This window comes from Oenanthe melanoleuca, chromosome Z (assembly GCF_029582105.1).
Source record: "Oenanthe melanoleuca isolate GR-GAL-2019-014 chromosome Z, OMel1.0, whole genome shotgun sequence".
Classification (NCBI taxonomy): Eukaryota; Metazoa; Chordata; class Aves; order Passeriformes; family Muscicapidae; genus Oenanthe; species Oenanthe melanoleuca.
Genome location: NC_079362.1, coordinates 12635123 through 12779301, shown reverse-complemented (window position 1 = coordinate 12779301; position 144179 = coordinate 12635123). Strand labels below are relative to the sequence as shown.

At 37.9% G+C, this 144179-nt stretch overlaps 2 protein-coding genes and 1 long non-coding RNA gene across 4 annotated transcripts; 2 read left to right on the top strand and 1 right to left on the bottom strand.

Annotated features, from left to right (window-relative positions):
• Positions 1-25488: 25488 nt before the first annotated feature.
• On the bottom strand, positions 25489-47765 carry LOC130265203 (uncharacterized). Its single transcript, XR_008842571.1, has 6 exons — positions 47552-47765; positions 45181-45232; positions 42460-42640; positions 40198-40321; positions 30721-33943; positions 25489-28162 (listed from the first exon to the last, which is right to left on the bottom strand). It is a non-coding gene; the product is annotated as an uncharacterized LOC130265203 (long non-coding RNA).
• A 2048-nt stretch (positions 47766-49813) lies between these two features.
• On the top strand, positions 49814-77697 carry SLCO4C1 (solute carrier organic anion transporter family member 4C1). Of its 2 annotated transcripts, XM_056514360.1 has the most exons (13): positions 49814-50151; positions 54987-55250; positions 59073-59267; positions 61840-61936; positions 62823-62944; positions 63824-63939; positions 64226-64370; positions 66254-66449; positions 69578-69731; positions 71219-71406; positions 73390-73454; positions 75180-75317; positions 76859-77697. In XM_056514360.1, the coding sequence occupies exons 1-13, from the start codon at positions 49917-49919 to the stop codon at positions 76984-76986; spliced, it is 2043 nt and encodes a 680-aa protein (XP_056370335.1). In that variant the 5' UTR covers positions 49814-49916; the 3' UTR covers positions 76987-77697. The 2 variants fall into 2 exon arrangements, with proteins under 2 accessions (XP_056370335.1, XP_056370336.1); XM_056514361.1 differs by lacking the exons at positions 63824-63939; positions 64226-64370 and having other exon boundaries at positions 49823-50151.
• Positions 77698-96211: 18514 nt separating this feature from the next.
• Positions 96212-99984, top strand: LOC130264973 (uncharacterized). The gene is given in 2 exon segments (XM_056513672.1): positions 96212-98845; positions 98880-99984. Coding segments are annotated over 2 exon segments (3471 nt in total). The 5' UTR covers positions 96212-96479.
• The last annotated feature ends 44195 nt before the right edge of the window (positions 99985-144179 follow it).

The window sequence follows — 144179 nt, the reverse complement described above, 5'->3', positions numbered from 1 at the left end:
GCAGACAAATTAGACAGAAGAAAAAAAAATTATTTGGCACAAAATCAAATTCATGCAAAAGCCAAGAACAGCTTGAGAGCCAATTTCATGCTAATAAGCAAATGCTATTGAAATATTATGTTTTATAAAAGATTTTCAAAGAGGTATATTCATTTATCTCAATGGATTTGGAAGATAAGTATTATTTATCTCTGTTTCACAGACAATGCAAATGAATATCATGAAACTGCTGGTCCCAGAACACATTGGATTAAAATAGTGTTGTTTAATACTTTCTCTTCAAGGCTGCCATATACTACCCCTCTGTATGCTCTACCTTTCAACGTTCTAGTCAGGAAAAAGTTGGGGTTTTTTTTCTCCTGGGAATTTTTGAAAATTTGATAAGTTTCTGTGCTGAAATATCTGTTTTTTATTAGAGGCAATTTATGTCAGGAGTTATCACCATGCCAGCGACTCCAGGCACCTATCCATGTGGTGTATGAGAATTATGATCCCGATACATATTCAGTGTGTTTCATTGAGTACTCTGGAAATCAGAGGCATTTCAGGAGTCAATTAGGATGCAAGAGTAATCTGGTAGCAAATCTATCTGAGGCAGTAACCTGCCTTAACTCTTCCCAGGAGCACTAGATCTTGAAGGAGATGCTGAGACAATCACTAGTAAATATAGCATGTCCTTTCCCTCCTTTGACCAGGTCCACTCTTGAGAAACAATGCCACTTGGCCTCTGTTTTACCCAAGATAGGTATACTTGAATGTTTGATTATTTCATGAAGGAACAGTTGAAAAGTTTCTGGCAATTGCATCACTTAAACTCATTCTTCCTTTTCTTTTCCCGTCAATTTTAGTACAAAAGAGGAAGTATTTTTTAATGAGCTCTTTCATCTTTTCCCCTGAATGTTGATCTCTTGTTGAGACACAACTGCCACATTCCTCTTTTGCAATGCTAACAGAATAACAGTTACTCAACTAGAAGCTCTCTGGAAAAATGCTGAAGGTGTTGTAAGGTAAGGTCTCTGAAGCCACAGAATGGATTGCACAAGAAAAAAACTGTGAAAAATAATTAATTTCTCCTCATGCAGTTCTTGATTCATAGAAGTCTAGCCTGCTGTTGCACTTGTGATGTCCTCAAGGGCTCTTGACTTAGAAATACAGCAGATGGCAAGAAGATGCCCGCCTGCTCTGTACAATCAGTCAGAAACAGAAAGTTTCTTCTATAAGGACTCCTTTTCAAACAGAGATAAATATAGCAATTTTTATAGCAATTTGTCAATCCTTTCTGAGCTTCTGCTCTATGCCTTTCAGCAGCTGCAAATTGCTGCCACTTAAATTATTTCCTTCCTTTTTTATACTAATATTGCAACGGGCAAGGTGATCAAAAAACAGGAATATTTCTGGGCCAGTGTCACAGCTTCAGAGTGAGTACTGGGTTCATAAACCTTATTTTATTTTATGCAGAGACATCCATTTTAATTGCTATAGTTTTTTTGCTGTGAAAGCATTTCAAAGTTCAGAATAAACTTTGCAGGGAATCAAAACTGCTTCTAGGAGTTAATTAATTTTCTTTTTACTCAAATAATAAGAATATTTATTGTTCTTTAATTCCATCTGACTACTAAACCCCAGGCAGCCACTTGCTCACTGCCCCACAAGCAGGATGGGGGAAAGAATGAGAAAAAAAATACAAAAAAACCTCATGGGTTGAGATAAAGACAGATTAAGAGGTAAAGCAAAAGCTACATGAACAAATTAAGGAAAGCAATGAATTCATTCCTCTTTCCCAGGGGCAGGCCGGTGTTTAGTTATCCCAAAGAAGGTAGGGCATCATCATGGATAACAGTGACTTGGGAAGACAAATGCCATCATCCTCAATGATTCCATTTTATTTTTTTTTCCTCCAGTTTCATGTACTGAGCATGACTCCACATGATCTGGGATATCCTTGTGGTCATTGTCAGCTGTCCTGGCTGGTTTTATCCCAATTCCTTGTGCACCCCAAGTCTGCACACTGGTGGGGTGCGGTGAGAAATGGTATTCACAGTTGCAAGTGTTGCTCAACAAAAATTAAAACATCTCTTTATTATCAACACAATTTGTGTTTTCAGCACAAATCCAGAGCCCTACACTAGGCAATGTGACGAAAATTAACTCTACTCCACAAGTATCTAAACCAGCTCAATATTTAAAATGCTGAGACATGTTATACTAGCTATAGCTCTATACTACATCCAGTATAGAAAAAGGTGAATCATTTAGCAGGAACGAGCTTTTAATAAAATCATTGGAATCACAGGAAATGGTAGAATTAGGGTGTTTTTGTATATTCACTGTGATATTGTATTTATTGGCATGACCAGGTCTACTTACGCACGTGGAAAAATGCAGGAAAGCAGCAATGTTGTTTATTTAGATAGGTAGGAACACCGGCATTTAAATGGATATTTTTCTTTGAAGAGTGGGAGAGTTCTTAGAATCATAAACAACAGAATGACCTGAGTTAGAAGGGACTTGTGAGGAGCGTGGAATTCCTGACTTCATATAGAGGAAACTAAAATTTAAACTGTTGTCCAAAGATGTCTTGAACATTTGGCTTGGGGCCATGACTATTTTTCTGGGAATCTTGCTCAATTGCTTGACCAATCCCTCAGTAAAGACCCTTTCCTTAATCCTCAACCTCAACTTCCTTTGCTTCAGTTTTAAGTCATTGCCATGGGTTCTTTCACTGGACAGCAGAGATCAACATCTCCCTTCCACTCATGTGGAAGGTTGTACTGGTTTGGTATGGCCGGGTTTTGGGCATCAAGGAGGCCACAGTGATGGCTCCTGTGAGAAGCTGCTGGAAGTTTCCACCATGTCCAACAAAGCCAATACCTGATGGCTGCTGGCAAAAATGGGCCAATGAGAGAGGCTGGCAATGCCTCTGTGGTGACATATTTAAGAAGAAAATCCAAACAAAGTACACACAGTTTTGGCTTCTAGTCAGAGAAGAGGAGGAGGTGAGAACATGTGAGGGAAACAACATGGAGACACCAGGGTCAGTAGAGAAGGAGGGGCAGGAGGTGCTCCAGGCGCTGGAGCTGAGATTCCTCTGCAGGCTGTGGTGATGACCATGGTGAAGCAGCTGTGCCCCTCAGCCCATGGGATCCAGGGAATGCAGAGATCCACCCCAGCCCGTGGGGGAGGTGCCCATGCCGGAGCAGGTGGATGCCTGGAGGAGGCTGTGATCCAGTGGGAGACCCGGGGGACAGAGGGACCCTGCAGCCTATTCTTGGAGGACTGCATCCTGTGGAAGAGAGAGCCATGCTGCAGCAGTTTTGTGAGGGCTGTGTGGCCGTGGGGGGAGTTCACACTGCAGCAGGTGTGGTATGGCTGCTGCTCCTGAGAGTGGACCCATGCAGGGGAAGTTCAGGGAGAGCTGTCTCCCGTGGGAGGGACCCCACGGCCTCACAGGGGAAGGACTGCCCTCCCGGAGCAGAGGAAGAAAATCTCGGTGATGAACTGGCCAAAATCCCCATGCCATTTCTCCAGTCGGTGAGAAGGAGGGAGGGGCTGGAGGGAAAAGGTGTTTTAAGGGCTTATTTTACTTCTCATTTTCCTCCTGTGATTCCATTAGCAATAAATTTACTTTGCAACGTATGCTGAAACTGGTTTTGCCCTTGAAGTGTTTTCTCCTGGTCATTATCTCACTCATGAAGAATTTATTAATTTTTTTTTCTTTTCCCTCTCCTCTGCCCAGCTGTAGCAGGAGAGGGTGAGCCAGCGATTCTCGTGGGTGCTTTGCATTGGGCCAGTGTCAAACCATGACAAAGGTATAAACAGAAATGAGGTTACCTCTCGGACTCCTCTGAGCAGAAGAAACTTAATATCCTCAGCTGTTCTTCATAAGCCATGCCCTGTAGTCTTTTCACCACCTTTGTTGCCTTCCTTTGGACATATTCTGATACTTTTATCTCCTTCTTACATTATGGAGAGGAAAACTCTACACAATGTTTGAGGTGAGGACATATAAACAGTGGATGTAGTGTGACGAGGTTTTGACTAGTCAGCTCTGTTGTGCTTAATGTATCTCAGGGTACAGCTGGTGTTTTCGTGGAAATTCCATTTTTATCTCTTGCTGCCATTCACCTCAGAAATTGCTGCTTCTCTTGGGGGAATAAACCAAAAATATTATAAGATCCCAAATACCAATGGTTGTACTCCACTTCTATTCCTGAAGGCATTGTCCTTCACCTATATTCTTAAGTTGTCTGAAAATATCTTACTATTTATTTGCAAATTGGATCTACAGTGCTTCAAGCCAAATATTTTATAACATCCAAAGACAAAGCATAGAACCACCAGGATCCTGTTTCAGTGATTCTCTGATCAGTGCCATCCTTTATAACAAATCCAACATTTGGAAGAACCCAGAGATTGCTGTAAATGTACAAGCAATGTCTTGTTACCAAGGGACATTTGTTACCTGAGAGGCAGCAAAATGCTGAATTTGAAGAAGTTACATCCCACTTACACTCTAGTCCATGTGATTTGCTGTACACATTAAATTTAGCTAGCTTCAAGATTATCAGGTAAGCCAAGGAGCTTCCTGCTGTTTTCCCTCTCTCTTGCATAAGGAATTAGAAGGAGGGCTTTTTGGAGCTAGAAATCTGACTTGTCTTGGGGGATTCCTAATACAATTTTCCTGGTTGTTCATAAGGGTTGTTTTCAGTACCCCCCACCTCCAAATTGTTGATTTCTGACTGCAAGGCAGGGAAATGGATGCTTATTAACAGGTTCCATTACTGGTGAGGGGGAGATGGCAGTTGAGAAGGTCAAGCACATTTTTACTCTCACATTACTAATAGAAGGACTAACTGAGACCTACTTTAGGTAGTGGAAATTTTCTTAGATGACATTTAAGTTCAAACAATGTACGGAAAACCATAATTGTATGTCTAGTGGTCTAGAAAAAGATAGCCCAAGTCTCCATGCAGAGATAAAATTACCTGAGATATGACTTGTATGAAAAATTGTCCTCACATTATGATGAAAAATTTCTATCTGGCCAATTGGCTGACAAGCCTTTTGGCAGTTTTTGCTGTATTGAGCTATCTAGTGACAAAAAGAGGGCATTTACAAGAACCTTTCAGTAATATAGGATCATATTCTGTATACATAGGGCTCACTTTCTTCTACTGTTTCAGGAACAGAATAAATTTTGTGGTACTGCGTTGGCTGATATATAAACTGCTGCCATTACAACAGTTTTTTACATAAATTTTTGTTTATGAAACCCAATATAATAATTAGAACAGTACAACTACTTATTAGTTTAAATTTGTGACTTATTATAAGCAATTTCTCACTTTATTTCTTGAGAATTCATTGTAGTTTATATATATACTTCTTTACTTAGTTCAGTTACTAAAATAGTGAAATCCGGCTGTAAGCATGTTTAGGCTCCTTGGGTTTAGTAGGAAAGGTAACTCTATACTAACAAAATATAATCTGTTCTTATGGATCTTCCTTTAAGTGCTCCAAAACAGTAACATTACTGTCTTTTGAAAATACAGTCCAAAACTACTGACTCTCTGGGTGGTTACCACCTAAAAACTCATCACTTTTCCCTAGTGATCTGTATTCTCCAAACATTTCTGCAGCCTTTACAAAGCCTTCTAGTCATCTCTGTGGTTCTGTCTAATAAACACAACACAATCCTATTGATTTTCTTCATTCACATCCTAAAATTAGCCCTACTATCTTAGTGGAGGTTAATCTTACTGAGATGAGCTGATCTTCCTGGTTTTCTTTAGCAGTTAATTTATTCATTAGAAACCCAAGGCATCCACTGAAGAATGTAGTTGTTGGAAAAGTAATGTTGGCTTAGGGCTGGGATACCGTATTATAATTCAGTTAAATTATTTACTGGAATAAAATATTGGAATAATATTGTTTCATACTTGAAATAGGCCTAGTGATCTTGAAAACTAAAATAATATATTTATGTATTACATGCAGAATAAAGCTTCTTTCTACACATGGTGCCATGAAAAAATCCTGCTCAAATTAACAATCAAAGAAGGTGAGGTGTGACTTTATGTAGTAAATAGTGATTGAGGAAATAAGAGAAAACAGCAGGACTCTGCATGAAGCAAATTAATTCATGCTAGAATTTCATGCTTGTGGAGAAATTAAATTGTCCACTTCCTAACCAGCACATCTCCCTGCCATGTAAATTCTTAACTTTGTATTTAATCTTCCATTTTTTAGTATAATTTGTTCTCTAAGGAAGTCCAAATTTAAACTTCTACATATTTTAAATTTTCTTTTTTTTTTTTTTTTTCAATTATTCTACAAGAGTGTTTTTCTTTGTATTACTTTGAGGAAAGCACCATGCAGCTATCTGGAACTAAAGGAACTATCATAGTTCCTTTTTCTTGCTGTTGAGAATATAATTTACTCTTGTCCCCTGCTTTATATTTTTTTTTTCTTTACTTTCCATAGAGGTGATGCTTGAGACTATCCAACAAGCACATCTATGAAACACAATAATACTTCATCCCTTTTGTGGGATAAACATGAGGACACGGTGTAGTGGCATGCGTTGATGGCTAGTTGGTGCTACCTTCCTGAAGCATCTCCAGAAGGCAGCGATCCAGGCAGGGAGACCAGCATAGAAACACACCCACATGCACACAGGCTCACTATGGATGATGAGAAAAGCCAGCGAATGAAAGGTGGGAAGGGTCTTTTGTATTGGGCTCCAATGGCATTTATTGCAGCCATGCACCAAAGAGGTCCAGGGACAAAAGATTAAGAGTGTGGGAGGGTTCGGGTATAAATATGGGGAATGAGGGGTGGAGCAGGGTATCAGGGACCAATGGGAAGAGGGGAAAGTGGTGCATATGCAGAGCAAGGGACCAGGGAAATCAATAGGGTAACAGGGGCAGAACAATTCAGCAAATTGGGGCCAATGAGGATCAGGGAAAGGGAGAACATTCTAGGGAAAGGCCATATAGTGGAAACAGGGGTGGTCTAGGTGAACAGGCCAATAGGGAAAACAGAATTAGAATACATTAACATAAAATTGTAAAGGATTGTGGGGAGAAGCCTCTTGTCTCCATGCTCTTAATGCCTCTTCAATGACTAAGGGTCTCTCCTTCCAGGTCATGGAGATTGCTGTTTCCCTGGCAGGTTCCAGTGCCTCCACAATATTGTATACTACTTGAAGAGCAAATCAAAACCACCAGATTTTAAACTATATATAAAACTAAAATTCAGTCAAAGAAAAATCTTCAAAACTAAAGACACAAACAGATAATGAGCTAATTTAAACTTTAATTCTAGCATTCTTTGTTTTTTGATGAAGTTTGGAACTGAAAAATGTGTTTCGGATCTTAAACTAGCACTTCCATGTATTAATTGATACACATTGAGATTGTGCCTGGAGCTGTTATTTTCCCGCATCCAGCTGACTCTTTATATATGACAGCATGAGTTCCATCTTTTCTCGTGAAATGGTAGCCACAAATGCAGACAAAATATAAGTTCCCATTTATTGACGATTGAAAGAGAGACAAGGATTACTAACTGGTGATCAGAATCCAAATTTTACTGTGAGCTACATATGCTTATATACCATTTTCAGGAAGGCTAGTATTTTTTTACTACATTCTTTGGGTAAACATCACACAGACAAATTTTACATTTCTACTTAGTTAAATCTTCTTTCCTGTCAACCAGACTTGATTCAATCTTCTCGTAATCTTAAAATTCTGTTTGCTCTTGCCAAGGCATCTTGGTTATCAAACTGCATATGCTAATAAAATCTACAGTACTACCAGACTTGGTTACCACACCCATTGTATGCTCCAAAGGAAGTCTGGGATAAACCAAAGCACTTTGGAAATGGCATCATTGTTATACTAAAACTTAAAATACAAGCTTTCTACTGTATGCATTTCTTTAAGGTTTCTTTGTTATAAGGTGTTTAATATGTATAATATGTATAAACATATTATACATGCAGTCAATGTCATAGCACAAATTGTTATGATAATTATTTGTAATTCATAACCTAAAACCTCTGTAAAAGAAGGTAATATTTTAGCTGACTGAGAGATAGAAAGCCAATGATTTTGTCAAAACATTATTTCCAGAATAAGGTTAATTAAGAAGTTTAGAAGTATGTTCTTGCTGTGTTTTGCTGAGTTGGAACCAATGTTCTGTCCATGAGCTGGTGCTATTCCAAGTGAATACAATGAAGCAGAATTGACAGATATTGTGATGTTTCCATTATTTAAAATGCATGTCATTTTTAATTGATTCCTTCTGAGAAGCACTCATCAGATTTATATTTCTGAATATGAACCCTTAAAACCTTATTCACATCTGACTCTGAACAGCTCAGCTCCTTGTTGATAATAGAGCATGGAAAGTGAATTATCTTGTAGCCTGGAGAGGTGGTTCATCAATACATGAATGATGTTGTGGGGTAGCACTGGAATGTCTAATATGGAAAAAAGCCTTTGAGACTTCTATGCCTGTATCTATCTGTACCACCACATTTCTTTTAGTATTTTGTATTTCTGCTTTAAGACTCAACATTGTCATTAAGACATGTATCTGAAAAGATCTGAACCTACCAGTGGAATTTTAATTTTACTGTCTAGTGGGAGCTGAAGCTTCTAGAGATCTACCCAAATTAGCATTAATATGTATAGCTTGCTAAAGGCTTCCATAGTGTTTGCAGTTTGTTTTCAACTTAATTACCTCAAGCTTTTTTTCTGGGTAAGCTATTTAAAAATTTTTCCTTTAATTAGGAGAACTGCCTTCACCATTTTTCCCCTTTCTGTGGAAAAAAAATGAAAACTTTGCATTCTAGACCTTGTTTTCTACTTAATTCTTCTTTTGATGAGCTAGTGTGGTCAGCTCCAAATTGCTGCATTCCCATTACTCATGACATGCTGAGGGTAACTCCAGCTAGTGTCTACTTCCATTCTGACAAGTAAAAATAAAAAAAATCCAGATTATAAAGTTGGTATTTAGTATAGTCACAATAAATTGACAGTGATTTTGGAAGACTAGTCTCAGTTCTGTTTAATTCACTCATTCTTGCACATTAAAAATTTGCATATAGTATTTTCTGTCTCACGAATAAAATTCTTCACTATGTCTCTAAAACACAGACTCTGCCCACTCTATAAGGACCTTAAGCATATTATGCTACTACCTCATATTAGCTCGAATGGTAGAAGCCTTGATGCCATTTAGATATGCTTGTGATGTCCCCACCATCAAAACACACTTCGGGCTCTATTTTAGCGTATCAGTCCAAACCCTTTCCTCTGGAACTCATTACATCCATATAAACTAATTAAATTGACAAACTTGTTATGCCAGTGACATTTATAGTGCTAAGTCACTGCAGCAGAGAAATTCAAGATCTGTACCTGAAATGCTGCCACTCTCTGATAAAGGAATAGATGTTGGTTAGCTTACTTTGGCACTGTTTTTCTGCCTGCTCTCTTGTACATACAAGCATGCATAAGTGGACGAACATAGCGGATAAGCATGCATTATCGAGTGCGTATTGGACAAGTCAAGAATTTTATAAGGTTTGACTAGCACTGCTTACTCATTAAATTTATTGTCTGGTGATCTGTTCATGCCATTTATGTTACAAAGTTCTTGTAACATGTTGTTGTCATTTTGGAAGCTTAGATCAACAATAAGAGTATTAATTTCTGCACGGTTCCATATGCTAAATGCTCATTCACCATTTCACTAATGACATGCATGCTTCATCTTAGTGATCCAAAAATTCAGTTGAACATTGTAATGCCATCAGTCTCTGCACTTAAACTTTAGCATCTTCACATCCAGCAAACACTGCTCAGAAGTACTTCAAATAATCCTGTGACAACAGTCTATGCCACTAGCTGGTTTTAATAATATCCTAGAAAAATAAATGTGCTACCTGCAGGCACTGGGAGTGCATCAGATGCAGTGGATAAAGCCTTAGGAAAAGCAGGGGAGGGAGTATAATTTTGTATTAATCGCAAGTTTTCTGGCTGATTAAGAAATGCTATTTTAGACATTTCCTTCTAGTCATGGGTTAAAGTGCAGCGCTGTGTATAGTGTAAGACAGACTACAAAGGAAGTCTCTGCTGATAAGGTAGTTTAGTACAAGTATCACAAAATTTGAAAATGAATTTTTGATGCCATCTTCCATGTCTTAATAAAAGAATTTCAGAATTCTGTCTCACATTCTTCTATACATGTCTGCAGTACTGCCAGGATACCATTAAGCAAAACTATAAAATAAAGAAATACAATATTTGATTGTCTATAAAAATTGAGTTATTTCTCCAAAATCTTCCTCCCTGTAGTTTACATTTGATTTTGGGAAAATACAATATTTTACTTTCAGAAAAACATGCCATCTGTTAAAAAAAAAAAGGTTATGAAAATATCTTTATGTATTATAAAGCTATTGCAATCTTTTTCACTATTTGCTTTTCATTCCACTGTAAATGCTTTTACTTCTCAAAATACTGCAAGAAACATTTAAATTACTGGTATTTCCCTGAAGTGGCTGCATTTCTCTAGAGAAGAAGCAATTCATAAATAATGCACATTACTTTCAGTCATAGGAAAGGGAAAAACTAGGCAGTGCTGTTATTATTCAATGCTGGCCTGCCTTGAGTGATATACTTCTATTGCTGTAAAGCAGATCTCCAAATCCATACAGACTAAATACTTCTTAAAATTATGTTTATTCATGCTCATTCTTGAGCTAGGATGAATCACCAAAGCTATTTCATCTCTTAGTCATCCCAAGGATTGGTTTCTTTGTTATACGGCAGAAAATATGAAACTCTTAGGATATCAGAAGAAAAAAATGATGTATTTAAAAGTAATAGAGCTGATTTTATAATGACTTGACTTCATGTGCTTTTGCTGATTTATGCTGAAGAATCTTAAATATATAACACCCCACCCCTCGCTTCCCAATTTTATCAATATAAACTTGTGGTTTACTCAGCAGTTCCAGAAGAATTGGAACAGTAAGTAGTCAAAAAAAGTGGTGATTTTTAAAACAGCCAAAAGGGCCCCAAAATCTCTTAAAGTCTTAAAAGTTAATGAACTTATTGTAAGAGAAATTTGTTTGTTGTTCCTAAATAAGCCTTGAAAACATACAGCAAGAACAGCTGATGGAGGTTTGGATGCTTCATTTCTGAGATGCAATTCTTATTACTGCATTACTCAATTCATCCCTTTATCTTAATTAAAACTCATCCCTGCTTTCTTTATGTGCCATCTAATGTTATTATGAGATATTTCATGTCATAAATTACTTTCATGGTAAAAGGCAGTGTTGTTCATAATTTAAAAGTAAAATAATTTCAATGTTAAATTATCAACTTAGCAAATTTTTTTTAAGACATAGAAAAGTGTGTGCTTGCTAGAGAAAATTGATCCCACTACGTTATTAAGACAGTTATACAGAAATGTTTGTAGTGTAATTAAAAAATAGACAGCATTGGGAGACTAGATTTTTGGCACAATAAACCCTGACAGAAATTTCAGTCATGACCTATATGAAAACAAAACTTCATATTGCCAGCTGTTATACCTCTAGAGAAGGAGCAGCAGGATATTTTTTGCTGAGGACATTATAACTTGAATGACACAAATTTTCCTCAAGAATATTTGAAAGGGTAATTGTAGTAGTTTTGGTTCACCAATTTGAAATTTTCTGGCTAATGCACTAATTTTATGACGTGAATTTAGCATTGGCCAAATCACCAGTACACCCACGAGAATGATTTACTCATTTCCTGCTGTGAGATAGGATTAGGATAAAGGCATAACAGCCTCAAACTATAAAGGGTATAAGGAAAAATTTTATAACTCGAAACTTTAAGAAAAAATAATAAGAATCAGAATAAAACTTTCAGAACACTTCTCCCCCCACAACTACTTTGCTATCACACCAACCACGTCCAGAAAGAAATCTGTCAGTTTACCATGTCTAAAATAGTTTTTCATCAATTTACTTGAGAGAGGAGACTTCTTTCTTCAATCTATGGATTTCTCGTGGCCTCAATGTCACAGTGAATCAGCCACTCAGGAGAATGGAAATATTCGTAAAAATCCCTTCCTTGACTATCAGTCTTCCCACAATCGTTATTAAGGACCATATCAACTTACAGGCCACACTTTAAGGATTATAACAGTTCAAACAAAAGCTCTCTTCATCTTTGAAAACAGAAGTCTTTCTTCTCTTCCTTGGGGGCAGCAGGGGTCTTCTACTCTCTATTCAAACTTAGCACATGCCTCTGCTCATATTAACAATGAGAACATTCATCCACCCCTCAATGCCTTTCTGAGTTATAGGGAAAGGAGAGTATCTTCTCCATGGTTTAAAAAAAAAAAGGAATTTTAGTCCAAAAATGAGACATCTCCATCAATACTTTCCATCTGGGACTTCACTCTTCCTTTTGTCTGGCCTCGGGTGTTTTCATTCTGTTTTCTGTGCATTATCCTCATCTTGGTCCTTTTCTTTCACTCAAGAGGGAGAACTAAGTGTCTGCAAGTCTCATTCTGGGCAGTGAAAGAGTTAATACCTTGCCTGGGCAGTGGCAGGAGCAGTTGGGGTGGAGAATTTCAGGCCGCTCTGGGGGCCGGGCCAAGATCGCAGGGCCCAGCGAGAAGAGATGGTGGCTTCTCTGGCTGCATGACTGTTTTCTGGCGTTTGCTACATTCAATTCCATCCGTAGGCTGATGGTCTTCCCTCCCCCTGCTTGGCAGGCAAAGGATGGGGCGGCCTTGCCAGGATAGGCCCGCGCGGGCACCGCGGTGGGGCGGGTCCGGCCGCCCAGAACTACTGTCCCGGAGGGGGCAGGCTACGCGTACCGGTGGCAAGGCAGGGTTTTAGTGTTGACTTGATGTTCTGCTGAGGTGCGGGCTCTCTGGCTGCGCTGGGGTAGGGGGAATCTCAGCAGCTGAGCCTCCCTTCGGCCTTTCTGTCGGGGGGCCCCGGCTGAAAACAGGGCCTGGCAGGCTTTCCGAGCCCTGTGTCGCAGCTCACTCGTCACGGGTGGCACAGAGGGGCCCAGGCCGGTGTTACCTGTACTGAAGCTAGAAGGGAAAGAGAGCTTTCCTAGGGTTTTTCGTCTTTACATGTGTGTTTTCCGCAGAGGTGCATAAACTCTCTCATTGGTGTAACAATGTGTCAGTCTTAAAAATCAGACACAGTCTGGTCCTTGTCAGGTCCAAAGAAGGCTGCCCAGGTCCTGGCAAGAAGCTATTTCAGGATTTTTTTACAAACCAACACAGTAATGAAAAAACAATTGTGTTTAAATTTAAGCAAAAATTGATGTAAAATTCATTTAACAGCCTTGCTTTTCCTCGTAAGAAGGTAACAGCAATATTTAGTGGCTGCACATTTTCCTGTGGAACGACAGGCTGTGTGAGTCACTTATATCATTGATGCCTTGGAGTGGTTACGTAAAACAGCAACTAGACAGAGTTTAAAGAACAAAGTACGTATTTATTAAAGGCCTTCAATGGTTACACCTTGGGCAGTGCAAAAGCCTCGCAGAGGCTACACTCAAGATGGATGACAGTAACTTGTTTCTCAGACAGATACAAGTTTGGTCTCTTTGCATATCAAAGGTTAATTGTCCAATTATAGCTTCAGGTAATGAAGTCATATTCTCCTGCTTTGAATCCACCCGATTCACTTTTGTTTATACTTTTGGAGGCCTGAGGCAGAGTGTGTCCTTGGTTCTCAGGCCTGGAAGGATTGTTTTGTCAAACAAAAATGTGAAGGGAGCTTAGTAACACTCTATGTGGAGTTCAGAGTTATTCATTAATGCAATACAGGATCTGAAAAATATAAACGCTTTAAACTTAAGGCATCACCATGGGCACTGAAAACCCTGACTGTCTCTGCCTGGCCCCCCTGAGGCTCTTGTCACCTGTCCTCAGCCCAGGACCCCACCTCAGTCTTAAGCCTAACAGCCTCTGCCCCAGCAATGCCATGGCAAGGACCTTGTCTGGCTTCCCCCAGCCCTGCCCTGTTGGCGTCACCGAGTTGGGCCTCACCACCGGTGCCCTTTGCTCCCAGCTAGGACTGTGGGACAGCTTGGTTTACTCAGCTTCAATAGAGCGACTCATCCAAGCCCTGGGCACACATCGATGCTTTGTACAATTTAATCTTTCATTTTGTGAGAAATAGGACAGTTGTTAGGTAAAATTAAGCTGGAATATTCTGTGCTGTCAATTTTCTCTCTGCAGCATGTTAGGGATGATAAGACATATTCTTATTTTCTGGAGGCTTCTCCGTGGTGCCAGACAGCATTTCATTTCTGTAGATGGGTCAGAGTGGACAGAGCTCACCTATAGTTGTCATGGAAGGAAGAGGAAGACAAAGGAGAAGGAACTGGTGAACTGAATGGTGTAAAATGGAGGTGATTTTGACTGCTGTTACTGTTCTATTTCCTAGAACACAATTTGACCATCTGTTTTTGTGAAGGGATGCTCTGCTTTCCCTCTCAGATCCCCAAAGGTGCTCTACCAGTCTTGACCTTTCTTTCAACAGGACCACTGAAAGATGCCAGATGTTTTCTTACTCCAGGCAATTTGCTGGCTTACTTTTGGCTTCTGCCCTGAACTGCCCTGTTTTCCTGGCAAAATGTTCCCATTTTCTCCTTTTTTCAGTGCAATCACAAAAGGTCAGACACATAATGTTTCCCTGTGTGAGAAACTCTCTTTAAGCACTGTCTACTGAAAGAGATAATCAGTTACTCACTTATCCTGGATGCATAAGTAGGGACTAATTATTGAAAACCCTCCACTATATTGTAGCATGGTAAGGTAACAGAAAAGGCCTTTCCTCAAAAACATTCTCCACATTGTGCAGGGAAAAAGATAAACAAAAATTTGACTGATCAATGAAAGAAGTTGTGAGTTCCAAATCTCCATTATAGATGGGAAGGCAAATTATTCTGGGTTTGTCATTGTGGAGGTGTGGTGTAGGTGTACAGTTAATGGGCACAGCACCTGGAGTCCTTCATGGGCATTAGGAATGCACCTGGGCTAAGCACATCCTATCATGTATATGATGCAGCTGGATAACTGGATCTAGTAACTGTGTCATGGTTTTGTTCATGTTTCATTTCTTATGCTGCTACAAAATCCTGTGTAAATGAATAACATTTCCTGCTTTAAATAAGGCAAGAAACTTTTGCAGTAAAAGCTCAGATCAGCAGTTCAGCAAGTGAGAGGAAGTATCAGGAGGGTGCTGCTGGAACTAGGAGTGGCAGTGGAGTAGGCAGGAAGACAGGATGAAAACCCACGGTGTTGCTGTACAAAGGGGTACGGAGTGACGAGAGAAAACAGCAACAAGACACTCTCCTACTTGGTGTAAGAAAGAGCAGTTTATTGAAGGAAGCCATGGCTTTAAATAAGATAGTTCGTGAAAAACAAAATACAGACAGTTCATTGGTCAGAGAAAGAGACACCTCTTATCCTTGGCTTTCCCACGGATCCAGCAGGTGTTTATCTCTTGTTAGGATTCTTTCTCTTGTGTTTACAGTAGAGAAAAGCCTCTAACCTGTGAAAAATCCTGGCTGGAGGTGAGAAAGTTTCACGGCCTGAGAAAAAGCCTGGCAAACTCTGCCTGGGCCTTCAGTGGTGTCCACAAGTGCCCCTTTTAGTTTAAAAGAAAAAGAAAGAGAAGTGTTTGTAATCCTCCACAGGGTCTTTGCAAAGGAGAACAAACACCACTCAGGAGATCTGTGGACACCTGAAGTACCCAGGGAAATCTTCATACCTGGTGCTTTTTCCCTGCAAAACCAATTCTAATACAATAACAAAAACCTGCCACCATTCACCAGACTTATAATTTCTAATACGTTTCAGAAAACCTGTCTAACAATGTTCAATGGCTTGAAACAGTTCCAGAAGAAACAAATGAATGCTCATCATCTGCTTGCAGAGGGACCATCTGGCTGGTGATCGACAGCATTTGAAGGCTGTGCCTCGGCTGCATTCTGTTCCTGATGTCGCAGGTCAGGGTGGACACACCTTGTAGGCAGCCAGCGTACCCCAGTATCTGTTGAGGAGCAAGCATACCCACGACCCCAAGCTATGAGGTAAGCTTGTCTCATCTGCAGCCTGTAAGGAAGTGAAATGATTCACAATAACAGGATTATTGGAATCTTGTGGCACAGTAAGGTGATTGAAGGTATACAAACTTTTCCCAGTTGGCTGTGTGGTACTTCACCAGCCACGCCCCTTTTCTGCTTGTCAAAAAACACACTTTGACCAAATTCAAAGGTACTTGAGAAAACTGTTGGAATGCCATTGTGACTGCTTTCAACTCAATTGTTTGAGCAGAACCTGTCTCATGGCCTTCCAGCATTTACCAACCAGTCTCATCCTCCAAGGTAACTGGCCAATGATACCTGTAGGATGTAAATCCAGAGTGGTGATAAACACAGAGATATCAATGGAAGGATCCACTCAGTATACCTGATGAGTAAAAAGAGCTTGCTGCAGCCTGCTGCATTGTGTCAGGCTAATTGGCAACCCTGTGGCAAAACTTTCAATTCATATCTCTGTCCTATCTCAGAATTGTTCACTGCAAGCACCATAAAAACAAATTTTGGTCTGTCATCAGGACACAAGGGGATTGTGAAAAAGTAATCCTTCAAATCAATGACCAAAATGATCACTGCATTCGAACCAATTGACGAAGGGCTATCAACTTAATTTTTGGTAGGGGCCACTACTTCTGCCAAATAGGGGTATCAGTCAACCACTGTAAAGGCATCATAGGATAATTTCTGCCCTTCATCTCAGTGACTCTGATCAGAAATTTGTCTCAATGCACACTCCCCTGGCTGCCAAAACACAAACGTCTGTTGAATCTGAGGTAGGGTGGCGCCTGGTATCATCAGAGTGTACAACATCTGTGGGTGCTGATCGGAGATATTCATTGTCCAAAAGACTTGTGGCGGTCCCGTAGATCTGAACCCACTGTCTTTGGGATCTCGTTGATCAGCCCTGAGAACTGATGAATGAAAAACACAAGTTGGGCAATACAAGTTCCTGCCAGGATAGTGACAAGGGACATAGCATAGAAACCATAGCAAATATTTGACCTGTAAAATCAGCACCAATGACACCTGGGTGAACAAAGATTCCCTGGAGAGTGGCATTCGATCTTCCTATAAGCAGTGCACTCAGCGTCTGACCCAAAGGCCAAAGGTGTCCAGAGGAACCTTGTGCACCCTTTACAGAGTCTAGAATGACTGTGTCTGCAGTGTGTACATTCACACCGGTGGAGTCCTGGGTGCTGGCTGCATGCTGACTGGGGAAACCTGTGTCAGCACTGGGTTCTGAGGCACTGCTTGTATCTGTGAGCTGCACCCCAGAGCACTTATCTGATTGTTTTCCTGGCCAGCAACAGGCTCTTCTGATTTGCATTGGTTTGCATAGTGACCTGGCTTTTTGCACTTAGCACACAAGAAAGTAGGCATATCAGGCTCCCGCTGCCGTGGCTTCTTATTTCTGCCTTTATTCTTCCGCTGTTTCTGTTGACCACCGCCTGACATCTTCTGATGGTGTCACATGGCAGCTGCTAAAGCAGAGGTCTGATGATCTACAGTACCTACTTTAGCACATGCCTGAACCATGTCAGTCAATAAGGGCTCTCCTGGTAGAGCCTGTATAATTTTTGCACAATCATCATTAGCATTTTCTCTGGCCAGCTGCTTACATAACAGCTGCCTTAGAGCATCATCCTCAACCTGCTTTTCTAAAGCTGCTGCCACTTTTTCAACAAATTCTAAGAATGGCTCTCTAGGGTCTTGAGTAATTTTTACATATTTTGGCTTTGGAGCTGCAGCCTCTATTGTTTTTAGAATTGCTGCAAATCCTATTTCTTGGCATTGTGCAAGGATCAGAAGATCCCAGGTAGGCTGAAAACCAGAGCTAGCAAAGCGATGCTGACCCAGCAAAGCATCGCTCCCCACAGCATATCTGGGATCATCCTGGGGTCGCACCATATTTTCTGCAGCTGCCCTCTCAGCCATCTGCCTCCAAGTGTCCTCAAATAATCTAAACTGAACAGGCTGAAACAGCACTTGGGCTATATATCTGACATCATAAGGTGTCATCAAATTTGCATTCAACACTCTTATAATTTGCGTAACTTGTGTAGAGCCAAGCCCAAACTGTGTGACCCTGTCATGCAAATCCTGAACAGCACGCCAAGCTATAGGATCATCTCTGTCCGGGTGTCCTGTATTGGGAGCAGCCTTAAAGACAGGAAAGGCTCGAGCCCCTCCGGTCCCCGGCCATCCTCATCACAATCCTGTGGCAGGTTTTCCTCAGGGACCGGGCCAAGCTCAGCAGCATCCACCCGGACACTCTCATCCGCTCCCTTCACCCGAAGGACACCCGTCTTTGGCATCCCCATCCGTTCTAGCAAATCCCAATGGCCCTGCTGCAATGCCCGCATTTTAACTGTTTCCCAAAGACTGCGGCGATTTTTGAGTCTCGCTGTCATGGAGTCACTGCAGCACCTGCTTTTCAAAGCAAAAGGTCCTGGAGACGGCGAGGGATGCGGCGGTGTCCCTGGAGAACCAGAGGGGGATGCTGGAGTTCCGGGGTGGGTGGGGCCTGACGCTGACAGCTGCGCAGAAGGCGGCGCCAGTTCCGCTCCTGCAGCCGGCAGTGCCTGCTGTCTCGCCCCTGCAGACGGCGGTGCCTGCTGTCCCACCCGTGCGGGCAGGCCCACAACCCGCGGCTGCCCCAGCACGGGCGCCGCTGATGGGGGTTGCACCGCTTGGGCGCCTGCGAAAGGCGCCAGCAGGACATACAGAGCTGCCGTTTGTTTTGCCATGGTGCCAACTATCTCCACCACCACATTGACAGGAAAAGTTGGCGCTGCCGCTGGTGCTGCCGGAGCTGCTGTCGCTGCTGCTGGCACCAGCGCTGGCACTGCCGCTGGCACCGGCGCTGGCACTGGCGCTGGCACTGGCGCTGCAGGCGGCGGGGGCGCGGGGGGTGCGATGACGTCAGCGGGTGGCTGTCCCGGCCCTGCCGATCGGGCGATGGCGGGCGACGGCTCCTGCGGGGCGAGTGGGGGAGGGCGTTCCGCTCCGCCATTCACAGGGGATATCGGTCGCTCCAAGTCTTTTGGAGAAATAAAAACAGGCGTGTGGTCTTTGGGCTCTGGATGCTTCTCATCGGGAAGCTGTGGACGGGGAGCCTCTGAATTCTCGGAATTCTCTCTCTGAATTCTCAGATTCTCGGAAGGGGTTACAAAACGAGAGACTGCTCTTGCTTCCTGTGCATTAAAAGGTCCCCTCGCGGAAGGGTATCATATAGTTGGTCTCCCAGTTCTCCCCATGCTGAAGGAGCAAAAGCCCCTTCCAAGCTGTCGAAAACACCTTTCCATATTGAAAGTGTGGTTTCGTCTTGCTAGTCTAAATGACTCCCCATTGTTACAAAGTTTTCCGCCTAGCTGCTAAACTGGCGGAGGAGGGAACGAAAATAGTACCTTTCTCGGATGAGCGAGAAGACTGTCCGGCGCTGCCCATGGCTCCCAGACAACTCTTGGCTCCGCTGGCTCTGCTGTCCGGGCTCCCGGCACGCCGATGAGACCGCGCGGCTCCGCTCCGTTCCGCTCCGCACGGCTCCTGCCGTGCTGCACAGCTCTGGGCCGCGGCTCCGGGCTGCTTCGCTCTACTGTGGACCTCCGGACTCCACGCTGCTCGGCTGCTTGAGGGCGAGTCCCAGGCTATCTCAATCGAATTCAATCTCGCTAGGACCTTCAATTGCTGCTGTATGAAGAGTTACGGAGCGGCGAGAGAACGACAGCAACAAGGCACTCTCCTACTTGGTGCAAGAAAGAGCAGTTTATTGAAGGAAGCCATGGCTTTAAATAAGATAGTTCGTGAAAAACAAAATACAGACAGTTCATTGGTCAGATCCCTGGCTTTCCCACGGATCCAGCAGGTGTTTATCTCTTGTTAGGATTCTTTCTCTTGTGTTTACAGTAGAGAAAAGCCTCTAACCTGTGAAAAATCCTGGCTGGAGGTGAGAAAGTTTCACGGCCTGAGAAAAAGAACTGAGAAAAAGCCTGGCAAACTCTGCCTGGGCCTTCAGTGGTGTCCAACCACAGTGTTGGGAGACAGGGGATAGCAGGGAGCAGTGACAGCAGCCAGGAACACCCAGCAGGACCACTACACAAGGATAATGAGGCAGGTCCAGGGTGGGTCACAGCTGAGTACAGGGACATGCATGACCAGGCACAAGAACACAGTGCTACCTGCAGGATAGCTCAAGCCAGAGACTTCATCCAGAACATGATGCAGCTGCCAGGAGAAGCAGGGACAGTGTCTCGTAGGGCTTCTCATGGTTCCTGATCTGCAGCTCTGCTCCCAACAAATTTGGAGCACAACTGAACTATGTCAGACACTGTCATGAGCACAAATGTACAAACCCTGAGAAGGGACAGATGGGTGGAAGGAGGTTGCAGAATCTGATGTGGAAGTGCTGTGGAAGTCAACAGTGAAAGCCAGTATTTATCCAGATGTTGTGCTTCAGCAATGACTAAGGTGATAGACAAGAGGTCCATTTGTGAACATATTAACATGCTGATATTGAGAAAGATAATATCATTATTTTTGCAAATGTTTAAAATTCTCCAGGATGGATTTTTCAATGGCCTGAACTTCTTGTGCCATCTTACAGATCATAGAAGACTGGGAGTGTCAGGACCTAAAGAGAGGAATTTGAGGAATACTAAGAAGGAAATTAAAATTAGACATGAATCTTGGCAATGTTCTCATGTCATTAATGTATAAATTAGATAGTAGTTATTCATACATCATGAAGTAGGAATAGTTAATTAAATCCTCTTCAGTTAGAATATTGCCAATTAGTTCTTTTTCAAAAACTCAGACAGTTTTTTCAGAATGTGATTCTTCTAAAGGTCAGCCATTTAAAGTGTGCTGCGGTGGGAGGAATTCTGCCCACCAGATCTAAAGCAGTGTCTTCTGCTCCGCGTGGGGTCAAATGGTGATTTTTCAGATAAATCATGGTGGTGGTTTCACTTCTTGTCTGTATCTTCTGTATCCTTTTATTGGATAGTTTGACTGGTAGACAGTAAAATGTTTTTCCCTCTACTTGATTTATGTGTATGACTTGAAACTTTTTGCTCAGGTGTAACAAATTCTTCTGCATTTAGAATAGATGAGGCTGGTTTATATAAAAACTGTTGCACAACTGCAAGCACAACATATTCTTTCCAAAAATCCAGTAATTCTGAAAGTTGTTAGAGAAGCCTCTGAGAAATATTTATTTGTTATAATAAATAAATATTTATTTATTATTTATGCATTATGAAGCTTTCAAATACTTTCTTGTAGTGAATATGCAAAGGACAACCTACAGGCTTAATTCTGTGTGTGGGATGACATATTTTGCAGAGGAAATTTAATCAAATATATGATAGACAGATAATGCAATTGCATTCCAGAAAATAAATAAATAAATAAAAAGGCATCTTCTTTTGAGAGTCCCTCTTAATTGCCTACTTCATTTTTTTACTTACTGGTCTTCAGGTTGCTCTTTAAATCTCAGAGAATTTTAAACTGACATAATAAAGTTAGTGTCTGAATAGTTACATTCTTTGAAATCTATAATCAAGCTTTCTGCTTAAAGTAAATAGGTTGCATATACATCTGTTTACTGTTTCACTAGTATATCATTTTAATGCAGAATAGCTTCTTCACTGGGAATTCAGCCTGTCACTGGATGTTTAAATTGTCAGTGTCTGTTGTCATGGCAACATGAATTGACTCTGGTACCCACTGTGCTCAACATAAATTAATTTAAAGTCACAATATCTTTCTTTTCTTAGATTTATTTTGGTAAAAAAATAAGTATACTGGAAAGAGAATTAAAAATGTGTTAATGCTCAGCAAATTATTAGTTTTACTTGCAGCATTCAATAAATTGATCTTAATAAATAATGTATGGATGGAAAACTTTTTTCTCCATTTTTTGTTTAACCATATTTTCAGTATTAAAACTGACACATTTTAACCATTCTTTACATTTGAATTCTTGTGTTTTTAGTTATTGTTCCACTGCTTTCAAATATGCACATTGATCTGACAAGTAGATTTTTAGGATTTCCTCTAATTTCAAGATTCTTTTTGTAATACTGTCATGTTTCCACAAAGACTGCTAGCTAATATTTAATGTTTAATTTTATCCTAATATGCTCTATCAGAAAAAATATGTAAAATGCAGTTATGTATATATAAAAAAGGATTTGAAAGAGTTATGTCTTGATCCCTTGGGATTCTCTTGGTTCTAAAGAGGATTAAGAAAATGCTTTAAATGCATGTGGTAAGAGACAGAATATTATTCCAGCAGGCATAATAAAATTATTTTTCCTCTTGATATTTGTGTAGTCAGTCACAGCCTAATCTATCCTCTAGATAAAAAAAATAGTTCTTGGTGTATAGTATCATGTAGAGTTTCTCAGTGCAGGAGACTCTCAGTGACTGTTTTGCATCACATAGACATTTTAAGAAAATTCTTTGGTTTGATGTTCCTGGTACAGGTAGGTGTTACATGTTTTGTTCCATATGTTTCCTACAGTACAGCCCACTTCTCAGGACTAAGCTGAACAATTCTTTGAAAGAGTTGTGTTTCAGCTTTATGTTATGTTGAAAAGATTATTTAATGATTTTATAAATTGTGTGAACAAAATGCCATCCTTTCTGGATGAAAGAAAATTTCAAAGAAAATTCAGGTTAAGTAAAGTGAGTGTTTTGTTGGTAACCAATTTTTTATTATTTATCCTGGAGATACTAATAAAAGGACAGAGTTCTGTTTGAACAATCGTCTTCTGGATATTGAGTTTTATATAATGAAACATTTTACACTGCAATAAAACCTGTTGTTCAGATTCTATTTAATTTCTGTGTGGAAAACAATGATTAGCATTTAGGGCTTTAAAAATTACTGCTGAATTTCAGATGTTAATGTCTAGCTGTGTCTCTATGTGCCTAGCAGTTATAACGTTTTAGTATTGACGCATACTGTAATGAGACATTTAAGAGAACAGAAGCTGCTGCTGCAGCTCTGGATGACTCATTTGCAGAAGCATCACACATTCGTTAATAACCCAGCAGAGAGAGCAAATCTCAATATAGGGTTCCTCTGGGATTTGGGTTGCTGCATTTTCTACAAAAATCTTAATGGCTGCAAACTGTCCTCATTTGGATTAAATCTGCAAAACACCCCTGTTTCTTAATGAGTATGCTGTCACTCACTGTGTTAAATCTTCTGTAATGAGCTTAGAAGGAGAAAGACTCAGATCGCTACTCTCTTCTGTCACTGACTGGACAATTATGGTCTTTTAACTGACTTCATTTGTAGTCATCTTGATTCAAACTGGAAGTGAAATACAGTATTCTCATTCCTGGATTACTGAGAGAGGTTTTCTTCCTAGTTCAGTGAGCAGTAAGTATAGAGTTCATAATAAAGATATAGAATCACAAGGGTGTGTTCTTAAACAAATGTGGATTTAGGTAACACATCAGTGAATGTATTGGATAGCACAGAGCTTTATTTTCAAATTGCTTGGTTGATGAACTCAGTTTATCTGGTCTTTCCTTTCCTGGCTGAGAGAATCAGTTCTTTAGTGTCAGCCATGTCTGGCAGCAGGGATTTACATGCTCCCTCAAAACACCATATAAACCAGTACGTTATATTATGTTACAATACTTTTTAAAGCACATGTCTGATCAGGGAACTTTCCGGTGATTAAGGTGATATTTTTTCTTTAAATTGCTTATATCCTCGATGGAAGGACAGCTTCTCTTCGAAATGGAGAGCTCAAAGCCCCTTATTCCAAATTATTATTGTAATTTTGAAATTAAGGGGCTCTGAGGCAAAGACAAGGGATTTAGGAATAACAGTTCTTTACTAGGAAAATTAAAAGAGAAATGCAGTAATACAAAGAACAATCCAAACCCTGACAGAGTCAAAATACAACCTGACACCCTGTCAGTCATGGTGTTGGTATCAGTCCAATTAAATGGTGGCTACAGTCCTCCTGCAGTGGCAGATGTAGTTCAACTGTAGCAGTGCTCCTGTAGAAGGGTGCAGTTTTCCTCTGAAGGTCCAGGGATGATGTGGAAAAGGTCCAGTTTTCCTCTGGAGTCCAGTGGAAAGATGGATGTCTTGCTGTCTAAAATCTCAGTTTTATCTAGGTAGGAAAGACTTGGCTCCTCCTCCTGACTGGAGCATCTCCCAATGGGATGATGTAATCTTATCAGTCATACAGTGGGCCTTAATGGGCCATTAGCAGATGATATCTTCCTGGAGGGAGGATGGGTTGTGGAAAAGATAAAGACCATTGCCTCACCTAGTCTTAAAAATGGCCTATTAGCAGATAATATGTGCCGTGGAGATAAGGAATCACTACCCCAACTACGGCTTCAATAGATGGTGATAGAATTTCTGGCCACATCAACCCAACACAAAACCTAATTAACCTTATCTTTCTGTTACCAGTGTATGTAAAGGTGGTATTTCTATAAGATAGGAAATTGTAATACTGAAACAGTCCTTTTATTACAGATCTTATTTTACTAAATTACTCTTTTCATACATCCAAATTTCCTTTTCAAGAGCAAGGATGATTTATGTCGCTCCTGGGGACTAGTGTGTAACTTATTGCATACTTAACTTCACCAGGAAGACAATAAAAACAAACTAGTAATAAAATATATTGCCAGTTAGAAAAAGCATGCCATATGTCTCCAGAAGAATTCTTTCTATAATTTCTTTTCACAAGCAGAGAGGAAAGTCCAAGGCTTTTCCAGAAATCCAGAATGGTATTGCTGGGAATATATTTTATGTTTACTTGTTGTATTTCACTAATTTGGTTTATATTGCACTGAGAAAAACGGTTTGTTCTGTACTCCCCTGAAGCTCTGTGAAGTTGGTTCAGCTGTCCCTTAGCTCCTCCCCACCCGTGCAACCTCAGTGGCTGCAGCTCGGTCTCCCCTCCTCTCACCCGTGGTTTGAAAAAAGCCGCCATTCCATGCTCCCTATCTTTTCCCTGGACCCCGTTCAGGAATAAACCTTGGATTACCCAGGAAAGACCCTTTGGTCTTTTGCTTTGTCCATGCCGAATCCCCTCTATCTCTGACCTAGAGCTAGCCAGAAGAAAGATTGAAGAGTGGGGGATCTCGACATGTACTTTTTTAAATGTTTGGCAAGATTTCCTAAATAAACCATTCTGAATGTCTTTGCCATTACCCTAGATAAACCTTCCCCCAACCACATATATATTTCAATGTAAGCAGCTAAGTCACATAGCAGAAATCAAACATCCATGAACTATTTTTACTTATCTGAAAAGCCAAGATTTGACGAGCCATAGTTCAGTGAGGCTTTTTTATTTGTTTCCAGGAACTTTATAGAAGTCATAGATGTTATATTTTCATGCTCTTACGAAGGAAAACACAAAACAAGCCAACCACGATAATAAATACTGATGGTTTTGCCTTAGGTCAAGATTACTGAGTTTTGTAATATTCCTTGTTTCGCCAACAGTCATTGATAATGTTCTAATTGCTTCCTAATATTGCTTCCTTCTGATAGCATATCAGCTAAAAAGAAAAGGACAATTCAAATTCAGATGTAAGACAGCAAATTTATTTGCAGCAAATAGAGTAGTTTGCCTGACTTTAACAGTTCCTTAAGAAATTCCTGAAATTTGTGTTTGTTTCACACTGATCTTTCCTGGACACTTGCTGATTAATCGTTAGTCTCTTGATACAATTCATGATACATTCTTCTTAATCCTGAACTGCATTTTTACCCCAAAAGTCAGTGAATGCAGAGAGACATATTAATATTTGCTACTTGCTTTATGGTCTGACTTTTCATGGGAAGAAAAAAGAAGTGTCATCTTGAATTTTTTCTGAGTTTCCTTGGCTAGTTTATTTGGTATGCTATAATTATGTGAGCAGTGCAGATGGGAATGCATTTAATGCCTCAATGACTTGAATACTCTTAGGATGGTAGTCCAAGATCTTTCAGACATGATTTAAAAGAAGATTTTGATCTTCTCTGAAATGAAGAAATCACTGTATAAAGTATGGGAAAAAACCATCTGCAGCTGTAAAATCAATAGATGTGGGTGGGAGGCAGGGAGGGGATTCCTTGTCTGTTTTAGAGTAACATGCAGCAATACCTTTCCTTTGCTCATGCCTGACTTCCTGTGCATTGAGATTCAGGGTCTTTTTGAACTTTCTCTCCCTTGTGTAATTAGAGTTTATTTCAGGAGAATGCATTTTACTTTCTTCACTACATGGTTAATTTTCCTCAGCCTTATTTCTACTCACTGAACCTGATTTTAATTTACATCAGTAACTCCTTGTGCCACTGGGTTATTTCCATTTTAAAGGGCTTTTGTACTGCTGGTATGATGGAAAAGGTCAGAGTGCAAGTGAAAAATCAAGGCTAGTAGATTTCTGTAACCTTGTTTGTGTCTGTTAAAGTGATCATCAATAAGAAGGGAAAATACTGCTTCCAGTTAAATATATCTTCCTATTCTTTATATTTTCCAAATACCAAAATTTTCTAAATTTATAAGACTTCTAGAAGAAGGCTGCAAAATTATTCTGAAAACTACTAGAAACAGTTTCAATACTTTCCAATTGAATGACATGCATTAATCAGTTTATTTGAAGTAAAAATTTCAAAATGAATCTTTATTCACATTACACATGGATTTCTGCTGGTAGGAACAGTTAATACAGTGCAAATGGGTAAAAAACAAGGAAAGTCCCATTTTCAGTTTATATGATCTACTGTTTACCATTAAAATTGTGATTGATAAGTCTTGTATGCTAAAGATGTGATCCTGGACCCACCACAGATGGAATTCATAACCAAATGACAAGTACTTTTTCCAAAAAGCTAGCTTCACTTAGCTATTTTTATCAGAGATCTGTTCAATATAATTGGCAACATCTAAGGTAACTAATACAGCATCATTTCCATAGGGAGATTGTTCCACAGTTTTGCAAACCCTCTGCTCAGGAATTTTTTCCCAGTGCGACAATTTGTGTTTCCCTTATAGCCATATTAAAGTCTTTCTCTTTCAGTCTTTTTAAAAGATTGTTTAATGCCAGGCTATTGTCACTGACATTTACAGAAAATATGATGACTCAGTGATTTTTGTAGAAAGCCCAAGAGAGGTAGATAGCCATTTTATATACATATACATTAGGAGAAAAAATTGACAGGTAGGAACAGATCAGCAGACCAAACTACTTCTGTCTTCTTCATCCCAGTTCTGTGTATACCTATGAAGAGCAGTTTGTTGTCTTCTTTATTGCTTTATTTTATTGCAGTTGTAAAACTTTATTATTCAGAAAAGACAATTTAGTAATATTAGCTATAACAATCACCCAGATTCTTGAGTACCAGGCTTATCTATGAATTAAATTAAGATATGTGTTTCAGTAGAGACATTGCAATACAAACAGCTGTAAATTATATGGAAACATACAAATATATAGAAAAGTGTTAAATTCCATAGAGAACAGACTCTGGATCTTACTAGGATGTATCTGTAACACAATTTGGTCCATATTTACATTGAAGCCTCTTAAGCATTAGCCCTCCATAAATAATAAAGCAGATCCGTGTGAATAATTTGAAACAGTTAAAGGTGAGGAGAAGCTGTATACAGCTATGCTGCAAAGCAGTAGATCTGTGCTGATAACACTAAGACAACATATTGGGCAAAGAAAGGCAGCATTCAAGATACCTTTAACTACTATTTTAAATAGAGAAGCCTCTCTTTGCAGCAAACAGTATATGGAGGAGTTTCCTTCCTGTAGGCATAGTCTGATTAGCAGCAAAAATTGTCACTGTGGTGTAGCCATATTCAATGAGTCATTTAATTTTCTAACTACCTTCTTTAACAGAAACAATTAAAATAAAATTATATCCCAAGGTCGAATGTCCATTCTTTGGAAACATTTGCATCGCAGTGTTTATGTTCATTAACTGTTTGGCTTTCTTGGCTTTCATCCAGCAGCAGAAGACTGTTATCCTGGAACAGGAATATATATGATAATTACATTATCCCTTAATTAAAATATCACATGGATTCTGCATCTGTCCTATTTTCAAGCTGAACTGCATGAGTGATCCTGTAATTCAAAACAGCAGCCTCTGTACATTAAAACTTCTATCTGTGTCATGCTTCACTATCATGGTGGATCCAGTCCTTGTTTTTCCCAAAGCACAGGAAATACTTTTGCCAACTTCACAAGGACAAGAACAAAATCCAACTGAAAGGAACTAAATTTGCTAGCTAAATGGAGTAACTGTGTTTTGTACTCGTTTCTCATTTTCATATTACTTTAGATAATACAGCATATTTTGCCAGAATAGCAATCTCTCAATCTCACTCACCTATGCAGAACAAAAGCATTGCATTCTGCCAAGTGTCTGATTAAAAGACATATGATTAGCTTTTCTATTTCCACTGGGACAGAAACTGACTGTTATGTTCATGTGCTGTTAAACAAACCAGCTAACACAATATGTATTGCAGATTTGGTGGTATGGGAGACCACATGATCTAAGTAACTGCATAATTTGTTCTGGCACACTAGTAAAAAATAGTCTTTATTTGTAATATAAATTATCCTGCTTGTTGTAAATGTTATGCTAGCTATAAAATGGGTTACCATTCAAGATTAAGAAAAAAATATTTCCAAACAGAAAAACCATTTACACAGTCTTTAACACTGACTTATTTCAGAATAGATGCACAACTGAAGAAGATGTTTTCCATTCAAAAACTAGGTATAAATTTCTGTTGTGGTTTAAGCCCCACTGGCAGCTAAGCAGCCCACAATGGAAAGGGGAGGAAAATTGAAATAAGAAGTGTCTAAAAACTGAAATAAAGAAAAATATAACAGTAATGATAATTTTTAAAAAAAATAATCAAGCAACGCACAATACAATTTTACATCACCTGCTAACTGATGTCCAGCCCATTTCTGAGTCTCCCTTAGTGTGTTATGAATGAATTGCTATGTGTTATGTGTTATGAAGTGAAAGATTCTGCTACCTGAATTAAGATACAAATGAGACCACGTGCTGAAGTTCAATAATACCGACTTAATTAACAGTAAATTTGAGGTAAAGAGAAAAAATAGAAAAATTTGGTGCAGAAAATGGAGAGAGAGATCACCCAAAGATAATCACAACCCGCGGATCCATCTGTGTCCTATTAGTCCCTTTTTGCCTCAGCCTTTTTGTTGTTAGGGGTGCCAGAGATGTTATTCTGGGCATAGCACCTTTATACAGTATGTGTTCTGGGAATCCATGGGGTTGTGGTTGATACCATTCCCACAACTTGAAGTGAGATATATGTGAGCAGTTGCTTCCTTTCCCACAGCTTGTCAGAGTAGGAGTATTTGCCTGAATGTGGTGCCATGAGAGGCTACTTGGAACAGTGGCTAGACAGTGTTAAAGGAATAAAGTAGGTATTTATTAAAAGTCCTTCAGAGGGTACGCCTTGGGCAGTACAAGAGTCCGCCTGCAGCTACACCCAAGATGAATACCCGGTCACAAATTTTCACACTTTTAAAAGTTTGGTCCAGTTACGTACTGGGGTTAATTGTCCAATTACAGGTCCACGTTATGAAGTCACATCCTCCAAGATTGCTCTCAATTCATGTTGTTTTTACTTTTTGGGCCTGAAGCTGCAACGGTGTCTTTGGTTCTCAGACTGGAAAGGGATTGCTTCGTCTAACTAAACTATGAAAAGAACTTGCTAACACTTTATATGAAGTTTAGAGTTAAATACTAATCCAGTACAGAATCTGGAAAATATGCAAGCTAAAACTTAAGACATCAGATGCATTAATCAGGATGTGCTAAATTGACCTCACCACTGCCAGGCCTGAAATTAGCACCTTCCTCTTGCAAATTCCTTGTCTTAAATTCATGCTGTGGTGGCTTACCATATGGAAAGTTCCTTCTGCTCTCTTTTGAGACATGGAACTGCGCTCTTTTAAGTCCTTACATGGCCCTCCTTCTGGGTAACTCCCCCATTTTTTATACTGGGCATGACATGCTGTGATTGAAAAACTACTTTTGTCAGTTCAGGTCACCTGTCCTGGCTTTTCTCCCTGCTGGCTTCATGGGCAGGTCCTCACTTCAGAGAATGAGACACAAACAAGTCCTTAGCACTACTTAGCAACAGCCAAAACATCAGTGTGTAAATAACATTATCCTCATACTGAATCCAAAACAACAGCTTCTAAGAAGAAATTAACTCTCTCCTAGATGAATCCAGGACATCATAAGCTATTAATTTCCATCTCTTCTTCTATCTCTGATTCTCACTTAGAATCCCTTGTCACCCGCTGAAAGAAAGGTAAGTTCTAGTGGTGAAATGATGTAGTTACATGTTTGCTAAGATATAAACAAATGTGAGAGATACATTTGCTTACTCACGCAGAGATACTTGTAAGTGTCTGGATACTCAGTTAATAAATGTAATTCTGTGTTGTCATTTAGTATATAAGGTTGTCTAAATATAGAAGATAGGTCCGTTAGTTCCTCTGAAAATGACACAGTTACATTACCTACTGGCATCAGAAGCCTTCTGTATATTCTGTCAGTCTCCAGGGTTTTGTTCTTCTGCTTCTCATGCTGAGTCTTTTTTCCCTCAATAGATACCCAAAGAATCAGGCATAAATATTCTCTTTTGCAGTATGAGCTATTTTATTCTCTTATCCAGGATACTGATTTTGAGGGCTTTTACTGAAATACTGTGCAGCAGACAGATCTGTTATTTGAAGTCTTTTCAGTGTTTAATTGTATAATATCCAGTTTAAGGGGTGGTGCTGGATTTCAGAGCTACAGGCTTCTCAAACTGGAGCCAGCTTGCAGTCATTGCTGTTTTAGGCTTAAACTGAGATTAAACAAAGGCATAGGATAATTTTAGCAATAACAACAATTACAACAATGATGATAATAATGATGAAAAATTATACCTGTGACCAATGAAAATGTCTATAAGGAACATGGTGCAATTCTTGGTAATTCCTAGTTTTGTCTAAGAAGATGTAAGACAATTAAGAGCTCTCAGATACTTGGTAACAGTCCAAGAACTCTTTTCAGTTCTATACCATCAAAGAAATACTGGCTATTATATGAGATATGCTCAGACTTCACTAATGCAGTTGACAGGATGAAAAAGCTAGAGCCTCTGTCCCACACAGATAAGGAGAAGAGAAGCAGAACACTCCTATATTATGTCATTATAAAAGCTCTAGCAATTGTAAAGGATACTAATGGGATGGCATAGACTGTTCTGAAAACAGGCGCTGGATATCTGCTTTCATTATTAGCAATAATAATCCTTCCCATCCCCCAAAAATATCCTCCTTAAAATTGATAAAGGTATTTCTAGAGGGCTTCCCTTTTAGACTGGGAATAATGATTCTGCATCTTACTTCTCAGTTACAGATTATAGTTTCTCTATCTCTGTTATATCTTTGTAGGCTGAATAAAGACCTGTCATGGATAATCAGTTTCTGGCAACATTTTGCAACAGTTTGGAAAGAACAATTTGGGTATTATGAGGGGGAAATCCCAAGTCCCAAGGTTTAGATAACCTATGAAGTATCAATACAATTATTTGTAGCAATTTCTATTACTCCAAGACTACCTTCACTTCTCCTTTCTTTGCTTGCATTTACTTCCTTCTTCCTCAGCTTTTAACTGTTTTCTTGCTATTTCTTATTTATGTGCTTACAGCACAATTCTTGCTTTCCTAACATACCCTTCAGAGAAATGACCTTTGTCACAGATGCTACTTTCAAAAACTTTCCTTTACATCTATTGCTCCTGGTCTTTGAGAGACTAAGAAAGACATATTTAAAGAAATTGTGAAGGAAAAACACAGTGAAGATAAAACAAGAGAAACTTATTTTAACAGAAAATTCGGAGTCCAAGAAAAAAAGACACCTTTAGGAAATCTGGAAACAAATTCAAACTCCTTCGTTGAAGCCACTTTTTGAAAATTGTGATGAACTTTCTGTGGAGCAAGATGGTATATTATGATACTACCTTCTATTCTACATTTTCCTTCAGCCATATTTAGCAACTTATCTGCTAGAGCAGTACATGTTATTGAATCAGTGTAAGTCTGATACATTTCAACATCAGATTCCTCTGCTTACATTTTTACACTCAGTTTACATATACAGCTCTCAAAATATTTTATTTAATTAATAATTTTCTTCCCATTACATTAGTTAATATAGAAATTATTTTGAAAATTTTTGCATTTTATTAGGGAAAAAACCGTGCATTTTTTTCCTTTTTAATGCTTTTCCTAAACCTGTGGAATAAAAAAGTAATTTTTTAGCTGAGAGTTTCTGTCCATTGAAAACTAATTGATGCCATCTTGTGGCATGTAAAGAAAATACAAAAACAATCAACACATATTCTTGGTCACATCTTGTATAATTTTGCACCACATTTTTTGTGCATTTTCTTTTCTTGCATTTTCTCTATCACTATGTCCATGCCATTTTGTTACAGCTCAAAGTCTAACTCAGTTCAACAATTGAAAAGTGTTTACTTTAAAACCATAGGTTAAGAATTTTTTTAAAAAAAACTGTTTGTAATACATATTATGATCAAATTAAATCAGGAAATATAAAGAAAATGTTGATTTTATGAAACGAATTTAGTCTTTGACAATTTTGAGTTAAAAGAGAAATTATGGAAAGCCTCTCTTTGGTTTTGGCATCACTGTGATAACACAAAACTTGTAGAAATATAGGTTCGATACTCAGTGGAACTACTTGTCCTTACTATTAACTGGGATTTCTTGTGCTCTTTGACTTCCAGTTTCATATAAGTATTAATGTGATGATAATTTTTTTCCTCAGAAAGTTTCATGTGAGATTGGCCATCTCGCCTATGGCGTGGTTTGACCACTGCAATTTACAGGGCTACCTAATTGCCACCATGAAATGATTTGAAACATTTCTAGTGTGTAATGAAATTGACCTTCTATTTGTGATATACAGACATCCCAAAATAGAATGTATGTCCCACTGTGTCATCACATTGTCAAATTCCTACCTGATGCTTTTATTGTCTATGGTTTTAGTCATATTCCTGCAATAATAAGGTACCTAGCAAAAGGGTAGGCAGTTAAATAATATATATTTTCTTTAAGGAGTGTCTAGGAGCCTATGAGACTCAGAGATATCTTATCCTAGAGTATTTTTTTCCAATAGTAAATTTATGGAAGGATATCATATGGAGGATTACCCACAGAACAGTTGCAAGACGAGTACAGAAAGCCTGGCCCTTCTGGCGGCAGACTTGTGACACTCTTTGTCTATGCATTTCATTCTTTTTAATCATGTCTGTCTTGTTTAATCCAGTTTCAATATCAAATAGCCCCCTAGCCCCTTTAAAATTGTCCTCTGCTATTTCAGAGCTGTAGTAGAACAGACAAGCTCTGCATTATATTCACTCTTTTCAAAATCTTGAGGGAAGGTTCTGAGATGGGGGTAATATATAGTCCCTCTGAGCCCTAACAACACAACGCTAATACTAGAAACTTCTGGAAGAAAATCAGTGAAAACGTTAATTCAGCCAAGGGTACATGGTAAGAGCAAGGCAGGGACAACATTTTCATATTTCCTCCAGTCAGATCATACTTCCCTGGCAATATCAACACATTCTATATCTCTTTCACAAGGCTCCGTATGGCAGAAGGACTGTCCTTTCTTTTTGTGGACCATTCCATGTTTGTGAAAATCAATGGTCTTCTTGGTTTCCTTCTCTGCAAAAACAAGGAGTACAATGTGAGCAGATGATCTGAAATTCCATGAAACACATAATGGTTAATTTGAAGACTATTTCAGGTCTTTGTTTTCACTGAACTGCGTAAATGCTTCCTATGGTTATGTGTCATTATAATATGGAGAATGTCAATAGACAATTTTCTAATTAGGTCCCTACACTTCAAAACATACTGTGTTATTCCATCTTATTTCCGGCAATTTTAAAGCAGGTTCTGATAGACCATGAGACTGCTGAAATGGGTCTGAACAGCCAGTGTTCCTATTGTTCCTAGAATATGAATGTTCTACTCTAAATTTACATGTTAGTTGCAATATCTAAACTGTGTAAATGGAAACTGAATAATGAAAATTTGGTAGCTGGAGTATCTGCCTTGTGGGACTACAGTCACCATGGGGAAGGAAAGAATATATTTGTCAGTAGGTTTTTCAAACTCAGGATCCAATATGCAGCCCTATTGAATAGCTTTGCCTTTTTTTATGTATGCTAAAAGGAAAAATCCCATGCCTAAGAGGGTAAAAATACTCATGAAATTATAATCGTTGTATCAAATAGTTGAAGGGAAAAATAGGGATAATTATGAAGATGTGAAGATTTTTTTGTTCTGAAAGTTTGTCTGTAAAACCCTTCGATTTTTAATTCGAAGGAAATATTTTTCATTACAAATTAGTCATTTATAGAACCACTCATTTCACAGAACCATAAAGCTTTGTACACACATTGAGTAACATGTCACTTGAACTAACTCTGTGCTCAAAGCCACGTTAATCACAACTTCAATAAGTCTAAGGTTTGTTTAACTTAGTCCTAACGACCTCCAGTGAAGGAAACACTACAATAATACCAGGAAATCTGTTCTGGTTCCTTACAGCCATCATTATTCACCCATTTATCCCACTGTTTCACCCAAATCTTGCAGCAAATGTGCTATTCCACTCGGACAGGTAGAACAGTTTTTTCCATTTCCCTTTAAGAAAAACCTTTTCAAATTTTATCCCCTTTCATTTTTCTTTTCCTGCAGCTACTCAAGCTTCCCCTGTAGATCACACTGTCTCGACCTTCACACATCTCTGTATCTTTCATCCTTATTGATCCATATGTACCCTGAAGCTGGTGCAAAAATGCCCTGTAAATGCCCAAATACCTCACTACTGTAATATAGAAAGAAAATATAATTTATTGCTCTCAAATCTTCAGTTTCTTTCTGTTGAACCTGTGCTCTTTTTTTGGGATTATTTGGGTTTTTTGTTTGTTTTTGGTTTGGTTTGGTTTGGGGCTTTTTGTTTGTTTTAATTAGATTGCATGGTTTGTTGTTTTTGTTTTGTTTTTTTGGGGAGAGGTTTGTTTATTTTTGTATTTTTTTTTTAAATTATGTCGCATAACTCACATGGTCAGCTTTGCAAACCACTGTGAACTCACATGGTGTTCTTGGAAACTCTTACCCTCATGATTGGCTCACATACTGCATTTTTGCAGCTGCCAATTTCAGCCTACACACAGCCTATTAAATTTGGCACTACAGGCTTTGAAATGTCATTCCCTTTCTTCCTCCAAATTTCTTCCCATATGTAAAATTAGTCCATATTCTCACATAGTTAACCTGTATACTAGAAAGTCTAGATTCTAGCTCTGTTACATATGATTAAAATCAAAGATAGCACAGGAAACAATGAATTTTGAATGATGTCAGAACAATGGTATGCCTTTCTGTAAGACAAAAGATCTCTCTCAGCAGAAAAGTGGATCACATATGTTCTGCACCTGCAGACAATGAGATGTCACATGGAAGAGTAAATTACTTCAATCTCCGTAACTGTTAGTATTCAATAGGAAAAGATCATTACCTCCCATTTTACAACCATGTTCTTTTTGTCATTCTAACTTTGCAAATGTAGTCTATACTCAATAAAGACCATAAATAATGTTCATTAATGATCCCCTTCATGTCCTCATTCACATAGTACCTTGTGGGACAAAAGCAGGCAATTAGAAGGTAGAATGATGACTGATGCAAATATTCTTGGTAGATTATGCAGAATGTGGTTATTATCAAATGCTAAAATAGTGTTTTTGTGAGTATTATGAAATGTTGTAGCCAATAGCATAAAATAAGCAATAAGACACATGAAATTGGCATGGATTATGCAATGTAGTTGATCATTTCAGTACATAACAGAAACATTCAATTTAATAAAACCTTTTACTATTTATGTTGTTTATGATTAAAAGGCATCTTTTCATTTTCTGCTTTAAAGCATATGCATATTGATAGACTCCACATTAATAGTATGAAAAGGAAAAATTAATAGAATGAAAAGCAGTTATGAAGTAAAAAAAATCCCCATTAAAGTCAATAGTGAATTAGCAACTAGCTATGTTTTTCTATCAAAACTCTTCTAATAGAAATAGGAAACTGTGATTTTTTTTTTTTTAATTTTTTTTTGTAACACATACTAATTTTTGCTAAAAATGTCTTTAAATAAATTTTGTCCTGCAAAACAAATTTCTATTAGGGATTTTTCTTTTGTTCTTCCCTAGAATCTGAAAGAAATCTGGATTGAAATTCAAGCAAAGAGGAAAGACTAACTGCTAAAAGCAACTCCAGAAAGGTAATGTGTTGTGTTCTTTTTTACTTCACAAAAAACTCCCAAAATTTTCTTGATGTGGTGGTTTAACCTCAGCCAGAAGACACACCCACACAGCTACTCACTCATTCCTTCTCTTGCCTCATGTAATAGGTAAGGGACTAGGAAGAACAGAAGGAAAAAAACTTGATAGATCAAGATAAAAAAATTATTTGACAAGTGAAGGGAAGAGAAAGGTAAAACAAGTGTGACAGAACAGCCACCAGCTGCTACAAGCAGACTGATGCTTATTGCCACTCTTGGACACCCCAGAATCCAAAAGCATCCCTTTCTTTCTACTACTTCCAACATTCATTGCTGAGCCTGACATTCATGAGGTACTAAATATCCTTTTGGCTAGCTGGCATCAGTTATCCTGGCTGTGTCCCCTCACAGGCTCTTGCCCATTCATAGTCTGCTCACTAAGTGAGGGGAACACAGTACAGAAAAAAGAGAAATCTGTATCACTCCTCACTGTTCAAAAATGGCCAAAGCATTTGTTGCTACTAACTCTGTTTTAATGACGAATCCAGAGCAACAGATATGAACAATCATATGATAAAAGAAGATAATTTTTCTTAATAACATATTCCAGAATGTTGCTTGTATCATCTGCATCGTATCATTGCATTTATGATAAAATTGCTTGTATCATTTAATTTTTAACTTAGATATTGATGACATTGACAATTTCAGGAGGTTTTTTTCCAAAAGTAAGGCTAAAAGCATATTTTTCACCATATATTCCTGTCTGTGGCAGCTACCTGAAAGTAATTTTTCTATGTGACAAGAGCCATATACAAACATGAAAACAACTTCTGCATGTTCTTCCTCAGTAAAGAGGGTGCTGCTTCTGCTATGATTCAGCTCACTAGCTTATTACCTGTCTGGACTGAGGTCTTCAAGCACTCGTCTTTGCTGGACAATGCTGAGGGGAAAGAGCTGATACATAATGATATAGAGTTGAACATTATAATCCAAGAGTATCAGAATGTCTGTCCAAATGGCCTTAAACAAATTAATATTATAATAAAATACGAACAACAAGATGGAGCCTTGTAGAATAACTGCCTACAAATATTCTTTGTCAGTGCTCTCAGAAAAGGACCATTTTCTCCCAAGATTAGGCAGAGCACTAGAATCTCATGATGACTACTGAATAGCCAACAGATGGATGTAAATGAGTGTGATAAGAGACTTTACCTCCTTACACATATCAAGGCACCCAGGCAAAGGAAACTAAAGTAAATATGCAGCTAGAAATGTCTAGCCTGACTTCATCACATTGCCATCAAATGAATAAAGTGGGAGACTTCAAGTAGATAGGCAGGTGGGAAAGATGTCTAGGGAAAGAAAGAGATAGTTCTGCTTGTGATACAACCTTCCCGTATGTTGATCTTTACAAGGCAGACAGTTCCTGAACTCTGCAGAAGGTCAAACTGCACTGTACATAGACCTTTCCAGTATTATATTTGCATTGTCTAAATGTATCACTTAGAATTTATTCCTAGTATTAATGTCTGTCTATTTATAATGTAGTCACATTCCAAAGGAATGAGTGATTCTTAGTGCTTCCGTTATTGAATTACTCCCTGTGAGAACTGAATTCCTACAACAGATAGCTGCAGTTTCTTCAGTAACATGGCCATAATTTTGTACTTTATGACTCACTGTTCTTTCTAATTTTATCTTAAATCTTGAAAAAATGCTATTTAACTGTAAAAAATAAAATATTTATTTATTTGGGAGTCATAAATATTAAGTTAGGTTTCTGTTACAATACTGCAAGGTATATATTCTGAAATATTCGTCTTACCATTCTTTTCAAAATGACCCTGGTTTTGGTACATTCTAGTGGTATCTGTGGGACCTTTTCTGCTACAATTTGAAGGAGTTCACTCACATAAAAGGAAGAATGGAATTAATAAATGTATATGAAAATATATGGCATCCTGTATTTTGCACTTCAGTTCTAAAATAATGAAATACATGTTAACAAAAGACATTTATTTTTTTCAACAATTAATATTCTTGGCACTTTAATTTTTGTTTTTTCCAAGAAAGAATATTGTAAATATAAACCTAGTATTTACACTGTGTTTTACTTGGTACATTTTTTATTAGCTCACCAATATTCAAAGTATGATATTTGCAATCATCTGAGATCTCAAATTTAGACATGTGGAATGCAAGCAGAATTCTCTGTATCTCTTGAAGCAGACTTTTCCAGCCTCTTTTTTTGACTCTGTTACCCAAATTTACCACTTAGTTATATGATGACTAAGAAAAATGCATAGGAATTTTTTAGAATATTCACATACTGATTGAAAAATTTACTAACACCTTCCTTCTTAAGACAGAAGGAATATGGGCTATTTATCTATTTTTAAAATATTAATTATTTTAAAAGGAACATTTTTTCCATCTGGTTGGGAAGAGAAGACGAATCAAGTGTAGCTGTTAAAATAAAGATGCCAGTCTCATTATAGACATCAATAGACATATGAACTTAAGGATAGAAGATGAATAAATGACCCTTTCCTTGCAGTTTTGGATGAAAGTGACAGCATAGCTTAACTTGGAATAGGAGCAGAGAGGATTTTACAGAAAAGACAGGGAATTTGGTTTTGTCCATGCAATGCAGACATACAGGAGGGTGATGTTGGAGGAACAAAATGAAGTGCAAGAATACAGTTGCTAGCTGTGGACGGAAATGCTGCTCAAAGTGCAAGCAATTTAGCAATATGTCATTTACAGCTTCCTTTTATCAAAATAACTTGTCTTCCAGTGCCTTAAGTGGCTTCTCTTCTAATCCTGCTAGCAAACAGAAGCAATTTATGATGGCAGTAAAGGCTCCTCAATGAATTATTGCTTAATTAAAACATTAATATTTTATTTTGCTGAAAGATTGGTAAGAAAACATAACAGCTGCATGCAAGACTCTAGATTGTAAAATTTGGGAAACTTTTATAACATTTTATGTTATTTTATATTATTTGTTTTTTCAGTTTTCATATTTTTCCTCATTTGCTACTGAAATGATTGATTATAGAAATTCTTTTTGTGAATTGACTCCATTCTACTCACAAAAGTAATTTCCATCAATGCAAATGCCAACATAAAAAAGTGAGGTTTCCCTTGCCACTAGGCCACCTCAAATCAGATGTACATATGTCTGCAAAATAAATGTTAGTAGCAAAGTAGCACCTGTCAATTGAAATTATGACAATAATGGATGCAAAATATCAAATTAAATAATGGCAATAATAAATGTAAAAGATTTGTATTGCTGAATAGTTTATGCCAAATATCGGAAAAAACTTTCTACAATTTTAATTTGCCACGGAGCAGCTGAAAAGTGTTTTAATAAATACGTTGCCTGGGTACTGAGGAGAAAACTATTGCTAGTCTCATTATAATGTCTGTCCTGGGAACTATCAAATTGAACACGATTCTTCCCCAAAGTTAATATTTCTATAGGCAATCTTTCAGTTCTCGTATGTAGACATAATATTTAAAGCCCACTAGATTTGACCATGAGCTAAAGAGGAGAAATTATTTCAGAAACAGCCAAATTCAGACTTTCATGTGTGTTTATTTAGAGTCTTACCTTTGCTAATGATGAAGTCTTGGTTATACAAACAAAGTTTCACTGTGTTTTTTGAATTCAGAATACAAATAACTTAAACTCACAAGCCAATGATGTAGCAACTGTCCAGCAATCCCAGTTCATCCTAAAATAATACATTAAATATATAAATTATATACCTACATTAAGTTTCTCCTTCGGAAACTTCTCCTCCTGAACTTGAGTCAGCCTATTATCTGTCTTGAATAGGCCAGAGAGTCAAATTATATAAACGAAAATAGTGACATTGATATAGTCCATAGATTTACTTTACTATGTTTTATTGCCTTTCAGTCTTCAGGATTTTTTAAACTGGTCTCAGACATAATAATGTAGTTCTAAAACAATGTTTCAAGCAGTGGCATTGATCTTTTTATATTTACATTTCCGCTTCTGGCTGCTGCCCAAAGAACTCTTGTGAAATTGCACTGACTAATTTGGAACAAAACTACTTAGTCTCACCTCCGGTTTCAAGCCAAATGAAAGTTGAAGAGATTTCTGCCAGCAAACATGAAATAGGGGAAAATTACTTCCTTGTGGCTAAAATATTTAGCTGACCCAATACTGATATAAAGGAAGAAATTAAGCTAAATGCAGGAGAATTCATAATTTGGGAAATCCGAAGACAGGAGGAGGAACAGTATTTAAAAAACCACTGTTGAAGACTTTGTAGAAATGTGTAATGACTGTTTTTTAGTATTGGTGAAAAAAAGTAATTTCTAATCAAGTAAAAACATAATATTTTACTGACTTTATTGCTTGTACACACTTAAAAAGAGATTCCAACAAAAGAAATAAAATCAATATTTCTTCAAGTGTCAGTAAGTGTTGACAAGATTGAGCTCAAAATTTTTGTGACGCAAAAATTAGAAGGGTACGGAGTCAGGGAACTGGCATAGACAGAATAGAGAGCTGAAAAGCCTTGAAGGGTCAGGGCAGTAGGCAGGTGTGGGTCATGATCTTATATCTGCTGCTGATGAGAGGATTTGGTGGTCATTAAATAGTTGCTGTGCCTAATATCTCAGCTTCCTTCTTGGGAGCGAAAACTGCAGCCACCCTGCCCTCTGAGGACTTTGCTTTGATAAACTAGTCACGGATATTGTGCTCATTAAATCTTCTTTTCCTGTATTTACATATTTGGCAGCTATTAAAGTTTGTTTACTGCATTTTCAGAGATAGAGTCTTCCAAGGTCTGGAAGGAGAAATGAGAGCTAGGGGAGGCTGGAAGGAGTTATGTACTTGCCCTGGCTGATGTATCACTGGTTTAAGCTGTTAGAGCACCATGCAATGACAGCTAAAGAACTAGTCTCTGCTTTTCCATACCTGTTAACACACTCACACATGGCTTTAAAAATATTTGTGCAGTGCCCAAAGAGAGAGTGCAATTGTTTATTTATGGTAACAGCCCAACCCTGGGCTAACTATGGGCTAGTTTAATATGCAGCAGGGGTGACTCAGTCTCACTTCTTCTTCTCTGTGTTTGCATAGGAAATCAGATCATCCACTTCAAGAAGTATCACCATAAGTGGATGTCTGCTTTCCATGCAGCATGAATCCTGTCATAGAAGCACATTTAGCCCTCTGAAACCCTAAATTTAGTCCTGAATGAAACTTAAAGAAAGGCATTAATGCTAGAAATACATAGTTTAAAAGAAAAACATTTTCTTGTCAAGGAATTCCTTTGTGTTTCTTGTGAAAAAGTTCCTCTGTGCTCTCCCAAAATTCAGGTGAGGGTGTGGACCTATTAGTTTCCTTTGAATGAGATGAATATAGCAATTTTGAATGTATTGTGTTATGTGAGAAGTTTCAGTCATACTACTGGATTTCAAATTCCAGAAAAAAGCTTTAAAAAAAAAAAAAAAAGAAAAACCAACACAACCCAAACCCAAACACCAAATCAACAACAAAAAATAACTCTGAACTTTTAGTGTTAAGGTATTAGGACAGAACAATACATGGCTGATATTACTGTTGACACCAACTATGAAATAATATAAAAGACTTACTATAAAACAGATTATCACTGTGTACAGCAGACCCCGATGCTCCAAAGATGAGTGGCAATGCTTGCTGAAGCAGAATATTATTGGAACTTCTAGCCATAGTGTAGATTGCTTTAAAAACTGAGAAAGAAAAGTTTAATTCCTTTATGTCCTAATAAAAGTATTGGCTGCATCCAGAGCCCCATGGGCAACAGGGAGGGAGGGGATTCTGCCCCTCTGCCCTGCTCTGGTGAGAACCCACCTGCAGAGCTGCCTCCAGCACAGGAAGGACATGGAGATGCTGGAGAGACAGTCCAGAGAAGGGACGCCAAAGTGATGAGAGGGATGGAGCACATCTGCTATGGGGGAAGACTGAGGGAATTGGGATTTTTCAGCCTGGAGAAGAGAAGGCTTCTGGGTGACCTAAGTGCAGCCTTCAGTACCTGTAGAGAGCCCACAGGAAAGATGGAAATGGACATTTTACAGGTGCATGTAGGGATAGGACAGGGGGGAGTGAAACAAGGGTTACTGAAACAGGTTTAAAACAGAATCTATTTAGATCAAATATTAGGGATTTTTTTTTTTTTATTGTGAGGCTGGTGAGGTCTTGGCACAGGCTGCCCGGAGAAGCTATGGATGCCCCATCCCTGGAAGTCTTCAAGGCCAGATTGGATGGAGCTCTGAACATCCTGGTCTAGTGAAATATTTCTCTACCCATGGCAGCAGGTTGGAACTAGATGATCTTTAAGGACCCTTCTACTTTTATCCAGTCTTTGATTCTGTGATTCCATGACAATGCAATATCCAGTTCCCTCTTCAGTTATTTGGCCACAGATAAATAAATTTTCTCACATCCATTGTTTGTTACATTACCTTTTTTTTTTTTTAAATCTATCATGAAAGCTATGTTCTAATACCATTAACAGCCATTTCAGTTATTTTAGCAAATTTTAAATTAATACCTGTACTAATATGCAAACAACTGAACTGTCCTCTCACAGTGACATGATATATGATACAGCAATGGTTAAACCTTTCCTCAGTGTGTGCATTAGAACAGAACCTCACAGTCTGCTGTCACTAGCATGTACTAGACAAATTACCCTTTGCTGCTATCTCTTATTGCTGTAGCAAATTTTTTGAAGCTGTGGTGAAATTGTCTTCAGAAACATGGTCTAAAAAAGCTGGAGAAACCGGCTTTGATGGTATCAACCAAATTTTTGGGTCACAGGTAAGTTCTTAAACAGCACTGCAGGTATAACAGGGCAGTTGCTTGCCAGGTGGGTGAAAATGGATATTGACCTAAGCCCTATTAACTCATAGAACAGATAGACCTGACATCTGTGCTTTCAAATTGTGATGAAATCATGGGTTCATAACCACTGCTATAATGGAATGCACTATTCACCTTTAGCCATTAAGCATTCTTAGGCCTTTAAAAACTAGAAATTACATTCTAGTAGATAATTGAAAGACATCTTATTCACTGAACTCCTTTCTTTCTTTCTTTTGTAGAGCATATAAACATTTTCAGTTTTGTTATTGAAAAAATGCGCACAAATAAACAAAATCAGAAAAAGAGAAACATAGGTTCTAACATTTTCCTAAACACATTATTAAGAAACATTATTACATTATTATGTTGAGGTCTAACTCAACATAATAATGTAATTATTATATTTTACATGATATTTACATAATACTGGCTAATCAAGTACTGGTTTCCAAGCAGATGAAGACCATAGAAGTAGTAGCAAGTTAGGTATTTCCAGAGTGTACCAATGTTTGTAAATAAAAATGCTAAACAAAGTAGTATTGAAATCAACAAGTTATTTTGAAATGTGAATTCATACCATCACACAGAATATGAAAATGACAACAAACCCTGGCAAAATGTTTTGTTTTTCTCAGCAGTCCTATTTAGAGCCCTTTCCTGGAACTTCCAGTATCAGGCCAAGTGAAATGTAATTTAATTTTGTATATTTGAGACACTGGGCAGCCACTTCTACCTCACAGAATCTGTCTGTTTCTTAAGTTTTTTCCACTTGATATAAGTCATGTTATTTTTATCAGCTCCTCTATCTCAAAAAGTCAGACATACAACAGTTGCCTTACTTTGTCAGCTTGAGACATTCTACTAAATTATATTTCTTAAAGAATTATCCTCTAAATATTAATATGAATGTAATTTTATTTATATTTTTTAACAAAAATGAGATAATGAAAAACCAGCAGGTTGCTTTATTACATTTACAAATGTTTTGTATGTGTTGCAATTGTATTGATGTATTTATTAGTGGAAGATAAAATCTTATTGCTACAGTATTTGATTTGACATTAATATTTATGACATGGAGTCCAAATTTACAGATATGCAGATTTGAAATAAAACTGATTTAATAATTTTTGTGTAAGAAATTAAGTAAAAGTGAATCAAGGAGAATATGAAGTATTTCACAGAACAACGTTATGTGAAAAATGTCATGAACAACTTTTTTTTTATTTGCACCTTTCAACTGATATATATATTTTTAATGTTATTTTCATTATTTTGTTGCTTTCTGGTTTAAAAGAAACAAAAAAGGTAATTAATAGCTGCAAAGCTTAAATTTTAGAGTATTTTCTGTTCAAGGAAACCTTTGAAGGCTTAATTTGTTAATAGAGATATTTTAGGGAGAAAAAAGTAGAATAGAAAATAGGATATTTTCTGAAGCTTAATAATTTTCATGCACCACTGAAGAGTCTGGCTCTGATTTCTCTGCACCCTCCCTTCAGGTATGTTGATAAGATCCCGGTCTAGAGCCTACTCTTCTGAGTAGGCTGAAGGGTCCTGTCTTTCTCAGCATTTCCACATAAGAGGTATTCTCCCGTCCCTTCAATATTGCAGCGGGCCTCCACACTTTTCAGCTCAATTTCTCTCTTCTTTGTCAAGAACTGGATTCACAGCTCCAGGTGTGGTCTCACCATGATGAGTAGAACTTACCTGAGGATGAAACCACTGAAGCAGATTTAACAGAGGGGCTGTGTATTTTCACCTGCAATATGAACATTATATATAGATTAAACTCACGACTAAGAAAGAACAAACCACCATTATGGTAAGCATAGTATATAAGACAGAAATTCTATGAATGTTCCTGCTCTGTATATGCAGAATGTACTGTATACCATAAAATTTTACTAGGTTTCTGCCACTAGAGACTATCTATTTGCTGATGAAACAAACAATGAAGTAGATCCAATTTAATTTAGTTTTGTTCAATCTGTGAACCAGGCAAAAAGAAAATAGAAGAGACTTCCTAGTTTCAGAAAACACTAAAACTAATATTTCGGAAAATAAATAATTAATTATTCTCTATTGATCTACTCATTAAAGGGTAAGAAAAGTACATGGAACTTACTGTGTGGAAAATCATTTACTCTGAGTATGTTTACAGGTCAAACAACATGAAGGTTACAGAAAGCAGGTGAGGTTTAGCTAAATGTAAAAGATTATGACATTGAGACAAAAACAGGAGAAGCCTTAGGTTTCTACATTGAGGCATATTAGTTAGGCAGCTTAATAAATTATGGGTATATCTATAGGTATTAATTGCAGGATATAATTTAGCCCTCTTAATATCACTAACCTAGTAACCAAACAAGCATACAATTACATGTATTTAACTTCAGGATATCTTGGTTGGACTTCCCAAAAATTAAAATCACATGCCTTAAAAAAGACCATTATTCAAGCAAATATATCCTTTGTCATATATTCAAAATAGGGGGAATTTGATATTGCTTCTTTGGGCCCATATTGGTGTCACAATTAGGCATAGTCCAAACTAAAAGCTACATTACTGTAATTTAAATAGATACAAAACTCTAAACAAGCACTACTGTGGTGACAAAAGAATTTGATTTACCTGAGGTACAATGGGATTTAAATATACATTTTGCTAGTTAGATCCTACAGGAGAAGTATACATAGCTGTAGGTTTGCTTTTTTCACTTTAAAAGATATTAATGTGTTCAAAAGGAGACCAAAACAGGTAATTTTTACATAAATAAGTAGAAAACCTCACATAGGCAACAAAAATGCTGTTTTTACATTATTCCAGAACAAACACAGGACCGAAACAGGATTAAGATCTTACAAGTAATATAAAATAATGAAGATAGGCTAGAGAAAAAAATAACTAATACATGAAATTCCTAATTCTACAAGCCAATCAGGCAGGCTAATTTCTATTTTATTCTGACTCTCTCTGATAACTATCATTCTTCTTCAGATGAATGAACAGAGAAATATGCTTGGTAAAAGTAATAGTTGCATCTTTAAACAGCAAAAAGTATGTAAAAATTCAAGACTAATTTTCATAACTGGAAAAAATTTAAAAGAAGATACAAAAGGAGAGTCTTCATTAAAAAAAAAAAAAAAAAGAAAAAACAAAAAGAATAAGTAACATTGGTTTGCACAGTGTTCTTTGCAGGAATTTTAAACTAGTCATAATAATAGAAAATTATGCAGAGGGACCTAGTAAAGATGAAATAACTAAACAAGGAAGATTTTGGTTATTGGCAAGGTATCAGAAATAAAATTGTGCAAGCATTTGAAGTCTGATACAGCAAAAACTGAAAAGCTGCCTGGAAATTGTGTTCTAAGGACTCCAGGCAATCTGCTTTACATCTTATGTTATAGCTGGAGGAGTCAAAAGGAATATTGTACTGACAAAATGTTTTACTGAGTTTCTGGGAGATAATCTTGCAATGTGAAAGTGGGTGTGTGCTGCTCCACCAGGCATTTATATGAGAGGGGGTTGGTTTGAGATTCTTGAAAAAAAATATTTTGAATATGCATTTCCCCCCATCTGCCTTATCTGATTGCAAAAACTCAATCACTCGAAATTCAGAGCATGGGAATTCTGATACTTTATGATGCAACTCTATTTCTTAAACAAAACCATAGGTATTATCTAGCATTCCCATGATTGCAGAGAAATGTGACATGGCATGCAACTGGACAACTATGACTTGTGAAACTGCAGACTAAACAGCTGATCAAACACAGTACTGTGAAGTTAGAAGGGCCACAATTTTATAGTTCTTCCACAAATTTAACAATTTTTTTCTTTAAAATAGTGCCTCTGCAAGGTATTCCGGTATTAATTTTATTACATTCTTCTGCAATAAATATCCTCGTTTTTCTGCTAGAATATAATATCCCATCCCTCTTTACACTTAGGATCAGAAAAGGACTTCCTAGTCAATCAGTTCTCATCTCAGTCTTCATCCTGGTCATAACTTGATCAATCTTCATTTGGAATTTTAGAAGTCTGTAAATCCATTACTATTTTGTTCCAAAACCTTACCTGTACTGAAGATTAAAAGCCTTCTAATGTCAAAGAGAAAATTAATTTAGTCAGCTTGCTCATTTGTTCTGAAAGCTTCTGTTGCATTTTGTCTTTTTCCTTATGGTTGCATAAGTGGTACCATGCAAGGTATAACTTATAAGTGGTATAAGGTATAAGGATAGAAGTGGTACACTATACAGAATAACATAGAAAAGAAACTTCAGCAAGTACCTCTGACTGCAATATACACATAGACTGTTGGTCATATTTGCCCTTTTGATAAGCATATTTGGTCAAGGCAAACACCTCACCAAATTTACCTCACAGTCTTTAACTATTTTTTGTCTGAGCACTCTAGATACTTCCCTAGGAACCACTCATATTTTCAGTTAGGTTTTGTATCCTGTCTTAAATGCCAGGAACTTAAACTTCTACAATGGCTTTAGATACTGTCTCAGAGTAAAGCACTTTATAAAAACTCATTAAATCTGCTGCATTTCTCTGTAAATAGTTTTTGGGGACATAACCACCACAAAAACACGTTTTATTCTCTGCCTCTCTCTTCCTGTCCTTGTAGCTTTCTCCTAAAATCTGTACTGTACTAGCATGGTATAAATTCTCAAAAATTCAATCCAATTTAATTTCCTTGATTATTCAATTCCTTATTTAATTTCCAGATTAGACCTACACTGGACACCATAATGCTATTCTCATCCCCAATTTTCTTAAAAATATTGTTGGCTTCATCTGAACACACTTTTTTTCATACTAAACTCCACTAGCTTCTCTTTTTGCCTTCCGTTCTGTCACCTCCTGTGGTGATAAAATAAAACCACCAGTTGGCAGAGTGACAACTAGATGAATATAGCAACTAACCTAGCTGATCTAGCAGATCAAGGGAGGTTTTTGTGCCTTCTTAGCAGTATAATACTTAAGCAATTTCATTGGTTATTCTTATTATATAAACATAGAGGTACTTTAAAAAGATCAGGATGTTATTTCAAATGGCATGCCCTACTTTACTATAATTAGGAGGAGCAAAAACCAAAAAAAAAAAAACCCCAGAAGCACAAAAAGAAGACTCTACTATATTCTTCCTTTAACACACTGGTGTGCCAGTGGGTTTTTTTATATTCTTAGACCTGTCATGGAGCTGTTAACTGGGATATATGTTGATAGCCACTTGAGGAAACAACATTCTGGATTATAGCCTGAAATCATAATTAATTAGAGGGATTGGGATCATCAGTGACCAGATTCACTGGGAAGCAGCTTCCTGCACTCCTGTGGGCTTGGGAAGGTAATTTCTTGCTGCCCCTACAGGATGCTGCAGAAGTAGCAATAACAGCTGATTTTCCATTTTCAACTTATCGATTTGAAAAAACAGAAACATATTCTGTCATCTAACATACTTGTTTTCTTTTTACAGAAGAATTTCTCCATTTAGTTTCTGTGTTGTTGTATGAAAATATATGCTAGTGTCTAAGAACAAATGGTTGGGAATTCAAGATGATGCCCTGGCTTTCACTGTGAAACCAAAGTCACTGCTGATGTCTCCGGTTTCAATCCTCTTTCTCTTGACTCTAAAATGTCTTGGACTCTTTAAAGGGAAAGGACTTTTCAGGGCTGACTTGTACTGCCCAGAGTTGAACACTAGTGGTGACACCAGTGGATCCCCAGACTCTCTCACAGTTATTTTTTGTGCAGATGAGTCAAATAATTTATATTAAATGGAAAAAAACTCAGACTTTCTTATGCCCTTGACAAATTCTCATGATTTATGTCTGCAACTGAGTCAATGTGTTTGATGTGTTTAATGGCTAGGAACTCTGGCATGTGGAAACTTTTTGAGGTACAAGAAGAGAAGAGAATAATATTTCAAAAGGATAGCATCTGCAAATGCCCAGAGTTTTTGTTGTAGGCAGATCATGTTGCCTAAAGTGGGAAAGTACTGTAGCTGGTACATTTTGCAACTTTTCTCTTGTTGCAACACTTGCACGGAACATTTTAATGGGTTGTGGTTTTTTTTTTTTTTTTGTTTTGTTTTGTTTTGTTTTTTTGGGTTTTTTTTTCCCGCTTCTCGAAAGAAACATTCCTGATAACTTTTCTCAGGCACGTGATTTTTCATTATTACTATTATTTCTTTTTTCCGTCAGAAAGAATGCTACTGGAGAACATCGACACGCCTGCCCGCTGTCGATGCAGGGGGATGCCCGTGCAGGGCCGGCCGCGGGGCAGCAGCGGGGCAGGAGCGGGGCGAGCCGGGGAGGGGCGGCGGAAGCGCCACCACTTGTTCGGCGCGGCCGGCCGCCCTCGGGGCATTTAGCGGAGCGTTGGGCGCGAGTGCAGCTCGCAGCCGCGGCTGGCAACGGCCCTGGGCGCCATGAAGAGCGGCGGCATCGAGAACCCGGCGTTCGAGACGCCTTGCCCCGGCCTCGGCCAGCGGTGCCACGCGGACCCCGCCAGGGCAGGTGCTGGCGCCGCGGCCCCCGCCGGGCCCGGCCCTTACCCCGGGGAGGGGCCCTGCGGGTGGGGCCCTTGCACCCCCAGAGTTTTGCAGCTCTTCAACAATTCCGAGGGGTACTTGACTGCCTACAGCCTGTTGGCCATCTTCCAAGGTAAGCTGTCCCTGCTGCCCGGGGCACACGCTGTTTCCCATCCCGGGGCTGCGGGGAACCGGACGAGAGCCTGGGCTGGGCAAGGCGGAGAAGGAGCGGTGATGTTTTGGGTGGGGGGTAAGGAGAGAAAGGGATCCTTACTTACAGCTCTGGTGCTGTTGCTGAACAGTGAAGGTAATGGTTTGACTAGGGGAAGAAAGTACACTTGTGCCCGGGACAGGGAAGTTGCACACTATTACTCATTGTACTTCACTCTTTCTCCTTTTTTTCTCTTCACGTACTTTATTGACCACTGCTGAGTCCACGGTCCTATCAGCTCTTTGCTTCATGCACTTGTCAATGCTGCATCCCTACTCCCCACGGGGAAATAGGGCTTCATGTGCACACACAGGCAGAGACTTACAAGCCAGGGATTAAAACACCAATATAAATATAAAATTGTAGTATCCCACTACTTTCTTACCTGCTTGCTAATTGAAACACTGTCCTGGCCTGGTTAGGTGGAACTTCGGGTAAATTTGAAAACAGCAAATATGTGTGATTTTGTTTGGTGAATCCCAGTGCAGCCATCTTCCTAAAACTTAACTAATGATTAAGTTGACATTGGAAGTAACCTGAAGTTTAGCTTGCCCTAAATTCCTGTTGTTCAGATTCAGAGATTCTTGTTCATGTTTTTGGTTTTCTGTAATGATTGGTTAGGGCCTTAGCAAGCCTTAGACTTAGAAAGTAGAAATGTTGACCAAGGAGAGGAGAAGAATTGCTGTAAAAAAATATAAATAAGTGAGATTTGTGAAACTTGGATACTTGTCTGCGAAAAGGAGTGATTGGGTCCATATTCATAACCTTTCAACTTTATTTAACTAGCTAGAAAAAAGAAGTGTTTCCTTAACAATTTGATTTAAAGCTCCTTGTTACTCATAAAGGGATTTCTATAGAGGGGTGGAGGGGAATGTTGGGTATTTGACGTTAGAGGAGAGAGTAGCCTACACCAAAGAAATGCAGGTTTTGGATGAATGGCTCCATTCCGCCACGAACCACATTGAGGCAACTGGAATGGTATGAGGAGAAGAGAATTAGAGGCTCTGCTTAAAACCTGGAAGGATTTTAATACTACTTGTGATGCTTGGAGAATCAGTGCATGAACTAGTCTCTTAGTATGTGTTTCTGTGAACTTCTTCTGATTTTAGCCCCTTTAGATTCTGATCTTGTCTTAGCATATAGGCTTAGTGTTAGAAAAGAAGTATTTAGAAAATTTTGGGATGTTTTGTTTCTTGCTTGATTTTGAAAGGTAATGCTACAGCTGGTAGGATCAGAAGATGATTACTGTTGCAGTTGTCCTGCCAAGTTTTCTCCATAAATAAAAAGAAGAGGGGTGTGTCTGTAGAAGAACTTCTTACATCATTAGATTACAATAGTAGCTAAGTAGTAGAAGACTTTTAGAATACACATACGAATTTTTTTGAATGGCATAAGAACATGGGTAGGCAATTAAAAATGCCCTGAATATGACACTGAAAAGACTGTTGAACTAAACAAAGTGTCTTGAATATTTCTAATATGTCTAAATTTCTTTAAATCAATCCTTCTGTTCTGATTTAATTGTTGAGCTGAATAACAAGCTCAGCATACTTTAAAATCTTGGTTGTAGTCTGGATAGGTTCCCAATCATGGAAACAACTTGTATCATAGGAATCTCTGTCCCCGTAGGAGGGTGTTGCTTGTGCCACTCATCCAGCTATTGCTTCTGTTATCTAACTGTATATGTATGCCAGCCACCTAACGAATCTAATTCAGGTTTAGGGCCTTAAGGGAAGGAAACTTAGCATGTTTGCTTTGGAAGCTGGTGTAGGCATGGCTATTGCAGATCTTGTGACACTCTTGATGTGTTACCTGGATTTTCTGAGAAGATAATTTCCTTTGGTTAGAACATAAAAGAAACTTGGTGCTGAAGGCAAGCTGCAATTCTTTTTCATATGTGGGAGAAATAAGCATAATCAGCAAGAAATTCAGGCTTGTGTGTGAAACTTTGTGAAAATATTCAGGTCTTGCAGCTTCAGAGTTTAGATAAAAGCACACAGAACACAACTAGAATTTTGCAGTGATGTGACCTAATACTGTACTCTAGTTTGGGTCTAATAATTTGATCTACCCTCCAAATTACAGAAACCATCACTGAGGAAAACAAGATATATCTATTAAACTTGCCTAATGCACCTCTAGAAAAGATTATTTCTTAATGTGTTGAAGATTAATGAAGTAATCCGTAATACACTTTTGATGAATGTAAGTTGTTATACTAGACTTATTGTAAATGAGTGAACATAGTGGATGATTATCTGCAGTGACCTGGTATGTTGTGAATTTAATTGAAAGCATGTATTTGTCAGAATATTTTTTAGCTGCTCTCTAACTCTCTAGCTGCTATCATTAGCACCTGATAAGCTGTATTGCAGCTTCTTAGAAGATTTCAGGTGGAACTTGCTCTAATTTCTGGCCCTTTCTTTCATATGAAACCTGTATTTCCAGAATACAAAACACTTACTTTGCCTAGAATGTTTTTCACATGACTAATACCTGCTTTCTGTATGGTGCTTAGAATTGCCTAAATGTATGATTGCATCTAGTAATACAGTAGCTGGATATGCTGCAGTTCATAGCTGTAATAGAAAACAAGATAGATTTTATCTCACTATTTTGAGTACAAGAAGGACTGTTTATTTCTCCTGTCATTAGCAATTTTAAGTAAATAAAACAACAGAGCCACAGTTTGTGACTGATTCAGTCTAATCTACTTAAAATCTTTGAATATCACTAATATTTTATAGGCTGATCAAACCAGGTACTTTTACCAAGAACTTTTAAATTGTTATTTTTGTGTGCCTATTGTTAAAGCCACCATTCTTATAACAACTGTAAAACACATATTTCTGTTGAATGGATGAAGAAAAAAAGTACTCTTGTGTTTTGTGATAGCAAATGAAGTTGGGTTTATAATTAATCTGGATTTTATGCGTCAGTACACACTGTACCTAAATCTCTAACAGATATAGCAGGACAACAAGGTTTTGGTAGAGAATAGTTAAAAACTAATTTCTATACTACAATTTTTAGTGTTGGGATGTTCTTAAGAATTTTTTTATCAGATCAAGTTGGTATCAGCCAGGTTCTGTCTGTTGAAGAGACTTTAGTGATTAATCACTAGATGATGTAATTGGAGAAGTTATGCTGACATGCATCACATCTGAATTTTACAGATGAAGTCTAATTATCCAGTATAATTAAATGGAAGGTTTTATGGCTTTTAGGATGTAAATTAAAGGTAGTGACTAAAACTACAGGTAAAAGACAATGCCTTCCAGCTCTGTAATCCACTTGCTGTGTTGCACATTTTCATACAAGTGTTTTAAGGCCTCAGTAAATGTTTGAAGTTCTGGCAGAGGGGAAAAAATTGTTTGTTCATTCCTTCATGCTGATATTGTTTGGCTAAATGCTTCTTAAGAGGAAAATAAAGTTGCTGAATGTGTAACTAATGGCACTGGAAGGACACCTGAATACTTGTACTCCCATATGAGTTTGAGTGTAATGACTAAACTGACAGGTGAAATTCTCAGCCTTAATAAAGAGGCCATAGTAGGCTGTTGGAAGTATGCTTGTGCCAAGAGTTGCTTTCATATAGAAAACTGAAATTTAGCCATTAGAAAACAGCTGGTTTATTTGGAGTAATTTCTTTTAATACGTTAGAGTACTCTAAGGAGATGTTGAAATTTGGCACAAGTAGTTGTACTTACGAATGGTGCAATACTTATTGAAAACTAACTTAAACACATTTCCGTCACTAGTTTTGTGCTCTCCTCTTAGAATGACAATAGAAAATAATGTTTTAATTTTAGAGTAACTGTGGGGTCTGTGTCAGGGGAGATGCTCATCAGTCATCTGTAAGGTTACAGAACTCAAACATATTTGTACCTCTGACTCCAAGGCTTCACAAATTTTATTTTATTATAGGCACAATGTAATTAGACTATGATAAAGTTATCTGACAGCGTTATAATTACAACTATTTATCTTGTAACTGAATCCTATTCTGGGATTGCTAAAACCAAACTCCTAGTCTTTTTCACAGAAACAGAATGTGAAGCGGGGTAGAAGATTCAAGTTAGTCTACAAACAATGTTTTTGTAAAAATTGACAGAGTTTTAAGCATGCACTGGCAACTGTAGCTTAGTTCTACTTTTAGTTAATTTTTTTGCAGTTCACCTACACTTCAGTAGGTCAGCTTATGCAATGGCTTTTTTGCAGGTTGTTTGATACTTTTGCTTCAGGGAAATTACAGATTCAAGGGGAAAATCTTTTTTGCTCGGTTGCTCTGAAACAGTTATAAAGAATTTTTTAAAAGCTTTATACTCTTTTATATTACACACAATGCATGTTTGTTCAAAAGCCTTCTTTTATCTTTCTTTTGTGTTGGTAGGGAGGTGGTTGTTTGCAATAATTTGGAAACTATGTCCAGAACATGCTTCTGTCGTAGCATGTATTCTAATGCAAGTTATAACCTTGACTAAATTACCTTTCAAGTATTTTATGACACCTTAATGCATCCTGTCTGAAATCTGTACTTCAGACAAATATGTAGGTCCTGTGCAATTTGGCTGCCTAAGCTGGCACTGTATAGATCTACTATGTACTTGTATCTTATAGCTAATACCTCATAAGAAAGCCTTGTATAAATATATATTAATTTTAACCTTTCCGTCACACAAGGGTAAGTTTACCTCTGCAACTCTATTGAATTAAAGTATATTTGACTGATTATCTCATTTTTTTTATTTTTGTAGGTATTGTGGTAAATGGCCTGATTAACATTAGTATTTCAACAATTGAGAAGCGTTATGAGTTGAACAGTTCTCTCACTGGCTTAATCTCTGCAAGCTATGACATTGCTTTTTGTATATTGTCGCTGTTTGTATCTTACTTTGGAGAAAGAGGGCACAAACCACGATGGCTTGCTTTCTCAGCATTTATGCTAGGAGTGGGCTCACTTGTATTTTCCTTACCACACTTCAGTAGTGGAAAATACCAATATGGAGGTAAAATTGAAGGTAAGCTTCTGGTTATTTTGAAAATTACTATAAAAATTAAAATTTCTGTATCTACTTGGTGCAACTCCTTATTTAGTACAGCACAGTTAATCTCTGTCAATGTCCTAAAATAGGCTGCTATCTGTAACTGAAAATTGATTCTTTGAAATCCGTAAGTTCAAGAGCTGCCTCTCTGCACAGTGAGCTTTATTTTTTCAGAAGCAATCTGAATGTCAGTATCAGTTCTTACTCTTAAGCAACATTTGAATAAAATGCTTTTTTTTTCTTGCCTTGATAAGTGCAATTAAAATTCACTTTAAAGAAAGAATTATCTGACATTTCTTTGTGACTAGGAATCAAATTAGGCCAGCAATATAGGAGAAATGTTAAAGCTTACTTTACTTAGTAAAGCTTACTTAGACTTATCATCTTACCTGAAAGGTGACTACTTGCATTTTTTTGTTTTGAACTATTAAAGGCATGTTGATTAATTCATTAGGGAGTTTCTCTAAGCTCTTTTTAAAAAAAGTTAATTTTAACTTGTGGATTTACTTGAAATAAAGAGGAAACAAGCAGTACTGAACAAAGCAGTACTTAAATCACAGGTTGAGCTGTCTCTCAGCTCTTAAACTTTTCTCACAAAACAAGCCTTTGAACAGTGCCAACTATTTGTATTTCAGTTTGGTGGCACACCTATAAATCAGAAATGTTCACATATGTTTAAAGTAGGATGACTTAATCTTTTAGGATTGTCTTGTTATTGCAGTCTTTAATCAAAATCATGCCTTCAATGGCTAAGCATATTAGCGTGCTCAGTAAAAAAAATTAGTAGCTATTAAATAAGATGATGAAAAGTTGTTGATTCTCAGATTAATTTCTTTAGTAGTAATCATTTTGTTAATTTCTACAAGCTGTCTAGATGTTAGCTTAAAAAGCTGGGCAGGCTATATTTTGCTATCTAATAAATGAAGATGTGAAATTGAATTTAACTGAACAAGGTCAAAAGAAACCATCTTTAGTGTTTTGGGAGCTATGAGCACATAATTACTTATTAGCTCTTGGGAGAGGGACAACTGGCTCCTGGTACTGTTACTTCCCATTTCCCTTTAATTTTGGTTTCAATATTGATCCCTCTACTTCACTATGATGAAAGGGAAACTGAATTTAATACATAAAAATTTAAATCTGATTTTGATTTTTTTTTTTCCATTTGGAACTAGATAACTGTGGTAGAGCAAATTACCAACTATTGCAACCGATCTTTCTCCTTTCAAACAATTTTAGTTGAAATCCCAAAGAACGTGTTACTGTTTTTCCAACATCCATCATTGAAGATGGCTCTATCTATTGATACCTTTATTAGGGACAATGTTTTTCATGGACTTTTGAAATCTAAAAGAGTGGGGAATTTGTGAACTGGCATGTGTTTCTTCATCATAGCACTGTTAGCTAACAGCTTGCCTGCTGCTTTGACTGTTGTAATGCAGGTGCCTATGCTGTTCCTATGGTGATCACATTTAAGAACTTAAGCTGACTTAAACAAAACACTATCAAAGATAAATTACTAAGAGTGCAAGGAATGTCTGCACTGTGGCAATCAACATAAATCTTCAGGTGCAGTGCAACAGCATCTCTTAACTGTCAGGTAAACCACAGCACAGGATTATGGGGTGTCTGGTTTAGCTAGTTATGAGGTTGATGAAACATTTGAGTTATACAATTAGTTGCAGAATTTAATAGCACCAGACTCCAGAAGCCTTCATTTTTAATTACTTGTGTGAGTCACTGATAGAGATCTTTTTTTTTTTTTTTTTTTATTAAGCTTGTATTTGATGCTTCATATTAAAATCTACCACTTAGTTTATTTCTGAACAGGTCTTATTACTAGTTGGTTACTTGATTATTAATGTTTGTCATATGTCAGTACAGTGAGTTTTTTGTGCAGGGTAACTTTAAAGTATAGTTTAATGCAATATTTAATGTGGCTGCCATATTAATTAATGTCAGAAATACAAAATAAATCTAGCCTCCAGCATAAGTCTTACAGACTTCCTGGGACTTACTGCTTTATCTTGAGATAATAATTTACTTTTATTCTGAGTATACACATATGCTACTATACAAATCTATTTGATAATTTATTTATCATAATACCACTTCCTAGAAATAGTTGAATCCATTTCATAGTGAAAGATTTTCTAATCAATGGTCTGTATATTATTTTATTACAGCCACTGTAAAAATGTGTTTTCTATTCTCCAGAAAGGTTTTAAACTCAAATTTGTAATGCGGGTGCAACCAACTGTTTGATCTGGTAACTTTTCCAGCTGGCTCCTGTATGTGAAGTAAGGGGCTCCCTCTGCTGGTGCATCCCTAACAGAATCAACTTAATTTGTTTAATCAGATGGCACAGAGGACTGTGAAAACTGCAAGTATTATAAGCAGCGTACCTTTAAACTTCACTGAAGGATTTTATTTTAAAAATTAAACGTCTCAATATGTTTGTGACAGCAAATGTGAATCATAGGTTCTCACTTGGGCACAAGGAAAGTAACTTCATTGTGAAGACATTGGGGCCAACACTGGAACAGATTACCCAGGATCCTTCCTAAGCAGAAAGGAAGGAAAACTTTAAAGACTTTTTCTTTTGAAGTGAGGTTTTCTTATCCCACATGTTGACATGTTTCTGTGCAATGGCACTGTATCACCTATTATGCGCTGCAGAAAGTATTGATTAAGATAAGTTTTCTTTAAATACCTGCTGTGTGGCCAGCACTTCCTTATGCTTTGCTTTGTAAGCCCAAAGTGTGGATTGATCTTGCCGCTTCTTTGCATAAGTAAAAGGTGTTCTCAGATGTCAAAGGGCCTAAGGAAAGGCTATAATAACTTTGTGGTGAAATAGTGTGAATTAATCAGCCTACTTATCTGACCTGGAAGACAGTTTCATATATTTATTCAGTGGAGCTCATTACTACCAAACTTATAGGTTTATTCTCCTTCTTAGGGTTTTATGCTCTTATGTGGAGAAACATGGAAATGTTTCTCCTATATCTTGTTTCTTGGTATTCTGCTACCAAAAGCTCAATGATAGCAAGAGAAAGGAGAAGACAACATAATAGTCCCTGTTTTCAGTTCCTCTTTTCTGTTCTTTGTAGTACCAAATATTACAGCAGCAGACACAACCTTACTCTGCTGTACCACTACTTTCCTCTTTGTATGTGTGCACAAGTACAGAGGCTTTACATTAATTTCTCCTTCTAGAGACATGGCAATGTCTGTTCTATGAGAGATAGTGGTGTAGGTTTTTAAGGTTTTTCCCTTTTTCAAAGGAAAACACTTCTCAAAATAGTGAATGTAAAGGGAGTATTTTCTTTGCTAATAACAGACTGCACTTTCCAGATTGCCTCAGGTTGTTCAGGCTGCTCTGTCACTTTAGAGTAGAAGTTAGTGCTCCTCAGAATTTTTGTAAGGTACAAGACTAAAATGAAGTGGCTGTTACATAATCTTCATAACCAGTGGAATGACCATTTGACAGGTGGCTGGTTGGTTGGTTGGTTGGACATCTGGTCAATAATACTTCCAACAAGTCAAAGCATATTTATAAGGCTATTTCATTCCTGTTGCCTGGAGAGGAAAAAAAAAAAAGCCCTGCTAGTATTTCTTTTGGGGGATATGCGATCACAGAAGGTTTGGCATATTTGGTATATTAATAAATGTGAAAATTAAAATGGGAGCCTGACATAATAGCATTCTTTTGTAGTTCAGCTATCAGATTATTCTTCAAGTTGGACTGTGATGAGGTAGGTAATAGAGTTATACAGTCTTGCTGTCTCTGTTTTTCAGACACATGCCCAACTGCAGAAACCACCTTTGCTAATGCCACTTGCAGTGCCAGCAAAAACTCTTCACTTCACAAGTATCTCTATGTCTTTATCCTCGGACAGCTGCTGCTGGGAGTTGGAGGAACTCCTCTATATACTTTGGGGACAGCTTTTATTGATGACAGTGTCCCAAAACACAAGGCTTCCCTCTATATAGGTAACTTTAAAACTGTTTATAATACTTTGTCTGGATAGATCATAGACTGCAATGCATTCCAGGTGTTTCTATGAATTCCTCTAATTAATTTTGTAATTATCACTTACGTGCATAAAGTATTTCTACATCAGTTACTCTGCAATTTAGATATAAGAATGCTTTAGTCTTTTCAATTTTTATTCTGTAGAGTCTGGTTAAGCTACTTTGAGCACCCCTCCTATCACTTTTTCATGTCAGTAATTGAAAATTGTTAAATGGTTAATGTGGCTGTCTGTTAACAACAGAGCAAGTTGTAGCAAAAAACTTACACAGCTGAAAAATATTGTGTGTCAGTCAGATCAGTAGGTAGATCATATTGTGTCCTTTAATAATTTTATTTATTTACCTTTTAATAGTAGGCTGTCCATTCAATGCATAAACACTGCTGTGCCTCATGTGATCAGTCCAGTTCTCTACCCACATACAAATCTGGCACTTGGCTGTACTGGAAGTACAGACATTGCTTCACTGGGGTGTTTAAAAGCTAAGGTTTTTATCTTTTTCAGTCACTATTCTCTAGGTTATATGCCATTTTATTGCCAAGTTCATTGCACTTTAAGTATGTTTTCTATGAGTATGAAGATATTTATTTCCCCTCTTTCATATGTAAGCAGATTAAAACCATATTACCTATACTTGTAACTTGCAGGAGGAGTTCAAAACTTCTCAGATTCCCGGACTGTTTTCAGACAAAATTAATATTTTAAGGGGCAAAATTTAAATCATTATCTGTTTGCATGCAATTTTTGCACAGTTTTTCTAGGCAAGCTACTTCATTTGATGCCAATAATAGGATAGGTGATAAATCTTAGATGATGAAGAAAGGTTTTGTTTTTCCTGTTTGTTTATTTTGAGAGAGATAATATTCTATTTTTTCTTCTTCCTCTGCCTCCTCCCTTGAAACCATTAAAATAAATACAGCAGAATTAGGGTTGTCTGCAAAATTGGGGTAAAAGCAGTGACCTGAAAACTCCAGATAATGGTGTCAGTGCTCATACTTTTAAAAAACAGACCAATACAATAAACTAATGCATGCATTGTCTTCAGGCAATTGAGTTGAGTTCAGAAGAGCAGTGTCTTCTGCCTGATATAGCAAAACTGCAATGCAAGTGAGCCTTGATGGTTTTTCTTGCTTCATGCAATGCATGAAATGTTAAAGTATGTTGTTTTGCTTTACCTAATACAAAAAGGCTTATGCAATGCAGGAAAAAACCAAAAGCCCAAAAAAACAACCCACAAAACCAAAATAAACCCAGGACACACTCCTAAAATTGTCCATTATTAGCTGCTAGCACCTTTTTACTTTAGGCCTGCAACTCAGAAGTTGGTATTTTCTTTCTCTTCTACACTGGGTGCATTTTCATGAGGTTTGTGTAGAGCCACAAGTAGAGCCACTGAAGTTAAACAATTCCAAATGGTATTTAAATTGAGTGTGTGGGAGAAAATAGGCACTTTCTAAGCTCAGTTTGAAGTTCTGTAGGATGAATATGAACTTAACTCAGAAAGTTCTTATGACCACGTCACTATTTCTGAAATGTGGGAAAACCTGGGATATATCTACTCAATATTTATTTTTACTAACTTGACTGTCACATTTTTCATTGCTTTACCCTCTTGCACTCCTTTCACTTTCCTGACTCCCCCATCATTTTCTCTTATTAACTAAAGGGAAATTAAGTACTTTTTATCCATACACTTCAGAAACAAATGAGAAATCCAGATTATTCCACCTCGGGAAACAGAAGGAATACATGTTTACTAATTAAAGATGGGTCTAATTGCTATTAATTGCATGACTTCATCTCCAGAGACAGTGTTCCTGCTGTCAGTGAGTGCTAAACTGCAACAGAAATCTGTCTGGTAGACCAGGAATGCTGGTGTCACATTGTGACATCAAAGAAGTCTTGTACTCTTTTGCAGGGTATGATTACACCAGCAACTTTTTAGGTTGGTGTTTTCTTTTTTGGGGGGAGGGGGTCAGGGAGCTTGTTTGTTTTGTTGTTTGTTTGGGTTTTTTTTCTTTAAAACTGTTGTGAGCTGTTAAGAGCCTTAGTTTTGTATTTTAAGGCAGATAATACTCCTGTAATACTTCCATGTAACTTTATCTTCTGGTATTAGAAGATCTAGAAAACAACTTAAGATTCAAAAATATAAATAAGCAAGTTCTTAAAGATTGTGGTTAATACAGTTAATAACCAATGTTCATAATTCATCTAATTTTTTTTCCACCAGTTATCTTTTAAAGATAGGCACAAAATGGGGAAAAAAGCAATCTAATAATGCTTAAGGTACAGTCAGTGAAATGCCTTTTGCTGAACCTCTGATGTGAAATTTCTGAGAGCTGCAAATTTCCTTGTTGAGGCATAAGTACAGATTTTGTCTTCTATATGCTGTAACTGAAGTAGTGGCAGTGAAAGAACAGGTTGACTAATAGAAACCTTTTAGTCTGAAGTTAGCTTAAGAATTTTATTAAAAGAAAGCTTTAAAAAAACTTAAGGAAGTTATAGTGAACTTGATGTATTTTCTCTTCTAGGAATTGGCTATGCCATGTCTCTGCTGGGTCCTGCTATTGGCTATGTCTTAGGAGGGCAGCTGCTTAAAGTATATATTGACATTCAGATCCCCAAAAGGCAAGATACAACTTGGTTTATTGCTTCCTATTTTCTTTTCCTAATAATTTTTATCAAAATATTCAGTGTTTCTCTCTGTGAGGAGAATTTTTTTCAGAAAATACTATTTTCAAGAGTTTCATTAGCATGCAAACAAGTTACACTTAGGCTTGAAGCGAGTTACTTGCCAGAGTTAGTGACTTGATTGTGTTTAAAAGTTTCTCTGCAGTGCAAATAGTTAGTTCTAGCATTTAAATATTAGCTATTTTAAACCTCAGTAGCAAAAAATTCTTTTTCTTTTGCTTAGTCATTTATTGGGGGTTAAGATGCACCTACTGATTTCTTGTGGAACTGTTTCCTCAAGTTAGAATATGAGGGTTAGGATATTGCTTCTTAACTCCTAGGGAAGAGCTTGCTAGAAAATCTATCAGTTGAATAATTGTCCATTTTTAAAATAAGTGTTATGAATTGTACTAATGTCTAAATCGGCAAGTTCATTTACACTTTTATTTCCTCTGTTTTAGAGCTTTCAGATCCATGCAATGGCATCCTGAACTTCTGAATTGGTTTTGATATAACACATTGATTATGGGGAATCTTTCTAAATCCGGCATTTCCAGTTTCTTCATAGTGCCTCAGAATCTTGAAATCAAAGTCAAAGAATAATCTTTAAATTGGAATGACAGTAACTAATGAATGGAAGGCTACATTTGGTAGACTTCAATATTTTTATAATTGCTCAGTGAAGTTGATTTAAACAAGCAAACCATAAACTTAACGTGTCAAAATAAGAAAACAGCAATATTGAAAGGCTTTCTGTTAAATAAGTATTAAAAGGAAATATTCCAGCTCACTGAAATCTGAAATTCAGAAAGGTAAACTCGCTTTATCTGAATTACTTTTCCAGTTCAAAGGTGGATCAAGATGACCCACGCTGGCTTGGAGCATGGTGGATAGGATTTCTTGCATGTTTTTTTGCAGTTTGGCTTCTTATAATACCTTTTTCGTGCTTTCCAAGGCACCTACCAGGTAAAGGCTTAGCAATACTTGGCTACTTTGGAAGAGACATTTGTTCATATTTGTGGGTTATAGATACTGGACTGAATGTTTCCTCTTTGATTTTGTTTCTCAGTTAACTGCTTTTGACCAAAATCTGAGGATGAGTTGTTTTTTTTTTTTTTTTTTTTTTGGTTTTTTTTTGGTTTTGGTTTTGTTTTTGTTTTTTTTTTGTTTCCTCCTTCAATATGCAGCCGTTAAAATGTGGTGAGGGAGCATCTTGGGTATGGTGGTCTTGCCCATGGCCATGGGCTTGGGAATACATGATCTTCAAGACCCCCTTTCGACGCAAACCATTCCATGATTCTATGATTCTCTATAATGATTTACAGTAGGACTGGAAACATATACCTCAGCATGGAGACTGGTGGTGAAAGATTGAAAGATGCTTGTAGCTAAGCACCCAGGATTATATTTAAAGCTTCTGTGTTACCCACCAAGAACAATGTAGAAATTCCATGAGCATCCAAAGGGACTTACTATGCTAATATTGAAGGAGAAATGATGGAGGAAAAGAAAAAAAGAAAGTAGGAAATGGGAGAATGTGAAGATGATTTTAAAAAATAAAAAAGTTGTTTCAGCATACTCTGAAGTTTTTGGGAAGTTCCTGATAATATCTTATTGTAGCCAAGACCTTGCAAAGGAAGTGTAATTATTTCAACAAAAATCTTCTTTCAACAGTACATTACTAATCACTTTAAAATTCTGTACCAATAAAACAGCAAGAAGACCTATAATATCTGAAATAGTTTTCCCAACTAAAGGAAACATAAATTTTTGTAGATTTTTGACATTGTCTAAGAGTGCAGGTAATCAGTGTTTTTCATTGTTGATAAATATGACCATTTGTAGGAACTGCAAAAATTCAGGCTGAAAAAATCTCTGAAACCCATGATGATGGAAGTCAGGTACTGGTTCAGATGAACAATATTGGACAAAGTTTTAAAGACTTTCCTATGGCTCTTCTGGTAAGAAAAATCTCAAATTTCCTGAAACTGAATATATTCTGAGAGATGAAATTCTTTTTCAGATGTTAGAGGTCTTTAGAAATGGCTTATTATGTTGTGATAGGGAAGACTTCAATGTTACTGATAATTCAATGCACATTCATTTTGTTGATGCTTGAGATTGCTAGAAAACCATATTACTGAAGTTCCATTTCAGAGTATCTACTTTTAAAATATAATGACTTCTACTTTAGTTGGTACCAAAATCAAATAATTTCCAGAGCATTATGATAATTTCTCCCCATAGATACTGTTGAGGAATCCAGTGCTTATGAGTCTAATAATAGCCAGCTCCTCAGAAGCTTTAGTTGCCACTGGATTTGCCACATTTCTACCAAAGTTTATAGAAAATCAGTTTGGAAAGTCGTCAAGTTTTTCAGCAACTCTTGGAGGTAATATGGCTTTTTATTTTTAAATCTTAAATATATTGTGTTGAACACTTCATTAACATTATCGGTGGAAGATAATGAGTATCTTTTTTATATGAGATATCTGTGGATATACTTAGATGGAATGCAGTAATCAGAAGAGTATTTTTGTTATTCTTGCCTGCTCTTAAGTACTCTAATGCTTAATTTGCCAAGGGAATAGCTTTATTTGTTGTTTGCAGGTTCTGAGGACTTGATACTCAGATTCAAAGTAGACTGAGGATTTTGTGGGCTGATGAAACTGTAGTTTATTCTTTTCTTATTCTTGGTAAAAAATGTTCCATTTTCCTTATTTAAAATTGGCTGAAGGAACACTAGTATCTTATTCCCTACTAAGACAAACAAAATGAAGGGCATCTAGAAAAAAATTAATTCTTATCACAAATAAGATGTTGACTTTACCTTTCTCTCTTTCATTCCACACTGGCATACGAGTTTGCAATAAAATGATTAATCAGAATACTTAACAAGTATATATGGTTCTATAGTTGGCTTACTGTCACCTATTTATTATCTGATAGCAGAAGTAATAGGTAGAACAGGAGAGAGCTATGAAAAATTGAGTGTTGGAGAAACAGAAAACATCTGATGGAAGAGCTGTACTCAGTAGGCTCAATGATCAACTTTGACACAATGTATTCTGAAGAATAGCAACCAGATCAAGACAGAAATATCCATAATGTAAACAGATGCTTGCAATATGCAATTTAGTATTTCTAGAATGTGTCTTGCTAAGCAGTAGAGTGCTGCAATATATAACTATCGTAGTTGAGCTGCTCTTTCTCCAACAAATATGTTGGGGAAAGACTTCTGAATTACTTCTCTGGGCAATACTAGATAGTATTGTTGCATCGAAGCAAAGTATCTGCAAGATTTAAATAAAAACACATTGAAATACATGCTCAGTTGTTAACCAAGAACTAGGAGTGAAGTGGAAAATTGAGTGTTGCATAGTTCATAGACTTTGTTTGTATGTCGTTGAGTTGAAAATATTAACAGTGCTTATTAAATGTACAGCTTTAAAAAAATGCCTGTAGTAATGTTGAAAATGGCTGTACCTGAATTGAGCTAATTAGTCTAAGCATTACCAATGACCATGGAAACTATTTAAACTATCATTGACTATGGTTTGTGAAATGCCCGGATCTGTGGCCTGGGCAGTTTTGTTACTGTGCCTGAGCTGTCTCTAAAGTTAGCTGTCTTAAGTTGGTGTAAGTCATGCTGAGTTCTGTCTGGTATTATAGATTAGCCATATCAAAATGCTCAGTTATTTATCTGGACTGCAAAGAGGATAAATCATTGTGGACTATATGGGCTATGACAGCAAAACAGACCCCACTGATCTAGACTTCTTTAAATCTTTCAGTAAGTGTCTTCTTGCATGTTGTGGTGTCTCTAGTGAAATAATGGTTATATTCTCTTATTAAAAAGTTCATAACAGATGTATAAGAAAGAACATAGACATGTCAAAAAACCACTGAAAGAATGAAAGAAGATGTTTTATTTTCATGGAGACGCCTACTGGCGTTCAGAGAGTCCCGCACCATAGTGGTCCTAAGTCATCTAGTTGGGCTGTGTTGAAGTTGAGTTTTGGATAACTATAAATTACACTCTCCAGTTAAACCTCTGGAAAGGCTAAAGGTGATGTAACAGTAGAATAAATTACTCATGCAGTTAGATTTTGGTAGTATGGTTTGAAAACAATATCTGAAATATTTGAAAAACAACATGGACTGCATTTTGCAGGTAACTGGTTTTTTTTTTCTTAGAATAAATTGCACTCTTAATTGCTTCACAATTATGTCTTGCATTTTAATGTAACTGCTCCCTGTCTTGTTTTCCTCTAGGACTTGTACTAATTCCAGCAGCAGCCCTAGGCCAAGTCATAAGTGGTATCTTGGTTTCCAAGTGCAAAATGGATTGCAAAGGCATAATGAAGTTCACAATAAGGACCTATTCAGTGGCCCTAATATTAAACACAGTGTTTTTATTCGCTAAATGTGGGAATGAACCTTTTGCAGGTGTCTCTGAAACATATAATGGGTAAATATATTTTAATAAACTCTTGGGTTTAATATTATTATTTATTCAATTCCCATAGTTTCAAATATTACACATCAGCACTGTTTAAAAGTGGAAAGAAGGCAACTAGCTATTCCAAAAGTCTGCTCTCAAGTGGTGAGTTACCCTGTCATGGATTAACAGAGCCAGAGGCAAAACCAGCTGTTTGAGGGTCTGCCAAGGAGCCAGATGGTGCTGTTCAAAATAATTCTAATAGGCTGGTACTTAGGGACTTCTAGATGCCATTTGAAAAAATCGCATGAATTGTGTGCTGTGTAAGTTGGTAAATAATTTACCAACATCTTTATATAGTTTTCCCAAATCCCCCATTTTATGCAAAGGCTAGGTACCACTATCTTGTATAAAAGCATAATCTGATTGTTCTTCTCCAATGCATAAAAAGGCATTTGAAGCTAAATTAGATGGGGAAGAGGAATGGTAAACTTTACTAACACAATAGTATGATACATATCACGAAAATGCAGAAGATGGAATCGGTTTTGTAGCCTCCAATGCTCATGCAAGGTAGTGGAAGATAGAAATTTACTTGTATGCAAAGTGAATCAACAAAGTTCTCTAAACTTGTGACTGAAAGAAAATAAAAATCCTTAAAGCCCAAATTACCATTCATTCTGATTTCATCTTTACAACTTGCTGTGTAAATTGAAAGTAATTTAAAGGCCAGTGTTGAAATCTGACTAAAATAAGGCTTTGCTTCAGTGTCTGAAAAAATTCTAGTAGACAGATGACTTAGACAACTCAGAACTGTGAATCAGATTTCAGATTTTGGTTATAGAAAGCTTATAGTTACATATTGAGCAAAAGAATATGTATTCATCAATAAAATGGTGAAGATACAGTATAGAAAATGGTACATTAAATTATCCATATATTCATATCAGTTTCTGTGATAAGCAGCTGACAAAAGTTGGAGCTGAACTGATTTTCATCATAAGTTAAATACAGCTAACTTGTATTTTACAGTTTTGTGTAACTTTATCAGTTATGTAGCTTAGCTGTTGCTGAAGACTACTTATCTACAGCAATTTAACCAGTCCTGAAATATATCTCTTCCCTTGGTATCCATTATAAAAAATGGCTCAGTTCTACTTACTCAATGTTATGTGTTGGATTATACTTTACTGGACATGTCACCAGAATAGTCTGTGGCACTAATACAGTGCCAGTTCTTAAACTGAAGAAATAAAATTGTAGCAGTAGCTTTAAAAATGATAAATTTATAAACTGGTGGAAGAACAAGGAGCCAAGTATTGCCTGCTGCTTATGCTAGTGAACAAATGCTTCTGTTAGAATAAATTATGAGACTGCTCTGAGAGTTGACTTGAAATTTCATGTAGATTTTTGTGGAGTATTTTGAGAAATCCTTCATGGCAAGCATTATCTTCCTACTGAAAAATAGCCTGGAAAGGTGAGGGAAGCTTTTGCAGGTCTAGTCTCAGAATTATGTGACTACAGGATCACTTGTTTGTGTTAATGAAAACAGCATCTTATTTTTAAGATAAGTAATAAACACTGTTTATTTCTAAATTAGACTATCAGCAGAACCAACATGGTTTATTTTGTCTAACAGGCAAAGAATTGGTTTTACCAAATTCTATTGCCGAGTGCTTCCTTGAAAACTTGAAGGAAGAGAAATGCAGTGACTATTTCTATACTTTTTTCATTTTCACATATCTCTGGGACTCTTGTTTAAAAACTCCTATAGAGTTTTATAAGGAGCAATTGATGACCTCATCTGCTAGATTTTTTTGAAAAGCCAGCGGTATATTTTTGTTATATTTTTCTCTGACTGTGCATAACTAAATGTTCAGTCCCTCTTTGGAGGTCAGGGCAAAGAGACACTGCACATGTAAACAGGAAAAATGGCACCAAATTGATTAAATATTCTAGGATTTGCATGCCTCACAAGCCAGACAGGCACTAAATGTACAAATCTGTGATTAGTGAATTTGCACTGTAGTTCATTCTTCATACTTAGAAGAATTGAGGTTATTGTGCTTAGGTTTAAATCACAAATTAATTTAGTGATATTCTTCTGTACTACAACAAAATGGATTTTATATGTAATTATGATGTTCCTAATACTCCATTTGAAGTTTGATTGTATGTAAATTAATTCCTAGATAAACTATTTCTCCTATTAGTATTTTTGCCATCTCAAATTCTCATGAAGAGCCATGCCTTTGAGATAATTAATGTGGAACTTCCATTTTATATTACAATATTTAAGCTCTACTGGCAGTGTCAGTAATCTGGTTTTACCTGACTGAACTTTTAACCTGTGGAAATTCTTTACTTATTAGTGAACTACTATTAGAAAATCAAAGGATATTTTTATTCTCTTTTATTCTCTCCTAAAGCACTATGTTATGCCTTTAGGACAGTCATCACAGGAGCCAAAATGATTTTTCATGCTAATAATACAGTGGGACAACTCCAAATAAAACCATATGATGAACTGTATTGGAAGCAAATGTCTGAATTGAAAGTAAATGTAGTATGCGAGAGTTAAAGTAAACTCTTTAGTTATTGGTTATTTCCTAAAATGCCAGAGAAATCTTTAGATCCTTCAGGGTGTGTCATTGTACTCTGCATTTAACATGTGCAGTTATGTGAATGCTTATACAATTTAGATTGGCATAGCAGTGTTAAAAATAGTAAAAATGAGGTGGCTTTGCAACTGGACTGAAATAAAAAAGGGGGAAACTCTTGGAGTATGATCAGTAGAATAAACAACTCCAAATACTGTTTTTAATCTTATTTATATATTTTTTTTAAATTAAAGATTGAAGAAATTCAAATACCTAAGTGGAAGAGAGAGGTTAATATAAGAGTTGGGCTGAGATGCAGAATTTTGTCATCTCTTTTGTGAGTGGAAATTGGAGGAATAATCTTTGGATAGAAAATAAACTAGATGTAAAATAAATGGAAAATCTAGAGCTCTAACTACTATGCTTATTTTCAAACAATTAAGTGCATAAATAACATGAATAGGGTGTTTTATTATGCTATAAATATTGCATTACTTATTTACATATCTTCTGTTTTTCAGTTGCTTTATTAAATGCCTATTTACTTCTGCTTTTCAGAACAGGCACTCTACATAACTTAACAGCACCATGCAATGCTAATTGCAGGTGTTTGCGATCCATGTACTACCCAATTTGTGGCAGAGATGAAGTCCAGTACTTTTCTCCCTGTTTTGCAGGATGTGCCTCCTACCATTTTAACAACATGAAAAAGGTACTTTATGCAATGAAGATAGCTGACAATAGTTTCTGGTTTCCTATAAAATGCACTGTATTTCAAAATGTCCGTCCCTAGAATACAAATATAGGTTGTATTTAGCAAAATTCAGGAGTTACAATACACAGTTCACTTATGGAACCACTATGGCTCCCACTATGGCTGGTCTCTTAACATATTTACTGTCACAATTCTGGGCCTCCCCAGTTGTTGAGAACACATACATGGGTTAAAGCCACATCAAGCCCATTTCTCTCTGAAATGTTTCTGGTAGTTGTCTGGCTTTTTATAGTCTGTTGGGGTGAGCCACATTCCCTACCCTTCATCCCCCATATTCATGCTGGCCTAGCTAACTTAGGAAAATGTTTTCACTCTCTTAATGAACTCAGAGAGAAGCATTTACACAACTGTTGATTCCCTGAAGTGGCAGAGATGTTTCTTTTCCATATAGCTTTCTTTGCAACAGTTCTAATCATTCACAGCCTGCATTGTTCTTTGAACTTTCTGTGCACATCACTCTTTCCTACTTCTAGGGCTTCTTTCATTGTAAAGGTTTACTGGTTAGCCACAGTGTTTCTCACTTGTGTGATGCCATTCTGCAAATGTACTTTCTAATGCTGAAAATAAGCTAAATCTAAATGTACTTTACTTAAAATTGACAATCAGAAAAGTCGGCAATTGTCTTGACATTACCTGAAGTTCTTATCTAGCTCTTTAAGCAAAATGCAATGTTTATTGTATACATGACAACCTGCTTCTGTGAGTTTTGAAAACTTGAATGTCAGTAGACCCTACTGCAGGAACGGTAGGTTCCTAGATTATTATCAAGCCTTCCTGGAACTGATGGGCTTTCTGTGTTTGTCTCTACTAGTACAATAAACTCTTGAGTGGGGATGTGGGAGCAGTGTAGGAAAGCAGAAGGCAAGCTGATCTAGGAAAGGCCTTTGTACTTTTCATATTGGAAAATGAGAAGAGGTTTTATCCATAAGAAAAATGTAGGAGACTAACTACTTCTTGTTGTCAAAACCTCACACTTCACTGATACATTATATTTTTCTTTAAAAACAAACTTCTGTAGATTTAGATGAAGAGCATATTGCATTTGTTCTCCTGTACACCACTTATAGAAGTGGTTCTATATTGCTTCCATTCTTTCCTGTTTAAATCTTAAGAGTAGAGCTTGCCTCTCTGCATATGGTTTTCTTCTGACATCTGCAAGGTTTTTTTTATGCTATAAGCCTACTCCATACAAAAAATCAAAAAGCCAAAAATACCTTTTGCTCAGGTGAGGTAGATCAGTCAAGTTCTGATGAACCAGTTTTAAAAATTAGTGTCATTGCTCATTAGGAAATTGACTCTTTCCTATATGGTAAAGTCAGTGTTTATTCTGGTCTTGTGTGATGCAAATACAATGAAAATTTACCAAAACAGTGTAACTTTGTGTCATTCTTGGAGCTAAATTTTGTCTTATAAATTATTTGTAGACATACCACAACTGTTCTTGTATTGGGAAACCAAAAAGAGAAAATGGTTTAGAAGACTTTCTCTATGAAGCTGTCGCTGGGAAATGTCCAACACAATGCAAATTTTTACCTTTATTCCTGACCTTCTTCTTTTTTGCTGTTGTTTTTACATTTATGGCTACTACTCCAACAACTGTGGCCATTCTCAGGTATGTTTTTTGGTATGAAAGAAAGGTAACATTATTTTGAAAACTAATATCAGTGGAACACTTTTATTTGTGCTATTAAATGTGCTATTTGAACAAGATTGTGTAGTAAGCAAGCAGTATTTAAACAGAGCACAGTCATACCACTGTTCGCTCTTGTTAGTAGATAAGTTTTGAATCTATTTAAAAAAAAAATCTTTCTAACATGAAGCAAAATCCATTTTATGGGAGCACTCTTAATTGTTTTAGTTAAAGCAAAAACGAATATATGTGCCGTGTGCTTTGATGAAGAAAATATTTGACTAGCCTGTTTATTGACAGTCTCATTATTTCAAATTGTATCAGGAAAATAATAAAATAACAATTAGTCTTGTATTCTCAACCTTAGATTCCTGTCTCAGTTCAGAGTTCTAGCTTGAAAAATTGTAGTCTGTACACTACAAGAGTACAAGAACTGTAGACTACTTCCCATGATATTCATGTTGTATATATGGTGGTGATTAATGTAAAATGTGATAGCAATTATCCAGTAGTTTTGCTATCTTTCAAATTGCTGAAATTTGTGTGAAAGGTAGATTTTTGTTGTTGTTTTTATTTTTAAAATGTGCTTCTCATTCTGAATTTACAGCTGTTTTGCTTTATGTTGAAGTTTGACTTGTACTTCTAATACTTCTAGTGAAAAGATAACTATGATGCATAAGCATGTAGCTTTGTGTGGATGTGGCTAAATGCCTCTTGGCAGGCAGCTGAGGAAATCAGTAACATCCTACAACACTGCTTTGAAGTAGCCTCCTTTCCAAGTGTGGTGTAAATCTGAAAATAGCAGCTTGTCCTATTAGTGTGGGGGCAAAATGATGTGAAGTTCTGTATTATCTTAAAAATTGAGCTGACATAGTTTTATTTCAATAATTCTAAGCAGTAGCATTTGCATATTTGAATCCTTTTATAATTCAGCTGAAATAGTGGAACAGATTTTATGGAAAAAAGGCCTATAAGTAGTTTAATTTTTCAAAAACTAATTTAAATACCTAAATGTCAGTGAGTTTTACAGTATATACTGGTATCTTTTCAGTGAGCCTATTTAGTGCAATTTCAAACATAAACCATACATTCATGACAGTGTTCTAGTTCTGTAAATAATCACCTGCATGATGTGAAACTCATTCTCCTTCTCTAAATTGCCTTTATGGATAACAGAATTCTAACACTGCTGAAAAGTGCTCATCTTGGATGTTTTGATGTGGGTAATTCTTATACATACTCCAGAATGTGGAAATAACTTCTGAATGTGTAAATACAGTCTTTTTCAACATTGTTTTTCTATACAGTTTATTAAATAAAATATTCTGAAACCAAATTACATAAATTAAGCAAGTTAGGTTGTATTTAACCTCTATGGCAGCACCTTTAAGACACTATCATGAGAATATATTTGTTCCTGGAAAAATATCTTTAAAAAATAGGTAGAAGGTAAGTAGATAAATTCTGCTACTTGTTAAACCATTATATTGGTTTGCATAGGATAGGCCAGCACAGTTTATTTATAAGGTCAAGTGAATGTATGCAAAGGTTGTGGAAACACATCATGTTGTGCTGTGCTGTAGTCTAGTCTCAATGCATGTATTGCTTCTTTAGGTATAGTAGCTCAGGATTGTATTCTATCACTGTTTTAATTTCCTTGGTTGTTCTATGGAAAAAAATTTTCTACATTATCAGTATATCAGGGTGCTGGTAGCAAACTTCCTTTTTGTTCATACTAATTTGTTAAACTTAGTTAAATCTGAAATTTCTTGATGGGCTACTGGTGTCTTTTATCTTAAACACCACTTGAAATAGTTTGGTTAGCTGTTCTGCACACTGGATTTCTAAACCCCTCAGAAATTAACAGGTGAAAAGAGTATATAAAGAAAAAATATATTCATTGAGGGACACAGCACAGAAGTGAGACTTGTTTACTCTGTCTTAAACTGTAAATCTTGTTTACAGGTGTGTTCCAGATAAACAGCGCTCATTTGCTCTTGGAGTACAGTTAGTGTTTCTGCGACTACTGGGTATGACTTTCTTGTTGAAATATTTGCCTCTGAATAATCTACTTATTTGACACTTTTTTCTAGACTTTTGAAATTAATTAAGAAGCTTTCAGAGCAGCTTGAAGCAGTGTGTGATTGTCTTATAGGATATACTTCTTGTAAGGTACCATCTGGATTCAAATTCCTTGCTAATAAAGCATTCATGCTCTCTGTAGCCTTTCTTGTTCTTATGAGCACACATACAGGTAACTGTCATTCTTTCAGTGAAAGGCATCTGCTGCTGCTTTCCCCAGAAGAAGGCCTATTCTGAAAGCTGAGATAAGAAGAACTGATGTAATAGAAAACAGTTTCATGTAACATCTGAAATCCAGAAGTTAAAAGAAAAATTAATATGTGGAGCCTTTCCTCCCCTTCCTTCCTTTAAAATGTCTTTGACTAATTTTAGCATTTATTGAAATTGTAGATAATTGTACATAAACAATTACAGAGTATAATATGGGGAATATAATATTTAAATTCTGAATCTAAGCATCTCCAATATTTCAGTAAGACAGATGAAGCTCCTTAAAACAAAGCTAAACATAGGTATTTTCTGGTCCACGTGCATTTGAATTTTCTCAGGCATAATAAAAATCCTTATTTTGGTAATAGATGTTTTTTAAATGGCATATTTAATTTAAGACTGGGACTAGACACAGTTGCTGTTTGGACTTTTATGCCAATATTTAATACTTCAGCCATTCCCTTTCCTTTGAGGTTGTATATCTAACAGTGTGAGTTCTGCATTGCTGTATTCAAACTGATTAATCTAAGCCATTCTACTGATAAAGTGTAATAAGAAGCAAACATTCTCACAGTTAGAAATTAGCTGGAAGACTGTGCTCAGTGTTGTATGAGGGTCTTTCCACTTCACTTTACTCAGAGTTCAGATATTTATGCTAGACTTCTTACTCCTGACTTCACTGTGGCATTACTTTACACAGCATTACTTATAACCAACATATTTTTGCTGTAAGCTTTAGGAATAACACAGGGGTTTTAGGCTGAAGGCCTAGTGAGAGGCATAGTTACTTGCTTAGCTCCAGGAGTTTAAACCTGGGGTAGGTTGGGTATGCAGTGATGTACCTGGTGTGTTTAATCAAAAATTGGCTATGCCTGGATGCCAGACACGTGTGCATTATAACACACAAAAATCACACAGAGTTAATAAAATCTATGCAAGAATAATTTTAAACAGTGGGGGTTTTTTTGGTGAAATTTTTACTGGAAATTTTTACTGTGCTACATCTGAGGAATGCAGAGAAGTAACTGAACATTTAACATAATAATATTTTAGTTACTTTAATTTGGAACAGATTGGTGCGTATGATATGAAGAAAGGGACATTTTTTCTTTCAGTTAAATTCCTGATTCCTTGATTAGTAGTTTTCACCACTGATTTTAATTACTTTTTTCCCACAGAAGACTGAGGAAGTTAAGAAGCTCAAGTCTTTGAATAAACTTCTTGCTTAACAAAGTGAGAACTGTATAACAAATTACCTCTATGCATACTACCTATTAACTGAGAGCGATGTTAGGTGCAGACTTACTATGTAACATGAGGTCTATGACTTTGATTAAAATGTTTTGTTTAGTATTTGGTTCTCCCGTTTTATATTCTCCACCAGCTTAGCATTGCACTGTATGCATGAAAATCAGGTGTGCAAAGTAACTCAAACATTCTAACGTGTTAACTATGTTTTTTAGGTACTATTCCTGGACCAATTTTGTTCGGTGTTGCTATAGACAGCAGTTGTACTCTGTGGGATATTAATGAATGTGAAATTAAAGGAGCTTGCTGGGTATATGACAATGAAAGAATGGCTTATTTGCTGATGGGCATAAGTAAGTCTTTTATATTAAATGCATATGCTAGGTAACTGACTGCTAGATGGGACTTATTTTGAAATAAAATCTTACACTTTTCATTTTTAGCAGCAGTGGTTTTTAACTTTTTTTCATAAATAATCAGCAAAATATTATGGAAGGAGAAACACCACAGTAAGTAAACCTTAAAGGTTACTTTAAAAAATTATTTTAATAATAACACAAGATAGTTTTGATCTTTGATCTTGCTTCATTGTCACACTTTAATTACTAGATTACAGGACTGGCTCACACTTTAGTCTGTCTTCAGGGCAATGAGCACGATTAGGAATGTGAAGATGATTACAGGGATGGAGCACTTCTCCTATAATGAAAAGGCTGAGAGAATTGGGTGTGCCTGGGAAAGTGAAGTCTCCAAGCTGACCTTATTGAAGCCGTTTGGTAACTGAAGGGGCACCTACAAGAAAGATATGAAAAGGACTCCCTATAAGAGCATTGTCATGGAACAAGGGGTAATGGATTGAAACTCAAAGGAAGGTTTTGGTTTGATATTAGGAAGAAATTGTTTACTGAGAGGGTGGCCAGGCACTGAAGCAGGTTGCATAGACAAGCTATGGGTGCCCCATGCCTGGAAGTGTTCAAGGTATGGGATCCTGAGCAATCTGATCTAGTGGAAGGCATCCCTGCCCCCAGCAGAGAGTTGGAAGTAGACAGTCTTTAGGTTCCTTTCCAACTCAAACTATTCTGTAATTATCTGGGTTGGTGTGTTGGCAGTTAAGATCAGGAGAGCTTTCTTCCTCTTTTGGTATTTCAGTTATTTTCCATAACTTATATAAACTTCTTGAAAATATCTCTGAACACTAGTCAGAAAAATTCCTGACTTGTTTCACAATCTGTTCCCTTCAAATATGAGGTATATATGCCAGTGGGAGAGAGGGTAGGCTAAGCTTGCATCTGAGATAAGTGCTGTTGTTGTATCTTCTGTGAACAGTGATATTTTACAGTATGTAAACTGAAGTATGATGTCTAATCCTGAAACCGAAAAAGCAGTAATCACAACTTGAGGTTAAGAATCTCATGGCATATATGTGATCAAATGCAATCTCTCCTGGTTTTTGCCCTTCTTGGCCTTCCAAGTTGCACAAAAACCTTTCTGTAACCTTTTAAGAAAGCTGACGAGAGAATACTTAAACAGGTATTCTATATGGGAAGTTTTAGTTTTTGGAAAAGTGAATATTGATACAACAAATGACAGTACTGAAACAAGAAATAAGAAAGACTTGCACTTTAAGCTAGTATGGGGTGAAGAAATACAGAACTGAAGCAAAGGTAATAGCTGCTGCAAGCAAAATTTGGCAGGCAGGTGAAGGGTCTGAATTCAGCTGGATGATTGTCTTTATCTGCCCTTTGCAATTGTAAAATACATTTAAATGGAGGCTATGAATTTCAGTCTTAAAGGGTGTATGTAACTCACCATATGAAGTTTTATAAAAGTGTGAAACACTGTGTCTGCTACTGAAAGTAAGTGCTATAAAGACTCTCCTGTTCTTTGCATTCAGGTGCTGCTTGCAAAATCATCACAATCGTCTTTGCATTCATGGCAGTGTATTTCTACAAGCCTCCACAATTAACTAAAGCCCTGCCACGAAAGACTTCAGAGAACATATGTGCTATACACAAAAAATGATAAGCAAATCAGGGACTTTGGAAAGAAAACTGTAAAAATAAGTATTATTACAACACTTGTACCAAAGTTCTTGTACACTGTTGCCTAAATATGAAAGATCATATTCAACATTTGAACAACTTGGAATATTTTGAATCTGTACTATTTTCTAATTTGCTAAACATTGTATAGTATTAGATTGTGGCTATCCAAAGAAGTTACACTGAAATGTGCAGTCTAATTTTAGAAGTCTAGTATGTAATTTAATTGAAACAAGATGGAATACTCGGATCATAAAACAGGAAAAAGAAACTGAACTGAGCTGACTGAGTCCCATTTATCCCTAAATGTTACTGTTGTGGGAGAAAACAAGTAGCTTGGTATATTGAAGGGAACTGTGTATGTTTAAAAAGGACTTAATGTGCACATATTCTGGGCTAATGCCTCTGGGGATTTGTCTGTAGGAGCACTTGGGAATGCGTGAGTTTGGCTTTGTTTTAGAAATATTTTTACATGTTATCTCAGTGGTGTAAGTTCACTTTTTAGTATTTGTAGGAAAATGTAAATAGTTATGATAGAATAGCTGAGTTGCAAAATATTTGTTAATTTAAGTACTTGAGTTTCTATCTGGACTATATACAGAAACTTGCTGTCCAGTTGCTTTATTTAAGCACTCTTAAAATGTTTCTATAAAATTTTAAAATAAAACCTATTTTCTTACTACATCTGTGTATGCTTTGTCATTTCCAAATGTGATGGAGTTATTCTTAACTCCAAGAAACAAAATGCTGAAGGCTAGCAAGAACGTGCATGGAAGCTTCAAAACTAAAATACAGCTTTACTTTCTTTTTCACTTATATTTTCATTATGTTGTTAGTAATGTCATTAAAGTCATATTTGTATAGCACAATACAAGTGGTTACAAGTTAGCTACTGTTAATCTATATTGCTTACTACTGAAATATCATTCAGTATTGACAGGAAATTTTTAATTAGTAAGATACCCTCTACACTTGCTTTACTTTGGTAATGATTTTCTTTTCCTGTTGCATTGGCTGTTCACGTCACTCTTATGAAGCAGTAATTCCTCTTCCTTGGGTTACAAGGACTGTGCCCATTGACTCTGCCAAGATTTGTAAACAAAGAGCTACAACAAAGGATTATGGCATATGGTTCAAGTTTCATCTAATTCTTTAAATGTAGCTGTTAGATTAGGTAGAGGTTAAGTATGCAAGTCAAGAAGATCGTCTATTAGTAAATTACTATTCAGGAAAAAAAGCAAAATAGAGTACAGCCTGTGAAAGCACAAGACTTGATGGCTTTTGAGGGAGAGAAGGGGCAGAATTTGCTTGCTTCATATAGATGTCGCCTGATAAGTTTTGTGTTTGTTTCCTGATGAATGGGCTCATAGCAAGCGATTTACTGCCCCTGAAATAACGAAATACTGATCTTCCTTAATGTTTGGCAATATGGCCTAAAACTCTGAATTAATTTTTCAGCTCTGACATGGTTAGTATGGAATGTAGCAGATCATTAAAAGACATATAGTATTGTAGCTCAACTGCTTCTTTTGTTCCTGTAGAATGAGACAATAGTTTAGAGTTTCTGCTGCTTAATGTGATTGCATAGATTACAAAACTTGTGGGGTAGAGTAATGTGAGCTTTCTTTTCTGAAGAAGTTATCAGCAGTCTTTCCTGCACTGGAGTGGTTATCTGGGAGGAGAAGGAAAGAAGAATTGCTGTTGTAATTTATAATCTAGCTTTATGACTCATTAATTAAAGATTTCCTTTGCTAGTTTATGAGTATCACAGTGACTAGAAGACAGACCAAACAGAAGTTGATCCATTTACTTTGTTTCATAGTAATATGTAGTGGAGGCAAGTAGATGTTCTGTCAGGTTTTACAAAGTAAAGGTAAACATCACAGACTGTATATATCTGGACAGGGAGAGTGAGCTTAAAAACTGACCCAATAACTGTGTCCAGAGTGTCAAAGCACAAAGTCTAGGTTGAGTCAAGTCACTAGTGCTGAACCCCACAGATCAGTACTGGAGCTAGTAAAATTCAAATCTTTTGTAATGAGCTGAATGATGGTATATATTGTGCTCTGGACAAGTGGCTGATAGACTGGCTGGATGCTGCCACTAAGGGGAACCTTTACATGATTGAGAAAGGGGCAAGCAGGAACCTCATGAATTTCAACAAAGTACAAAAGCCTGCATCCAGGGGGAAAAATCCCATGCATCTGTAATATGTACGGGACTAGGAAAGCGGCCCTTCAGAGAAGGCACAAGAATTCATGGTGGACAAGCAGACCATAGGGTAGCAATACATGCTTTCTGCAAAAACAGCCAGGATGTCTTTAATCTGCTTTAGGCAAAGCACTGACAGCAGGTCTAGGGAAGTGATGCTGTACTTACTCAGTGCTGGTGAAATCACATCTGGACTGCTGGCACCAGTTCTGGGCTCTCCAGAACAAGGGTGTTACAGACTTGCTGGAATGGATGTGGTGCAGGACTACAGAGAAGAATTAAGGGACAGGAGTATCATTCATACTGAGAGCTGGAGAAGTTCCCTCTGCCCTGTAGATAAGGCTCAGGAGAGTTCTAAGCCTTGAAAAAGTACAAACCTTGCTGTTATTAATTCCCAACATTATGGACATTGGGAGACAGTGCACACAAAGTGAAGACCTAAAATCTCCTCTGAAGACAAGAACATATTTTTTTTTTAACTGTGGAGGTGGTCAAACATTCGAATAACTTTCTCAGGAATTTGTGAAGGTTTTCTTGATGATTTTTAAAATTTGACTGGACGAGATCCTGAATGATCTATTCTGGCTGACCTTCCTTGAGCAGAGGGTTTGGACTATACGATCTTAAGTGTTCGATCCTAAATGGTTCTGTATTTCTTTGTGATGGTCCTCAGTGGGACTTTTGCCCCATTCACCATATGATGTGTAGCTTTTACACGTGTTTTTACAATGACAGAGACTTAACTGGTTTTGCACAATGTTTTTTGGTTTCTTTTCTTGGGTTTTGTTGCTGTTTTGTTTCTTTACTATCAGCTCATATCTATTAACACTTAGCAACTAATATTCTGTGCATGTCTCACTGGGTGATTATAGTTCTTTTCATGATAACAGTGGTAAAACATTTCAAATAGAAGTGATTTTTACATTCTCTGTGAACTATTATGTATAGTGTTTGGACTGCTAAATTCATGGACTCTTATCTTGGAGGTTTACTACAGATCAGGTGTTTAAGAAATTCAAGTATTGTCCAAAATAAGGATGATTTAAGACTTTTTGAAAGTTACATCTAACTAGCATGATTACTTTTAGAAACATATCCTGCTGTAAACAAGACTGTCCAACTAAACACTGTAATAGAACTGATGTTGTAATTAATCTGTGAACCAGAAGTAAGCTTCTAAAGTCAAGTATAGTACCCTATATGCCTAGTGCAAATGAATTATCCAAAACCTTACTGGAGCCTCTGCCCAGTAAATATTTAGGATTCCATGAGTCTTACAAGGGAGTGACTGTAATTAACTGTTGGAGGTGAGACTAAACTGATCTAAACTTTCTTAGTTGTATGTTTTTTTAATCTCAAAACCAAGACTGCAAACTTCATTTTCTCTCATTTGAAGAGCAAGGATGATGATGAGGTAACCTCAACCTCTGTCTGGACAGTGGAAGTGAGCCACTGTTTAAAAAAGTTAATTATTTTTGTTTGATAACTTCTCCAAATTTAATAGGTTAACACCAAAATTTACTTGCAATGACAAGAGTACATTCTTTCTAGTGTCATGAGAAAGGGGAAAATAGAAATTTTGTTTTGCATGTGGCTATCATAAATATCATTACATAAAACTTCAAAATATTTTGTATACACATCTGGTTTGTGAGGTCTCTTTCATGTGACTAAAAGTATCTGAAGAAAATGACCTGAAATATGTTGGTTATAAACAGAGTAGACCAAAGTACATCTACTGACAGATTGTGGACAAAAACATGGGAACCTTAACAATGCTGAAGCTTATTAACTGTTTTTACATGTTTGTCTGTTGCTCACTACTACTGGGAGGATGACAGTATGAAGAACTGCTTGTTAAAGTAGTTACCTTGTTCAGGGGAGGTTCAGGTGTAAACAGCTGTAAGAAAATTACTGAAAAACATCTGAATCTGAAAGCCTTCAAAAGGTCTATAGCTTAAACAGTATTTTCTTTTATTAATTAATGAGTATAAAATACTATCTTAATATTTTGTTACACTAGAAGAACATACAGTAAGACATTAGAACTTTGTTTGCAGGGTTTATTTATTTGTTGTGGGTTTTTTAATTGTGTGTGGGCTTTTTTCCCTCTCCACCAGATGGTTCTGTTTCTGCTAAAAACAGACGATTTTGTTGTGTTTTGTATGCAATATTACAATTTTCAGACTGCAGAGCAGATAATATGCAGCTTTTGCAAAAATAGTTAATGGAAGTGTAACTGGTGCCTTTTGTCAGCTTGATTTCTGCTTTTGCAGTAGCAGTGACTTTGTTTTTGTGGTAAATAAATGAATATGCTTGTTTATGACTTATTTTCTTTTCATGACATGTCTGTGAAGCACACTGTGCAGCTCTGTTTTTATATGGGTAGAGTTTTTTCCCCCAAAAGACAGAAATCCACAGGCGATAAAGATCAGTGTTAGATCAAAGAAGCTTTACAAAATTACTGAGGAAGACTGTTACTCTTGTATATATATATCATATATATATATATCATATAATCTCAGTATTATATGATGAAAAAAATTGGGAATTATTTGTGTGCTGCTTCCATGGAAAATATAGCCAGAAGAATGAGTCTTCTACATAGAGCAGTCTAATGAATTTGGGCAACCTGCTCATGTGTATGCCTTTCAAAATCTGTATAATTGGAATGTTGGTAACAGTTATAAAACACCCACTCCTCTCCAGTCTACAGAATACCCTAGTAAATGCCCAAAATGGAAGCACAAGTGGCACATATAAAGTCTCTTTCTGATCATTATTAATCTTTGAGCTTTCATAATGAATATATTATTTTTTAGTATGACATGGAGCTCTTGGGCAAAGGTAAGCTATTGTTGTAACCTGGATAGCTGTTAAAATGGTTGCAGATAAAGAAGCAAGAAGGGCCTTTGTATGGGTTCACAGAGATGTTTATTTCAGCAAGACACCTGGACACCCCAGGCTTAGAGGCAAATAAAAAGGCAGATCTCGTGGTGAGGGTCCAGGTTTAAGTATATGGGTGTTCTGGGCGGAGGGAGCATCAGAGACCAAATACCAGGGGACATGGGGGTGGCTCAAAGGTGGAGTTAGGCATGGGAGCCACTTAGGAAACAGTGTGGGAGTCACCGAAAGACTGAGGGACAGGGACCAGGCATAGGCCGACCAGGGGAGCAGAACAGGGTTTGCTATGAGAGGGGTCACTTGTGTCTCCCTAACTAGGGAATGCCTTTCAAGGTTACCACAAGCTATAAACCAGAAAAATAATCGTCTTCTCCAAATTATTCAGGTACCTCAAAATATCTGCTGGGCTCAATCGATACCTGTTTTGCACTCAGTATTTTATTTTGAAATTGTCTTTAGAGATACAAAATCTAGGAAGTATTTCATTTGTATGGAAATAAAATCATAAAGTAGGGGGTCTGAAGTCAGTAAAATTTTGCTATGTATTTAAGGGGAATTAGGGTGCTTAGACAAACTGCAAATTAATTATTGGATGTGTGATGTGCATATCGTGTATGCAGGGGGGCAGAGCAACTGCGGATTGGCCCAGCGTGCGACTGACAAGGAAGGTACTGGAACAAGGGGCACGGTTACAATGATGGACAGGGAAGGAAATGGAACAAGGGGCGGTGAATGCCAAACAAAGTCGTTTCAGGGGCGGATATAACTTGGGGACAAACCAAATGGGGAAAGCACAGGTACATAGGAACAAACCATTATAACAGTAAACAGAAGAAAATAAACACGCCACAACACATCCACTTTTTTACTGCCTTCTGGTGGACGGTAGAAAGAATTGCAACAGTTAAAGTGAAAAAAACTGTAGGATTGAGATAACTACAGTTTAATAAGTAAAGCAAAAGCCACACATGCAAAGAAAGCATATCAGGGAATGATATGCTCCCGTGGGGAGGCTGATGTTCAGCCATCCCCAGGAACACAGGTTTGCATCACTTGTAGGGAAGAATTGGGAAGAGAAGCCAAACACTCCAAACATCCTCCCCTTCCTTCCACCTCCCTAAACTTTATATGTAAAGCATGATGCCATATAGTCTAGAATATCCCTTTGTTCATCTGAGGTCACCTATCCTGGTTGTGTACTCTCCCGACTCCTTGTACGCCCCTGCTCACTGCTGCGGTGAGAAGCAAAAAAACCCTTGGCTCAGTGCAAGCCCTGTGGTATAATAGCTAAAATATCCCTGTGTTATCAACACTGGTTTTGGCACAAATCTAAAACATAACATTCCAGATACTGTGAAGAAAACTAACTGCAGTCTAGAGAAAACCAGCACAAGAGGATAGCTACCATGAAAAAAAGATACATTATGTGCAATTTAAAGGTGTTATCTTTCTGATGCTGTGAAAAATTATTTACCCTCTTTCAGGGCTGTGTCTGTTATATGCATAACTAATCTATTTTTTGTGAGTTTTGTTTGCAAGATATTAATGTTTCCTTTGCAGCTAGCATTTTAACAATATTGGGCACGGCTTTGTTTTCCTTCGGCCCATCATTTGATAAGCATATGAACGAGGAATCTCTTTAATTTGATCTCCTAAGAAAATAAGGCAAATGTGACCTATTATTGTCAGTTCCCTCCTTGCTTAAGGTTTCCTTCATGTAGTTCTTGGGAATTTTTTGACTGTGAGTGAATCTGTACCACATTTGACACAGAGAAGACACAAAATACTGAGACTCCCAGAAAAGTTCATAGAATTTGTTGGAACAGATAGGTGAGGGCCATTTACCAGAGAAAGTTATAACTCAGTCACTGGCCTTTACAGCCAAGGCTCAGCCAGGTGATGGAATGGAGATATGGAGGAGCAGATGACCTTTGTAGATGCTCAGTGAAATTACACTGAGAAGCAACTTTATGATTCAACTTTATGATGTTTCCTTAACTGGATGAAAAACCCAGAAAGTGAGGATTTATCCTCCAATAACTAATATATAATAACTAAACCTCCAATAACTAATACTGAGAGTACTCCAGGCAAGAATTTTTATATTTTATAATCTTCAAGGTAACACAATTTCCACTCCGTGCCACTCTCTTCTCCTCACAGGACTACCTAAAACTGCATTGTATAAGACCATCACCCAGACACACTAGCTCTTACAGGTTTGATGCCATGACCACTTTAGTGGGAAACCTATTCCAGTGACCTATCACTCCCTCAGTGAAGAACCATTTCCCAATGTCCAGTCTAATCTTCATCTGAGGCAGCTTCATTCCCTTTCCTTACGTGCTCCCAGAGTGAGGATATCATCTCCTCTACCCCCACTTCCCTCTTCAAGGAACTTGTAGTTCATGGTGAGGTCACCCTCAGCCTTCTCTTCTCCAGGATGAGCAAATCAAGTGATCTCATCCTTGTAAGCTCTGCCTCTAGGACCTTTCACCATCTTGATCTCTCTCCTCTGGGCACACTCTAGTAGTTTGATTGTGGCACTGAGACTGCCCCCATCACTTGAAGTAAGGTTGCCCCAGCCCAAAGCAGAGCAGGACAATCCCCTCCTTTTCCCAGCTGGCAATGCTGTACCTGATGCTTACAGGATAGTTGGCCCTCCTGGTTGCTGAGGCACTGCTGACTCATGTTCAACTTGCCATCAACCAGGACCCAGACATGTGCATGTACATATATATACTTCAAAGTGTTTTTTAACCATTCTGAACAGCGTCAAAGTCTTTGCTAAAGTCCAGGCAGACAACACCCACAGCCTTTCTCTCATGCACCAAATGGGTCCTCTCATAATAGGACCAGGTTGATCAAGCAGGATGTGCCTTTCACAAATCCTGATCCCTTGGCTGTTCTCTATGCACCATATGATAGCACTTGAGATGAACTCCATAGCCTTCCCTGGCATTGAGGTCAGTCAGACTAACATTTATATCCTTTTAAGGGATAAAATGTAAATTATTGCCTGTCAGATTATTTGACCTTATTTCTACAGTTAGTGTTTCCTGTTTAGATTTATTTTTACCTATTTTTGGAATTAATTATATTAAAACATAATAACTATATTATGTTTTATATTTTAGTTTATATTTTATAAACTTTGCTAGTTTCACATTAACACTAAATATACAGGACTTGTGGAGGTAAGACTCAAAAATTATAATAAAAACCCAGCAATTAATTGTCAGTTCTCCAAAACCATTTGTATTACAGAGGGGTTTATCCAATATAACTGGTGCTTAACTTTATAACACAGCATGGAATTAAATAAGTAAACAGTAAAGTGGCACTGCTGCAGGTACTTCTGTAGAAGAATTCATTTGTGTACACTGTATAAATTCAGATTGTGGTGCCCTGGACTGTACTGAAAAATACTATTTTCTGTAATGTGACCACAAATACATTTCAAATGTGTTATGTGTATGGAACTTTGGTTTTTTACATATTGTGCATTAAGTTAATAGATATATCTTGTACAGGATCAAAAGTTGCACATCAAAAGTTAAGCTTCCTCACAGCATTCACTTTTTCCTATCAATAACATTTTAAAGAACAATTTCCAAGATTTTGGAATACTTATTGAAGTACAAATACTTCTTTTGTGTAAGAAAATTTAGATCTGTTTTCAGTTTTTTGGACTGTAACTTCAGTGTTGGAATGCACATCTTTTCAGAGAGCCTGTCTTGCTGAGAACACAGTGCATCAAGGAGAGTTGATATATTCTATGAGAATGTAATATGTAGCATTTTTAGGAAAAGTTTAATAATACAGAGTATTACTACTTCATGCACAATTTCAACAGCCTGATAAGTTATGCTTTCTGTTTGTGCATATGTATACATAGCTGTTAATATCTATAAATGTATCTTGCAAAGCAGTTCTTGCCAGTATGACATGTTTACCATCTCAGCTAGAGGAGGACATTCCCTGTGGTTAGGATAAGCTATTGGGCAGAGTTTTGTAATGTACTAATACCACTTTATTTTTTCCTTGAATCTCACAAGGTTCAACTAAGTACTGATGCTGTACCTGGGCAATCCCTAGTGCCAGCTCAGCCTGGGGATAAACAGATTGAAAGCAGCCCTGCCCAGAAGGACTTGGGGGTGCTGGAGGTGAGAGCTGGATATGAGCCTAGCCCAGACAATCAAGTGTGTCCTGGGCTGCATCCAGAGCCCCATGGGCAGCAGGGGAGGGAGAGGATTCTGCCCCTCTGCCCCACTCTGGTGAGAACCCACCTGCAGAACTGCCTCCAGCACAGGAAGGACATGGAGCTGCTGGAGAGAGAGTCCAGAGGAAGGACACCAAGGTGTTCAGAGGGACAGAGCTTCTCTACTATGGGGAAAGACTGAGAGAATTGGAATTGCTTAGCCTGGAGAAGAGAAGGCTTCTGGGTGACCTAATTGCAGCCTTGCAATGCATGACAGAAGCCTACAGAAAACATGGAGAGGGGCTTTTTATGGGAGTATGTAGTGACAAGACAAGGGGAAATGGCTTCAAACTGAAAAAAGGTAGCTTTAGATTAAATAATGGGAAGAAATTCTTCCCTGTGAGGGTGATGGGGCCCTGGCACAGGCTGCCCAGAGAAGCGATGGCTGTCCCATCTCTGGAAGTATTCAAAGTTGAATTGAGTGATCCTCTGAGCAACCTGGTCTAGTGGCCCATGGTAGTGGGTTGGAGTGAGATAATATTTAAGGTCTCTTTGAACCCAAATCATCCTCTGATTCTGTAAACATCCAGTGGGAGAAGGGTTTCCCTGCCCGTTTGCTTCTCTGCCTTTTCTTATTCTATATACAACTGCAGATTGTATTATTATATCATATTAAATTATATTAAAACAAAATTCTGATGCAAAGTATTGACAAAAATTTCCCATGTTTTATTGCTGTTCTGGAAAACATCTTGTGTTTTGGCTGTTGCCTTAGGTGCCTGTATTGGTGAAGTAATCTATCTTTAAAGTCTATTTGAAATCATATTTTAGAACATGGTAATGGAACTAGATTGACTTTTTATCCTTTGAAGTTTTGTTTTCCCATTTAACCTTTGATCATCTGCCTTTGGTTTTAATAAGAAAATTAGTTTTGATTTTTAAACTTTTTATCCTTCCAGTGTTATAAGACTTTAGATGTTCACCTGCCATATAGTGATATTTCCATAGAAAATGGAAATAAAATTCCTTTATGCACTCCTAAATAATTGAAACTAAGTCTTCAGTCCTTTTTATTTATAAAAAATAATTGTAGAATAACCTGGATTTCCAATCTTCATTCATTCTATAGCAGCAGTGTGACTCCATGTCTGTCCTGGAAAAAAAAGCTATGCCACAATTGTATTGGCTCTCTCTAAAAGGGAAAATTTTATAATGAAGTTTTCATTTTCAGGCAGTATCAGTAAAGAATGAAAATCCACATTTATGGTTTAGCCATAATTTGCATACTGAAATAATTTTTGCAGACTATTGAGAGAGTGGCTTCTTAACTTGATGCCTTAAAGAACCTAAACATGAAACAACATGCTTTCAAGATAATATTAGTATAGGAGGTAATATTAAGGCTGGTCTTTAGTCTTTACTGGAGGCCTCCAAGGGACAGATATGGAAAATACCCACCCTAGCACAGAGTAAATACAGTTTTTTAAGTTTAGCAAATCATCATAACTGACAAAAATTCCTTATTAGAGACATAAGTGGTGAGATAATTCTCTCCCAGTTCAACCCTCTTCTAAATCCTCCCCCATCAGATAGTAACTAAACTTTGTTTATGAATATGTGTCTTGAAGAGCTGGTTTCAACCCTGGCTGCCAGGAAGAACCAAGACAGGCCTTGGACCCCTAGGTTGGAGCATCTGGACTGTGTTTTGTCCTTCTGCCTATCAGAGTACGGAGAAGGTAGGGAAAGGTACTGGGGCTAGATACGAATACAGTAATAGGCCACAGAGCCACAAAGTATGTGTAAAGAATATAGAGAATATATGAAAGCAAAAAAGGCAAAAATTAATTCAACATCAAACTAAGATTAGATTTACGGGCTGAAGTCTTGTACAAATGCACACAAGTAAATTAATTATTAAAAGGGTAATGATGTATGATTGTATCAAGTGTATAAACTTCCCAGAAACAGGCTTTATAATATTATTACTGTTCTATAAAATGATATATTATTAAATAACGCACTGCAAAACCTAACAAGCTGACATGTCCATCATATCCAGAGACCACAAAACCACTGAATTATAAACACTGAACTGCCCTCAAGATTAAATGATGCTGAAACAGAGCTTAAGCAGAGTCTGAACACTCTTTTGTTAGCAATGGTTTCATTTATTGACCTGAAATTATCCAAAGACTTCGTCATTTAAATGATAAAGCAAGAATTGGGAGAAACACTAATAGAAAACTATGGAAAATTTGTCTTTTTTTTTTTATTTTTTGATAAACAAAAGCAAATTTATTGCTATTTATGAACACAACAAATGTATTTTTAAGCAGTTACTCACAAGGGCATTCCAGGATGAGAATAAATGGCCTAAAGTTGTGTCAGGGAATGTATAGATTACACACTAGGAAAAGTTTATTAATTGAAAGGGTGATCAGGAATTGGAATAGGCTGCTTAGGGAAGTGGTGGAATCACCATCCTGGGAACTATTAAAAAAGCATGTGGTTATGTCACCGGGGCATATGGTTCAGTGATGAATACAGTGGTGCTGAGTTACCAATTCAGCCTTATCATCTTTGAGGTCTTGTGCAACTTAAATGATTCTATGGTTTCATAAAAGTCTTACACATTAATTTAAAAGCACAGGAGGGTTTCTAGAGAAGATGGATTGCACAGGTAATTGAATGAAAGTATGGATCTTGTGAGTTATTTTGCATTCTCTACTATGGCAGTGAAACAGAAATGCAATGATGAAGCTAACTCTAGTAGACAGCACTGCAAGCTGGCAGCTGGCTCAGCTCCAAGTAGTCCATTCAAGATACGTCTGTTATAGTGCCCCTAATTACAACTTAACTCCTCTATAAGCTTTACAGGGTACTGTATTTAGCACATTTTAAAAGCAGTTGGCTATAATGTATGTCAAATAATATATAAATTAGATTGTTAGATTGTAACATGAATTGGTTTTGCATTTTATGGATTTTTAAAGGCCCCACTGCCATCTGAAAATCAATTTTATCATCATTCAAGTTAGAATTTATAGGTTACAGATGTTATAGCTGGCAGGTCACAGCTGTGAGTATAGATTTCTTTTGTAAAATGCTAACAGAACCGTTAACAATAACTTCTTTGTGTTAGTAATGGTTTGCATGGCTGAATTCATGCACCAGATTCTCAGCCTCATTCAACATATATTTCTTGAAGTAGTGATGTCTTTTCACTGTGTTTGTAATGACTAAGGAGCCAAGATCTGAAGTCAGCAGATCAACCGATGTTCTCCCTCACGTATAAAAAAACTGAGTCTACAATTCTGTGTTAGTTCCAGTGTGATACTGATAACCAATAGCAGATTTTATATTTCTGCTTTGTTTTGCTACTGCACCAGCATATATCAGAAAATCATCAGATTAGTGCCAGGACTTATGAAACAGAGAAACAAAACAACACCCTACTCTCTGAAAGTCTCCTACACATTCCATCATTGGTTTTTTTTTTTGAGGAGAAATTTTGGGAGAGCCTGGATACAGAATTTTTCTACACAATTATGGTGATTCATTGAAATTTTGAATGTTTTACGAAGCATGGTGGGTGGGTTTTTTTTTTTGTTGATGATTGTTTTTTGGTGTTGGGTTTTTTTTTCAGTTGTGGGGTTTGTTTTGTTGGTTTTTTTTTCCTTTTTCTTTTGGTTTGGTTTTTGGTTTTTATTAAAATAAACTGCCCTTAAGTACAAAGCAATATTTTGATAAATGTGGGAAAGGATGATATATCTGATAAATCCCTGACCACTTCATAGCTTTTGAGTTTTGACCTATATCACATCCTTCCTGGGGACTGTTAGGGCCTAAGCTCTGAAATGCTCAGGATTCATAACATGCACACCTCAGGAACAGCTAGTAGAAGATAATCCTGAAATCTGAAGTTCTGGTCTGCCACCACTTGAGTGTTGCTGGTGTTGTTGAAACTGATTCTGGAGAAGTAAGATCACATTGTTTTAATTTATGTACAGACCTTCTGGAACTGGTATTTGCTGGGCATGGAGTTTTGTCTGATCTAGAGCTGAACTTCTGCCTTGTGATTAATTTTTTCCTGACACTGACAAAAGACCATTTAAAGAATATGAGAATATTGCTTGGAAAACAGCTGTGGTGGGGAAATGCTGTTTTCAACTGTATGGACAGTTCCTCCCAATTCCTTGTTCTGATGCTACAACTTACAACAATGCTCTGTTTTTCATGCAAATTTGCTAAAAAAAATGGGATATTTTAGGATTAAAACATACATATATGCCTATTTTTCCCTAACCAAAGGCATACTGATGGCAGAACTAGTTGTCTAAAACCATGACAGCTTTAAGTTTCATCTACCTCTTTACGGGGACTGAGATTTCTTCAAGCATGGGTGATCTGTCAGAACACATTGGAGGTGAAAGTTGCCCATTCATATCAAATATGTCTTAATGAGTAAGCTTGTCCTTTTTAAACTATTACCAGGTATGTTCCCTAGTTGCCTAACCCACTTTGTGAGAGAAGACTGTCTGTGACTTGGAGAAGGCTTGTAAATATTTCCTGCAACAAATAAAACAAAGAGTTCCACTTTGCTGCCATTTTATTTTCTGAAAGCAAACACGTCTTTTGTCTAGACCTATTACCTTAACAAAAGATCAAAGAAAAGGATGTTTTTCCATCTCAGCAATAGAACTGAGATTTGAGATGACAGTCTAAGGTTTGTTTTGAAAATTTTGATTTGCAATAATTGTTCCCTAGTTAGCCTGTTGAAGGACAGCAGAAAAAAGTTAATAATCAGAAAATCTCTTCTCTAGTAACTAAAACTTGATATATATTTATCTCCTACCTTCAAAAAGTGCCATGCAAACCTATGGTACTTTTCATTCTATGTTCTTACAAGCAGGAAATGTACCAATTTGGTACATTTGGTACTAGTGGAAACTCTAGTATAAATTTAGTACACTTTGACTTTTTGAAATTTCTCATTAACTTCTTGGTAATACATTTTACTACATCTGCAGTGTAGGCTTGTCCTTTTTTTTTTGACTTTCACTTGTGTTCAGCACTGTGGCAGCTGCATCACACAAAACACATTTTGCCCTACTGTATATCATTTATGTTCCACAGATTCTATAGCTGTAAAATTACTAAAATCAGTGGAAACAAAGACTATGCATCTTGTGATTTACACTCCATTTTTCATTATTTTCAATAATAAAATATGGATAATCCATAGAAACAGTAAGCAATCATTTGTTATTCACCTTCCGCGTGCCATTTGTGGTTTTATGAAGCTGTCTTAACTATCCTGAGTCATCTCTTTTCTAGGTTGATGAAGACTACATTTTTAGTCTTTCCCCTCATCAGATGTGACTGTCCTCTGAACTTCCTCTAGCTACCCTTTCAGGGCGTATGAACACCATATTTGCAAGTACCAATAGCAGAGCAGAAAAAAAATACCCACGCACCAGCAAGCAAGCATTCAGAAGTTTTCTGGAATGTCCCAATTATGGGTGTTACAAACATGAATTTACTCTGTAATACAGCTCAGAGATACTAGTATTTGAAGGAGATTGACACATAGGTTTACTGCCAACAATGAGATTCAATGATATATGCTTCTGTGACTTTTGAAATCTCTTTTTGACAAACAAAACTTCATTTAGTTGATGCTCTTCTGGGAAATTTTCAAAAATAAATTAATATTATTGGCATAAGTTTCATTCAGTGTTAATTCATTGCATTGTATTTTCTTCCTGTTGATGTGATGCCTGTGCAATTTAATTTTTATTTATGCCTCAATATTATTTAGTTAAATTTCCCAAATGGTGGGTTAAAAATCCATTTTTTTGCATCGGGCAGAAAGTTCCTAGAGATGTACAAATGCTGGCAGTCCTAACCCGTTCTCACATGCTAGCACTCATGAGGGGGAGGAGACTGCAAGCATTACAGTCCCTAGCAGGCAGCCCCTTTAGAAAAACGTGGGAAATCTGTCTCTGGGTATGAAACACTATTCTTAGAAAATTAGGGTTTTAGTTACCTTGCTGAAAATAACTAAAAGTTAGAAGTTAGAAGGGAGTAGTCATCTGAAACTTTAAAAATTGATTGTTTGTCATTTTATATTGCTCAGCTGCGCTTACAACGGGAAAAGACAAAACTAGTGAGCAGACCCAAAGAATGCAACTAGAAACCCATTCTTTGAAAATTGGACTATTCCCAGAAATCATTTGTATTGTCATTGATAGAAAAGGTCAAGAGTTTAGGGTGAGGAAGACTCGCCTTACTTCCTCCTTTTAAGACCCCTCTCCACAAAAATGACCCCAGACTAATTTAAGAAGTCAATCACGCATGCTTAATAGCTATTCAAGCTAATTACCATAGGAAGCGGGGGATGGGAGGGGCTGTTATTATGAATATGCATTTGTTTGAATCCTTCACCAATAAATAGACTCTGTGATCACCTGTGATTTTGCAGTGTGTATTAGAGGATTACCTCACGCAGCTGCTGAATAAACATACACTTTCTAACTTTAAATTGTTAGAGAGTCTTTTGTCCATTACAGTTAAGTATCAGTATTAGACCAATAGTCTTATTTTGGTAAATCAGGGAGACTTAGCCTGACAATACAAGGAGAGAAAACTTACACCACTGGGCTGCAAACGACTGCCCCTAGAGGACAGGAAACTCCTGTTGCCCAGGGAAGACTTCCCTGACCAACCCAGTCAACTTCAAGAGATCAGACTATGGCAGAAGCATTGGGATATAAAAGCAATTCATTGCGTCACAACTGGCCTAGTTTGTTTGTTGATTGTTAGCTGCTCCTGTCTTTGTTCCGTCTGGCTTGTCCTGCTTGTTCTCCCTGCGGTCTACCCTGCTTCATTCATTCCTGCCTGCTTGCCCTGCCTGCTGACCTTGCTTTCGCCCCTTCTTCACTCCCGCAGCAGCCTGCCGCTGCCCATCCACGGCTCAGATCGCCGCCGTGATCCCACAGCAGCCGGCCACAGCCCTGCACTCCATCCTGCCCACTGCTCCAATGCCCCCTGAGTACCACCTCGCCGCTCGTCGCGCCGCTGGTCACTGCAAGGCCACCCTCCGCGGCCGCCCCGTCAGGCCGTCCCGCCTCTCCCGACTGCAAAGTCTCCTTGGCTCACAGCGTACAGTCGCCACGGCTGAGCGGACACTGAGGGGGCGCTCCAAAGTCTTGGTGGTAGCGCCACTCTTTCTCTCTCCCTCTGATTGTCTCTTTCTCTCCTTCGCTTTTACTTTTTCTGTCCTCCTCTGGTAGGGATACACAGTTTCTGTCATCAGTAAATGATTCTCAGATGTAACATTGCCCTCTTTCTGCTTTTGTCTGAGGTGGCCGTTTAAAAGAATCCCTCATAGTTCCCCGTAGTGGAACATGACATAGTTAACTTGTTGTAGCCTTCAGAGTTAAGACTGTGCTTGACTCCAGTAATGCACCTCCAAAGTACAGCAGCATATTTGCATGGAAAAGTATAGCCTTCATGACTTGCACTATATTGAATGAATCAGCATTTCAGTTTGTTTTCTAGACTTCATTGTTACTTATTCAAGTCCCAGTTAAGTGCTTATCAGTACTCTCAGCTAGCAGTCAAAATAAATATATTTATAAACCTTGGCTCATTTTTTGACTATAAACAACTTAACTACACGTACTGCATCTTGTAATCAACAAAACAGGAGGGGGAACAAAAACCCACAGTGAATTAATATAAAAATGCAAAATTTTTACAATATTTATTCAGTATTTACAATACCAAAGGCCTTTAATTTACAGTTGTTGACATAACAACATCAAGTACCATGTTTATAAATACTGTGTTTAGGAAAACTATGTATATGTTTATATTTATTCTGGGAGCAATTGAAAGAAATTTCACTTGTTTTTTATTTTCGATAACTTTAGTAATTGTAGAATCATAGCATGGCACGGACCTCAAAGCTCATCTCATTCCATTCCACTGCCAGAGAAAGGGACACCTTCCACCAGGCCAGGTTGCTTATAGCCTCATCCAATATGACCTTGAACACTTCCAGAGATGGGGCAGCCACAGCTTCTCTGGGTAACCTGTTCCAATGCCTCACTACCTGCGTTGTAAAAAATTTCTTCCCAGTATCTAATCTAAACCTACTGACTTTCAGTTTGAAGCTGTCTCTAAACAGTTTAGGGACAAGTTTAGGAGAAGAACACTCTGGAATGAGTGTTTCTTCTAACAAAAAAAAGGTGTTCCAACAACCCTTTTTGCCAATGAAAAAATGAATACTAGTTGATGAAAGTGTAAAAAACCCAACCATTTATTGACAAACCAATTTTCCACAATGCATGGGGAAAAAATAATAAATGCTGGATACTGAACTGTCAGAACCTTTGTCCTCACACACATACATACCCCCCCCCCACCAGAATAAATAACCCCAAAATGCCAGGGAAAGAAAAAAAATGTCTAGCCACATGGCACAAAGGAACAAAATGGTGCTGGCTTTTGTATCAGGGAAAGAAAAAATGCTCACACAGCAGCTCAGAAAAGAAAAACAGATGGGAACCCTCTTACTCTCCGATGTCAGGTCTTGTCCTCACAGAAGACAAAGCTGGTGGATGCGGGGTCCTTACTTTCACTGTGTTGGCCACTTCCCAGGTCTGGGCCCCAGATGAAGCTCCTCCTCGAGTCCCCACCATTGGCAGATGCTTCTCCTATGGATTTGCTGTCTATGATCTTGGACTGATACCGAAATAATGAGAAAAAGGACTAATGTAGATATAGTAGTAGTCATGCTAAGGCTTAGAAAACTGCAGTTTTCGGACAGGCCCTGGAAACCAACATTGTGAAACAATAGTTAAAGAAATTAGTAGGGCGTATAGGACATGTAGAACTGAGAAAACAATAAGGAATCAGTAGGGCATATAGAACATTTAGAAACTTACAAGATAAGGCTAAAGTATAATAATAAATAAAGGGTTCTGGTGATGAGAAAACATGCAAGGGGGATTAAGGGGGGTAGCCTATAGTTCTGAGTAGACAAGCATACAGAATTTATAACTTTTAGGAATAATATCTACAAGATTTATGTATCTGTATTGTCTTGAAGAATGTGTACTTTGGCAAGTAGACCATTTTGTAAAAAGGTATAAAAACCTGATGGAAAAAGGGAACTGTGGGATCCTGACTTTGGACGCTAGTCCGCAGGTTCCCCGGGCCCTGAATAAAGCACCGCATAAACTAACTCTGTTAGTTTGTGTTCTTTTTGGGGCATCGGGCAACAGTTTTCTGGCGACCCAGGTGGGACTCCGGAGGCGGCAGGGGCGGTTCGTGGGCTGATCCCCTCCACGCCGGCACCAGGTGATTTCTGGGGAGGACATCAACCCGTGCCCGACCCCGCGCCTGACGGACGACCAGGAGGTAAGCCCGAAAGGTGCTTTATTCCTTTTATCAAGGGAAAGGGGGGGGGGGCCTGCCTATTAAGTCGGAACGGCGTTTCCGCACAGTGGTCACAGACGTCTTTAAGGTTGTGGAAAAGCCTAGGCACTGACCGTCAGACGCAGCAGTGACTGCGCAGGTTCAGCACTTGCCACTCGCGGCGACGAGAAAGGCAAGATTTGTGGTAAGGGTGTGAGTGTTGTGTGTGGTGTGTATTGTAAAAAAAAAAAAAAACAAAAAACAAAACAAAACAAAACAAAACAAAACAAAAAAAAAACGAAAAAGAAAAAGAAGAAAAAGAAAAAAAAAAGTGTAATGATGCCTTTGAAAACGTTTAAAACTCTAGCAAGTTCCGGGATGGAAATCCCGGACGATTTACCTTTAAGCTGCTTATTACAACATTGGATTGCGGGGAATTTTGGTCAAGAGCTAAGTAAAAAGAAATTGATTGATTTTTGTAATCATGTATGGCCTTTATATGAACCCGATGGTATGCAATGGCCTAGGAACGGTACACTGAATCCTGACATTATTACACCTTTGATACATTTCTTGCAAAGTAATGAAAAATGGGTTTTGGGGGAGGAATTGTAGCCAGTGGGGATGGAAATACAGGTGCTTTCCCGGGAAATTCACAAGGTGTCGCCCAGGCCTTTATGATGGGGAATTACCAGAATCAGAGCTGACTAGACCAGGATTTAAAGGTAATAATGGAAGTAGATGGGGAACCGTTAGAATTTAGAGTAGGTACAGGGGCATCATTCTCAGCTGTCAACACTAAGATAGGACCTTTAAGTGATTCTACTATTCAAGTAGTGGGAGTTACGGGACAAGTTGAGGAACGAACATTTTTGCGGCCATTAGATATAAAATTTGGGGGGAAGGAATTTGACCATCGATTTTTATATATGCCAAATAGCCCAGAATCACTATGTGGGAGGGATTTATTGTCAATGTTAGAAGCAAAGATAATATTTGAAAAAGGTAGAGTAAGATTAGAATTTCCCGAGGAGAATATTGCTAAGCTGTTTGTAGTGAAAGAAGTAGAAGCAGTAGAAATACCACAAGAAATAGAGCAAGCTGTAGTACCATGGGTATGGGAAACAGGAGTACCTGGAAAATCAAAAGCGGCACAACCGGTTGTAATAGAACTAAAAGAAGGAGCCTCCCCAATAAGGGTAAAACAATATCCTTTGAAATTGGAAGCACGAATAGGAATAGCACCCATGATTGAACAATTTCTTAGCTTAGGAATTTTACAGGAATGTGAGTCAGAATTCAATACTCCGATATTCCCAGTTAGAAAGCCAAATGGTAAGTATAGATTAGTTCAAGATTTAAGAGCAATTAATAATATCACTAAAGATATACACCCAGTAGTAGCTAATCCGTATACATTGTTGACAGCTGTGTCGGAAAAATTTAAGTGGTTCACAGTGATTGATTTGAAAGATGCATTTTTCTGTATCCCCTTGGCACTTGAAAGTAGGAAATACTTTGCCTTTGAGTGGGAGAACCCAGACACGGGATGCAAGAAGCAGCTCACCTGGACGCGTCTACCACAAGGATTCAAAAACTCACCAACTATTTTTGGAAATCAATTGGCTCGAGAGTTAGAAGAATGGAAGATGACTCAGGTAAAAGAATCACCTTGTTTATATGTTCTCCTACAATATGTTGATGATATCTTTATAGCCTCCGCAGAAAAGGATGTTTGCCTTAGACTCACCATTGAATTACTTAATATGCTGGGACAAGCTGGATACCGAGTATCGAAAGAAAAAGCTCAGCTGGTAAGAACCCAAGTGATTTACCTAGGCTGCGAAATTTCACAAGGGGTGCGAAAGTTAGGAATCAATCGAGTACAAGCAATTTGCACCATACCCACACCACGAAATCCGCAAGAGTTAAGATCCTTTTTGGGCATGATAGGGTGGTGCTGCTTGTGGATTCCGGAATTTGGACTGAAAGCAAAACCTCTGTATGAAGCAGCCAAAGGCCCTGTGTTTCAGTGGGGACAAATGCAAGAAAAGGCATTTCAGAGTTTGAAACAAGCTTTAAAGGAAGCCCCAGCACTAGGATTGCCAGATCTCACAAAACCTTTTCAACTATACGTAAATGAGAGACAGAGACTGGCAATAGGGGTTCTCACCCAAAAATTGGGTTCATGGAAGCGCCCGGTGGGGTACTTCTCAAAGCAGCTAGACTCTGTAAGTGCCGGATGGCCCAGTTGTCTTAGGGCTGTGGCAGCAACAGTGCTTCTAATTCGAGAAGCCAGAAAATTGACTTTGGGAAAAAGGATGGAAGTATTTGTTCCCCATATGGTCATTGCAGTTTTGGAACAAAAAGGGGGGCATTGGCTCTCGTCGAGTCGCATGTTACAATATCAGGCACTCCTCCGAGAACAGGATGACATTGAATTAAAAATAACCAATCATCTCAATCCAGCAGAATTTCTTAGGAGCAGCAGCCAGGAAGAAGGAGGCGAATTGACACATGATTGTGTAGAAATCATTGAACAGGTGTATGCCAGCCGGAAAGACCTGAAAGATGAGCCTTTGGAAAATCCGGAATGGGAACTGTTTACAGATGGATCCAGCTTTGTGGAAAACGGAACCAGGTATGCGGGATACGCAGTAGTGACTTTGACACAAATAATAGAAGCTCGAGCTTTAACCCCGGGAACTTCAGCCCAGAAAGCCGAGATACAAGCTCTGGTAAGAGCCTTAGAACTGAGTGAGGGGAAAAGAGTAAACATTTGGACTGATTCAAAATATGCCTTTGGAGTAATACATGTACATGGAGCACTGTGGAAAGAAAGAGGACTGTTGAATTCTCAAGGATCAGAAATTAAGCACAAAGAACAAATATTAGCACTATTGGAAGCAGTGCATAAACCTCAGGCAGTAGCAGTGATGCATGTAAAAGGACATCAAAATGAAGAGGGAAAAGCGTTCCAAGGAAACAAGCTGGCTGACAGAGTTGCCAAACAGGTTGCTCGAGAGGTATGGACACAATTAGCTTTATTGCCAGTGCGAATTAACCCTGCCACTTCTTTTCTTGAGCAGAAACCATGGTATACACAAGAAGAATGAGAAGCTTGCTCAATTTGTTCAGGCCCAGAAGAACGAAAAAGGATGGTATGTCACTGCTGAAGGTCAGGTTGTACTGCCAACAAAAGTAATGAAAACAATTTTAGAAATCGAACATAACAAGTGCCATTGGGGAGCAGACGCATTGGTACAATTTTTAAAACGTAAGGTGATTTCCAATCAGATGTTAACAATGGCAAAACGGATTAACGCCATGTGTCCAGTCTGTATTAAAAATAACCCAGTGACACGAAGGCAAATACAACTAGGAAAGTTACAAGTGGGGCCGCAACCAGGAGACTATTGGCAAATAGATTTCTCAGAGCTACCAAAAGCACAAGGGTACCGTTATTTACTGGTGTATGTGTGTACCTTTTCAGGGTGGCCAGAAGCCTTCCCATGCAGGAGTAACCAGGCAAAGGAAGTAATTAAAACTTTACTACGGGAAATCATCCCTAGATTTGGAATCCCATTAGGGATGTCCTCAGATAGAGGACCTCACTTTGTAGCTAGAGTAGTCCAAGAGGTAGCCAGAGTGTTAGGGATAATTTGGAATCTCCATACGCCCTGGAGACCACAATCTAGTGGCCAAGTAGAACGGATGAATCAGACATTAAAAGGGTAGATTAAGAAAATTTGTCAGGAAGCAAAGATACAGTGGCCTCAGGCACTACCTCTAGCCTTGCTAAGAATCAGGATTAAACCCAGAGAAAGGATAGGAGTAAGTCCATACGAAATTTTGTATGGCAAACCATATCATGCTACAACTTACAAAGGGGACCCTCACTTAGTAGGAGATCAGGCACTGTTGAGTTACATTTTGTCTTTAAATAAAGTCCTTACAGCGCTGCGAGGAGCACTGCAGTGGAACCGGCCCCTGCCCTTGGAGAATCCTGTTCATGACATACAGCCAGGAGATCAAGTATATGTGAAGAACTGGAATACGGAACCCTTGAAAGAAGTATGGGACGGTCCTCACCAGGTGATCATGACTACCTACACGGCAGTGAAAGTCCAAGGGATCGAAAACTGGATTCACTACATTCGAATCAAGAAGGTCCCGTCAAGATGGGAAGTACAGCCTCTGTCAGCAACAAAGCTGGTGTTCAGGGCAAGGACTTAGTTCTTTTGACATTAGTCTGTATAATGCAGGTGGGAGAAGCATTTGTTAAAATTACAGTTCTGGAGCCAGATGTAATGGTGCCTGAAGGTGCGGGAGTAAATTTAACCTGTCTGTTTTCTGACAACCAGAGAACTGGATTAAAAGAAGTAAAGGTAACCTGGAAACAAATCACCACAGACGAAGTATTTACAGAAGGAATCGTGACATTTTGGGATATGGAACAGCAAAGAGGTAACACCACATTGACAATGTCTCATATGCAAGCTGATCAGGTAGGACAATTCTCATGCATTGTGTGGATTAGAGAAAGCTTTGATTATGGGGACATAAATGTAGGTATTCTAAAAGAGAATAAAACCCGAAGGGGGTACTCGGTGCGGGTAATACCGGTCAGTGCACGGGTAGATATGTGGGATGGATTGAGAGATACAAGCTTGGCATTACAGAGAAACCAGGAACAACAAAACTTAGTAGTAGGGTTAATTCGAGATTTTGGACAAATACAAAACGTATCAAAAATAACAGCATGTTTACCTCTGCCACAAGCTGCAGGGGAACCAATCCCTTGGGGAGTGATTCCAGTAGGAAATCTACCCCTAATAAAAGAGGTGAGAATGGAAGTTGTGAATTAAAATTACGAAATAAAATCGAAATTGAAGAAATATGGGAAAAGGTTGGAGAAACATTAAGATTATTAACCTATAAGGACTGTCTAATTAGCCATGGAAGGTTAGGACAAATTAGGGATTGGGGAATTCAATTAGTAGCAGGGGGAAAAGTAAAACCTGAAGATGCTGCTAAGTGGGAATGTTTTATACCACATTGGCAAAAGAAAAGAATACCTAAAAATGAAAGCTATTATGAAATTATATGCCAGAACTCGTCCCGGCAGGAATCCTCGTGGGACAGTTGGAAAACAGTATGGGGCCCCAGCATATTAGAACATTATAGTTACATCGGACAAGTTAATTGGTGTGTCCAATGGATGGGAAGCAGAAATGCCACTTACACAGAAGTCTCTAAAACCAGCACTTCTACAAAAACTTTGAGTGCCACAAAAGAAAATTGGAACTGCACCCAAATTCTCACCTGTGACACTCCAGGGAATCAAATTAGTTGGGCACCGGTCAGAATGCTTATAAAATGGGGTTGTGAGTGTAGAAAACTTAACCATACAATTCCAGGAAGAGCTTTCCCGCAGGACCAGAAGGGTAAAACTTTGAGCTGTAAGGATACAACTATCAGGAGTCCAGGAAATTTAGTATGGATTACAGGACACGGACAATGGACAACACATTTACCGTTAGACGGGCCTGTAACACAAATTACCTTAGGGGTTCCCACATTATGTCCTTTTTGGAAACAATTTAAATTAACGCAGAAAGAGATGCAGTCACGAGCAAAGAGAGAAACAAATGAAGTAGCAGAAGAACTAGGACTGGGAGATGAAGATGAATGGCATGAACCCTCATCAGGAGTTAAATTTGGATGGGTACTGGAATCCTTGTTTGCACCAATTTCTACATATAGAAACCGGGAGATGCTGTACAAATTATTAGGACAAACTGAGAGGCTAGCCGCAGTTACAAAGAAAGGATTTAAGGATCTAAATTTACAGTTGCAGGCAACGACAAGAATGACAATCCAAAATAGAATGGCATTAGATTTGCTTTTATTAAAAGAACATGGAGTCTGTGGTTACCTCCAAGGAAAAGTTGATCATTGCTGCATACATATCCCAAATGTCACAGAAGAAGTAGAAAAGGACATAAATCAATTAGAACAAATTGAAACAAAAGTGCATGAAGTCCAGGAGGAAGCTGAACATAATTGGGTAGGAGCACTGTTTAGCTCCCTAGGAATCCAAGTCTCTGGTTGGATATCATCAATTGTACAATATGTAATAATGATTGTATTGATTATTGTAGTATGCATGATTATGTATAGATGTCTTTTAGGAATGATTGCCAGAGAAGGAACTCATACTCGACGTGTTATGAGAGCACTGACCCGGAAAGAAGTAATCCTGCCAACTCGAAAGGAAGACTCACCATCCTACATAGAAACCATAACTTGAAGAATTGAGCATCCTTGCAGAAAATCTGAAGAATGCTCAAAAGGGGGGAGTTGATACCGAAATAATGAGAAAAAGGACTAATGTAGATATAGTAGTAGTCATGCTAAGGCTTAGAAAACTGCAGTTTTCGGACAGGCCCTGGAAACCAACATTGTGAAACAATAGTTAAAGAAATTAGTAGGGCGTATAGGACATGTAGAACTGAGAAAACAATAAGGAATCAGTAGGGCATATAGAACATTTAGAAACTTACAAGATAAGGCTAAAGTATAATAGTAAATAAAGGGTTCTGGTGATGAGAAAACATGCAAGGGGGATTAAGGGGGGTAGCCTATAGTTCTGAGTAGACAAGCATACAGAATTTATAACTTTTAGGAATAATATCTACAAGATTTATGTATCTGTATTGTCTTGAAGAATGTGTACTTTGGCAAGTAGACCATTTTGTAAAAAGGTATAAAAACCTGATGGAAAAAGGGAACTGTGGGATCCTGACTTTGGACGCTAGTCCGCAGGTTCCCCGGGCCCTGAATAAAGCACCGCATAAACTAACTCTGTTAGTTTGTGTTCTTTTTGGGGCATCGGGCAACAGGACCAAAACCAAGCTGAACTGTTTTTTCTTGGACCAAAACTGAGAAAAAATAAAAGCTGCTGGAGAGCTGCAGTCTCCAAGGCCAGGGAAAGGATAAAAAAACCCTTCTTGCCTAAGCAGAGGTGAGAGCCCCTAAGACCCTGCCCCTTGCCCAGACCCATCTTAAAGCCACAGCAACCATTTCTGGCCATAGAGCAGATGATTAGAAAATACAGGATCATCATAAAATCACCTCGGGACAGAAGCGATTACTCCTTGTCCTATCACTACATACTCTTTTAAAGAGTCCCCTTCTGTTATAGGGGTTCCCTTCAGGCACTGAAAAATCACAATTCACTCAGAAGCCTTCTCTTTTCAGGCTGAACAATCCCAACTCTCTCAGCCTTTCCCCAAAGTAGAGGAGCTCCATCCCTTTGAACACCTTGTTGTCTCTCCTCAGGACTCTCTCCAGCATGGCACCAGTACCTGGTATATTAAAATATATGAGATACCTATGGCCTCTCTACCTTCTGGATGTGACCACCAAACCAATTTCTTATCCTCCCAACAGTTAATTCCCTGAATCCATCTTTCTTTAATTTATGTGGCAGAAAACTACAAATGTAGTTAGCAATTGAACAAAAAAGCCAATTGAAGCCAGAAGAAGCTTTTCTGAGGTGCTGAAAGGTTTGGTACTGTGTACTTTTGACAAGATGAAGGATACTGGAAAAGTTCACAGTGCAATTACTCTTCCTGCAGAATCACATTTTCTTAAAATTGATTTAGGCTTTATCTGCGTATGTGGTATCACATACTGTGTATGTATTTTTTGTAATTTTTATAATTTCTGCCATTTGAAAATATTGGTAATCAGATTTATACAAAATATCACTAATAGGAGTACTTGTTTGACTGAATAGTTGTTCTAGATCTTTATACTATTATCTTCTTGTAAAGATGTGAGAAAAATAAGGCAACACAATTTTACAAGGCAACAAAATTAAAATGTTATGGGGTTAGAGGAAAAAGCACTAGTTTGGCCTTGCATCTGTAATCTCATGAGAGTACCTAGAGTAAAAGTCAGCTAAAGAAACAATTGATCTGGCTTGAATTTACGAGATTTATCAGCAAGATGAGAACAGCACCTCACAGGTGGTGGTAACACCTTCACTACACATCCATGAGGGTAAAGGAAGAGACAAGCTCAACTCTACACACCTTAGGGCTGTATAATCTCATGGCTTTGTTCCATTTGCTATATGAGAGTTAAAATGGCCTCCAGGTCATATTAGTAAAGGAAGGGAATAAATTGTTCTTGTGAGTCTTCATTACTTCCCATACAAGTGCAAACAATTTACAGAGGAGACAGAACCTATCCGGGAGGAATTTGCTGCCCCTGGTTGATTGTGAAAGTGATTTTGGATTGACAGTTCCCTGATTCTTTAGTGGTGTGAAATTCCTGCAAATTTCAGTCCTCTAGTATCAGAAATAGTTGTCTTACTTCTCTCCAGCTTCATTATTAATCTTGCCTAGGTGTTACAGAGCCAGTTTCAGTTTTGTCTGTTACTGTCCATCTCACTAACATGAAATGTTTTTTGCTGGGTGCATCTTGTTTGGCAAAGTTAATCAGCAGATGAGAGATGGAGTGTAAACCCCAATTATTTATGTTTAATTTATTGATCAGGGTCAGCATCCTTATCACTAGGATTGAGAGTAGCTTGTTTTTGTTGTAGGATCGAAACTGATAATATTCATGATGTTTACATTGCTTTATCACTACTCATAAAATCTTTTAAAAAAAGACACTTATGTGTCACTCAGAGCAGTAGTTGTTAGCTGATTAACTTATAATAAGGAGCTTCATGTGATACCAGGAATTTTTATTGTTATTTGAAACAACAATTTTACAGTACTCCTAGTCTTTTTTCTTCCACATTACACTCCATGTTTTAAAATGTCTTACAAGGGTAGAAATATTTTACAATGTGTAATCATTTAACAGTCTGCAATTTTTGTTTGCTAGTAATTTGTTTTTATTTTTACTGTTATTCTTGACTAATCAAAGTAAAAGATCAATTAAAATGAACTTAAAATATCGTGTCTGTAGCAAGATTATGATGAGAAATGCGTAGATGGGAAATTCAGTTTGGACTACTATTTTGAGCCATTCACTTTCAGTGGCAGAGTATGTTCCTCATGCTCCTTGCTGAAAGTGTAATTTGTGAGTGACCATTGGGTGTCACTGTTGCTGCTGCTGCTGCTGCTACATATATACAGATCTATACAGATCTTTTACCACTGCTATCAAAAAAGCAGGCGTACATTTAGGGAAAAGAGGAGCTCACAGTGATTTAAGGTCTGATTTTTTTTTTCTTCTTGCAATACGGAAAAGGGCCAGCCAGAAGTGTTGTGACTGATACCTGTAAGGGAGAAAATGTGGTTTCCACAGATATTCTGCAACGTCTAATATGTATAATTAGTTGCAATTACTCTGGGGCAATATTGCCTAAAATATGACAAATTTTTCCATTTAGGACCAAATTTCCTCTTAAGTGAAATCAAAGATGCCTTTCTTCATTAGGGGAATTAAAGTACTGAAATGTTGCTGTTGTTGAAACAGAGAGAGTTATGGTTGCAAAAAAAGGAAAAATGAAAATCCAGAAACTGCAAAACAGCATAGCAATTAGAACTCTTCACATATCTACTGATACCTGAGAGGCTTACACCACCAATAAGCACGGCAGGTGGACTGTGATCCTTAAAAGGCTGATATGTTTCATATGGTTGTCAAAATCAAATGATGTTTCCTACGGTGTTGAAAATAGGGCTCTGGTATATAACATGCACACATTGTTATCTTTAGGTTCATATGTATTGAAAGACTCTGTATCTTTTCAGCAGCTCAATGACTTTCACAATACTAATTTCAGGCACAGTAATCTGTTTACAGAGAAGTCCTGCGTGCAAAAAATGCATACTACAGATCAGGAGGAATGTATACCCTGAGGCAGCATTTTGCCAAAGCAATCATATTCTATGACACATCTTTTGCAAGCCTGTTTATACTTTATGATAGGCTCGCTTTATGCCCAATTATAGTTACATAATCAGCAAAAGCAATTACAAATTTGCACTATAGCTAAAAACAGCTGCAATTTATAATAATCTACAAGCAATTACAATTTATAATAACTTGCAAAAGGAAATACATTATAGTGAAGGCCAGCTATTACATAGCTGATTATAATAGTGTGAATGAGGAGGTTGAGTAACTCTTTTTTCACTGTCATTTATTGTTATCACAGATCAGGATTTCATCACAGTTTATAGCTTTCAGCCCTTGGAGGGAAGGGAAGGTACATAAAATATAGATTCACCCTTTTAAAAGGGGTGAAGGCAGATCTGAAGATGAAGATGAAATACAAAAACCTGTTACTGGCTGCAGTAGATGGCTGGTGGAATTAATGAAGAGGTTGTATGTAATCTTTTGAGTCTGATCATAAAAGAAATAGCAGAAATTCATGATAGGATAGTAGTCTTTGAAAGACCAAAGCTTTCCAGTTACAGCAGGGCTATAATGTTTAAGGTGCAATAGATTTCAGAGATACAAGAATGGTACAAAAAGGTTTTTCTGCTGAAATGACTTCAAGAAGTGTATGGTAAGATTCATAAAAAAATTGTTGGGATTGTGCCAGGTTTGGATGTTGATCAAACTTCTGTCATTCTACTACTAGTTGTGTGGGTTTGATACCTGGGAGTTTTAAATTTATCTTACAAAGACCAGAAAATACTGCCAGGTACATCTGCAGATGTGATAGCTAACATTTCTCCAAATTCACATAAAATACAAAGGATGTTGATACTTTCAGATTTATCTTTGATAAACAATAACAGTCATTAAAGACTGGATCACTGTAAATGAAGAAAAAAACAGGTAAGTATGTAGCTGCAAAATGGCAACAATTCAGATATTAGAGGTCAACTTCATAAAGTCAAACGAATGAAGTTAAACACATTGGAAAGTGATTAGATCAAATATACAAAATAGCTAGAACTTGTGTATAAAACAAAGGAGTAAGCCTAAAGTACTTGCTGTAGGAAAGCCAAAGAATAGCCAAAGTCTTTAGAAATGCAAAAGTATTTTCTCAGTTTTCTGGGCTTAATTTTTAACTCTTAGATACATGGAAGAATTAAGAGTAAGAATTGCTAAAAATTTGGTCTAACTTTGTAAAACAAGTAACGCAAAAAACCTCAATGTTCTTCAACTTCACCAATAAAAAAAAAATAAGGTGAAGAAACACAGATAGCATCCTGTGAAACTAAAGATTTGGAAAAGTCTAAGCAGAGCCCTTAAACTGGGTTTTCAGTTTTCATATAAGGTAATAGAAGTTACAATTGAGGTAAACTAAACAGTGGTGGAGGAAAGGCTAGAATATGAAAACTACTTCCACCAGGATGGAAGTGAAACTTCAATGTTTTCAAACCAGGTTTGAAATCCAACCTTTACCCTTGAATAATGAAGAAAGCATCCCATGTTTCTTTACTACCTGTGTAAGAAGTTTCATTGTAAGTGGTAGAATATTAAAAAGACACAATCCACGCTTCATGGATTAAGCAAAGATAATACATCAGAAAATAATCTGAAACAATTATTTGAGAATGTATTTTGTAAAAGCTTTAAAGTGCTTAAAGAGGAAAGTGCATTGGCCTGCTCTGAAAAGAAAATTATCAATTTGGAGGAAAGTAACAGAGATTCAGAGATCAGACTTTGGACCAATATAATTTAGTATTTTCATTAAAATCTTTGGCAGAAGAGAGCTAATGAGTCCTGCTGATAAAAAAAAAAAAAAAAGTTGTTCATCATCATCAAAAAGAGGAATGAAAAACTGGGTCACCTTGTAATATAACCTGCAAGGTATGAGATAAAATTTAATAGTACAGCTGCTTAGTCCTATCCTTAGGGAGTGGTAATAAGAAAATTCATTATTAACTTAAAACTGTTTAGTTAGAAATGGCAAAAGATTAGGGGAATTAAGTGTAACAATTGATAACAGAAAAAGTACAAGTCAAGAGTTATGAAAAAAGATGTTTCCAAGGAAAGGGATGATGAGATCCCAGGTTTCCTTGCTTGCATGCTATGTTCTTTTACAGTAGGAGTGTTTCTAATATAGTGTTTAGGAAATAGCATACAGACAAGAGTCAATATGCAGCCTATTGTGAGCAAAAATGAAATAAACTATGGTTTGTCTGGCATAGCAAAATGAAAGCATGACCTCTAGAAAGGGAAAAGGACTGGTTTAGCTATATAACAATACTGATAAAATACCAAATAAAGTAACATTAAAGTTTAGAAAACCAGGAAAAATGTTCAATTACCAGAAATAGTGGGAAGTTCAGAAAAAAATCCAATAAGGGTAGTGGAACTTGACAGTCTAAGTACTTTTAAGGCACTTTAATGAGCTCGTAACCCAGCAGAAAGTACAAAAAGCTTTCTAAATGTGATGAAACACCACAAGCAATTTTCTTTCAGCCTTTGCATGTATTAAATAATTTGAGCTTTACTGAATGCCTAAATATTGTCCTTAGAGCTTCACTGCACTTGTGTCTATATTTACATATATTCTTTAATGGTCATTTTCTTACTAGCTTCTTTGGTGCTTGTGGATGGATTGCTTTTATTGCCCCTAAAAACTAAATCCAAAAAGTTGGCAAGCAAACATGGGCTGGTCTACCTTTATGACCTCTCTTGATTCTTCTTTATCTTTTCAAGTATTCCTATTTCCCTGCTCCTTCTTTTACAGTGAGATTCTTCTTATCTTTTCTTACACTTATCCAGTTGCTGTGCTGACACATTAACACTTCCATTTTCTGCACCTCTTCCTAACAAATGAGGAGTGAAATTGTTAAAGCCTCAGGTTTTGCAGATTTCATGCTGAATGGAAGCCAGGCACCTTACACCTTAAAACAGTGTTTTTCAGCCTGTCTATGCCAGTTCATACCTGTTTAGATCATAAAATTAATTTTTTTAATGGGACCATCAGGAGTTTTATTTTGCAAGCAATCCTTCAGTTTTTAAAAAGCTTTGTGATGTGCATCAAGTCTGTATGAACTTGTGGCAGTTTGTCAACAATGGTTTGAGATTCATAAACCTATGCTGCATGATACCTTAGATCAATCCTAGGTAAGTCAAAGGGAGTAAGGTTTTCAAACATCACTAAAGCTTAGTACAAATCCATGAGAGATGGAATATTGCAAGTCGCATTTAGAACGTAAGGAGTCTCAGAGTGGTGACCATTTTACCATATGAATAGTCCTAACAGACATCTCTGTCTTTGCATCAGGAATTTTTAAAACTAATCTCCTTTAGACAGAACATAATTCTTAGCTTGTGGTTTTTTGGGTTGAAGTACTAATCCAAGACCTTTGAAATACTTGGCAGAATACTGTTTTGGTTGAGGGAAATAGGGCTTAGAATTATATTTGAGTATTAAATTATATTTGTCTGTCTACCTTGACATGCTGAGTTAATAAAGACAAATGTGGACCAAGAGATTAAAGGGAGTTAAGAACTACGTGCCAATACAGAGAGCACAAAAGATTTATACCGGCCACCCACAATCATTTAATTTGGTGGATAACATTTAGTTTTCATTCATATGGACAAAAATATATCTCCCTCAAAAAGTTGTGGTTCTCCTATACTTTGCAGGATAATTTTAAAAGCAATAAACATGATAACAGAGCTTCACAGAATCACAGAATTAACTAGGTTGGAAAAGACCTTTAAGATCAACAAGTCTAACCTATAACCTAACATTACCTTTTTAACCAAACCATGACACTGAGGCTTGATCTTGAAAGCAATGAGGTAGAAAAATAATCAGCATTTAGAAAGAGGAAATTACAATAGAAAATAAATTGGTTTTCCACTATTCTATTATAAGCTACTGTATCTCAGAGGGATGTGGCCATGATTGCATTTAAATTTGGGTTGTTTGCCCTAGCCATATGCAGGAGATTTTATCCCAGGAAGAATACTTGTATATATTTTGAATTTTTCAAAAGCATTTCATGCAGAGATTTTACTAATAATACACTGGCTTAAACTTTATAGGAGTTACTATAAATCTTTACTGACATATTGTACTAAGCTGTGAAAATTCATGGCCTCTAGGCAATTATTTATTAGTGAGACTAATGGTGAATTTCAGCACATTCTAGTGCTATTCAGAATTTTGAATCAGGATAGTATGTTGACAGAGGCTTGAGACCACTGAATAATTCAGAATTCTGCTGGTGTGAATGCAATTTACTCTGAAAATCTAGAATAGTTTCCGGGAATCTCACTTTCTGGCCTAATATACCACCTGAAGATACCCAGGAAGCATCTCCCTCATATGGAAATTTACAAGCCTTCCTCTTGTTGCCAGTCAGCCTATGACTACAACTCTGAGTATCATCCGAAGTGAATAGGAACTTTGCTATTGTTTTCAATTTCAAAATACAGAGTAAAATACAGAGAAAAAAACTTCAGAAATGTCTTACTGTGCTGCATTCATCCCACTGGTTATTGATTTAAAGAAGGCATCTTTTTAGAGCTTACGTGTTTTGGGGAGTTGCAGAAATTAAACCCAAGTTTTTGGCTTTGTAGGAGTGGGTCATCACACTCACTAACTCAGTAGAGTTTTGGAATAAACCTTTCCTATGAGTGAAGTAAGTGCAGAGTTTTCCATTTTTAATAAACTCTGTGATTGAATAGCATGTTCTTGCATGTGGCACAGCTGTTTATGATAATGCAGTGATAGCTGACTAGCTATTTAGAAAAAATATTATATCATTAGTTTCTAGAAAATATATTCCAAAAAACATTCTTTATTTTATTTGGTGTTCTTTCAATAGAAACACCAAAAGAAAACCTTTGAGGTTGGTTTGTTGGGTTTTTTGGTTGGTTGGTTTGGTTTGGTATGGTCTCATCTGGTTTGGTTTGATCTGGTCTGGTTTGGGGTTTTTTTGATGAGAAAACCTATAAATAAATCCTATGTTTTGTTTGGAATTTGTTCTCCTTCTGAATCAAGATTCATAAAACATTTGAAGACACTGTCTAAGTTGCTCAGGCTGCAAAAACAATAACTCTAAAAATATATTGGGTTTTTTTCCCTTTTTCTTGTCTTTAAACTGAAACTTGATTTGCTGGTTTCTCTAGGGAACATGCAAGACCTACCTCTTACTTTTCAGTGAATTTTTTTTCCCTGAAATCTTTTGGAAGTTTTCTTGGCTTTTTGCAGGCCTTCATTATGTTATTGGAAAAGGGATACCTTTCTTTAAGCTGATTGATGTCTTCTTCCAGGGTAAGAACAGGATCATACTATTTGCATTGGTTCATATGAAGACAAATTACAAGATTGCAATTATAACTACCTAGTACTTGGAAAATGTGCTCACAAAAGTGATTCAAAACAATTCGTGAAGAAAGATACAGGCAACAAATATTTCAACTTCAAGAGTGGTACATCAGATTTAACAGCTGTATTTGGAAAAGGAGGACATGTGGTATCCTATTGTGATTTTATCTGATCTCATGGCTACTAACTAAGTCTATGAAAACATTTTTTGACTTTTTTTTTGTCTCTTAGGATTCATTAAAATTAATTTTAAAAGGGAGCTAAAAAGAAGTTAGTTTGGGTTCTTAATTAAGGAGAATAATTGAATAATAATAGATGGTAATGTGGGTCTGGGCAATGCATGTCCTTTTTTCATTGGTTTCTTATCTTTCAGTAGAGAGTGCACACAGATTTAGAAATAAATACAACACTCAACTTCCAAGTGTTAGTGTCAATGTTCTCCCAGTCTTGATTCAAAAGAAGAAGTATGGTTGGACATTGAAATTTTGTGATAAAATATACATACATGTTTATTAATTTTGCATTGCCTTGTTTTAAAATTACATAGGAAAATGTCCTTAGCCATAAATTTTAGTTTTGCTTCAAGGCTTCAGCTTCCATGAGTTTTTGAGGGAAAAAATAAGGTGGAATGTAGGACTGTGACTTCAGCTTTAAAGCTTGTGCACTGTGAGGCTTTTGGCATTTTTCCCTCCTGTCCAGGGTTTGTGTTCATAGTTTTCTTAAATACAGGGTTTGTTTCTCTGCTCATTTATCCAGCCATATAGCCACCGATTTTTGTTTAATCATTTTTGACTTTGTGCTTTGTTCCATTCTTGCTTAGGATGGGGTAATAAACAGCTGTTCTACTGTGGGGACTGGCAGATGATTCTAAATCTTCCTGAAAGAAAACAGTAATACCTGATTTAGTAGAGATTTTCTGGTTTTGAGCAAATCTGTTAATTGACATAGTATATGAGAAAGAATCTATAAAAACAAACCATGAACAGTTCAGCTTTGTTGAATAGAAGGAAGGCTTTGCTTTTTAAACTGAATGGCATCCTGATTATAAAATTAGTGGCCACATAAAACATTTTTTATTTTATTTCTGCTTGCTTTAAAATCCAGTTCTTAAAGAGGTTTGTCAACTTTCAAGAATAAATTTTAAGCACACGAATAAACCTCTAAAAGGCATTTTGAAAATAGGATTGTGACTTGGTTTTAAGTTTTGGTAGAGAGTAAAGCCTTTTACAAGCATTGCAGCTGCATCTTTAATCACACTCAAATTCATGCATTGGTCATTTCATATTTCTGAATGGCACTATATGCCATGTACATATTATGGATTTTCATTATGTATTATTTGTATGCATCCTGTAGTAATTTCATAAAAGATGCTTCACCAAGGGCATGTACTACCTGACCGCACTAGTGGCGACAGAGTGACTATGTCAGTGGACAATTGAAGAGCTGTGGATAGCATCTATTGGCACTTAAGGCTTTGAACATGGTCACTTGCAATAGTCTCTAAAATGAAGAGATATGGATTTCATGGATGGATAATTTAATGGATAAGGAACTGTCTAGGTGGTTTAATGTAGAGAATTTAAACCACATTTGACAATTTGTGTTGTCAAAGGATTTATTTAAGTAGCTTCTATGTGACTGGAGTAGGAAAAAAAAAGGCCATGGAGTCACACATCCTTTTGGATAGGCTGACAGGCCAAATAGCTCACTGCTACTCAATATGCCTTACTCCTTCACTTGCAAGGTCTAATTTTACCGAGAAAAGTCTTCTGATTCCTCACAGTTTAATAACCAGTCTAATTATTAACAGTTAGTCTAGAGATTTCCTTTCTTAATTGGCAGATGATATGCTCCTTATATTGCCTACTTCCGTACTGCTGCAGAGATTTTGCCATGCTCTAGAACAATAAATTAGTGAAACTACAGACAGGAAAGTAATTTGATAGCCAGAAACTGCAGAGAAAAGAGCTATTCGCTTCTGTTCCTTGTCTCTTCAATGGAAGTGCTATTGGGATTCTATGGAAAGATTTTACGAATTAGCAAATATTTTTGGTACTTTTGTCTGCAAAGATTTTTTTTTTCTTTTTATGATTAACCACAGGTACTCAAAGTAGAAACTCTTTTCCTTTGTACCTGGAGCCACTAACACTGTTTTTGAAACTTGTTCTTACTGACACACAATTGTACATTTTGTCATATGCGCCATGGGAGCAACATTGGATGAAGCTCCATTTCCCTGGAGGTAGTAACACATCACTGAACAAGTATAAGACTTAGGTATCACTTACCTCTTATTTGTGCTGCATTCTGAATGGTTTATAAGCATTGAGATGACTTGTTGCATGGGAAGTTTTTTTATATTTGAGGAATGGAACTAGAGAATTAATTATGTGATAGCTCAGTAAAGTACTTCTATGTTCTGAGTGTCAGTGCTTTGAAAACTAGTTTGTTATGTGCCCTGCATGCCCTCTCACCATTTATTTTCAGATCAAGATCTCCATTTGAAGGGGTTACACGTCTCTGTACTTGTGGAATATCTCTTACCTTGGAGATCTTCCTTTAAACAAGAACTTGTGTTCCCAATCCTCAGGGTTATAGGGATAAATTGGAAAAAGCTGCCAAAGTTATTGGTGACCGAGAGCACCTGCTGAAATAATCCTGATAATTCTCTTGCCTTCCAGTAGGCTTTAATGCCTTCCTAATAAAGCTATGTACCTCATGCTACACAGAGAAAAGGGAAGTAGGGAGGGAAATAAGAACATTTCACTATTTCTGTTGTAAAGGAATGTGCATGCCAGGGAAAAAGTATATGTCCAGAGGGCCTATACCATGGGAACCCAATGGTATGCTATTCCCTTTTCTGAAAATTTTCTTAATCAGTCCTGTGTAAACTGTCAGTGATCCAGTTATAGAAGCTGTTTGGATGTTTGCTGCTCACATTAGTCATGACTGGAAAATTTTCTTCACTCAGTGATAACAATGGAATGATGTTGCATCTAGATGTTGCTTGGGGTGAAGCGAGTAAAGGAGCAGGAAAGGCCTTTGTGAGGGTTTTACAAAGATGCTTATTTTAGCCACAGGCCTGCATCATCCAAAGTTCAGGGAACAAAGGCGAAAGGCTTGTGAGGGTCCAGGTTTAAATACATGGGCAGGGTGGGGAGAGCATCAGGGACCAACCAATTATCAGGGGACATGGGGATGGCACAAGGGTGAGGTTAGGGCAAAGGGCTAACAGAGAATTAGGGTGGGAGTGACCAGAGACTGAGGGACAGGGAGTGGGGCTGATCCAGGGAACAGAACAGGAGAATCAAGAGAAGGCCTCTCATGTTCCCTAATTGGGAATACCTTTCTGGGTCTCCACAACTGCCCTTTTCTTTATTAATTAGGAAGGATTTTTTAAGGATTTTGAAATTAAATGGTTGAGGCAACTTAAAGAACACAAAATAACAACAACAACAATTAAAAGCATTCATAAAACAATTTTTAAAATGCAAGCTATTTTTTGAGTCCTTAGTGTAAGAAGGGATTTTTGAAACATCTTGGAATTGGTAGGAAGGTGAAGCCTTTTCAGAACGGCTTGTCAGGAAACTGAGTCAGGAAAGGGATTCTTCAGCATGGACTGGCAGAACTATTTAGTAGTTTCTTCTGTCTTGATTTAAGGTATGAGTAAGAAGAAAATGAGTATGATTTTTAGGTTTGTCATATTTGGAATGATGTGACTCTTTTACATTTAGAGCAAGAGAAGATGCACTGTGTCCATATCAGTCTTTCAAAGCGTGAACTCTAGTAAGTATCAGCATTCCATACTTTTTCTCTGATGCAGAGATAATAAATACTTCATCCATATGGAGTTGCTGTGGTTAAACCGTCAATGACTTTGAGACTATAAATTCTTGTATTTTGCTATAGAAAGATGTTATGTCTTAACCAATACATTTTCTAAGGGAGCACGGGATATGGGTAGAATGTAAAAAAATGCTGATACTGCTTTGTTATAATCAGGCATTACCTTACCACTTGGGATATTTGTACTGTAAAATATCACATTATTTTCTACGATAAATTGTTTTCAAAGTATGTCCTTCCTTTCTTCCGATGCATGTTTGTAAAGGTAGCACACATCTTTGGAGGTGCTCAGTGCACTGTCATACGGAAAAATATAATTGTCTTGTCTGTCCATAAGGTACATCTCAATGCCATATCAAGCCTCACGCTCATTTTTTAAAAAATTTGCATTATATATCCAGTATTACCCTTCTTTATTATGAAGTATATTATAGACAACTTGATTTAATATTTGGCTAAGTATCTTATTTTTTAAATAAAAGTCTCAGAAATATTATCTCAGCACTGTGCAAATGCTACATATTTTGGCTAGATGCATTAAGTCACTTGCACACTATAAAGCAAAAAGTCAGCAATTTTCATATGAGTTTCTTTTTGCCTGTGTAAAGAAAATGCGAAGCAATTCTTTTTAGGAGCTTTTAGAAAATTAACCTGTAGGAGCAGTAAAATGTGGAGTAAGAAGCTCGGAAAAGCATGAGATGTGAAGAGGTTATCAACGCTGTTTTGATCATATTATGTTATCAGTGAATGTTTTAAATATAAAATTGAAATATACATCTGTCCAGAATTTCCTAATGAAATGTGACTTTCTCAATTTCAAAGCTCTTGGCAGAAAGAGACACGTGTAATGTTTTCTCAAATGGGGAAGAAATTAAAAACTAAACATTAATGATTTTCTATTTAAATTTAACAGTTTAAATTAACTTTTTATTTACTTAATCTGAAGATTACTTTCATTTTTACCTTTATTATTTTAAATTCAAATCGATAGCAATTTAAAATTAATTATTTCAAATCGGAGTTTATTAATTAAATTCCTGTTTACTTTGGTTCTTTTGAAGTTTTAAAAGTTCTAAATTAAACGATGTCTTTCTTTTAAAAAGAATTGGAATATGGCACAGATAAAAAATGTTTAGAAGAATGGCGTATCTGCTCTCTCAGCAGATCTAATTGGTTACTTTTTATACTGATACCCTGTGCTCTGCACTGGTGAAGCCATATCATGAATTCTATGTCCACTTTTTGGCCCCCTCATAACAAGAAAGACATTTAAGCGTTAGAATATGTCCAGAGAGAGCAGCAGAGCCAGGGAAAGGTCTAGAGCTCAAGTCTGATGAGAAGCAGTTGTGGGGGCTCAGCTTGGAAAAGAGGAGACTCAAAAGGAAACTTATCACTCTCTACAAGTCCCTGAGATGAGGCTGTGGCCAGGTGGAGATTGGTCTCTTCTCCCAAGTCACAAGTGTGAGGAAAATTAGTCCACAAACACCAGAGGTTTATGTCCAGAAAGGAGACAGAGAAGTCCTCTTTGCTTTATTTGAATAATCTTCCATTATCCAACTTCATTTATCAGCAAACCTAGAGTTTGTTTGTAAACATCTTTTTCCATTCATCAATCAGTGGAATCCATCCCATTGTTTCTTTTATCTCTGAGAGCTAGCCTTATCTACCAACAGATCTGCAGCTTGTTTGTAAAGACAAATGCGACATTCCTTTCACAAGCAACAAGACAATTGGAAACAGCCTCAAGTTGCACCGGGGCAGATTAAGATTGGATATTAGGAAAAATTTATTCACTGAAAGAATTGTAAAGTCCTGGAACAGGCTTCCCAGGGAAGTAGTAGAATCCCTGTCCTTAGAGTTTAGATGTGACACTCAGGAACATGGTCTAGTAGTGGACTAGGCACTACTTGGTTAATAGTTGGATTTAATAATCCTACAGCTCTTTTCCAGCCTAAATGACTATATAAAATTGCATGCAGCAATAGAGAGTTGTCAGAACTTCACACCATGTTCATTGCGATTCCTTATATGTATTTCCTCATCACCACAATAAGAATATGGAATGAGCAATCCTTGGCTTTGGAGTAGCAGATGGTTTGCAGCATGTTAGTGGAGAAGTTCTGCACAAAATGCAAGTGCAAATTTTACTTTCGCAATTTGCAGCAATCCAATTAATAGGAGGATGTAATTCTTGCTCTCTGTAAAATACCTACCTCACTCAAACTTAACATGTTTAGCATCTTGGAACTTTGTGGGCTATTATATGGGTCATAATATTATATCAAGTGATTACTTATTTTCTAATTTATTGTTTTATAAGATATGTGAAAGCAAATTAAGGAGAAATTTTTTTAAAGCCTTGATGATTTCATACAATATCATTAACATATGTACATGCTATTATGGATATATCTTATTAATATATTTATAGTTAAGCATCTCAGTATTGGGAGTGCAGGAAATGCTCTTGGGAAAATGCTGATCACAAGGAAAAATTATTTTATACTTGCTTTATATAATTCACATATAGATAACTGTGAGAATTGCAGGATTTTTTTAATGTCCTATGATTGCCAATGATGGCATCCTTGGCTGTTGGATTTAATATGATTTGATAAATGTTTTGAAAGGGTAATTAAATTAATTTTGGAAGTTGAATAAATACCTTGGTTAAACTTCTTCACTAAAATCAAAGTAGATTAGTACACATTCCTTTTAACAGTTTTGCAGTACAGTAAGTAATATATACAGAATGTAAACAAAGTATGTCTGTTGGATTGCAATAAAGGATGTGTCCAGAAGCGTGTATACCATCTCTTGAAACTGGGTAGGGTAGTGATCCTTATTTCCATGGCACATATTATCTGCTAATGGGCCATCTTTAAAATCAGGTGGGGCAATCATCTTTATCTTTTCCACAACCCATCCTCCCTCCAGGAAGATATCATCTATTAAGCCATTAGATCCCACTGTATGACTGATAAAATTACATCATCCCACTGGGAGATGCTCCAGTCAGGGGGAGGAGCCAAGCCTTTCCTACCTAGATAAAAACTGAGATTTTGGACAGCAAGATACCTTCCTTCCACTGGATTCCAGAGGAAAGCTAGACCTTTGCTCATCATCCCTGGACCTTCAGAGGAAAACTGCACCTTTCTACAGGAGCACTGCTCCAGCTGAACCACATCTGTCACTCCAGGAGAACTGTAGCCACCATTTAATTGTACTGCTACGAACACCCTGACTGATGGGGTGACAGGTTGTATTCTGACTCTGTCAGTGTTTTGTGGTTGTTCTTTGTAATACTTAACTTTGTAATACTGTATTTCTATTTTAATTTTTAATTTTCATTTTCCTAGTAAAGAACTGTTGTTCTTAATTCCCATATTTTTGCCTGAGAGCCCCTTAATTTCAGAATTATAATAATTTGGAGTGAGGGGATTTACATTCTCCATTTCAAAGAGAAGTTTCTGCCTTTATTGGCAGACACCTGTCCTTCAAACCAGGACTGTGAGAGATCATAGAAAGGAAAAATAACTTTTATCTGACAAAACTGAAACGGTTTTGTTACAACACTCCTAGATTTCTTCAATTTCTTGAGTAGCAACATCAGAGCAGATGTGGCCAGGGGATATAATGTCAAGTATCATAACAAAAGAATTGATACAGTAATGGAACTTGGGGATGGCAAGAAAAATAAAAGAAACTAAGCCAAACACTCATTATAGCCTATTATTCTGCTAACAAGTAAAAAGAAGGTAGTCACCTATTTGCTTCAGTTTACATTGTTATTAATCATGTGTTTCTCTAAGCTTCACAAAGATGGAAATAATATCCTACTTCTACCATAAAATTAATCTGGAGATATTTAAAATTTTAGTTAGAGTTCCTGAGATTATCCTTGATATCAAAGAAATAAAACAAGAATGGGTGTCTTTTTAAGAAAAAAAGGAATAAGAAAGGGAAGGCTTTCCTCATGACATATGTTCTTGTACTTTCTACTGTTAGTACAATTTTCTTATGATTCCATGTCTCTTTTACATCTTAATTATTCTTCCATATGAACAGGCAAGTCTTATAGGTGTAATAAAGTTATAATGAAGCTCATATTTCCCAAACTCTGCTAACTTTTTCCAATGGTAGGATTAAGTATTAGGATTAACACTTCAATACTTTATTAGCATTAATTTATCTAATAACCATTTAGCCTTCCAACAAACGTTAAAGACAAGAACAAATTGTCTTAATTTGTGCCTGCTATAAAGAAATTCAGTACTGATGGAGCACAGCTCCAAGAATGTGTCTTTCTTTGACTTATTTTGGCATAGTCTGCTTTTTGCATGTTGTTTTTCATACATGGAATAAGCATCATTTGACATATTACATCACTTCTTGAATATATATGTAAAATGAAATAACAATTGCAAGATTATATATATTTGATTATATCTAGAACAGGTGTGTCATCTTTGGGACAGTTGTCAGGGCACAGTAAAGGCTAGTGGCTCTCTGGAAGTCAGTGTAGGTCTTCCCCCCAGAGAACAAATGGAAGGGCAGGGCAGGTCCTTGACAGGCAGAGGTCATCTGCAGTGTCAGATGCCATAAACCCAGGAAGCTGCTCATCACAGGAGACAAACTGTGCCTTTTTTTCCCTTCTGAAGGACAGAAAAGGAAAGAATGGAATTTGATGTTACAAATTTAAATTAAGACATTTAAATTTTCTTCAATACAGCAATAAATGAGCATGTGTCTGCAGTTCTTCATCAGTAGAGTAAGAATTGTAGGGCTTTCAACATACCTCTTGCTGTCTTCCCCATCCTTCTTATTGATGCTGAATTCATTTTTGCATTTATATATTTCTTTCTTTATACAAATATATATATATTTGTAGCTGTATTGTTGTATAGTTATGTAGTTCCTTGTTAGTCCCAGTACATTTCCCTACTGGGAAGCAGGCAGGTGGGAGGGAGGGAGGGAGGGAGGGAAGGCAGGAAGGCGGGAAGGCAGGAAGGCAGGAAGGAAGGTGTCACATCCCGAAGTGTCTCCTTAGACCTGAGATCACCTCTGGAGGACATGCAGGTGGTTTGGAACCCAGCTCTTTCCAATGCCCGCTGATGAGAGACTGCAGGAGGCTGTTCTTAGAGGTTTTCATGGTTGTTTATTCTTCCTTATCTCAGGAATGCTTTGTCCATCGAACAGCGGTCTGCTCACTAGACGTCCAGGGCAGAATCTGCCTGAGAAAGGCAGGACTTATCTTTTATACTCTAAATTACGTACTCGGAATTTACAAATGACCCCCAATACAATACAATCTTGTTACATGGTCCAAGCTCTGTCCTCATCCAATCTAAAAGTGCCAGCATGTCACCCAGCATGGATGACACGGAGAAGAAGGAGGAAGAGGTATCCACACCCCCAATTCTCCATGTTGGCCATGTGTCCCTTATCACAAGCATTCTAGAAATCTGCTAATTCTACATTCTAACAGTCTAATTTACACTCTATTTATTTTTGCAGCATTTCTTCTCTCAATGTGGGTAAATTTTTCCAAGCAGCTAAATCCAGCCCCTGAGACACCTGGGTCTCATTCGAGGGTCTCTGGGGACCCCGCCAGGGGGGTCTTAAACCTTCCAGGGAAGCCAGAGGAATACTCTGGACTCCCACAGGAAGGTAGGAAGGCAGGCAGGCAGGCAGGGAGGCAGGAAGACAGGCAAGAAGGAAGGCAGGAGGGAGAAAGGAAGGAAGGATTCCAGGAAGGATTCCAGGAAGGATTCCAGAAAGGAAGGATTCCAGGAAGGATTCCAGAAAGGAAGGATTCCAGGAAGGAAGGAAGGATTCCAGGAAAGAAGGAAGGATTCCAGGAAGGATTCCAGGAGGAAGGATTCCAGGAAGGAAGGATTCCAGGAAGGATTCCAGGAAGGAAGGAAGGAAGGAAGGAAGGTAGTTTCAGACACTCATTCTGACTGGCAAATTGAACCAATGTAACAGAAAGTACAATTAGAAAAGTTGAAAATCTATTCAGCAAAAACTTGCTAGGATTTATGAAATAAAAGACCACTAGAGTGGTAACATAAATTCATAGTTGCACATGTAAGGTTTTATATTTAACCATAAATTAATATATCCAGTTGTAAGCAAGACCTTCAAGCACTACCTATGCAACTGTGGCATCTTAAGAGCAGAAATTTCACTGACACTGCAAAATACTTTAAAGTAAAATTTATTTAATTCATGTTATTTTCTTTTGTCTTCTCCCGTCTTAGTTTATTTTCATGATTTTTCTGCAGGATGGGGATAAAGAAAGAAAATACCAGCTTTTATCCATATCATAAGTCTCCTAAAGAATAAAAGAAAAAAAAAAAGTAAGAGAACAAAAAGACTGAAAAAAACCTATTTAGGGGAACAAAGAAAAAAAAATCCAGTTAATACTTCCTCTTACAGAATTGTGAGATTCTGTGGGCAGGAGCCCTCCCACAGTTATGCATGCTGAGAACAGGAATGTTTTTGTTCATAAACTGCATTTTACACACATATTCTTTGATTGTCCCAGAATATGATAACATATTTCCCCTCCCCTTCACGCCTCTATTCCTCTGCCCTGGTAGTGTCTCTGGTGATCCCTAATGGTCGTAGATCCCAATGCTACAACTGACCATACTTGAGCTGGCAAGGCTGGCAAACTTCTAGATCTGCTTATGCAATGAGCATTGTGCAGTTCCTTAGGACAGTGGTTTTGGTAGAACAACTATTGAGTTAGCTCACTAGGTATAGAGAATTTATCATCTGGTGACAATAAGTTCTGTAATTTTATTCAAAAATTTTGGTCTTGTGCTGTATTTCACAGCATGTAAATATTTTCATTTTATTTTTGAAGGTGTAAAAAATGCGTGCTACACACAAACAAAGAAAAATGGTTACTTTTAATGCAAGTCATGATGCTGAAACGTCACAAATGGGTGCATCTGCACAATTGCTGAAGTGATTACAGGAGAGAGGAAGTTCTTGTACTTAAAATCTGTTTAATTTAACTGCAACAAAAGTAAAGATCTTCTAGTAAAATTCCTTCTTCTTCTTTTTGTTACTGACAGCCATTTCCAGTGCCATTTTAAACATTTCTAAAGAAGAAAAAAAATGTTGAGAATCAATAAAACTCCAAAAAGACCTAACAGATAAGAAACAATAATTTTTAAAGCTTTTAAAAATTTGCTGGCATGCGTCTTTAGATATATATTGTTATTAGTAAAAGGGAAAAGAAAAAAGCTGAAGCATAGATCAGGCAGTCACGGTATTTCCACCATGCCGCTTAATAGGGGAGATTCTCTTTCTTTGGTCTTCATCCTATGATCCCTCACAACACAGAGGGATGCTTTGAATACATTTAGGGGGTTGTTTTAACTACTGCCAGCTGAGTATGAAGCTCTGGGTCTGAAATATCACCTGTCAACCAACTCATCACATGATTTTAGCCACTTACCTAAGGAGTCTCTTGGGACCAATGGAAATTATTATTTTGGTTACATTGTATTTTCAATGAAATACAAACATCATGACCTGCTTTTCTTTTACATTAAATGATAAGCCAAGTTGCTATAACAGAGGGTGTTCTTACTCTTTTGGAAAGCTTGCAAAACTCTCTACAATATATGTATACAGTATGATCGAGGTATATGTGTTTTTTCATTCCTTTTCCCACTGAAGTGTGAAAGAAGGAAACAGAAATTGGCTTTGACAGTTCACACTCCTTGCTTAGGTTGCTGCAACTTTTAAGATGTGATGTATTCCAGAAATACATCAAAATCCGATAGATGACTAGAAGAAGTTAAGGGGATAAAAAATGAAGTGTTTGTCCACCTAAACAATACAAGCTTCAAGTTAATGAAGGAAACAGAATTTCTAAAACTTTTGCTAAAAAAGGGAATACAAGAAAATAAATTCTTAATTTCAAATTAGAACAGACTGGCAGGTCAGACAGAATTATAAGAATTATGAGACTGCAGGGTTTTTTTTCCACCTCTCATGTTTATTCTGTTTAATAAATTCTGTGCCTTGGAAGGAAGCCTGTAGTCTGGTCCTGCTTGGTGCCAGCACAGTCTAAGTCTCCCGAATTCTGATAGTGACTAAACTGTCTGAAGGGAATGGGAAATCAAAAAGCCTGCCTTGGTTGAGATCGGCACTTTGACCCCAACACTAAGCCAGGTCCTACAATATCTTGGTTATACAAATTAGTCAATTGTCTAGTTGCTTGGAAGGCAATTAAGTTTTTAATATCTCATCATAATTGTCATATTTATCCACAGTATCTAAACTGCTGCAGGAGTGCATATAAACAGATTCTTGGAAACAGGTCTTTAAAGATTTATGCTGCTTAACAAGAGGACCAGTGAGACTTCAAAGATTCCACATGCTCAGGGGTTTTTTTTGTATTTTAGCTGTAAAATCAATAGCCATTACCTCTATTAGAAAACAGAATAAATAATTTTTACTCTTAATTGAAAATGTTCTTAATGTAATTATAAAGAAATAAAAATCATAGTCACTTCTTATCAACCAGCAGGCTGAGATTCTGCCAACCACATGCAAGTCATAATGTGTGAGCCAGTCTCTGAGGAATCAGGACAAAGTGAAAACCTAAGGATCCAACTGCCATGGACATCAGTTTAAGGGAAGAATTTCTTCTACAAGAGAAGAATTGTTAGAGCACCAAATAAGTCTCTGAATCAGTCAGTTAGGAAGAGGGAAGAAAGTTTAAAACCTAAGGAATGATCAGTTTTTGGGAATCTCTCCTGAAATTAGACTAAATCAACTCATCATCACCAACATTTACCCTCTGTAGCAAATGAGTAAAAAGTAAGGAATGTTTCTCCATTGTGTCTTCAAAGATAAAGGTTTGAAAATTAAACTTTTGAGTTGCTTCTAACAAAAACTTTAGAAACTGCTTCATTGTAGAAAATGTGACACCTTGTTGAAAACTATTAATAACACTTGTAGTTAATACATTAAGGGAGCTTGTAGTTGATACCTCAAGTGACTGACCTGCAAACTTTTGACTTTCAATACACCAAATGAGCAACCGCTAAAATACTTGACACATCAGGAAAGCCAGCCAATGAACTTTATGAAGTGGACATGACAACTGCCACTCTCAAAATCCTCTATCAGCCAGTGCCTAACCTGTCACAGGGGTCTGATCCTCCAAAATCTACATAGTGCCAACAGTCTTTGCTCTCTGTGCTGTCCTTTACTGTCCTGGCTGCTCCTACAAGACTGTTCACACTCTCGCACCCCGCTGGTCTGCTTGCCTGGCTTTGCTCCCTTGCTGGAGCACTGGCCAGCTCTCAAAGGGACTTCATCATGGAAAGACGCATCACACCTGACAGTGCTGGAGCCATGGTGGTACTAACCCTTTTTGTGCTTCTCATAATTATTCTGGCTGTTTTCTACTTTTGTAGTTTTCTCTCTTTCCTTCCTCTTCTATAAAAAAAAAATTGTTGCATTATATATTTGGATACCAACCTTAAACCTCGTTTGTGTTTTAATCTTACTTTTTGGGTATGTTTTATACCTAAATACTCTCTCCACTCTGGACTGAGGCAAGCCTGCCTCTCCTCCCTTTAAGCCAACCAGAACACCTTCTAAGAGCTCAACTACAAAATAAGATGGAATTTAATGTCCCATAATTCTAAAAGTATATAATATGCAATAGTTTACCTTCATTGGAGCATGAACTTTTACATTGAGTGCTTGTGGTTTCCTTGAGAAACCTACAGATGGGTGTGTACTAAGTATATTATTACCATATACAAATGCTGTTTTCACCATAGAACAGTACTCCACTGCCTGCCAAAGTTCTTAATACAAACTTTAAGAGTGGAAAGCACTGCTGAGTCTTTGCAAACAACCTCACAGATTTCCTCAAATAGCAATAACTGTCCTAGAGATGGCTGCTCGGATGTGGAAGCAACTGCCATGGGAATTCCAAATACTATATTTTATGCCTGCATTGAGGTATTTCTCCTCAGACCAGAGCATTAACACACAGGGGGAGAGGAGGAGATGTAGAAGTGTCACATTGCATATTGCAGCTGGTCTAAAAGCTGCAGTCTGAAACTCAACCAGCCAAATGGCCCCGCAAAGACCAAATGGAGAGGAGAAAGAATGCCGTCTTGGGTGAGGGAGCAGAGAAAAAGTGAAAAAACAAGTGAGGAACTGCCATTACTTGCCTGAGGGTAACGCCTCCCGCCCCCACAGGCGCTGGCATCAGCAATGCTCGTATCATGCATAAGCTCGCTAATGCCATGACTGCCCAAGCCTTGTGCATCCTTGGAATGCCTCAGCTGTTTTTAGACTCCATGCCCCATAACATGCCGCAAAAAAGCCCACCAAAAAACCCCAATATGGCGGACACCACACACTTCAGACACAACTCACCCAACATGACGACAAGCACATCGTGAGGGACATGCTCACCCAAAATGGTGGGGCAAATGCACTCTGAAAGCAACATGCCAAATCATCTCAAAATAGCAGAGCAGAAAAAGCAGCCCACAAAAATAAGACGTCACACCGAACATCTGGAGGTGGCGGCTGGAGCAGCCCCCATTAAGGTGCCTGGGACTCCCTCCCATCCAGTCACCAAACCCTGGAGACAGCAGAGCCAGAAACCAAAAAAGAAACCAGCAGATTTGTCGCCGAACCACTCCCAGCACCGCCAGTGCCTGGAACCACAGACTGCAGCCTACCACTGCAACCGCAATCAGAACTCAAGAAGCCTAAAAAACACTATGGGAATCAGCGCAACCACAGACAGCAGCAAGACGAAGCGAAGTCCCTCACTGCCCTCAACAGGCCACATCGCCTAGCAACAATCACAGCAACTGTATCAAGTGCTCTTATACCACCAACAAATGATTGTAAGTTTACTAGGGCTAGGGGAGAAAAACGAAAAGATAGTCCCTTATCCTCCAGTCCATTGAATCCTAGAAAGGGAGAACCGTGGGGGCCCCTCCTAACAGCTGGTTTCCTCTCCGCCTGCCCTACGCAAAAGTGGAGAGACGGCGACAAAGACCGGTGGGAGGAGGGAGCGTGCAAAGCCACAAGGAACTGCGGAAGTGAAGGAGGCATAGGCCAGCTGGGAACCGCAGCATCCACCCTGCAGAGTGCCGTTCCCAAAGGGCGCAGAGAGAGGGTAACCCAAAAAAGCCCAGGGGGAGCACCAAGAGCAGTGCCGCCAAAAGCAGCACCATGACCCCTCCCATTGTACTAGCCACGTGGTTTTCAGGGTTTCCCTCCCCCTGCCTTACCAACGAGACCCGTTCACTATTTTTCCATGTCCCACATTTCTATAAAGTTGCTTAGCTGGCCTTTGCCTCCAACTGAAAAGATAACCCTTTCCCCAAAACTACATTTCCAGAGTCTTCTGCAAAAGCAAGTACAAGCTAAACCTGTCATTTGCTACAGTTAATCTGTAAAACTTTTCCGTTTTATTATTCAAATAGCGACTGCCACATAAATTAAGGAACCAGTACTGTTGATGTATCTGTTATAAATTACTCACCAAAATCAGGTAGGTCCATCAATAAGGCAATTTATTAGTTCGTTGATAAGGAGCAGGCAACACAGCGCTGGGGACGTGAGGAGTCTGTGCTCTGCCAACACATCCATACTACTCTGGGTCACTGCCCTTTTTATAGGCAGTTTCTTGGTGGGCTGTGGCATGCCCACTGTGCTCGGATACAAGTCCGAACAAGCTCGAACATGTTTAGCTAGGGCCCAAGCAGCAATGGCTAGAAACCCCCACAAGGTCTGGACAAAGATTGAACATGTTCTCAGGTTACACTCCTAGCAGGCAGGCAACAGCAATGGACATGCCTGCTCATGTTCAACAAGCTCACATTTTCCTTATACATAAAAGTGGATACAATTCATGATTATAGTGAAAAGAATTTGACAATTTACAAAGTGATTAAATATTCTTTTATCTCATGCCCGTTCTTTACTATGGATTCAATGTTCTTGTTTATATTGATCCTATGGTATATTTTCATAATGACACGAATGTAATATCTCACATACTTGTGTTATCACTTTTACAATACCACCTTATAACCCCCTAGACTGCCCGAATTACCTTTTATAAATAAATACTCCTGTAATACTTTTAATTTATAAGCTGTCCCTTAAAATAACAAAAAATAAAAAAACAGTCCTCACGTTTTTTAAGGTACTTTTCTGTTTAGATACTTTTCTCTTCAGAAAACAGCTTTTACTCTATTACTTGTCTAATATTAAAAGTATTAAAACACAAACTTTTGTTAAACATACTATTATTAAAATATGTGCTATATTTAATAACCTAAGTTTCCATAGATTGCACAACTTTAACTTAAGTGTATCATTAACAAATTTCCATTACAAAGTTTTCTAAAGACTTCTCTCTAATAACTTCTGTTTATGTCTAAAGCTAATTTTCATTCTGAAAATCACTAACTTTCATATTTCTACATAACTAAAACTTTCATGCCAATTGCTGTTAAAATCAATAGCAGTTTTCTAAATGTAACAAACTTATCACTACTATCATCAAAATACTATAATCCAAATACAAAATTTACATATTTCCTTATTCTAAATCAAAATATAAACATAGCTTTTAAATATCGAGTTTTTACAACTAAATATACAAATACAATATTCACAAGACCAAAGTAATTTGAAATCACCAATAAGTGAAACTATACATAAAAAAGTAATAACAAAACTTCAAAAGTAACAAAATCATTTGCCTTGAAGGAGACACATTGTAGAAATCTGCATAATATTCTACTTTACAATTATATAACAATTTATAGTTTATAAAGTCATTATGTACCATGTTACGTAGCTTTAACAAATATTGTTTGAACTCCATTATATACAAATTAAAAAAGCTTTTGGTTACTTAACTCACTCTGTCGAAGGTTTCTTAACTGAATTCTGATTTTAGCTATAAGATTTTAATACCATACAAATCATTGCATGGAGTAGTTAAAGTCTCTATCATATGTTCTTAAGGATTAAAATTCTTGACAACTTTCTTTCACTGAAATGATATGCAGACAGGAATCAAAGACTAGTGTGACATAGGAGGGCAATGGAATGACAGAGGTTGATGATAAAAAATTAGAAGTTTGAGGGCAGGAATTAGAATATTAAGCATGTATCAGCCTTCACACTGTATGGTTTATATTTAGTGTCCACCTAAATTTGATAAGGAAAACAGTTTTCGAGACAAAGCAAGAAAAACCTTTGAGCATGCTGAGTTAACTAGTGAAATGTCCTCTTTTCTTCTACAAAAGGCCAGCTTTGATTTCTATTTTTCAAAAGGTATACCTCTATAACTTGTCAGGGGCTTACTGGGTTTAGCCTCTGAAATCACTCAGAGAGCCTGCCTACATGCTCTATGCTCCTGTCACATATTAATTTTAGTGCAAGTACAAATCCTTGTACAGTGTATTTTATAAAAGTGTATTAAGACTGCACCCTGACAGCCTAAAAGTTGTACTCTGACAAAAATATGCTTATTGCTTACAGACAAAACTATTAACACAAACAGAATGTTTACAAAGAAGGAAGTTTTAAATAATATAAGCAAAATTACAAATACAAGTATTGTTACAAACAGATGGCTGAACAAGTTGCATTTTCAGTAATTCACTTGTAGTTTTGAAAGGGTAGAGAACCCTTTTTTTTATCACAGTCTAGACTCAGAAAAGGCAAATATTAACCTGATTGTCTGATATGTCAGCTTCTTATTATTAGAGTAAGAGCTAGGGAAGTGTTTACCAAAGCTAGAAAAATTCTAAACATGTAACTGCTCTGAAGGCACAAACTCAGCTCTGTTTAGATACCCTCTCTGTAATGTGTCTTCAGGATTTTAAATCTGAGAGTTTTTAACATGCAGAGGTGCTCTGAGCCTACTGTGAAGTACCTAAATCCTTAGCTGTGGCTCTGAACACTTTAGATCAAACTGTCTGACAGCATTATTTCAAACTGTTACCTTCCAGAGTAAAAAGTAAAATTAATTTTTCTCCCTTTGGCATCAGCTGTGGCTTGTCTCTGCACATGAACAAAAAAATCTCTCAGATTGATCAGGTCTTTTCTCTTACTTTACAATGAGGCCAAAGAAAAAGCTAGAAACAGCTATGGTCATCCCATACAGGCCTGGGCTCCCCGAATTCCATAAGCCTACAGATGTTTGCAAACATTCATCCTGTTCTTTCTTCTTGCTGAGCTGTAGACTTTCACAGTCTGGGACGATGGTTGAGGCCCTGTTGGCACAAATCCCACTTTTCAGAGAATATCCAACATTCTTTGCATCTGAATAAGAAAAAGGGTGAAAGTAAAATTGTAAGTCTTGGGCAATCAGTTGAGGAGAATAGTATAGATCACTGTACTCCTGTATTTGCATGTCTATAAACTAAACAAGTAAAAAGAAAATTAATGCCACTGAAGATTTAATTTTGAACACAGAACTTATGTAGAAACCTGATCCCACCAAAATCAGCAGTTAATATTTTTTATTTTTTTTTTTTTTTCCTCCCCCTCCTGTTTCACTGGCAGATTTGAAAGTATTATAACCTAGGTATGTATGCACACCTGACTTACGTTGTTTCTTGAGAAGCAGTGTTTCATTTCTGGAGAGGTCTCATGCAATGCCTGTTACAGTCTTTAATATATTAATTGTTTTGGTGTTTTGTTACAATCCAAATCTGTGCTTCATAGGTAAATCCAGGACATAAGCAGAGCATCTCACATTTGGATGTGTAAATCTATGCACTTCACTAGATCAGTTGCACAGTTATTTAAAAGCAGGGCTGACCCAAAGTTACATAATTCACATATTGTTTAAGGGAAAGAAAACAGCTTTTCACATGAAGTTAACCACAACTATAAGTCTTGGTAATAAGACTAACATTGCCCTCTTATGATAGATACCAATAATGCATGTTCTGTTATTACACATCAATACTAAAAGCATAGAATAGAGAGAAAAAGTGTTGGCTGCAGTACATAAAACATGGATGCATCAAAATGAATATGAGGAAGCACATTTCTACTGTGCAGCTGACTGCACTGTAAGAGAAGGCCCAGAGAGGTTGTGAAGTCTGGGTCTGAGTCTGTTTCTGAGTGGTTCTACTTTTAGAATTTTAAATGTGTCCATTTTTTGCCATTATCTAATTTTTCCTGCTGAGATCTGACACCTGTGTTCTCCATTGCTTAGTTCTTTCCATAACCCTCTCAGAGTTAATCAGAACTGGTATTGTGTGCTTCTTTCAGACACTGTCCCTTGGCTTTGTGCGAAGAAGTATTACTTAGACATGAATTCTACCATTTTCCATCAAATGTCAGCAGCTACCAAAGTCAGATATCGCTCTTGTATTGAAATGTTAAAAGCATATCTAGCAAGATCAAATTTTAAGACACTATGTAAATTCAGCAAGTTGACATGTTGATGACGTCAGGCCATCAGCATAGCTACTGAGTGATTTGCAATAGGTTCTACATGTTCAGTTGCTCTTGGGATGTTTTAAATCTGGTAGCACCTAATTCTTCTTTTGACTGATGATGTACTTAGTTGTCTCTTTTCCTTTCCTGCAATCTTCTTCTTTCCTTTAATCCTGGTGGTCCTATTTCTTTCCAGTCGTAAGGGAGCTTGGCTGCCTGCCTAGACTTCTAGCTGCTCGTATGTTATTGTAATCCAATATCCAAGAGGTATAAGAAATATGTCCTAAATATATATGTCCTAAAACCCCTGAAAGTGCCCCATGGTATAACCCTTCCTTTCTGTTTCTATCCCATTGGCAGAAGGCCAAAGCTTCCTTCCTGCCCTTTCCTAGATAAGACTATTACCCGGTTCCTTCTTCCTCTTTGCTCCTGGACCATCATGAAATAAACCCTGAGAAAGGCAAAGGACTTCTTTTGAATCCTTGGTCCTGTCCTATGCAGAGCCTTGCTCCTTCTTAGAAACTGACTACAGTAAATAGCTAGGAAAGAGTTACAGCATTCTGCAGTTTGTCTTCTCAATCATGGAGCATTTTAAAAGTTTCACGTTTAGCTGAGAATCCTACACGGATTCTATAAAGCATTGAGATTTGTTTGACTGCCCTGAAAAGAAGCTACATTGAGTAGTTTCTAATTACAGGGAACAACCAGCAGCCTGCCTCTGCTCATAGTCAGGTTGGTTGAGGACAGGGACTTACTATACAGCAGATAAAGCTGCCCGTGATCATGGGAGAAGCGTAAGTACCCCAGAGTGTCTTTAAGTGGGCGGGCACATGGAGGAGCACCCCGGTTAGAATGTGGTGGGGTGGCGCAGCGCACCCCGGCTGAAACTCAGGAAAGCGGCGTGGCACGGTCCCGAGGGCAGGAGAACAAGGAGGCAGTGCGGCCCTTCAGAGAGCAGCCCCTAAGGCAGCAGTTCCACAGGCAGCAGCAGGCAGTGGGCAGCAGCTCTGAGCACAGAGGGTGCAGCCCTGCAAGCCTGTGGCCACTTGGAGTACTGAATCATGTGCACGGCGGCAGCTTTTGGGCGGTGTGGCGCTTAGGTGCAGTAATAGCAAAGAGAGGAAGAGACCAGGGCTTCCCCTCAGCAGCGCTAACAAAAATCTCCGCATATTTCTGTGTTTTTTGCTGTAAGAATAAGGTGGATTAAGAGCAGATAGCTTAAAAAAATGGGCTCTCAACTATCTGTTCATCAAAAGAGTGTATTTTCCCAGCTTAAGGAAATTACAGCTGAAGAAATTACAGTTTCTAAAAAATGGTTAGAACATTTTGCCTGCTGGCTGTTTTTTGAAATTCCAGATTTTGAATTGCAAGATATAAATTCAGTTTTATTTTAGGATTATATAGGAAATTTATTAACATCAAAAGTAGAAAAAGGAGATTCTAATGCATCTTTATTTCTTCCAATATTTTTACAAATTCACAAACAGTTGTTAGAAATAGAGAACAAAAGACAGCCACAGATAAATCCTTTGAACTGCACCCCCCCATCTCCTCCAAATTCCCCTGTCACTGAAAAAGAGGAGACATGAGAGACACCTCTGGAATCCACCAAATCCCCAAGTCCTCCCACATACCCAGGTTCTGAAAATTCTGAGCAGCTTGTCAGAAAATCCTCTCTGTATCTGCCTCTTTTACCCGTATTATCTCAAGAATACTGTTGTGATAGTTCTAAAAGTAATTTTTCTTTGTCTCAGAATAGCAACCACAAGGTCCCTCTTTATGGCAGCAGCCATTTTCAGCCATTCAGCTTCTTCAACCCATAATCCTTTCTACCCTTCAGTCCCAGCTCCCGTTCCTTTCCCCACCCCCTTCCCTCTCCCCTCTCATAACCCATTTCTGCCCCTATGCAACCCTGCTCCCACAGGTTCCCATAGTTACCTCTTCCTGGCTCAAGTTACACATACCAGTTCTCCCAGCTGTGGCAGGAGCCTTGAAGAGAGTGGTGCCCCAGTGGCTGCAGGAAATGGGGGTGGGGAGAGCTCAACTCACAGCCTTTGTGAGACACATCCTGTCCCTGCACTAAGAAAAAGTGAACTGTCTCCTAAGCTAAAGTATAGAGAGATGCCTAGCCATGGAGCTCAAAACTTAGGAGAAGACTATATACCATCAGCTGCTCCTGTAGTCTATATGGGTAGGAGAAATGGCAAGAGAAATTATCAGCCTTTATCCTATCAAGATAAAAAGGAAATTTGTAAAGTACAAAGGGAATTTGATAGAAGCAGTGAAATTTTTAAGGGAATTATGAGGGCCACTTTTACCTCAAATGAGATGGTACCTAATGATATAAAAGATCTTTTCAGATGTTTGCTAACCCCCTCAGAATATGATGTATGGTTTAACATTTGGAGACATTCCTTACTAGTCCTTCTAAAAGAGCTTCACCAAAGCTCTGACAATTCAAAAGATGCTGACGATAATGATATTGCACTTGATCATCTCTGTGGTGAAGGAAATTGGCATTGCTCTGAAAAACAAACTCGAGTATTATCTAAATCTATTTTAGATAAAATCTGCAATGTGGCCAAAAAAGCTTTTAATCAATTACCAACAGTTGAAGTCACAGGTAATTATATTAATGTTAAAAAATATGATTCTGAGAACTTTTGAAGATTCGAAGGACGACTCCGCACACAGGTTGAAAGACAAGTGCATGATCCAGCATTCCAGGCAGAATTGATAAAAGAGATGGCACAGAGGAATGCTAATGATGCCTATCGCAGGGTTATTTTAAGTCTTCCTATGTATCCCAAACCGACCCTAGCACAAATGATAGAAGCCTACACCTGTAAAGCAGAACTGTTCAGTGCACCAGAGAGAAATCCAAGACTGGAACCATCCAAGCTTGCAGCAGCTGAAATACCATGAGCAAGGCAGCAACCAGTGACACCTGAACAGTTGCAGCATATCACCTGTTTCCAGCGCAAGAAGCAAGGACATTTCACCAGAGACTGCCCTCACAACCAGAAACAGAAGAAGTCCAATAAACAAAAAAACTAGGTTTGCAGCGTGAGCCTACCATGGCAAAAGCCTCTCTCTTAAAAACAAAGGGGGAGGATGGGATAAAAAGTGTGGGTATACAAGACAAATTACATGTCAAATGTTCATTTAACCAGGTTTGGCAGCCTTGCAGCAGTTTCAGGCTGGAGACTACCATTTTCATTTCAGGTCTACTGATTGGACAGTTACTACAGTGGACCTGTCAAGCAGGTTACTGACGTGATGATATATCACATGGAAATAGAGAGTGAGTATTTTGTTGTTGGAGACACAGCACACACACCCTTAGAAATTGAGGTAGCTCCCATGATTATGAAAGGAAAAATATCCTGCCTCATAATATTAGCATGCTGTTCTCAGCCACCATTCTACCTGGGCAAGGGGCAAATCTTAGCCCAGGCCATTCCCATTCCAGCAGAGATCACAGCAGATGGAAAATTACCTGAGATCTACTGGACAGAATTGGTGGGTGAAGAAAAACCCTCTTTGGCATGCAACCTAACACATGGATCAGACCATCTCCAAGTGGAAGGGGTGCTTAATACAGGGGCAGATATGACTATCATACCTGAAAGGATATGGCCATCAAACTGGGAACTGCAACCTGTGGCTGAAAAACTTCAAGGTATAGGGGGAATTAAATTGGCAAAGATATCGAAAAGCATTGTGCAAATTGAGGAGCCGGATAGAAAATTGGCTAGTGGGCATCCGTTTGTTATAGATTACAAGTGTCCCTTATGGGGAAGAGACACCATGTCCCAGTGGGGAATTAGAATGATTATCCCTAAAACTCCCTGGGATTTTTCAAATTAGCCACTGTGGAGCACCCTGCTCAGAAGTTAACATGGCTGGATGACACGCCTAAATGGACAGCACAGTGGCCATTGAGAAAGGAGAAACTTAAGGCGCTCGAGGAACTTGTGGAAGAACAATTAGCAAAAATCCACATTGAAGAGACAACAAGCCCTTGGAATTCCCCGATCTTTGTAATAAAGAAACCAGAGAAGGACAAGTGGAGATTGTTACATGACCTCAGAGAAATAAACAAAGTAATTCAGGACATGGGGTCCCCTCAACCTGGGATGCCTTCCCCAACAATGCTACCCCGAGATTGGCAATCGGCTATATTAGACATCAAAGATGGTTTTTTCCAAATACCCCTACACCCTGAAGATGCCCCAAGGTTTGCCTTCTCAGTTCCTTCAATAAATCAAGAAGCCCCAATGAAGCGGTACCACTGGAAAGTACTCCCGCAGGGAATGAAGTGCAGTCCCTCCATCTGCCAGTGGTATGTAGCCTCATTGCTGTCCCCTGTGCCTGCACAAAGAAGGGAAGCTATAATCTTACATTACATGGATGATGTGCTTGTGTGTGCCCCCGATAACCTGAGACTCCAAAACACACTTGATCTAGTGGTTAAAGTTTTAACCTCTGCTGGATTTCAATTACAGGAAGACAAGGTTCAAAGGATGCCACCTTGGAAATACCTGGCCTTGGAGATTACTGCACGGACCATAGTCCCACAGAAATTGGAAATCAATTGTAATCCCAAACCCCTAGCAGATTTCCATTCCCTGTGTGGGTCTTTGAACTGGGTAAGGCCCTGGCTAGGCCTCACCAATGAGGACTTACAATCTCTTTTCAATTTATTGAAGGGGGATAGAGACCTGACTTCTCCCAGGGAACTTACCTCAGAGGCAAAAACTGCAATGGAAAAGGTACAGAAAGCTTTGGCAGAGAGGCAGGGTCACCGTTATCAACCCAAGCTGCCTTTCAAATTCATAGTTTTGGGAAAACTACCACACCTGTATGGTTTGATATTCCAGTGGACCAAGGGGCAGAGAGATTTACTCTTAATCATAAAGTGGGTCTTCCTCTCCCACCAAAGATCCAAGACCATCACTCAGCCACAAGAGATGATAGCTCAGCTGATTCAGAAAGCAAGGATGAGACTGCATGAGCTGGCTGGTTGTGACTTTGCATGCATTCACCTTCCTAGAAGGAAGGAACTCTTCTGAAAGGCTGACCAAAGAGATATTTGAGCACTTGCTCCAGAACAATGCCATCCTCCAAATATCTCTAGACAGCTACAGTGGACAAATATCAGTTCACGGCCCGGCTCATAAGTTGTTCAATGAGGAATTCCATCTCATTCCTCGTGAGAAGAGGAGTTGGAGACCACTCGAGGTTCTCACAGTGTTCACAGATGCATCAGGGGCCTTGCATTAGTCGGTGATGACTTGAATAAATCCCCAGACCCAGCATTGGGAAGCTGATGTTGAATTTGTGGAGGGATTGCCCCAAATAGCCAAGCTGGCTGCAGTTGTGATAGTCTTTGAGAAGTTTTCAGAGCCATTTAACTTGGTAACCAACTCAGCTTATGTGGCTGGAGTGGTGTCTAGAGCTGAGCAGGCAGTTTTCAAAGATATTGATAACGAGCATCTCTTCAGGCTGCTCTCAAAACTATTCTATTTAGTTTCACATAGAGAGCATCCCTTCTATGTGATGCATGCTCGGTCACATACCAAGTTGCCAGGAAAAATTGCAAAAGGAAATCGAGTGGCAGACTCCCTTGCTGCCTCAGCTGAGAAATCACACCTTCCTGACATCTTCAAACAGGCAAAACTGAGACACCAGCAATACCACCAGAATGTGTCAGGTCTGATCCGTCAGTTACAGCTAACACAGAGTCAGGCTTGAGCCACTGTGGCTACCTGTCCCAGCTGCCACCTCCAGGCCATGCCATCATTGGGTATGGGGATCAATCCCCGAGGCCTTGGCAGACAGACATAACACACGTTCCCAGTTTCGGTTGCCTCAAATATGTCCATGTAAGCATTGACACATATTCAGGTGCAGTTTATGCCTCTGCCCATGCAGGAGAAAGGGCTGTGCATGCCAAACAACACCTAATGCAAGCCTTTTCAGTGTTGGGGATCCCTAGGGAAATTAACACAGATAATGGCCCAGCGTACACATCCAAGGAGTTACTGGAATTTCTCCAGCAGTGGGGTGTGGAACATAAAACTGGCATCCCCCACTCCCCCACAGGCCAAGCTGTGATTGAGCGTGCCCACCAGATGGTCAAACAGGTCCTGGCTAGACAGAGCAGTTCAACTGTGTGGATGTCTCCACAGCAGAAGCTCTGTAAAGCTCTGTTCACTATCAGTTTCTTGAATTGTTCATTTGAAAACATGAGTCCTCCTGTGGTATATCACTTTAACAGCAGTTAACAGTTCAAGTTGTCTCAGCATCCACCAGTTTTGATTAGGGACCCAGAAACATGGGAAACCAAAGGTCCCTATGAGCTTGTTACCTGAGGGCGTGGTTATGCATGCATATCCACTCCCTCAGGCCCTCAGTGGATTCCCCAGAAGTGGGTCAAACCTTTTGCTCCAAAAAATCCATCCCCAGCAGAAGGGCATGAGAAGCAAGTAGCCATTGCTTCAAAAAGAAGACACCGCTGGAAAGAGGAGAAGAAATCTTCATAGAGGACTACATTCTGGCAGACAGAGACTTTTAACACATTTTGAAATGCTTGTTTTGCCTTTCAGAGAAAACCTATCCTTCACTCAACCCCGTGAAGAACCCCTTCCAAGTTGTCTTCTTGTTAACACTGAACAGTTTGGCAGCTGCATGGATTGTCCGTCAGCCACATCAAAGTATCTGGGTGACCCTGGCACAGACGCTCCAACAGGTAAACATATGTCTGTCCACTGCAGCAGCAGAAGACCCTATGTCCACCTGCCTGGTAGGAGTCCCATTGAAGGCTGGAGAATATTCAGCCAGCTTTGAAATGCAAAAGCCCAATGAAATTCCTGAGTCACACACCATTTCATTCTACAAAAATCCTAGGCAGCAAGCTGTAATGAGTAAAAACCCCGTAGAGGAGTTGCTGCCAAAGTTGCCCAAAGCAGCTTAGGAGCCCCAAGAATTAGAGTTATTGGTCAGCACAATACTGCATTCATTTTAATATCGTCCCAAAACCTACTAACACTAAAAAGTTCCACTACTTATGACAATTTCGTAAAGAATTCCTGGCCAAAAGGTGGTGTAATATTCTAAATTATAGTGCAGCTGACACCCCCATGTATTCAAGTCCCAAGAGTCTCCTAAGGGGATTGTTTTTGATTTATGGAGATTGGGCATGGGGAGGGATTCCTTCACAGATACTAGGAGGACCATGTACCTTTGGGCGTTTGTCCCTGTTGGCACGAAACCTTAATTCATGATTGGACTCACCAAAATAAATCAGCTAATAAAATACAAAAAAAGCAGGGCTGACAATTTGGAACCAAACTGTAATTCTGAAATTTTCCATTGGGCCAAATCAAAAAGAATAGCTGCGTCCCTGTTTCTTCCGTGGGTTGCAGCGGTCAAAGCTCTAGGTGAATTAGGTCACCTAGGGTGTTGGATTGTTAAACAGGCAAACTTAACATCAATTGCCATCAGTTCCCTCCTAGCAGATGAGGAAGTTACCAGGCAGGCCACACTCCAAAATTGTGCTGCTGTAGATTTTCTTCTGCTACTGCATGGACATGAATACCAAGAATTTGAAGGACTTTGCTGCATGAATCTGACCTTGAATGCTACTGACATCCAAGCTGCTCTCCGAAACATAAACAGCTTGATAGGACAAGTCAAGCAAGATTCAGAAGATTGGTTCAATGAACTGTTCAAAGGCTGGGGGCTCACAGGGTGGTGGACTTCCATAGTTAAAACAATTTTGTTATTCTTTATTATTCTTTTCCTTGTAATAATGGCATTCGGGATCCTACATCACTTAATTTTCAAGGCTATTAATGGTATCATTCCTTCTATCTCAGTAGTCAATCACATAGAGATGAGAAACATAAAACAATCTAATTCTCCCACTAACTACAAATGGTGGGCAAGATCATAATTTGAATCAAAATGAATGTAATATCTTTCCCCCACTTATTAAACAGAATATGGGGAGATGTTGTAATCCAATATCCAAGAGGTATAAGGAATGGTTTGTCCTAAAACCCCTGTGTCTCATAGTGTAACCCTTCCTTTCTGTTTCTATCCCATTGGCAGAAGGCCAAAGCTTCCTTCCTGCCCTTTCCTAGATAAGACCATTACCGGGTTTCTTCTTCCTCTTTGCTCCTGGACCACCATGAAATAAAGTACGAACCCTGAGAAAGGCAAAGGGCCTCTTCTGAATCCTTGGTCCTGTCCTATGCAGAGCCTTGCTCCTCCTTAGAAACTGACCACAGTAAATAGCTAGGAAAGAGTTACAGCATTCTGCAGTGTTCTATCTTAAAAATATAATAACTGCAACCTGAGAGCTGAATTTTAACTGTTTTCCAGAAGAAAACAAAGTGGGAGAAAGGAGACTGGTGGAAAGAGGGAAGGGTGAAGAAAAATTCACTCATCATGCAGTAAGAATATTCAAGGATAAGATACAACTCTTTCATCACACAGAAATTTCTGAGATAAGGATGAAAAGGAGCCATAGATCGTGTAACTTGCAAGTATGGATAAGAGGGAAGGACGTAAGGGACAAGAACATTCTGCAAGAAGTTGGTATCAATAATAGGTTCAGATAAGTCCCTGTAAATTTCTCTGTTCTAAAACATTACTGCGGCAGATATGTCGTTCCCTCTTCTCAAGTAGCTTTGACTCCATAGGTCCTTGGATATATTCAAACCCTAAATCCAGACTCAGGCACATGGTATAAATGCTGCTTCACATGCTAAAAAGTGTGTTTAATCTGTTCTTCTGATGGACTTATCTTTTCCAGACCCAGACAACCTAGTAATTTCAATGTCCAATTTCAGCTGCCTGTCCTCAAAGGCTGCCTTCAATTGTTCACCTCCTTAGCCTTCCAATAACAAGAGCTTCCAAGAGCTGTAAACAAAAACTAGCCTGTGATGATGAGCTGGGTGTCTGAAGGAGATTCTTAATTGCATTAGCAACACTTTCAGGTTATAAATCAGGTATCTACAAGTAAGAAAATCATATAGAGCTGTAACTAAAGTTTCTAGCCTTGACAGACTTTTTTCCCAGTCCAAGAGTACTTAAGCAGCATGCATGAAATCTTTTAATGTCCAAATTCTCCAGTACTTAAAATATTAGTCTTCAGTTAAATCTTGCAGGGCTAACCATTGTGAAAGAATGCACTCAATGATGCATACTCCTAATTAAATGAATAATGAGATGTAACACCTAACCTGTGATATTCTTATAATTTCCACTGCTGTTTAATACTGCTTACTCTTTTTATCCCACATGTTCTAAGAAGCTGTAACAATACTGGTCAGCTGCCCTGAGCCTGGAGAACAAATGGCAAAGAGCACTGTCCTTTTCATCTTCTTCCCACCAACTCAAATGGTTTTCCAACATAATGTGACAAACTATAGCCAGCCCCCAGCTAAATGTGAATTAGCCACAATTCTTGTAGGTCCTCCCTGGAGCCTTCCTCTAGATGAACCTGTTTCTTTGTAGCTCGGGGTGCATGAAAAACTGTTCTTCCACGGTCAATAGATGCTGACTCTAATGCTTCAGCATTTGACTGGGATTCTCACCCGAATTTTCCATGATTAATAGAGTAGATGGTGGGTAATTCCCAAATCATGAAAAAATATTTATTGACTAGGTGAATTCCTGCTAAGACTTGGCCATGTCTGGGAATGTTTTTACCTGAGTTTTCTCAAGCACAGCTTAAAATTCGGGAAATAAAATCTGCAGTTCCTTTCCAGTATAAATTTCTTCCAATGTTGTCTTTCTGGAGGAAGGATTAAAGTGGGAGTACTATGAAAAATATTTCCCTGAAGAAAAATTTCTTAGCTTTTGAGCTTAATCACTAATTATTTTATGTTATCTTGCTTATGGACCAGTAACAGGTGTTCTATAAAATCATGTCTGCTTCCAAATGAAAGGTTTCTTCTAGGGTTGTTTACTAAACAGTTATATAATATCCTTTCATTAATTATATTGTGAGAAAATGCCATAAAATAATTTCACAAAGAAATTGTGAATTCTTTAACAATTAACAAGACAATGAACAATTGTTCTTTAACAATTAACAAGAATTTCATTAGAAATTATGTTCAACCATTTTGGCTATAATTTACTGGGACTCGTCTTCACATATATTTAAAACTTACCATTATTGCTATGCTTTTCAAATTTTTTTTTCCTCTGGGCAGATTTCAGGGCTGTTGAAGTATTGGGAAAATTCCTCTCTGTGTGTGGATGTGAAATAAATGAGATCATGGAAACTGCTCCTAGGTAAGTGGCAGAAGAAAGCAGAGAAAAAATGTTACGTTGAAGATGTTACAAAATGAAATCAACATTAAACGACCTCCTGCAGTGTAATGAGCAAGGCAGCAAAGATTCCGCCTCAAAGTGTCTGCAGTGGTGCTCCACTGCACATGGGACATGTGTTCAACATCTGAGAATAGACTGTGTTGGTTTGATGTGGCCAGAAATGTGTATTCTATCACCATCTGATGAAGCCGAGTGGGGTAGTGATTTCCTTGTCTCTGTGGCATATACTATCTGCTAATGGGCCATCTTTAAGACAAGGTGGGGCAATCATCTTTATCTTTTCCACAACCCATCCTTCCTCCAGGAAGATATCATCTGCTGCTGGCCCATTAAGTCCCACTGTATGACTGATAAAATTACATCATCCCACTGGGAGATGCTCCAGCCAAGGGGAGGAGCTGAGCCTTTCCTACTTAGATAAAAACTGAGATTTTGGACAGCAAGTTATCCGTCTTTCCACTGGATTCCAGAGGACCACTGAACCTTTCCACATCATCTCTGGATCTTCAGAGGAAAACTGCACCCTTCTACAGGACCACTGCTTCAGCTGAACCCCACTTGCCACTGCAGGAGGACTGTAGCCCCCATTTAATGGGACTGCAGCTACCAACACCCTGACATACAGGTTTGCAGGTAGTATTCTGACTCTGTCAGGATTTGGATTGTTCTTTGTAATACTGCATTTTTCTTTTAATTGTCCTAGTGAAGAATTGCTATTCTTAATTCCCCTATATTTGCCTTAATCTCAAAATTATAATAATAATTTGGAGGAAGGGGATTTACATTCTCCATTTTAAAGAGAAGAGTCTGCCTTTACTGGCAGTCATCTGTACTTCAAACTAGGACAATACTTAAGTTGAAACTTTTTCTTGGTCATGTATCTAATTCCATCTCCACATTTATATTCAATTTATATGTCTTTGCTGATCCTTCTGAATACAAAAATAAAGCCCTGTCCTAGTTTTAAAGACAGGTATCTGTCGATAAAGGCAGACGCTTCTCTTTGAAATGGATAATGTAAACCCCCCTCCCTCCACATAATTATAAATTTGAAATAAAAGGGCTCTCAGGCAAAGGCATAGGAATTAGGAATAACAGTTCTTTATTGGGAAAATTAAAACAGAACTACAGTATTACAAAAAACCAATCCCAACCCTGACAGAGTCAGAATATAACTTGATACCCTGTCAGTCAGGGTGTTGGTAGCAGTCCAATCAAATGGCGGCTACAGTCCCCCTGGAGTGGCAATATGGTTCAGCTGAAGCAGTGGTCCTGTAGAAAGGTGCAGCCTTCCTCCAAAAGTTTAGGGATGATGTACAAAGGTCTGGCTTCTCCTCTGCAATCCAGTGGAAAGAAGGTAACTTGCTGTCCAAAAGTTTCGTTTTTATCTAAGTAGGAAAGGCTTGCTTCCTTCCCCTGGCTGGAGCATCTCCCAATGGGATGATATAATTTTATCAGTCATACAGTGGGACTTAATGGGCCAGCAGCAGATGATATCTTCCTGGAGGGAGGATGGGCCGTGGAAAAGATAAAGATGATTGCCCCACCTTGTCTTAAAGATGGCCCATTAGCAGATAATAGTTGCCACAGAGATAAGAAATCACTACCCCACCCGGTTTCAACATATGGTGATAGAATACACATTTCTGGCCACATCAACCCAACAAAAAACCTAAAAACAAACACTTTCATATATTTCATTTAATTTTTTTAGACACTTCCTCTTAGCATTCTTTGTCAATTTCTCAGTTCTCTATAGTTTTAAGTTATTAAATTTTAAAATTAGAATCTGAAAAATCCTCATAAACCCATAACAGTGTAATCTTGCATCCCAGAGAAAAATTGTAAATGCTGAGTTCAATTTATTAAGGAGGTTTATTGCTTTAAAAAATGCTCTGAGAAAATAGGAGGGCAGAGTAGAACAAGTTTAGATATATTTTAATACAAAAATTTAAAAAAATTTGAATGTAATAGGATCTATATATTTATTTCTACGGTTGTTCACACAAATATTATGCTTCAGCATCTTCTTAACTTTTTAAGAACGTATGCGCTCCTTTAAGGTTTATGTAGTGTTGACAGAATTCTTGTATGAATATACTTGTACTGGAACTATTGAACTGAGTCCTCTTTTCCCTTTACAAACTGAATTTTTTGGAAGGAAATTAACTGACTTTCAAGATTAAACATGAGATATAACAAATAATTAGTAGTAATTACTATAAAAATTTTATTTCCAATATCTTTTAGTTTCTCTTTTCCAAATTCTTGAGACATCATCCTAGAAGACAAGTATTTTTAAACACCAGACATAGCTATAAATTTGAAGTCTTCAATTTCAGCCAAATAAATGTTTTAACTATTGAATCACATTGTTCCCAACGTGCTCTTCATTATGACTCAATTATTTTTAGTGTTTCCTATTCCGTGCTTTTGTTTTGAAATTACATCATAAAGCTAATCATAAAGCTTCAGATTTTAATGTAAAATAAATGACCTATTGTTGGAATCAGTGAGTCAGGGATCTCTGAATTCTTCAGAGAGAAATCAGAGTGCAAGGATTGAATTAAATCTTTGCATGGATTGAAGTATATTAAGCCACTCACACATAAAGTGGACATTTAAGTAGAAGCAAGTTAGTAATTTTAGGATGAGTTCTAATGCTTTTAGTAAGTGAAAGGTTTAAAATGCCAGAGTAGCAGAGCAAGTTCTGGTGAAGGTTGAAACATACTGATATCTTCAGCAAGGGTCTTGAGGCCCACAGTTGTAGACAGGTGTCCTGGGGTGACATCGCAATGCTCTGTATCCCCAAATCGTGTGTTGCTAATGCCTGGAGAGCTTGTTTTGTCTAGCCAGGCAGCACCACCCCCTCCCCCTGGGCACGAGCTGCCGCCGGCCGGCAAACCCCGCCTCTGGCTTGCTTGCCTGCTGCTGCTGCTGCTTGCCGCTTGCTGCTGCTTGCAAACCACACCCCCCACCCCTGCTTCTGTGCTTTTTCTGTCATTTTTGCTTTACCTTTTCGTCCCTTATTAGCTAGTAATACCTGATCCTGAGCGGCCTGAACATCAAGGAACCCCAGACGCTACACCATCGTGACAAGAAATACGCGTTCCTGCCCTTCCCAGCACCGGCTACATCAAGTCGGACGGGTGAAGTTTTTCTGCATCACCCATGGCTGTTCTTTTCCTCGTGTTGGGGAGTGTTTTTTTTTTCCTGTGTGTTTTGCTAAATAAACAGGTTTTTTCCACTTTACCTCTGAGGAAGTTCTTCCTGAGCCCGTAGGTGGGAGGGGAGGAGTTTGTGGAGGTTAGTTTTTGGGAGCTCCTTTGGAGATTTTCCCCTAATTTGTCCTAAACCGGGAAAACAGGACTTAGACATAATAGAGCTATAGTAAGAATATTGCTTACATTTTTCAGATAGAAAAAGATAGATTGTATGGGTAGTTCTATACATAACCTGG

What these genes read in the sequence shown, in the direction of transcription:
- SLCO4C1 (XM_056514360.1), top strand. Translation starts at nt 49,917, where the DNA reads ATGAAGAGCGGCGGCATCGAGAACCCGGCGTTCGAGACGCCTTGCCCC. An exon ending in CAAGGCTTCCCTCTATATAG is followed by an intron (nt 59,268 to 61,839) that starts GTAACTTTAAAA and finishes TTTCTCTTCTAG; the next exon opens with GAATTGGCTATGCCATGTCT. An exon ending in ACTTTCCTATGGCTCTTCTG is followed by an intron (nt 63,940 to 64,225) that starts GTAAGAAAAATC and finishes TTCTCCCCATAG; the next exon opens with ATACTGTTGAGGAATCCAGT.